This window comes from Ricinus communis, chromosome 9 (assembly GCF_019578655.1).
Source record: "Ricinus communis isolate WT05 ecotype wild-type chromosome 9, ASM1957865v1, whole genome shotgun sequence".
Classification (NCBI taxonomy): domain Eukaryota; kingdom Viridiplantae; phylum Streptophyta; class Magnoliopsida; order Malpighiales; family Euphorbiaceae; genus Ricinus; species Ricinus communis.
In genome coordinates, this window is record NC_063264.1 from 16,366,688 (window position 1) to 16,510,866 (window position 144,179).

Consider the following 144,179-nt stretch of genomic DNA (forward strand, 5'->3'; position numbering starts at 1 on the left):
TTGGTCCCTCAACTTTCTTAATTACTTACAATTTCATCCTGCAGAATTCCAATTTAACCCCCAAACTTTCCTTTAGCCTTTCAATTAAGCCCTTAACTAATTAATTTGGGCCAACACCGAATTATTGAAAATACACAAATACCCCTGACCGACATATTTATTTATAAAAATACCAAGCTCACAAATTTCCATTAAAACCCCATAAAAAAAATAACATTATACTTTCAATCCTTATACCAAAATAAATTTCCAATTTAGTCCTAACACACAATTAAATTAAATAATCAATTTCCAACTTAAAATTTAATACTACTAATCAATTATAATACCAATTTTCCCAAAATTCTTTTATAAACATCCTTTACAATTCTACCATAATTTTCCAATATATAATTTTACTTATATAAATATGCATTTGGGAAAATTTTGAATAACCAAAATATAATCATTTCTCAAATAATTTACTTGAATAATTTCTTAAAATTTCAAACTAATTGGGTATAGAAAATAACTCATTTATTTGATTAATATTAAATTTTTCATTAAATCATTTCAAATTAAACCCAATAATAATGAAGCTAAAATTAACTTAAATAAAAACTCATTATTAAATATATAAAAATTTCGGGTGTTACAGGTAGTAACGTGAGGAGCTTCATGGGCTTGCAAGCTTCTATAGGAGGTTTGTCAAGGACTTTAGTACCCTTGCCGCACCACTCAACGAGCTTGTAAAGAAGAACGTGAAGTTTCATTGGGGAGAACAACAAGAAAAAGCATTCAATATGCTAAAGGACAAACTTACTTCATCTCCTATTCTTTCACTTCCTGATTTTTCCAAAACTTTTGAAATTGATTGTGATGCTTCTGGTGTAGGTATTGGAGCTGTTTTAATGCAAGATAGGAAGCCAATAGCCTATTTTAGTGAAAATTTGAGTGGAGCTAGCTTGAAGTATCCAACTTATGACAAGGAATTGTATGCTCTTGTACGTGCACTTGATGTTTGCCAGCATTATTTGCTACCTAAAGAGTTTGTGATTCACACGGATCATGAAGCATTGAAGCACTTGAAAGGACATAACAAGTTGAATAAATGCCATGCTAAGTGGAGTGAAATCATCGAAGCGTTTTCCTATGTCATTAAGTACAAGCAAGGTAAAGAAAATGTAGTTGCCGATGCACTATCTAGAAGGTATGCTTTACTTGCTACTTTAGAAACAAAATTGCTTGGTTTTGAGTATATCAAAGATTTGTATGTTGATGACCATGATTTTGGTTCTATTTTTCATGCTTGTGAACATGGTGCTATTGATAAATTTTATAGACATGATGGATTTCTGTTCAAGGAAAAACATCTATGCATTCCTATGTGTTCTATGCGTGAATTGCTTATGAGAAAGTCACATGAAGGTGGCTTGATGGGACACTTTATAGGGATAAGATCAACCGTATATTAGGAGTCTTTTAGGGTTCGAGTTTTATTCCTTATCTCTTAGTCCTTTCTAGGGTTAAAATTATTTCAAAACCCTATAAATAGAGCTATGTATTTCGGCCAAAAGGGCATTAGATCAATATATCATTTTGAATGAAGTTTATTTTTCTTGAGTTGTTAACTCTTGAATTTCTTGAGATTAAATTAACTTGTTTAGTTTAGTTTCACATCTACATGTTTGATCAATCAATTAACTTTTTATTAGTTTCTTGAGTTGTTTGAACATTCTTCATACATTTATAACTAAAGGGCTTAGTAGTTCTATTGCTAAGTTTGTTAGTTCCATAATCAATTGCAAACTTTCAAGTTAGATCTTGGGGCGACAATTTGAACTTATTGGTAAGGGTGCTTCCTCTCAAATAGGGAGAGCATTTATCAGTTTGAATTTCTCACCATTGCTCATCTTGGTGTTTGAACGTGCCCGGTTCAAGTTCATATCAATGTCCTATGTGCGCCGAATTGCTTGAAATCTGTCTAAGAATACTTGTAAGAGAGAAACAAGATAAAGAGGAATAATAATTAGGTTTTGAATGATTAAATTTGACTTAAATGGAATATATTTGGTGTTAATCCCTTTCAAATTCGTATGCTCTAATTATATCTCTTAAAACAGCCTCAAAATCAGTCCAAATCCCCTTTAGATTAGGAAATCCAAGTCCTAATCTGATTTGCCAACTAATAACCCCTTAAAAATAGGAGTTCCCTTGATTTTAGCCTAGAAACACTCCACTTTACTTGCATAAATAAAAATCAGCAATCAAACACTCACAAACTCGGATTCAATAACAAGAACTTCAAGAAGACGAACAAGATATCAGAATTTGTTCAAGATTTCAGATTTCTCTTTTTCTTTTCTTTTCCTTTTTTTTTATAGAAACCGAAATCTGAAATTCAATGAATAAGAACAACAAACTAATGAAAGAACATGAAAATAAAGATAAGCAGTCTGATTTGAAGACCCCATATCTAATACCAAATGTTATGAACATATATGAATAGATTATACGAACTCCTTTTCAATTACGAATCCCTATAACACTAACATACAAACCCTATAGCAAATTGAATTCAAACCCTAGGATCAACTCTAAATCAGATTATGAATTATCAATTAGGAATTAGAACTTAAAGAAAATTAAGCCTTTAAACCCTAATTCTAGCACGCCACAAAGATGGATCAAATCCTTGATAAGTGTTAAATGCATTCAACAAGAATACAAGAATTCAAGCAAGGTTGAATAAACAAACATCAATCTAATTATCATCCCCCAATCAATTCGGCTAAGGTTTGTTTTTATAAACTAAAACAAATCCTAGAAGACAACTTAAACATGAAAAGACCAAAATATCCCTTCACTAAATAAAGTTCATTCTATTTTTAAGTTCATGGGCCATGGATTTCGGCCTTGCCTTGTTCTCTTTGGATTTGGACCTTAATAAGATCGTATAAGGTCCAATCTTGATGTTTTCCAATGATTGTGGATCTTGGACCTTCAAATGGACTTTCTTTGTTGGCACATGCTTGGAAGAAGCCATTTAAGGCTTGTTGTAGCTTATTGGCTCTAGACCTTGTTATTGGACCTTTTGGCAAGTCTAGCCCATCATTGACAATCCTAGACTTCCTTGTTTGTTGGTCCTCTTTATCAAGCCCATTATCTTTATGCTTTAAGCTTGATTTATCCATAACAGAATTAATGAGGTTAAGTTTATTTTACAAATGATGTTCTTCACTTCATGTTATCAGCTTATACAGGAATTGTTTTCATTAAATATGTGACTCAAAGAAAAGAAGAAGTTATGCTTTAATTGCAGCTGCTTGGCTATTTGGTTCAGAAAGAAGAAGGGTACTTTACTCGTCTAAGCTACTAACTAAGGTCTAGTCGCGAGAGAGTGCCTGACCGAGATCTAACTAATTTAACCGAGATAGAAGTCTAGCTAATTGTGTAAAATTTGTACGCGTCTCAACTTATAGGAAGTAATAATTATGTATTAAATTTGGTACATATTATGAATCGATCATGCAAAGTGGGCCCTTTCTTGTTACTTACTTTTAAAATAAAAAGAAAGGGCTCTTTTTCACCACCATAGGTTCTTATGTGAAAGAGGTGCTTCCTTCATCTTCGAACATGTGATTATCTTTTTTCCTTCACTAGAGTCACATACGCTGCTCTTTTATGCTGCTGGCGATGCGGGTCTACGCTTGGCAAATCCATCTGCCTAACAATCTCATAGATAGAAAGAAGTAGATCAATTTTGGTCTACACTTTACCAAAGGAAGAGGTTGGATTGCCTAAACTAACCAATACTACTCGCCATTCAAAAAAGTCCACTAAAGCTAAAGGTAAAGACTGTAATAAAAAAATCCTCGTGGATAATAAAAAGACCTTGACCGAAGATAGCCGAATTAGCGTCAACAAGACATAGAACAGTAAATTGAGCCCTAGAAATGATCTACTACTGCCGGCCAAGTTTATAAAGAGGAGCCCCCGTGACTTTCTTTACAATCCTCTAATAGATACATACCAACAAGGCTTCGTAAAGAGCTAGAGCATTAAATTAAGCTCACTCAGGATACCTCTCTAATCAATTAGCACAACATTGAGGAACAAGATTTCATCCAAAGGTCTTCTACTCCTATTGATTTTGCTTTAGACTTATAAACCACCCTAGTCTATGTTTTAGTCGAATATGAAACCCCATCGTCCTGGCTTCTATTAATACGAAAAGATGTCGATAGCTTCATTCATAAAAGCTCAATGGCTTTCTTTTGGTTTTTTTCAACAGCCGCCGCTTATGAAAAAGACAAAGAAAATTATTGTCTTCGTCAATGTGGGGAAGCAGAGGATCTTTAGGGAAATGAGCGGTTTGGTCTTCCGCAATAAGAGGGGCCAATCTCACCTGTCACGGAGTTCATTCCAAGGTGACGAGCCTTACTTTTGCCTGTTCTCAAAAGTTTACTCGGTAAGAGCTCCTCAAGATGTGCATGAACAACTTAAGGCACTAATTGGATGAAAAATGAGGGCTTCGATCCATTGTGATTTGGTTCCTTGGTGTGGAGAGATCTCTGCCATAAAACTAAAACAAAGAGCTTATAGGCCTTGTTTTGCAGATCAAAGAGTGACGTAATTGCCCATTCATCCAAAGTAGTATTTTAGTATAGAACAGAGGCATTCTGAGCCGACTACTATGACTACATGCACATCTAGTACAGTGGCTTGGAAGCAAGCTACCTTGACCATCTTCCAAAGTTCTAAATAATCTATTGATCAAAGGCTGTAGGGGCGGATTGCTCTATATTCAGCCACACCTTAGTGACCCTCGAAGCGAGCTAAAGTAAGGAAGGTTCTAGAACAAGTCATCAAAGTAATTCTGAAATGCTTAGAAAAAGAGCAAAGAACGGGTTGTGTGCCCTCTGAACATATTTATTCTTTAAGGAAAGCTACTCTCTAAGCCAAGCTTCCCTTTTCTCCCAAGTGCACTTTGGCACCAGACTAGCCGACCTACCTGTTTCTAAATTTATATCGTCTGCTATCTCATATATGATTACTAATTGAACCAAAACAAAATAATTTTTTCCTGGTAGGTATTTTAAATTTTTAGCAATATTAGCCCCTTGAAACTTATTATTTAAAATTTATAACCTAAATAGTTATTATAATCTAATTTAACTTATTGTTTTAATTAAGAATATGTGTAGAATTAGTCAAACCATAAGTCAATTAATAAAATATATAAATGTTAATAACAATTAAAATGTTTATAAAAAATAAGTATTTTTGTTAATAACAATGAAAGTTGAAAGTCGATTAAATATTTCTTTCTATAATCTTAATAATTACATAATTTATTAATTTGTTAGTAATATATTAAGAATAAATTGTGTATATATTTAAAAAAAAAAAGAATATAGGAGGCAAGTGTATAAAAATTTAATACAAAAAACTTTAAAAAATTATTCATATTCTTGTTAACAAAGCGTATATCACTAACTTACTTTTACAAAAGAATCTAATGTGGATAAAAATAAAAATACAAGGATTGAATATGTATAAATAAAAATACAAAAGGTAATTATCAAAAAATATAAAAATGCAGAGGCAAAACTTGTATTTTCCTTTATGTATGTACTATTTGGCCATGCATACTGAATTTCATATTTTATTGCTTTCACTATTGCAGGCCATCAAATTTGAAACTATGAATTGACATTAAAAACCAATCGTTTGCTTAAAGCTTTTTTAATGGTATTTTTATATGTCTTTTTATTAAATTATAAATAATTAATTCTCTATTTTAACTTAACTTGAAATATATGTGTATTTCAATACTACTTTTTTTATTTTCTAGTTAACTTTTTATTAATAAAATAAAAAAAAATAAATAGAGAGAATGTGACTCTTAAAAAAGTTAAAAACAGAAAAAAAAATAATTAATATATTTAAAAGTCACTTTCTCCCTTCTTAAATTTAAAGAGAGATAATTGAACTTTAAAGTTATTTTATAGAAGGAAAATAAAATAGAAAGTCTCTTCAAAAATTAAGATCTTATTATTGGCCAAAGGATCAAGTTGGCCCTTGAACTTGGAGCTAATAAATAATTCACCTGAATATAGTTTCTAGCCAATTTGAGGCAACTTGTTAAGATCTCAATACGCTCCGATCAAAGTATTTTATTTATAAAAAGAAGTTCAATTTAATCCTTGAACTACACCAAATATCAAACTCTGAAAACAGTTTTAAATTAAGTTAGAGTAAAATTATTTAATTTTACATAATTTAATCTTAATATTTAATTAAAATTAATAATTAACAGTCATGCTAATTGATAATTAATGATTATAAATTGTGATAATTTATTATATTTATAAAATTTGATTATCATTATATAAATTATCAAAATAGTAAGATTTTTTAGTAATTATAACAAAAATATGTCAAATAAGTCCTGAAATATTAATTAGAATAATTTAAGAATATTAAGTCATTCATGCATATCAGTTTGAACCAATAACATCCTTACTAGATTAAGATTTGAGTCGAGCTTAAAACTTTCAGTTTATTAAGTTATTATTTTTATTAAAAACAAAGATTAAACATTGCTAATACATAAAATTTTATTTTAATTCTATTTAACCTTAATCTTATTTTGATAATATTATTTAACTACATACTTCTAATGCAAAATATTATGTATCATTTTTGTTAAATATTAGAATTAAGTTATATTGAAATATAAAATAAATTTCACTCTAATTTAATAAATATTTATTTTTTTAAAATTTGATATTTAGTGTAAAGTTCAAGAACCTATATAAATTTTTTATGACCTAACTTTATTAGGTGAATCAGCTATTTTTAAAAAAGTCACTGAATAAAATTGATTAAAAGATTAAAATATGAGCTTATTAATTGATTAAAAAATTAAAATATGAGCTTATTACTTATTGGCTCCAAAATTAAAATCTATGATATTCTAACAATTGTTTTCCTCTTTCCAAGAATGAAGGGAATTTTATCTGCATTGTCTTTTTTGAACAAATATTTCTAAAATTTAAATATTAATATTATACTTAGAATAAGGATTAATTATTTTAACATTCTTAAATTATATCAAATTATATTAGTAAATTTTTATATTTTTAATAATTATTTTAACATTTTTCTATATTAAATAAAAAATAGAAGTTAAATGTGAATAGAAAGTCTAATATACCTTTAATAGATTAAATACTTTAACACATTTGAGTTTCGTTAAATTATATTACTAGATCCCTCTGTTTTCATAACTAACATTAACACTCCTCTAATTTTATTACGTTAAATTATTATATCATTTTGTTAAAAGGAAATATTAAATAAAACTAAAGTACTATTTATCTTCACTAATATTACTATATTAATATCGCCAGTGATAACTCTAAGCTTTGTATATATAGTATTAAAATTTATTTATATTTTAAAAGAATATTATTAGGTTGTAATTTTTTTAGCTTAATAATAGTTAACTTAATTAATTATAAAATATTATCTTATAAATTTCTTATATAATTTTATATAAGGTTTTCTTTAGTTAAAGTAACTTAGTACAAATCCTTTTTTTTTTAATTCTTTTAGTAGCTTATAACTTTAACTTTTGAATATTGAAGGATCTAAATTTTAAATATAGAAGTGTTAGTCTAATAAAATTTAAATATTTTTATTTAAATTATTAAATCCATTAACTTAGATTAATTTTTTAATATTTATGAGAAGGATGTTAGAATTAATTATTGGAATAGAAAATTTATTAGTATAATTTGATAAAATTCAAGAACGTTAAGGACTTTTTACTTATAAAGTTAAAGTTGGTGTTTTAAATAAAAATAATATTTGACTAATTGAAAAATTTAACAGAATGATATAAATAGTTAATTTTATTAAATAAAAATAATATTAAGATTAATTATTAAAAATTAAAAGACTCATTCATGCAATATGATAAAATTCATTAAAATTAAAATATTTAACCTTAAAATACTAGATTGTGATATTATAATGACGTCGCTAGCCATGGTGAATATACTGACCTGATGATTACAAAAAGGCGCCTGTAGCTCAGTGAATAGAGCATCTATTTCCTAAGTAGAAAGTCGTAGCACATTTTATTAATTTTCTTTTTTCCCCCATTTTTAGTATTATTTCAATTAAGCTCTCATTTTCTCTTTTTAAAGTTTCATTTGTTTCAGTTTAATACAACAAATTTTGGATCTTTTTGAACAAATTATTAACCTAAGCTCGTATATATATACATGCTAATTATTTGTAAATAAAATAAGATAAAGATGATAAGGTAATCAATAGCGTAACTAGGAAGTTTAGTCAATTTGACCTAGATTATAAATATATTCTTATAATGACAATTGTTAAATTACCCTAGGCTAAAATTGTATATCTCGAAATTATAGTAAGTTGACGGATTTAAAAATAAATAATTTTTTTCTCTAAATTACCCTAGACTATAGCTCACTCTAATCCACCATCCTTGATGGTAGAAAGATATTAACTATTGTTTAACATATTAATTCTTTTAATATATTTTATTTGTACTCTCAACTTCTAAAGAAAATATTTAAATTTCTCATATTAAATTCAAGGCTACTATGATCCGTCGAGTTTCAACCCATGCGAATTCTGAATTCTTGTAGACCAGTTCTCATTAATTATGCTCTTACCTTTCTTTGAATAAAATGAATCTATTTTAATATGTAGAAGCCATTAGGCTACAAGTCTAATGTTGAAGTGTTAATTCAATATAACACAAAAAGCAAATAAATGTTGTATCACATCCTATATTGATCAAGAGTTAAAAGAACTTAAGTCTTATGAAATTAAATACTACTTCTTTTGAGAATTTTTTTATAATAAATACAAAATTGCAAAAAGATAAAAATAAAAGCATATTATCATATTGGTCTATCATCTATGGGAAATAACAATATTAGATTCTATATAGATCAAAACAGAATTGAAATTCTGAAAGCTAAAATTTCTCATATTATAACTTGCTGAATATATTTACATTATGTTATAATAATCATATTTTACACTTTGTGAAAGAGAACGTACACATGAAACTAGAGGACTAGAGAAGTATATGCATGGTGATTGCCAGTTTATATATAAACATACGTACATAAATAAATACATACATATATATGCTCTATGATGAGTGATAACATTCTGGAGGGAAGCCATGAGGAAATCGCTTAGTGTCAGTGTAGTAATTGTAAATCATGTAATTTTTCTGCACCCATTTGAACCTTCTTAGGCTAGTTGCATCCAATTGTTGTCTTAGCCAAGCATAATTTGGAGTACAAAAATACTTGCCAAAAGATCAAGTGCAAGCCTCAGCTTTGAAGTTCCTGTGGGAGGCAATGAATGGAGCTTGACTCCAATCAGTCTTTATAAGACCACACCTTGTTGCCCACTCATCTGCATTCCATAGTCTTGAGTATATCCTCATTGCTTGCCTCTTTCGGAAGGGGACACAAATTGACTCCATTTTCTTGAATTCTCTTATGGGCGTACCATTTATTGACAATCTAGATGATATATTCTTATTTAATTTAAGATATTTCAATGTATCTGGAAACAAAAATTAAAATTCTTTCTTTTCAAAATTGAAGAATCTCAACCTGCAATTATATAAGCAACTTTGCAATTCCCAATAACTTAAATACTTGGCTCATCCATTAATACTAGATACTGTATTTAAGAAAAACTTATATGGATTACTCGGAAATGGTACTTACACAATTTAGTGTGGATTCCAAAGAATAGAATAAGTGTGAAAATCTGCAGTAGGGTTGAACCATAGGTGAAACTGTTGTTCCCTGTCATCCTTGCCATTGCTATACGCATTTGTATGAACGGTGTAAGGATCACCACTCAAGTTCCCCAAGAATTCGAAGTCTATCTCATCCCATGTGTATCCTGGTGACTTCATCTTAAATACACACTTATATGAATTAGAGAAATTTAATATTATTATTGTTATTATTAATGAGAGAAATACCCTCAAATTTGAGAAATTAAATTTTTATACTTTGGAGGTCAGTCGGAGCTGCTACCCCACTGACCCCAAAATTATATTTTAATACTCTAATTTTTCATAGAAAATATTTTAGTTTTTATTTGTAATTTTTACTGATTTTTATAATTATTTTTAGTTTTCGAAACTTTTTAATCTCTATTTATTTATTTTATTTTTACTTTTTAATATCTATTAATTTATCTTATTTTATTTGTATTGACAAATATTTTTAATTCTTATTAATTTTCATATCTTTCCTTATAATTAAATTTTTTAAAGTTGCTGCTAACTGCTATAATGATCTATCAAGTATTTATATAATAAATATTGAATTGGTAGTATGTTCATGTAAGAATTTATTTAATTATTTAATAAAGTTTTTAAAACATAATAATTAAAATTATTCACACTTTATCAGTTTTGGTATATAATTTTGTTCTGCTGCATATTTATCGATAAATTTAACTTAACGGTATATGTATACGTATATTTAATTTCAAATAAAATTTGACATCAAATTCCTCCTCACATACTTATAAGAAAGAAATTCCACTGCAAATACCTTCAGTATAGTATTGGAGCATATTGACAAGGAATGACAAAGTGACTTGATATTTATAAATAAATACTGGTACTGTTACTAAAAACTAATATAAGTAACCAATCACACATATATAAGTAAATATATTTTGGAGGTCGAGACATCAGACTGATATGAAGATGTCTTATTCTTCCATGTCCTATTTACTTATCTGCTATGTGAGGAAGCTTGAACTGTTTCTAAGAAGATTTTCTCCTCTTCCTCCTAGGATAGTGGTACCGGATTACCGTCTTCATTGTGAGACGCCTTCACTAGGCGCTCCTTAAAGCTTTCCTACATATCATTCAACGTAATATAATATATAAAATAAATAAATTAAATAAATTGGAGCTACTAAATTAATTAATTAAATTAAATTAAATTAAATAAATGATAAAACATATTATAAATTAAGTAAATTAATATGTTTATTATTATGCATTTTCCCCAATCTGCCTAGCGCGGTCATCCATATAGTACCTCGATCCATATCGACTCTAGTCATGTGGGTTTATTAAATAGTCGGACCTTGCCTGGGGTGCACCTTCAGCCCTCTTTCTACTCTTTTTATCTATATCTGGACATAAATTATTTTCATAAATGAGATTAAAAGACTAAATTGACACATTCCAAAATATCCTTAGAAACCCTCTTAAAACCGGTCAAATGTAATCTACTAACAATAACTAATTATTGATCCTTGCAAGTTCAAAATAAAAAGGTTAATTTTCTAATAAAAGAAAAATAAACAGTAAAGAAATTAGACAAGATTGGCATTTCATGCTTGGCTGTGATTTATGACTAATGATTTTGAAATTATACTATTGACCACAATCTTGCCAAAGTGTTTTTCATTTTATTAAAGCTCTCAATTGGGACCAATTTCTTAAATTGGAAGCTTTTGATTCGACAATGGCTAATAAGACCCCTCATGCCATTTTTTGCAGAAAATGGAAAGAAAACATAAAAGACAAAAAAGCAAATACAAGACTTTCCTTTACACATGATAGAAAATGGAGTTAAAAGATAAAAAAGAAGTCCAAAGATACAAATCCTGAAGTTTCTCCAAATATAATAGTCAGAGTCCAGTAGTCTAGATCAATTCTTATAAAAAAAAAAGCCTTACATGCAAAAATATAAAACAAAGCAAAACATAATAGTTACTGAAATTTAAACCCAAAATCACATTTCCATATTATCAGAGCAAAACAACCACAAAATTGTCAACACAAAAAGTAATAAAAACGTTTTAACCGAAAAAAGGGAGACGTTAACCGGAGAACAGCGGTGGAGGGTGGCGGAGCTTCTATGAAATTGGCTGAAATGGCACACTTCGATTTGAAATTTGGGACTTAGGGATTTAGGGTGGTGCAGCTGCCATAAAAAATTGAAAAAAAATAGGCAATGGTCTACAAAATAAATAAAACGACCATATCTCCTGCAGTTTATTTACAAAAACAACAACCATATAAAGTGGTCGCTAAAATGGTTGCCAGATTAGATTAAAACGATTTCAACTCTTGCGTCTCACTTAAAATAATATTAACATAATTATAAAATATATGTGTAAATATTTCGTATAAATAATTATAAAATTAAAATAATAGAAATAAAAAATTAATAAACATAATAAATATAATTGATAAATAAAAATTTATTAACAAAATAAATACAATATAATAAATATTATAATTAATATAAATAATATGATCATAATTTAATTTAATTATTTTTATTAAATTATATCATTTACTATATTAATATTATTAAATTATTATTTTTTATTATTTTCAATTTAATTAATCTATATAGTGCTAAAGACTTAGCAATCACACATTGTGATCTCTAACTTAAAGACCACAATAGTATGGTCTCTAAAGTGGTCATTATTTTTTCCGCTATTTGATTGACACCCAAATTAGAGACCACAAACCATGGTCTCTAATTTAGAAACACACGTAATCTTTAAAATGGTCGCTATCTTTTTGTTATTGCGTGGCGCCTATATTAGAGACTATATTCCATTTTCTTTAGTATCTGTGGTCTCTCAAGTGGTCGCTATTATTTCCGCCATTTTTTGCGGGAAGTTAGAGACCATTCAAAGACCACATCCGGTGGTGGCTAAATAGCAACCACTTTAGTGTGGTAGCTAAAAGTGGTATCTAAATTGTTGTTCTTTTATAGTGTTATATGACTGCTCAAAAATCTTCGTGATAACTGGTCAAAAAATAGTTAGCTATAAATAATGATTATCTCGTTGACTTGAGTTTTTGAGTTCCTATAAAAGTATTAGCAGAGTATAAAACAGTGTTGTTTGGCTACTCAATCCAATAATTAAGTCAGTAAAAAAACTTAAAGGGTTGTCTGGATTGAGCGATTTCAAACAAGAAATTTTGTAAAATTTATAAATTGAATTTAAATCCATTGTTTTAGCAAATAAAAAGTGGTATAAATTTCTTTCAAAAAAAAGTGGTCTAAATCTATACACTTATAGAATCATTTATTCTATAAAATCTCTTATATTAGATAATTTTAATTTTCCAATTAGGAGGTGAAAAATCCTAAAATTCACTATTTTGAAAGAATGATGGATTGTTATAATAATTTTTTATTTTAATATTATCTTCAATAAATTTATATTAAAATATAATTTTAAACAAAATATATTGTTTTTACATTTAATTCAAATGATAAAAAATTTAAAAATGTATAGATTTTAGTATCCCTAAACCCAAACGATACCTAAACGTATAAATTTATTTTTCAAAGATGTAATATCATTGATGAAAACATAGAATAGAGTTTAGTAGCCACATAAATTGGGTTGAAATATTGGAGTTAAAAAACTCATAAAAGAGGGCATCTTCCATAATAGTGTCAATTTCCACTAGAGCCTCTACAAGATTTGGAACTGCATTAACTACTGACTTTGCATCCCTTTCGAAATAAACCTTTTGATGACCTCTGAGGTTAGCTTGGTATACTGCTTCTCGTAGAGCAAAAGCTTCCAGCTGCGGTGGAGAGAAACTAAAGGGCAATCTTTTCATATAATTCCATAGAAGCTTCCCAGAATGATCCCTAGCAACACAGCCAATAAAGCCTCTTTTTTTGCCAAGAACACAACCGCATCAAAGTTAATTTTAACCAAGCCAGCGAGAGGGGGGACCCAAATTTCTTGCACTCTAGGGAGTGGGTTAGATAATTCATTGGGCAGCAGTGAATTCTGCCCGGACTTTTGAGGTACTATAGTTTGATTAAGAAGATTGCAAGGATTAGTCACAATAAGGTTAGGGTCCCAGTCTTCCCTATTGAAAAGTATAGCGTTTCTCGCCTTCCCTATTGGAAACCTAGATCGCTTGATAATACATTTATGATACCATCTCTAAAAGAGAGCCATCGGTCCCCAAACGAAGATCCACCAAGGAATTCAGACTTCAGCTTAAAGGGTAAGAGTCACCATACTGCCTTTGCCTTACCACAAAAAAAAAAAAAGAGGTAAGAGGGCTATCCTTCACAGCCGTAGGAGGCACATTGCACACTAGCTAGGATGCCCTTCTTTATAATTTTGTTCCAAATGGCAATCCATTAACCATTAATCCAAAGGAAGATTGAAATTTTACTTAGGAGCCCTGTATTCCATAAACATTTCCACACCCTACTGGCTTTGAGTCTTTCCATTTCCAACGCCTTGAAGGAGGCAACCCGAGAGAGGAGGCTGGATGCCACTGCATTTTTGAATTAACTTTGGACTTCCCATCCCGAATGCTAGGTGATAAAACTAATGTACAGTTAGAGAGTTATAAAAATAGAAAGGATAAGTACTAATAAACTCACGACTTGCCAGAAGATGGATCTTGCTGCGAGTCGTCGGTGAGGCATTGGGTAGACGGGCCAGGGACATGCTGCTGAATGCTTTGGGTCATCCCTTGAACCAATTGGCGCACGGTATTCTCCAGCATCTAAATTCACTCGTTTATGTCCTGCAACTGACTCGCCAACTAAATGATGGTGTCTTCAAGCTTTCGAAAGCGCTGCTTGTCAATCCCATTAGTGGCAGCTGTAGAGGTCGAGACATCAGACTGATAAGAAGATGTCTTATTCTTCCATGTCCTATATACGTATCTGCTATGTGAGGAAGCTTGAACTGTCTCTAAAAAAATTCTCTCCTCTTCCTCCTAGGATAGTGGCACCGGATTACCGTCTTCATCGTGAGACGCCTTCGCTAGGCGCTCCTTAAAGCTTTCCTACACATCATTCAACGTAATATAATATATAAAATAAATAAATTAAATAAATTGGAGCTACTAAATTAATTAATTAAATTAAATAAATGAAATAAAATAAATTAAGTAAATTAATATGTTTATTATTATGCATTTCCCCCAACTTGCCTAGTGCGGTCATCCATATAGCGCCTCGATCCATCATCGGCTCTAGTCATGTGGGTCTATTAAATAGTTGGACCTTGCCTGGGGTGCACCTTCAGCCCTCTTTCTACTCTTTTTGTCTATATCTGGACATAAATTATGTTCATAAATTGAGATTAAAAGACTAAATTGACACATTCCAAAATATCCTTAGAAAGCCTCTTAAAACCGGTCAGATCTAATCTACCAACAATAACTAATTATTGATCCTTGCAAGTTCAAAATAAAAAGGTCAATTTTCTAATAAAGGAAAAATAAACAGTAAAGAAATTAGACAAGATTGGCATTTCATGCTTGGCTGTGATTTATGACTAATGATTTTGAAATTATACTATTGACCATAATCTTGCCAATGTTTTTCATTTTATTAAAGCTCTTAATTGGGACCAATTTCTTAAATTGGGAGCTTCTGATTCGATAATGGCCAATAAGACCCCTCATGCCATTTTTTGCAGAAAAGGGAAAGAAAACATAAAAGACAAAAGCAAATACAAGATTTTCCTTTACACATGTTAGAAAATAGAGTTAAAAGATAAAAAAGAAGTCCAAACATACAAATCCTGAAGTTCCTCCAAACATAATAGTCAGAGTCCAGTAGTCTAGATCAATTCTTACAAAAAAAAAGCCTTACATGAAAAAATATAAAACAAAGCAAAACATAAAAGTTACTGAAATTTAAACCCAAAATCACATTTCTATATAATCAGAGCAAAACAACCACAAAATTTTTAACACAAAAAGTAATAAAAAACATTTTAACCGAAAAAAAAGAGACGTTAACCGGAGAACGGCGGTGGAGGGTGGCGGAGCTTCTATGAAACTGGCTGAAATGTCACACTTCGATTTGAAATTTGGGACTTAGGGATTTAGGGCGGTGCAGCTGCCATAAAAAATTGAAAAAAATAGGCAGTGGTCTACAAAATAAATAAAAAGGCTGTGCAGAGAATGGAGAACTGAGGGGCAGCAAAGACAGTATCAAAATGTCAAGAGCATTTGATTCAGGTAGTGAAAGATGTAATAAATGAAAGGAAGAAAAGGAGGACCTATCTGGTTGAAAGAAAAAATAAAGGTAAAATTGGAGTGAAGAAGAATAGAGAAGATGGAGATAAAGAAAACAGATAAAAATTAGGAGAGACAGATAGAGAAAAGACCTAGTTGTGCGATGTAGAATAATTATAGAATTCAACGTTTTATCCCCCTCATGTAGACAATTTGTATCTTATCTAAAGCAACATGGGCTTCTTTCTTTCTTGTAGTTGTTTTATTTTAATTTGGTATGCATGAGACCTTCATAGATAAGGAAACAGTTAAAGAAAAGGGAAACAACAGTGGCAGATAATTGGAAATTTTTTTATTTCAAAAAGAGATGGTTAGTATGGAATAGGAGTATAAAGACAACATAATTATACGTACTGGCAAAGCACAAAGGGAGACAGTTGAGGTCCTTCCATGAAGAGTGTGCTAAATAATAGTTTGTACATTCCAGCTGCTGTAGCATCTCCAAGCCGTTGAACTATTACATCTATGCACACCTGCAGCACCATAAAACCATGAAGTTTTGATACTCCAACTATTCCACCTAGCAGCAATACAACATAAGACACCTGATGAATCAGTGCACATATAAAGTACGTAGCATGATATATGTCTTGGCATTATTAGTTAGAAAATAGAAGCACTATTCATCCATGCATAAAGGAGTTTCAAGACCGTCTCTGTGATGGGTTACAATTCCACAAATATATAAAATAGAATGAGGATAAAAATGGTGGGCGGTAAAAAGTATAGATGACACTGTTGCTGATTCACTTAAACATGACATTCAGAACGGGAAAGGTTTGCAAACCTTTGCTTTATATTTCTCTTCCTATGAAACAACAGTAAACAAAAGTTCTCTTCCAGGCCTGGTCACTACATAAGTTACCACCTGTAAAGTAAAGATAAAAGGAACCGTGAGATCCCAGAGTGACCTTTAACTTTCTTGACCAACACAGTTTGCCTCTAATACTGGTAAAAATAAAAGGCCAATGAAGGAACCAAGAGAAATCAGCAATTATGACAAACCTTCCTTAATGTCTCACAGATGGCAACAGCTACCCATGTTGGCCAAATAGCAACAGCAATTAAATTTAGAAAGGCAACAACTGGAGTCGAGCATATAGTTGTAGTAACCCCAGCAATAGTAAGGATGCGCCCCTGTATGTGTTGTGATAAGTGGAATAAAGAGATGAACTATAATAATACGACTTAGCCCCTAGAAAACTAAGGAATAACGAAATTTATCCCATAGCTTTTCTTCTTCTTCTTCTTCTTCTTTTTTTTTAAGCTGTCAGAGCATGACAGTAACTTCTAGAATCTGGAATCAAGCTTCTGAAATATTATGTCTCTTAAAACATCGTGATAAGATTAACTTTGATTCCCATATATGCGTGCATAATTACTAGTACCAAGTGGGAATAATAATAAAAGGACATTATTTTCAAATTAAGTCAACAAAACCCATATGCTTATCATAGTGAACATTTTTTAGATCATTATTACACCTTATATAATAATTGCCTTCTGGTAAGCAGCCATTATTTTGAAGAAGAAAGTTTTCTTTCAGGTAGATATAACTAATGAAAACACATTGATTCCATTAACCACAACAAAAGCTATGAGGAAATTTGAGCTTTACTATGGCATCTATCACCGCCATGAACTCAAGGATAAGACTCCAAATTTAAGGCTAAAAGTTGGTGTTTGTACTTTTCTTTCCAAAAGCGAACAATTAGTTAAAGACTCAAGACTGCACCATTAACAAAAATGACATGTCTTCTATTGTAAAGAACTCATTACAAAATAGTATACCGTTAGAGTAAGTTGTCCAGCAAGGATTAAAAACAGCAATGAAGCTATTTATCTGGGCAAACAATCTTCTTCTGAAAACAGAACTTGTAACAGTCATGGCAATTACAGTCACTTTCTACACTTATAAAGATGAAGAGAGGGAAATCAACAGTTAGAGGACAAGCATGTAAATAAGATGCCACAACCAAAAGGGAGAAACCTGCCAAGGCCCCAAAGGCAACAAATCAAACTCGAATCAACTGAGTGTTGATTGCAACCAAAAGCAACGATTCCCAAATATGAATTTTAATTGTACTGGAGTCTGAGCATAGAAGTATGTTAATTGTAACACATCCGACATTATAGTTGGTATCACATTTTGTTGTGGGAAGCAACTATTTTCCATACCATTCCAATATGGTTAGTTTCTTACCCTTGCCTGCCAAGTGCCCTAAAATTTAGCGCATAAGAAACTAAGTAATAATATAACGTCTATAGTGAGCCCTTCTTAGCATTTTTCTCTCGTTTTATCTCCCTTTATTTTCCTGGTGAACAAATGAATGGTTTGTGAAGGAAAAACATAATCTCGGTAGTTCTCCATTCTTGTACAACTCATATTTCCTATCTATTCAGTCGAACAAAAAGTTTATTTTACCTGAAAATAGAAGAATGATGAGACGACTGCACTCAGCCAGAGGAATAAGGACACATACAATAAATAAGTTGAAGATAGTATAAGCCAAACTCCATCCAATATGCTTGAAAGCTGAGGCTTCATTCTAGATGTAGGTGACTTTGGAGAAAGTATTTTTAAAGATGCTTCTGTTTTGTCATCGGTCTTACTTTGCTCATCGGGATCAGCATTTCTGTACCCATAAGCAGACAGTCATTCACAAAAATTAGGGTCTACCAGCAAAAAAATGTAAAATTTCAGTTATGAAAATCAATTTACAACTCGTCTTCAAAGAAGTTTCCTTGAAGAATAACATTCGGCCAATTGTACCAATTAATCTTGCACAAAGTAATATGAGAAGCACATTTATCATACATATCAAATTGACTAGTGCAAGAGTTCATAGATGGTCAAGACTGTCCAAACGCATTCTCCAAGACCAAAATACAACTCTATGCTGGGAAACAAGAAAGACGGAGAGAAGAAAAATAAAAGGTATTAAATAGAACTACAGGAATTGAAATAAAATTCATGATCATTTCACCATATGTTGTTGAAAGGAAAGGCTTCAGATGCATCTAGGACTTGACCTACATGTGGACGGATAGACTATACAACTAATCACTAGACGCAAGCCATGGCTCATTCATGTGTGCATGCATTGACATGTCTTCTATTATATAAATATGATACAATACACAATCTCATCTGCAGCTATCAAGATGCTTTTAGCAACTAGTTGTAATTTGTTAATCTCAACAGTAGGTACTTATTCCAGAGCAAATCACATAAATGGATCAGTGCCTATGGCAACTCCCAACTATACAAATATTCAACTTATAGCAACTAACACATAGTACATGAAGCAAAGAAATATAAAAAGATAGATGACCTTATAGGAGATAATTCTTCAGGAAGTTCGGACATATCTTTCTTAATTCCTTTCGATGCCTGTGCTGCAAGTTCCATCAACAAAGCCACAAATAAAAAGTAGAACTGCAAAGAACCAGCCCATGGTTTAAAGCAACATAAGATAAATAAAAATGTGGAAGCTTTACATTATATGATTGAAAAATGATCCAAAAAGCTGTCCAAGTGTAGCAAGTCCAAGTGTAGCAAGCCATTCCTGTGGCAAACAATGATCCAAAAAGCTGTCCAAGTGTAGCACCAGCACCTATGAACCCAAACAATCTTGAAACTGACTGAATGTGAAAACCAATGTTAAATGCAGATTAAGACAACCACAATTCTTTTTAAGATGCCATGTCAGTTAATACTGACCTCACTATCCATCACATCAATTACTCTAGCCCAAGTTGAAGATATAGTAATAAGATTAAGCAGAGCAACCTAGAAAACAAAATAGCAAAGAAATTTACTATGACCTAAACTTGAAGATATTTGGCAATTAGCTAGCAAAAGCCAAAAGCAAGAAACTAATCAGTAGCCATACCTAGAAAAATAAACCAATTCTCACAGAAATGTAAAACCATCCATGGTTACCCCAATCGCCAGAACCCATAGGAGAATCAGTTTGACTAACATCAACATTTAGATCCTCCTTTAGTTCGGTGGATATGGAAATTGTACCCTACACATTAAATTTAAACTCATAAATTAAATTAATCAAATTTCAGAGAATAATGAAGAAAAGTAGGAAAAAGGTATTAGAAAACCACAATGTCTCATCTTAGAAGTCATGCTATAGCACCTTGGTTCTAAATGTTGAAATTCCACCAGCTGAAGAATGCCATAAAACAAAGAATAGAATAAGTGATACACTAAAAAACCTGTGAATTAAAAGTAAACCCTGAAATTTCAAAAAGCACCTGTTACAAAGACTATATGTATAAGGACATTAATATTTTTTTTAAATAATAATTATAAATAGAAAAAAAAAGGAAATGAAAAAACCATTTCCACTAACATGTAAAAAAAATCATTAGAAAACACGAGAATTGACTAAATGGAATTGCATTACTAAGATGTTACAGATGCGAGCCTACATCACCCACCATTTAGTGTTTGAGGTGCTAGGGCTTGTGCTTCATGCACCTTGCACCCCAGGTGCGCCTTTAACAACTTCGGGAATCACTTAAGCTGCAGTACTGCGTAAAAACATAATTTAATTAAATCCGTAAATGCCGGAACTGATATCCTACTTTGAGAAGCAGCACGGTTTGCGAGGCGAGGAGAAGCAAGATGGTTTTCTATGATGTAATCTAATAATGCACCAGTAGCACTTTGCCCACCCTCTATAGGGTCATCGCTACATAAATCAAAAGAATAGAAGGCCTTTAGATTAAGTTCAGCAATATATTATTGTGGACAGATAAAAGCCGACTTTTGATAAGAGTATGATAATATGTATGCATGTGTGCTCATTTGGGTGTTAAAAGTCATTTAATTATAACAAAGTGATAGCCTGCCACAGAATTGCACTTGCTATTTTTCAGTAAGCAAGATGATATTAAAAATTACAGATGTTACCTGACCAAAATGGTCCCCAAACCCCAAGAATGAACAGCTTGCTCTGTAATACAGCCATATGACAAGTAGAAGTACCACAGACTAAAGTCATACGATAATATATTGCTTCCTTTTCATACTGTAAAACTATTTATTTTGTGGAAGCCCAAATTCTGCTGTTTTGGAAGTCAAATTGAGTATTAGATTTTCATGGTCAATCTGGCCTGACAGATTGACCTATCTACATTGTTTCATTTAATCCTCCTTGTTCACAAGACCAATTGGAAATGAAGCTAGACTTTATGTCCTTGTGATTAGTAGAAAAGAGCCTTATAAATCTGTCATAGATGATAGTTTGTTGATTATGTGTAAATAGTAGTTTAATTCTTCCACATTATAGTCCTCAAAATATTGTTCAATAGTTCGAACAACGAAATGTCTGGAAGATAAGGATAAGTAATATAGGATCAAACATAGTTATTAAAGGCGCATACTTAGGTGCATGTTTGAGAGACGTGACATGCAAAATTAGGAAAGAGAGATAGAGAAGAGACCTAGTTGTGTGATGTAGAATAATTATAGCAGCAACGTCTTATCCCCCTCATGTAGATAATTTGTATCTTATCTAAAGCAACATGGGCTTCTTTATTTCTTGTAGTTGTTTTATTTTAATTTGCTATGCATGGGACCTTCATAGATAAGGAAACAGTTAAAGAAAAGGGAAAAAACAGTTTTAAACTAAAATGTTATAGACGCGAGCCTACATCACCCACCTTTTAGCGTTTGAATTGCTAGGGCTTGTGCTTCGTGCACCTTGCACCCAGGTGTGCCTTTAACAACTTCGGGAATCACTTAAGCTGCAGTACTGCGTAAAAATATAATTTAATTAAAACCATATATGCCGAAACTGATATCCTACTTTGAGAAGCAGCACGGTTTGCGAGGCGAGGAGAAGCAAGATGGTTTTCTATGATGTAATCTAATAATGCACCAGTAGCACTTTGCCCACCCTCCATAGGGTCATCGCTGCATAAATCAAAAGAATAGAAGGCCTTTAGATTAAGTTCAGCAATATATTATTGTGGACAGAGAAAAGCTGACTTTTGATAAGAGTGTGATAATATGTCTGCATGTGTGCTCGTTTGGGTGTTAAAAGTGATTTAATTATAACAAGTTCATTGGTATTCCAAAGTGATAGCCTGCCACAGAATTGCACATGTTGTTTTTTAGTAAGCAAGATGATATTAAAAATTACAGATGTTACCTGACCAAAATGGTCCCCAAACCCCAAGAATGAACAGCTTGCTCTGTAATACAACCATATGACAAGTAGAAGTACCACAGAATAAAGTCATACGATAATATATTGCTTCCTTATCATACTCTATGAAGACACAATTTATAAGAAAGGAAATATCTTTTCTTTGTCACAGGACTTAATACATAATAAAGGTAAGGGATCTGTGTCTCATTTCAAATGAAATAATACCTTTAACATCAAAATCTGCATCAGGAAGAGGAACACTCTCCATGGTCCCCACATCACCAGCATGAGCATCAATTAGTGAAGTCCCGACAGGAGTTCTAGCTTCAAGACCTAGTTCTTAAACATAGAGGCAAATACTTGAAATAAACAATACAGGAATGTCCCATAGGCTTATGGTTGATAATAATAGATCCACTCTGCAAAGCCTAGATAAAGGTTATGTGCCAAAATTTTAGCATCTAATCAAATGCGACTTGGTCCGTGGACCCCAACGAAGCACCATCTCAAATCAATATGAATTCTTCAGTACAAAATTCCTTGCCTTCGCAGCTGCAAGAGTCAAACCAGAACCCAGAGGATGACAAGGGAAAGCTACACTTCATCCCGTTTGATGTCAGGTTACAGAAAGAAGAGTAAAATATCAGTAAATGCAGAACTAAAATGATATGTTAAAAACCAACAACATTATGCTTTGCTTCTTTTTTTTATAGATGCAGAACTATGTTTCAAATTGTATAACAAATAAACTTTATCAATGTGCATCATAAAAGAAGAAAGTGTTATAATCGGATAAATCATGGAGGGGAGGGTGTACTCTATTGCTGTGTTCATTCAACATAAGAATCTATAAGTGACAACTTGGAAATTAGTCTTAACATAAGAATTTCTAAAATACACTTTCCTTTATGTTGATGGCAAGTTTTAAATAAAGTATTATGAAATTGATATAAAAGACAGTGCAATAATAAAAGATCTAATCAGATTATATCAGACTGAATCAGGCGCCACTTTCAACTTAAACTAAGGGCTTAAATCCCATACTCAGATATTCATTGAATTAAGGGATAATTGCAATTTTCCAAACTAGAAAGCAATCCAAAGAAACAAGGAAGATTCCTAATTCTAGTTTAGAAAATTCTCTCCGGATAGTCCCTAGAAAAATGGCCATGAGTCAAGATCAGGCCGTTGGACCAAAGTGCCCTTTTATACACATAATAGACGGGGAAACAACATACCTAAAAATTAACCCTTCATGTGTCATAGAATCCGGTGTATGAATTTTAAAATTTGACTGTCAAGAAAAGACTTAGAATAGAATTCAGGACTTAGCAAACAAATATTAAAATCAACCCTTAACTACCAAACCAAAGCTCCCACCAGCGATGTATCAACAAATATATCACCTACTAATCACATGGCATCAAAAAAATAGATATTCTCAAGCAATTAATCATCTAAAACTACTATTTACACACAATCAACAAACTATCATCTATGACAGATTTATGAGGCTCTTCTCTACTAATCATAAGGACATTAAGTCTAGCTTCATTTCCAATTGGTCTTGTGAACAAGGAGGATTAAATAAAACAATGTAGATAGGTTAATCTGTCAAGTCAGATTGACCATGAAAATCTAATACTCAATTTAACTTCCAAAATAGCAGAATTAGGACTTCCACAAAATAAATAGTTTTAGAGGACGGATCAAAGTTTCTATAGGTTCAGATTTTGCCTCATTTGGAGTTGTGGAACTTTAGATAATGCTCAAACAAGTGGACTGTCACACAGGGGACAGAAATCCAAAATTCCAATCAAGTTCACACTAAAAAAGGACCAACCTAAGATTCACATAATTTGGCATAGCACCAATCTAACATCTCATGCTCGCAATACAACAATTAAGCCATAAACACAAATCAAACACGGTCAATAATCATCATTTAAAGTAACCCAAAGCCCTTACTCACTTCATGCAACTAAATAAAATTAAAAAATAGTTACTGAATTATGTAGAGATGAGGTTGAAGTACTAACCTTAAAAATAAAAATGGAGATAGTGAACAAAATAAGAAAATAAGGAAGTTATAATTAGCCCAAGAATCATCCTCAAACAATGTAATTCTTAGAGTTGATAGCTTCAAACTCATCATTAGTTCTCTAATTTAAACTCTAAACAGCCTTCAATATCGCTTGTGCCAACCCAATCCTTGTGTATTTTGAGCTTAATAAACAAACATGGACCAAATTTAACAAGCATCAATTTCCAATCCAATCATAATATCACATATGCCAAAATTACCAAACCCAACTCAAGCCTGTCAATAAGAAGTTAGTATCTTAAGTAAGCTTAAAGAATAGCCAGGAGAGCTATGGAGTTGGATTTAATCAAAAAAGCCTTTACCATAGACATACAAAGAGATAACCAAAGGAAGAGTATGGTGAATAGTTAAAATTGTGGAGAATATGTAGCAAGAAAAGAAAATTAGGACATAAATGGTTCCATTATTTGAAAACTAGGTTTACAATCATACACCTCGAAATATTTTAAACTGAGCTAACATACAAGTCTTAAACCATTTCCAAATGAGAAACTCGACTCAAAATCATATCAACATGTTGTCAGAATAACATGAAGCATCCACTCAACTGTGATACACAATAATTATTATTTAAAACCTTATTGAGCAATCACATACATTTCACGGAAAGTAATCATATCATTATGCACTTGCAAGCACCACGGCTGAATCTTTACAGTTTATTGTGACGTCTCAAGTGCAATCTGACTCTTGTTCGAATGTCAAACATATAGAGAACTTTTGTCCATTGTGAATCTTGTTCGAACCATTCAAATACTTTGATAATTCTTAGCAAAATCTATTTTAGTATACTTTTTCATTTTCTCTTTGTTTTAAACTCGCATCATTGTGTTTGAGACCGATAACCAACATGCTACTTGATGTATTTGACATGTGAATTGATGATGCATGAGTGAACACATGCGACTCGATACATATGCAGACTACTGAAAGACCATTAGACACAAGGCTCAAGTTCAAAACTTAGAGAAAATGACAATGCCATTTTAAAAACAGTTTCAATCATCTTTTCAATGCTCACAATATATTCAAAGAATTATAGATACATACTTTATTTATAGGTTCATTTCAAACTCTAATGGACCATAATTCTCTAAATATCGGAATTATCAAGAATCTGATCCTCTTGTACGCGGAGACGTCCCCACTTTCGCTATCCAATTAGCCTCTTTGGATAGTGGCAACATTTTTTTTGACGATTAATTAGCATCAGAATGATACAAGCACAAACAATCACATCAAAATCAATAAACAGGAAGCAAGAATTGTTTAGAATAACAAAGCACTTCTAGATGAAAAGCAAGCAATTCATTATTATCACAAGCAGTTGAGGAAAATGAAATCATAGCACTTATCATTTTAAATATATAATCTCTCCCTCTATATATACAAAGACACACATTTATTCAAACACAATGGCCAATAAAAATTTGTTAAAGAATAAATAAACAATAAAAATGCAACCTAAAACCTCGTTTTCCTTTTCCAATATTTAATTTAAATAAGCGCAGCGCTTCATCTAGAAAAGAAGCTGAACTCTAAAATATATAAAATTAAAATTAAAATAAAGTCAAACAAATTGAATTGACAGAATTTTTGATATCACCTTAGGCATTGAATAAACAATTAGCATAAAGATACACAAGTTTCAAGCATTGGCAGGAAGGAAAATGCAGATCTTTATCTTCAACTGGGGCAGCTTGAGCCGCAGCCATTGCAGAACATAAGAGCAAGGCTTCATCTAGAAAAGAAGCTGAAATCTGAAAAATTAAAATAAAAAAATCAATAAATTTAGTTGCAATTGAATTGACAGAGTAATAATAAAAGATAATTTTGGGTATCACCTTAGACATGAGTTGTATGATTAAATTGCATCTCTCCTTCATGTCGACATTGCCGCATGGTTTTATTTGCTAAATGAAGAAAGAGAAAACTCAGATATTAATTTTAAATTTAGGAACTTTAGGACCGAGAAAAAATTGTACCGTGAAAAGGATTACAGATGCGAGGAAGCGTTAGAGTCGTCATTATCAAATGAAGAAACGACGTTGTTGAACTGCATTAACATCAACAGTTCTCCAGGCTCTTATCATGGCGCTTCTAAACTACAATTTCTTCTTAATATTTATTTTTTCACGAAATTGAATCAACCAAAAGAAGAGTGCCTAATGTGTAACAAATGAAAAAGGCATTCTCTTGTATCTTTTTCAAGAATAACAAATGAAAAGCTCTAACAATTGGAAAAATAAACAAAAAGACAAAAATATATAATTTTATCTTGCCAATAGAAAGCTGAAATTAAAGAAATTGATTGCACATTAAACCCATTGAAGAATAAGCACTAAGAACTACGAAACGAAATGCTAGATTTAGAAAGCCTAGCGTTACTCTTTTCTTCTCTTCGTTCTATGACTACTACAGCAATGTCAAATGCTTGAGGATAAACCCATTTCCCCAGTAAGAACTATATTTTCATTTAAATCTACAGAAGAATCAGAAATCAAATAGCATCACAGAAACAGGGAACGGAAGAGAGGCATTTTGATTAATACTGAAATTGAGGATTTCAGCCCTAGGAGAATCGCAGGATTCTAATGCAGTGGGTTTCACAGTTGGGTGAAAAGAAAAGGGAAAAGAAGGTTTTGGATGCTCTTCTGAAAATGGACGCTTAATATTACTCTCGTTCAACGGTAAAATCTTTTCTAATCAAGAATAATTAGGAAAGTCTTTTTTTCCTAATTAGGTTGCAATGTATTTGTATTTATACTTTTATAAGTAATTTCGAAATTGTAAAAAGATTTCTATATTAGTCAATGAAAAATCATCCCCACCTAAAGTGAGATTGCAAATAAAAATAAATAAAAAATACTTTATATTTATTTGGTAGGCATTTGTTCTAAAAATGGATCACATTCAACTGCAATTTGACATAAAAATATCATTTTATGCGTAACAAAATTATCTATTTTTCTTATTTTTTCCAATAAAAAAATAACTTTCTAGTTTGTCTTTAGATTATCTTTTTATATTAAATTATAATAAAATATTCATATTAATTTTATATTATTTTTTTAAAAGTATTTTAGTTATTTCTACTTTTATATTGTCTTTTCGACATGATTCATAATATGAAATAATATTTATAATCGATTTTTAAAATAAAATTATTATATTTTCTTTATTTTAATAAAAATTATTTAAAAACTTATTTTTATATTTTTATAATAGCTATACTTAAAAATGTTTAGAAATTATTAAAACAACTAATAAATAACAACTTTGAAAAAGGTAATAGAAAAATTAAAAAGGAAAGTTTAATAATTAACATAAAACTAAATTTGAGAAATATTTTATCTGGTGTTTGATTGATTTTATATGACTTGATGACTTGTTTTTTATTATGAGTAAGATAGTATTTTAAATCTAAATATTTTTATTTTTATCTGGTCTTAACAAAATAGAGTATGTAATAACCTCACTAATGGCAACTATGGCAAAAGTTGCAACAGAGTATTGTTCAAAGGGGCTTCTGGTAATCAGTCTTCTTTATTCACTCCTTTGGTGTAAATTTTAGAACTCTATAATCACTAATCGTCCATAATTGACAGTAAAAAATTCTTAGGAGTAGTATATGTATCAGTCATCTTACCGTATGTTTTCTATTACATTTAATAATCTTTTACACTATTTATGTTTTTCATAACTTTTAGAAATTTTATTAGATATTTATCGAATATTGACTATATGCATGAGTTTATAATTAATTATTTTATTTGAAAATGTTTTATTTTAATTAATTTTTCTTTTTAGTAGTTGAGCTACATTTTTTTTACTTGAAATTTTAATTTTAATCATCTTTTTTCAATTTATATATGACTTATCTTTTTGCTCAAAGTTACAATTGCCTTTTATCGACCCAAACAATAATCTTTTTTTATTTAATTTGAAAAACTCTATAAATTGAGTCAATAATAAAGTTTATTGTGGAAATTGACTTATTGTAGCATGAATTTTGATGTATATGACAAATAGGGCTCTTGCTACAATGATAGCAAGAAGAATGGTGTTAGGTCTAATGTGAATAATATGTAGATAAAGTAATTTTAGATTTGACTAGAGAGCAAAAAAGAAAAGAAAAATTAACAATGATTTGTTGATGTAAGAGCTTCACCACAAATAGTGTAGTCGCTATTTTTAAACTCATCCAAATGATATAATTTGGTGCAAATTTTTCAGAGTTGCATGTAATTTATCTTCATAAGAACGTGCACTCGTCTTAAAAAGATTTAAAATTGATTATTTTAATTATATTAATATTTTCATAGCATTTGTTTGAAATTTGAATTAATGCTCACTTAGATTTGATTTTATATAATATTTAAATTTCTTCGTTAGATTTTCTTGTCGGCCAATTGTGACAGCCTACCCTAAAAAAACGGTTCGATTAGGCCGGGAAGTACAACTTCAATTCACAACAACTCGAATTTAAAACTTTTCACAAACTCTTAATTTTAAAGGGAATAGATTAAATTAACTTTTTATTATTTAGCTAATCCTATTTACTATTCTTTTAATTTTAATTTAAAATAACTTAATTTGAATTTCTTTTACAAATAAATAAATAACTATTTAAAATATTTCTTAAATTCCTTAAAAATACTAATTTAATATTAAAAAAAATATTTGTTTTTTATGAAATTCTTTTAAAAGAATAAGTAATGCTGCACTTAATAAAAAGGAGAAAAGAATAATTAAATTAATATCCACGTCATTAAAAATATAAACGACAACAATCCACCGATAAGTAATTATATTATTAAAGCCTCCCTAATCAATAATCCACACAACCGTGATACAGTAATTATTATTTAAAGCCTCCCTAATCGATCACTAATAGGAATTCCAGCAAAGGTGACAGAGAGCAACAGTTTCATCTTTGTTTAGAAATTATTAAAATGACTAATAAATAAGAACTTTAAAAAGGGTAATAGAAAATTAAAGAGGAAAGTTTAATACAATTAAAATAAAAATAAAATTTGAGAAATATTAATTTGTTCATATGCCTATTATTCCCTAAAGAAAGCAGAGTTCTCGAAGAGTTTCATATTAGAAATGGATCCAATCAAACTAGGAGCTTCTTCCTGTCATTCTAGAACACAATAGGACTTTTTTTATCCAAATCAACCAAAACCCTAACCTTCTTCATGTTAAAAGTGAACTCGAAAGTGTAATAGTCTCCATCTTGATAAAAACCAACAAATAATTTTCCAGTAGTTCTCGTATTTTTTAGGTTGATTTTTCTTAAGGGAAGGTTATGGAGAAACCTAGAAAAGGCTCTTTAAGAAATACAGTTGATCGATAAGCGTGTCAACCAGTCGTTCCATAAAAAATCAAGAGAAAATTGAAAATAAACCAAGGACCAATACTTATTTCTTTTAATCTCTGAAAGAGTCAAACAGGATAATGGAAGTATTTTAATTTCTTTTCTAAACTAAAAATTCCTTCTTTAACTTCTAGATTTTTTTTAGATGACTCTTCATCATCAACCCAGATACATTACAAAAGAAAAAAAGTCTACCAACTAGAATCTTCTCTGAGTGAAATATCTGCAAATTAGGAGGTTGAAAGGCTCTTCTCTGAGCATTAAAGGTTCTTCATTCTCTGAATAATTGCACCACAACCACCCACCCAAAAGCTTCAGAACTACAATTTTAAAGGGGAAAAAAGAACTAAAAAGGCACACTTGAAAAAAGAACCTAAAAGAATACTCTCCACTGAAAAAAAAGAGACGAGAGACAAAGAGAGTAAATATATTTCATGCTCCAGGAGTTTAGTGAAAAGACCTGCCATTTAATCTTGTGCTTATTATTTTCCTTTTTCCCCCTCTTTTTTAACAATATTTAATTAATCATATAAACTTTTGCACCTTCTTAATAAAATAGTTTAGTGCTAATATTTCTGGTATTTTAGTTCTAGTATTTTATTAGGACTAGTTTTTTTGTTAAAATAGTAAAATTTGAAATATGCACATGGCTAGTGTTTTTACCATTATAGGGAAATATATATTATTTTCATGTAATTTCAACAGTTAACTAATAAAAGAAGGGGTAAATTGCACGCATAGTCCTTCAACTTTAGGGCTAGTATCATTGAAGTTTCTAAATCTTAATTTGTATCATTAAACCTCGTGGACTTTAATTGGAGTATCATTATCATCCAACACCATTAAGACTGATAAATGGAAAGTTGACGGTACAACACCTAAGCTTTTTTCCAACTCATTCAACTAGACACATCAACTCATTAATGAATCTTAAGCTTATGTGTGAGTCAAGTTGCACATTATTGTTACCATTTCTCCTATTTCTTCTCTTCAACTCCTCTCTCATCTATTGCATTCATTCTAGATTACTAATGTTATTTAAAAATATTATGTAATAAGAGTAAATTAGTTTAATCATTACCATGTAATCATATCAGCTTTTTAAATGACGTAAGTCATTTTTGCCTCTATTTACGAACAACACAAACTACATGATATCTTGACAACTAACGTCATTTAAAAGATTGATGTAATAAGAGTAAATTAGTTTTAATCACTGTCATGTAATCACGTCACCTTCTTAAACGATGTAAGTCATTTTTGCCTCCGTACTTTAGAATGATGCCATCTTAGAAGCCTGCCAGAATTTCTGCCCTCATCGGATCGTTTCTCTAGGCCAGACTATCACATGTCCACCAGTTTCCTCCTAGTTCGTCCTCGAACTACACATTTACTAGAGGAATCCTACTCTGATACGATTTTTAATGATCCAAAACCAGATCATAATTAGATATTGTCCGATTTGTCCCCCATTGGCCTCACAGTTTTATCACCTTGACGGATTCGAGATCTTAGAGGAGGTCACTCATCTTGAAATTTCTCCGAATCAAGTAGGTTTAACTTTGGAGTTCCTATAACCCCACGGCCAAATAACGAAAAGCTTCTCATGTTATTAGTTCCAACTCTTTACATATATGTTATTAACCATTTTCAGCCTTGTTTCAATGTGCAATACGATTCATTCATGTACCCTGTACCTTAGAGTGTTGCCATCCTAGAAGCCTGTCATAAACTGCTCCTTGTCCAAGCATCCTATTCTTACCATGACGTCCACTTTTGCTCTCATCGGATCACTTTTCTAGGCCAAGCTGTCACATATCTTTTTCACTAAAAAATTACTATATGTATTTATATTTTCCTCTAATTGATATAGCCACTATTTTTGTGTGTGTTATTAAAACCAATTAAAAAAGCCACACAAGAGCAGCAAAAGTACGAAAAATAGCTCCCACAAATAAAAAGAACTAGTCTAAATTAGAGAAAAAGATAGTTGTCCATGCATCTAAACAAAAAGATCTAATAATAATCAATCTTAAACGGTGACAATAACATAAAGAGTGTTTAATGCTAAAAAATAAGCAGAGGTAATCGTAACATGAATAGAAATATTATTGGTGATTATTATAAAATAGCTATAAAAAAGATATTTACGTTCTTGAAATTGTATCGATTAGTCAATTTAACACTTTAACTTTCGATTTAATATAACAGATGCATGAATTTTTTTTTTTTTTGTAATATCTAAACACCTTTAGCTTTCAATTTAACCTAATATATACATGAACTTTATTTTGGTAATATTTAATTGTCTTTTGTGCAATACACGTAGACGTATTGAATGATGATACAATGTCAAAAAGTATTAAAATATCACAAAAAGAGCAAGTTCGAGTGTCTATTAGCTTAAATTGAAAGTTAGAGTATTTTTTACTGATTAAATGACCAAAGTTCAAATTATAAATATTTTGACATTAATTGGAATCAATACAAATCAAATAGATAAAGAAATAGAATTGGGGCATTATGGATGGCCAAAATAAAATAAGAATTATATGCATAATACATTAAACAGTAAAAATTAATTTTTATTAAAATAAATTAGAAGAATACAATTACTTTTTCTAGCCTTACTAGACCTCCACCATCATCCATTGTTACCACTACCACTTACCACCACCATCGTGGATGTAACAAAGAACCTTAGTTTAAGGCCATGCATATTCATTGATCTCAATAGAGAGCCCCATGAAACACTAATCTAACTAATGAGAACAGTTGATCACCTATGTATCTGATATAAATTAGTTTCAGGCCATTTATGTAATAGGACTAGTACTCATATTTAATATTCTTGTTTTTTGAACTTGGATTTACAATTCTTTATTGCTTTTTTTTTTTACTTCTACTATAATTGCAGCAAAAGATTATCAAGAGCTCATCCTCCCAAACCTACTAGATTGAATTTAAACGATGAAACACAAAGTAGAACAAGAAAATTTCTTTGTTGTTTTGGGTCATATGTGACCCTTTATAACCACTTATTACAAGCTCTTTTAGCATTGATGTATAAAGAAGTATAATTGCTTTTGAAGAGGTGGTCTTTCCTTTCTTGCTTCTCTTTTCCACCAGAGAAAAACAAAGATTTTGGTTTCTCTAAAGCTCTTTTTTATGTATAAGTCAAACATGAATCTTTGTAAAGAACTGTTTTCAGGATATATATATATATATATATATATATATATATATATATATATATACACGTGTTTTTGTGTGTGTGTCTATATGAGCACATTGCATTTGGCTGCAACTTTTTCTAGTGTAAATAACCTTTCCTATGACTGGAAAAATAAAAATATAGTGGCCAACTAAGTTATATTTGTCATTCAGTGAGGAGGTCTTAAAACAAGACTCAATTTTTGAACACTTAGAAACTGTATGATTGGTTGAAATCTAATATACTTTTTCATCATAACAATGAATTGTTGCAATCTTAATAGAATTATACTAATTTGACGAAGTAAACACATGCTTCTGGCACTGGTTCCATATAAAGAAAATTACAAATATTATATCAAATAATACAAGCAATTTCATTTATAAGATTTATTCTTCTTAAATTTAAATGGGACAGGGAAAGAAAGAAGAAGAAGAACAGGGAAAAGGAGAATTAATGGTGATAATAATTTTGTTAATCGAATAGACTCATTATTAGCCACATCAACTTTAAGTAACTGTGATAATTATTTTATTACGTCGAAGAGCTTAAATTACAGGTTTTTGATAATTTAAGAGTTTATTTACATTTAAAAATAGTTAACTGTGATAATTAATTTAACTTTGGATTATTTTTTATTTTTAAATTTAGTTGTATATATTATTTTCATTACATGTATTAATTAGTAAAAAAGTAATAAATAATTGAATGAGTTACCTATGATTTTTCTAACAAATCAATAAATAAAAAAAGATCCACTTCTACTTATGATTTTTTCTATAAAAGAATTCAAGGAAATTAGAAAAATTTAAAAATATTAATTATTTTAAAAAAGTTTAATACTTGATAATAAATTTAAGAATTGAATTTAACTTTCCATTATAAAGACTAAATTAAGCTCTTTGACTGATAAGAAACAAATGACAAATAGAATTAATAATTAACTGAGAGCAACTATTATGGAGGCATTATTGTACTTCTTAAAAAGCAAAATTGGACTTATAAATTTGTCCAGATTTTAATAAGATAATAGTAATTAACTCATATTTATATACAAATGTATTAATATTTAGATATATTCTTTTGATAGGAGAATGTTGTTATTAATAATAATATAAAATTAACAAAATTGAGCAATGCAATATTATTAATTAGTAAAATATATATTTTAAAAATATAAGAGAAACTATAGTATTAAGGATAATGTAGATTATTTTACCAAATTTTAGAAAATATGATTATATTATAATGCTAAAAAGTTATTTTGAATTACAAATATGAAGAAAAAGAAGAACTTGAACTTAAGACCTTGCTGAAATCAGTATATGCAACTAATTCTTTTATTTTGTTTTTTTGATGTAAGAACTTAAATGAAATTACATGCCAACTATTACATGTAAGAATTGCTATCATATATTTTCTTTTCAATACATTGTAATGGTAATTCCAAAAATAATGCAGTCTAAGTTTCAATAAATAAATGATGAAACTCATTAGCTTATCTATTGATAAGATAATACAATTTTTTTAAACGATGTTAAATCCTAAAATTTATTTAGGAATCGCAGTTGGACCGAGATTTCAAGGTACCTAACTCGATTGGACTGTTATGTAACATGTTCGAGTAATTTATACGTGTCGGTTTGAATATGAACGCTCAAATACTTGCTCCGAACACGATTATTAAAACAGATACAGGTATATAGTATTCAAATTCGGTATCTGATACTCGGTTAAATGGTATACATATATATCGTATATGAAATAAAATAATTAAAAATAAAATTATAAAATTTTGTTTAAAATTACGTATAATTTTATACTTTTTATTAATATATCTTAGAATTTAATTATTGTAAACGAGTACTTATTTAATTTTTTGAATATTTATGTAAACAGATATTTAACGGGCAAGATATCCGATATCTATTTAAATATCCAAAAATTTATTTTATAGCTATATATATTAAATGAGTTTTTAAGGAGTTCGGATAGTATATATGTATGTATTTTTATTCAAATTTAAATAAATTTAAATATCAAAAATAATTTTTTAAATGAATTTAAAATAGATTTAGATATATATATTTTAAATCGAATTTGGATTTAAATTTTTTTAAATAGATAAAATATTTGTGGTCACTTTTAATCTTGTTGGGTTAAAAAAAAACTATTGAATTAACTTGCAAAGAAAAAAGAAAAAGAAAACGTTGTAGAGGGCATATGTGCAAAATTTCTGAATAGAAATTAATTAACCCGACATAATAAAGATCCTCATTTTCAAAACTTTGACAAAAGATCCACTCCACTGGCATCGGCGATTAAACACAGGCAACCGCATTAGAAGAATATGCCAATCGCTATTAAAAAGTAATTCAAATTAGAAGAAAAAAAAGAAGAAGAAACTAGTCGTTGGGGCTCACAAATTCAAATGGTATATATATTGGGTCATAACACAAGTTGTCCATTTTTCTTCATAACAAATCTCTTCTTCTTCCTCCTCAATTCTCTCTATTTCTCTCTCTAAACGCTCCTCCCTCTTTCTCTCTCTCAATGCTCCTCTCTCTCTCTCTTTCTCTGATTCTGTTTGAAAAGCTTGCTGTGCATAGATCTGCATTGTACTTATCTTGAGAATTCCGTGAGTATTGTTTTTATTTGCTGAATTTATTTCCTTAAAATCGAAGCTTTAAATGGTTACAAATTGAAGGAAATGTTGTGTTTCATGATCTTTTCCTTTATGTAAATTGGATACGATTATTTTAGAAATGGCAGGTTATACTTACCAAATGATTTGTCTCTCTGTTACTAACTTTCCTTTTGCTTTTCCTTTACAAACTTTTGGTGCTGTTTTGTTATATTAGATGCTATTTTCTTTCTTTTTCTTCTTAGATTTTCTTGCGATTGAATTAATTTCTTTATTTGAGACGAGTGTATCAATTGCTTAATCTGGATCTGTTGCTACTGCTTATCAAAATTGTAAATTATTATGATAATTAGACAACAAAGGAGGCTTTTTATTGGTGGAAAATTTAAATCACTTGATTTGTAGTTTCCTTTTGTAACTTCACTAACCCATCTTTGAGTACTGGCCTGGTTGCAGACCCCGCAGAGAGACTTTACGGTTAAGAATTTTTTATTAGAGATTTATAATGAAAATGTCAGGGACCTGCTGAACTCAGAATCAGGTCGAAATCTCAAGCTTTTAGATGACTTTCTTCCTTTTTTTTTTTTTTCTGAATCAGTAGATTTTCTAATAGGTGTTCTCTTGACTATATTTTGTGGTTCTCATATGCAGAAAGGTGCTGTGGTCGAGAAGTTGGTTGAAGAAACAACAACCGATGATCAGCATTTGAGGCATCTTATAAGTATGTGTGACTAGTGAAGAACTGTATTTTTGCGTTGGCCTTTCTGAAATCACCCATGATTTTCAGAATTTTGTAGACCTTGCTGGAAGTGAAAGAGCTTCACAGACACATGCAGATGGGGCGAGGCTCAGAGAAGGCGATCATATCAATCTTAGTTTGATAACTCTCACAACTATGATAAGAAAGCTCAGGTCAGACTTGAATATTATCATACTTTTTGATTATCAAGTTCTATATCATTCTTGCTTTTTTCTCCAACTTTTACATGTAGAATATATCCTTCGTCATACCGATACTTGCATGTTGTAATGGATTCTAAGATAACACCTAAGTACTACTGTCAGAGCCATCTAAGCAAGTTCAATAAGTACTTGTCTGATTCCTGTTGACTACATACTGAATTTCTTTTTTCCTTGTAGTGTTGCGAAAAGAAGCGGTCATATACCCTACGGGGACTCCAGCTTCCCGGCAAGTTTTGGAAAATGAGATTGAAACAGAGCACCAGAAAATGAAGACTTTATTTCATATCCGGTGAGACCCAGCCAGAGTCTGTGAAAGAGACTTCTACAATATGTGGAGACGTTTCATCAAAGGAAGGAACTCCAGGCTATCGTCATTCTATTTCTGTTAATACGAACAAAATGCAGAAGGTGGCTTAGAATGCAGCAGAGGAGAATGTGAGAAGCATAAGAGCTTATGTGACAGAATTGAAGGAACATGTTGCGAAACTGCAGTACCAAAAGCAGCTACTTGTTTGCTAGGTATAGTATTTGCAGTTCCTTCGGTTCTCTACTACTATATTGGCCTGTTATTTTCATTTGAATTTACGTAGTAACTTAGTATCAGGAAATTCATTTTCATATTCTTCATTTGTCTTCTCTATAGGTCATTGAGCTGGAAGCAAATGAAGCGGCATTTGGCAGAAATAGGCAATTCAAGCCCTGCTCCTCATGTTGGAGATGAGCTTACAATTTCTATCGTCAAGGTTTTTCTCTTTTTTTTAGCCTACGAACTTACACGAACTGACATTACTTGCGACTGTTAATATCCATTGAATGCTTAAACTAATTTTCTTTTATTTCTTGCTTAAACTAGCTCGAGCAATGAGACGTGAAAGAGAGTTTCTGGCAAAGAGTTTGACTTCACGTTTAAATGAAAGTGCTGAGATAGTGGTAAGGATTGTAGGATTATGTGAGAATTCCATTTGACCTAAATTTTGCACTACCAACAGATAACAGACCCTGGATTATGGGGTGGAACCCAATTTCAAACCTTCTACATTTCTGACAATTACATTTTTCATTTGTAAGTATTTCCTATTTCTGTACTTGTAAATGAATTTTAGAGGTTTTTTCTCCATGCATCATTTGTTTATATCTCTACTTTTGCTCAAATTATGGTGTGACCAATGCGCATGGATATGGCAATCTTAATATTTTAATAACAAAAGAATTGATTTATCTTGTTTCCATATGATCTATTATTTTCTCCGTTGATTGGTTGATCTTCCACTTGTGAATTGTAAAAATACCAAACAGTTTTAATCAATGTCTCCTTTTCTCCTTTCCTGTCAAGAATACCAACAATATTAGTAGACTTTACAAATTTCTACAAGTGTGACTCTGCAATAAAAACTAAGTTATACAATACTTTTATGTCTTTTTTAAGTCCTTTAATTGTCTGCATTCTTCCTTTATCACTTGTATCCATCATAATTAGATAAATTGGCTACTTTCGAGGCATTGTAGAAGAAAAACTGCTACTTCAGGACCCATACCCACCGGTAATAGTAATAGGCTGTTTCTTTTCCAACATTATGTCTATTTTAAACTTATCATCTTTACTTCTTTCTTTTTATATTTCTTAACGAGTTCAAATTACATTACTGGATTATAATTGTCTGTAGTCTGAATTGAAACAAACATATGACTAGTAATTAAGAGTCCATTAGAATCTAATAAAATTTATTAAAGAAAATATGGCTTATAACTGAAGATAATTAAAATTTCCATTACAATAGTCATAATATTATAACACTTTATTTTGTTGGTTTAGCTTCTTTTATCGGTGGAAGTATTAAATTTAGTAGTTTATTAATTTATTACTGATTGTGCTACAGTTCAAATGCAAGTTTATTTTCTGTTATCTCTTTTCCAGTAGTTCTAATATTATTTTATAGTTGTTCTTAATTCGCTTTTAATTTCTTTTATTTTATAATTTATTTATTTATTTGCATTTTTATTTGTTAATGTCCTTTACTAATCTAAATTTTTTCATAATGACATATTCTACTTATCCGGTTTAGAGATCCTAAGCGATCTTCTTTAGACTTTTATGATTAGTTTTTAGTTAATTAATTAGTTCTTCTTATTTGATTGTTTTGAGGCTTTAAGTCATGGTTGTAATTAATTTTCCTTAATCGTCCTGATCTCCTTAACCCTTTTCTAGATTTCTTTTTTCTCCTTCCCCCCTTCTATGTATGTTCTTTTTATTGTTTTTAGGTTTTCACCACACATGTCTATAAGAGAATATAAAACCAACTTAGAATTTATGAGTGATCACCCCACATGCATAACATAAGATGAATAAAGCTTACCAATGTAAGCTTCGTATGCCTCATAGTTCATTTTTAACATGCTAAACTAAAATGAGTTCGGCACCTAGATTTAGATAATAAAATTATATTCTGATTTGGTCACCTTGCATGTAAAAGTTTTGAGTGCAACTTACCAATTAGGTTAGAATTATTTGCTCACATCACAGTAAATTAGATAAAAAAATATTCATGCTTTAAAATAAGTAAAATTGACTAGATTAATGTAATTTGATTAAGCTAGAAAAAGATTCATTTACTTTAGTGGAATCTAAGTGAGCCTAGGCAGATAGGGATGCCTCTTCAAACCTTCTATGTGATATTGAAAAGGGGAATATTAGGCTCTTCACAAGGGATACAAAGCTGTGTATCCTTACTCTCTTATTTATGTCGATATTTTTGAGTGGCGACTCTACTTTTTCGATGATAACATGATAATTGTGGTCTTCTAGGTTCCCTAGAGCAAACGATTCATTTTGAAATGAGCCTAGTATGAAGAGCGGTTTCTCAACACAGTGACGTGGTTTAAAATCACTTGGGGCCTAAGTTTAAAAAATATTGGACTTATACATTCCTACTATATGGCGAAGGGGATGGAAATTTTTTGAACTAACTAAAAAATACTCGGTATTAATTGGTAATTCATCTAATTAACTACTTTAATACATTTCTAATCATAATCTAAAAATTCAATCCTACAATCCTATATAAGAAGATATACATTTCTTCTCCTACTAATTGAATTAATTAATGATTACTCTATTTCAAACTCACACAATGATTAATCTTGACCCCGGCCTCGAGTGATTTACAATCTCCTCACTGTGTCGAGAAACTGTTCTTCATACTAAGCCAATTTCAAAAAGAGTCGTTCGTTCTAGAGATCTAGAATACAATGATCATGTAACCATAGAAAAAGTTAGAGTCGCCACCCGAAATGTCAGTACAAATAGGAGAGCGAGGATGATGACTTAGTTCATATGCCTATTCTTCGCTAAAGAAAGCAGAGCTCTTGAAGCCTTTTCATATTAGAAATAGATCAAATCAACTAGGAACTTCTTCCTGTCATTCCAGAACCGAGTAGGCCTTTGTTGATCAAGATTAACTAAGACCTAACCTTCATGTTAAAAATGAACTCGAAGGTGTAATAGTCTCCAGCTTGATAAAACCAACAAATAATTTTTGAGTAGTTCTCGCATTTTTTAGGTTGATTTTGCTCAGGGGAAGGTTATGGAGAAACCTAAAAAAGGCGCTTTAAGAAATACAGTTGATCGATAAGCGTGTCAACCAACCATTCCACAAAATACCAAGAGAAAATTAAAAATAAACCAAGGACCAACAACTATTTCTTTTAATCTCTGAGAGAGTCAAACGAGATAATAGAAGTATTTTAATTTCTTTTCTAAACTAAAAACTCGTTCTCTAACTTCTAAATTTTTTCGAGATGACTTTTCATCATCAACCCAGATACGTTACAAAAGGAAAAGAGTCTACCAACTAGAATTTTCTTCGAGTGGAACATCTGCAAATTAGGAGGTTGAAGGGGCTTCCCTGAGCACTGAAGATTCTTCATTCTCTGAATAATGGCACCACAACCACCCACTCAAAAACTTCAGAACAACAATTCTAAACAGGAAAAAGGAACTAAAAAGGCACTCTTGAACAAAGAACCTAAAAGACAAACACTAAATATGCATTCCACTCAGAAACGAGAGACGAGAGAGAGAGTAAATGTATTTCATGCTCTCGGAGTTTAGTAAATGTATTTCAGCTTTTTAAATATTAAGATCCATTGAGCCAAGAAATTAATCTTAGGGTGATTTGGACCCGGCCAACAAATTCAAAGGGCAAATTGCTACTTAAATCGTATAAGAATCAAAGTCAGCTACCTCTTTTAATTAAATCCTTTAACTGGTTTGACTTACAGGAAGAAGAGACGAAAAGAGATTCTTCCTCCATCATACTAACTAATAGATTAGTTCTAATTATACAATAATTTCTAATCTTAAAAAATAATATGTTAATTATATTTTTAAAATTAATTTTACATTTAATTGATAAATTAAGAAATAAAAATTTTAATAAATATATATATTTTTGACACATAAATATTATACTAATATATAATTTTTATATTTATTCTATATTTAATATATAGACAACTGAAAACCGAATTAAATTTCTGTTAGGTTTGGCTTTTCGGTTCAAATAGGATAGTGCATACCCCTAGTAATTACCCTCTTTCTTATCTTTACAAATTTTATAAAGTGCTAATAGATCTGATTGCTTGGTTTTTGGATTTATGCTTGGTTCATCCTAATTCTTTTTTCTTGTTTTCATTGGTGAATGTAATTATCCATTTTTTCTTTATAGATCTTGATTAAATGCTAATGAATTTAATTGCTTGGTTTGATTTTTTATCTTTTAGAAATTAATGCCTTTAGTGATTGGTAATTTGAGTTTCTTTTATCACAAAAGAACTCCCAATTGGTTTTAATATGCTCGAAAAATTCTTTGAGTCCATTCCTTCTACTACTATTGAAGAGATTAACTTCCTTCTTTCTATTTTGTTAATAGTTTCCTTAATTATATATATATTCTTGCTGATAATGTAAAATAGTTGCAATAAGAAAAAAAGAGAAGTGTATGTGTTATTTAAGAGTTTAAAAACCGAGAAGGTAAGGATAATATAAAATGAAAGAATGGGAGGAGGAGACTAAGAGAAAAATTTGGTCATTTTTCTAGACATTAAGATCTGAACTCTATGTCATGCTCCCTATCTTTTTTCTTTTTTTGCTTTGTTGTTATCGTTTTAGTTACAGTTATTATAATGATAGTAAACACTCATTATCTACTTATAATATACTCGAAAAATACTATATACTTTTAACTGTATTTTCTATTATAATTCTAGTATTATTCTTATGTTTGCTTATATAGCTTAGCAAATTCTAATTATTGGTTAAAAATTAGAGCAAAAAGTTCATTTTTTTTTCTTTTCTATTCATGTGATATGATTATATTAGATCATGTTAATCATGCATAGGAAAAATAGAATTTTGGATTCTAAAGAAGCAAAACGTACATCTTATTAGATTTTTTTATTAAATCTTTTCTTAGTTTCTTTTTGCTTTTACTAGTTTTACATATGTACGGTTCTTTTTTATGGGGAAAAATCATCTTGTGTAACTTTTTTTTTTTAAATAAAACCTTATTAACATCGTAAGAGGCTTAAGATCATGTTGTTCTCTTATGCAAAATTCAAGGAAGATGAAGATTTTTGATAGTGAGTATAAATCATGTGGCAAGCTTAATGAAATGGATAAAACAAAAAAGATTTGGAGGAGAACTTGATGTGATCGTCATGTGGTTTTTTTATTGACACATTATATATGATGAACAAGTAGTTCTATGATATTATTAATAGGTATAATAATAGGACTATTCACTTTAATACTAAGTAAGTATTATTTTTTCATAGATATGTTTTCAGCTGTAAATTTTATTTATTTGGATTTGTTATGAATGAATTATTATTGCTTCAGTTTGAATGTATAAGTGTTAGTCTTTTTCTATCAAAGGAATTTTGTATACTCACATATACTTATAATATACTTTAATGATACCCTTTGTATACTCAAAATAAACTTAGTGTAAACTATATATACTCATAATATACTTAGAATGTTTATTACATCAAAATTTACATACCTCATGTTTTCTTTTCAATATCTATTGTGGTGAAGAAAAGTAGGAATTATGTCCATATAAATTCTTAAAGAAATATAAAAGATGGTTCTAAAATTTGAATGGAGAAAACTCAGTAACAATTAGAGTATCACATGCCTAAAGTAAACTCATTATATACTTACTATACATTTTTTACTGTATTCATACAAGTCAATAATAACAATAGTAAAAAAATCTGATTCTTTCAACACGTGCATTTTATCAAATATCTAAATTACAATATTTGATTCAACAAAAAACCAATTACATTTCCCTAATTTAATATTTTATTTGGTAATTTTGAAATAAATATAATAAGAAAAATTTAGTAAGAATCATAGTATAATATATCTGAAATACACTCTCTGCATACTTAGTATATACTGTTTTCTATATATCTTAAAGTTTTATTGGCAAAATTGATTACACATCTTAAGGGATAGCATATGACTCGTAAATAAAAGAAAAAATAGAAGTAATCTTTATTCTTAATTTTCTAATTCGTTTAACATTTTCCTAGAATAAAAATAATTCAGCAAAAGTTTAAGCTAATTAATTTATATTTTCTAACAAAGCTCATTCAATAAATAATAAATATTATTATTATTGTCTGTCTCATTTTTTGTAGGTTCATATACTAAAAACATGACAAATAATGAGAGTAAATAAAAAGAAAAGCTCTTCAATACCTTAAAAAAATGAAAGAAAGTTCACTAATAGCCAAAAAAGAAAATAGTAATTATCCCAAACTTTAACCCTATATTAAACCCCATGCTCATTTCTTGCATTTTCACACAGCAACCAAGAATGTGACAATGATATCTATAAGAGCAAATAAAAGGAAAGATCACCAAAAACTAAAAGAGAAAAAAGAAAAGAAAAGCTCACCAAAATATTGACACCGTAAAAGATAATAGTTATTATCCCAAACTTTAACCCACTGTTACTTGAAAGAAACATGTTAAATCACTCTTTCTTTCTTGTGCTCTAGCTATCTCTTTCTCTTCCTCAATATCTACTGTATGGAGCTTGATAGAAAGTTGAGGAAGAATTTCCTTACCTTTCAAGTCTTCTTTTAAAGATCTATAAAAATTCATCAGATCTTTAAAAACGTTGATTGAATAAAATTCAGCGAGTAAATAAAATGTTGGTCTTAATAGTTGAAGAAGATGATGTAGTTGGCCACAATGTGTAAAGAAGGTAATAATAGAAAAGAAACGAATAGTTTGGCGTGAATTAGAAAAATGCAAAAGAGAGATTACTGTAAAGAAGGTAATAATGAGTATGAAATGTAATAAGGTAGCATTAGAAGATGGAGGCAATTTGGAGAAAGCTAAGAGCACGCGTCTTTTTATGGATTAAGTGTATAAAAGTTAAATTATTATTTTTAGAGTAATTTTGAAAGATTTTGAAGATAGAAGTAAAGAATTTAATTAGGTTAGTTTTTTTTAGGTATTTGTATAAGATTTTTTTTTTTGAATAAGCTTCTTGATATCTTATCTTAATGGCCTTAAAAACTACTTTAGTATCGAAACGAGTCATATCTATAGTTGTCCAAGACACATGTACCCCGTACCTTAGAGTGTTGTCATTCTAGAAGCCTGTCATAAGCTGCTCCTTATCCAAGCATCCTATCCTCGCCCTGGCGTCCACTTTCGCCCTCATCGGATCGCTTCTCTAGGCTTATTCACAAAAAAAAATACTATATGCCTATAAATGAAAGTGCGTCAAATAACAAAGTACGTATTTATACTTTCCCCTAATTGTTATAGCCACTATTTTTGTGTGTTGTTAAAACCAATTAAAAAAAGTCACACAAGAGCAGCAAAAGTACGAAAAATAACTCCCACAAATAAAAAGAACTAGTCTAAATTAGAGAAAAAAATAGTTGTCTATGCATCTAAATAAAAGGATCTAATAATAATCAATCTTTAACACGGCAGGGCTGATGTGTAAAATACCATCAACCGTTTTCCAAGGATAATGGACCAACAAAGAAAAGTGACTACAATTCTATAAATCAAGTCATCAATCAGCTCAAAAATAGCATACTTAAGTGCATAAAGACACAGTGTCCTAACATCCCCTAAAAATACACAACACCTAGCGATAGCAATTTTAGATATGTCTAGAAACCATATGAGAGAGTAGGATTAAAGGTTTACCCACAACCACCCCACACTTGAAGAACACACTGTCCTCAGTGTAAAATATTATGGATACACCGCATGGGATGCTCAACTAAGAGAACAAAGGAAATACAATCCAAGTGCATGACATGTATGAAAAATAAGGTAAATAATTGTAGAAAAATAAAAATATCTAGGGGACTGCCCTGATCATCCATCGAGGCTGATGTAGTGGAAATTCAGTGCCTCCTCGGTAGAATCTGAAAACAATAAAATAAAGAAATAAAATAGAAAATGAAATAAAAATTAAATAGAATATGAAAACTAAAACTAATAAAATGTTTCAAAATAAAAGGTTAAAATATTAGAAATTAAAGATAAAAATTGGGGTGCCTCCTAAAAGCGCTTCTTTTTGATGTGATGAGTCTTCTTAGCTGGACTCATGGTGAAAAGAAAATGGTGGGGATCGATGACCATCCATCCTTCTTCTAAGCAAATGGCTTCAAGTATCTGCTTAGAGGGATAATCATCAATTTTCTCTTTCCGACTATCAAGCAAGCTGCCAGTATGATGGGCAAAACTCGCTCCTCATATAATTGCACGTAGTCATGATGCTCTAGGGACTCTTCCAATTTGAAAGCTGAAGTTTCACCAATTGGAAGGATCGACGGTTGGGCAATTTCTTCAAGAACGTCAATGGTTTTCTCCAGTCCTTGTCTTGGTTCACTTGCTAGAAGAAACTCGAGCTCCTCCAAAACTTCTTCATTGGATAACTCGTGCTCATCTTCCATCATCGAAGGGACTTGTGGAAAATCCACTAAAAATTCCTGTAACTGCAACTCAGCATCATCAACTGTACATTCCTGTTGATAGTCTTTCAGAGGAATCATGTTCGCCTCTTCCTTTTATGGTTCCATCTCCATGTTCAAGAAAACATCCTGCACAGAAGCATCATCGTCAAACATAGTAGATAAACTAGAAAAATTCTCACCTGAACGCAAAGTGATGGCGCTCAAATGTTCCTCGGATTCAGTAGCGTTTGATGGAGTTCCCCATTGTTCTGTCACTAGTAACTTAAAGATCAAGCCTACTTGATCCTCTATGTTCTCAATTGAGGCTTGTTGACTTTTATGTATCCTCTTTGTTTGTTGGAATCTATCATCAAGACTTGCAATGAACCTTATCATCAGCTCCTCTGACACTAACTCTTCATCTTGAGTTGATGGTGCAAGATTAGGCTGCTGATGTAGTTGCTGAAATCCTAGTGGTTCTTGGCTATCTAAGCTCCATCCAAAGGGTGAATGAGTGCTTCATTCTTGATTGTAGGTGCTTTCATACAAGTTATTTAGCCAGCTTCCGGTATAATTCACCTGTTCAAAGTTATAAGAACAGGTCCCGTATTAGGTGAAGGGAAGCTTTCAGTCTGTACTGGTTAGAATAAACAGATCAGTCTTAATTATGGCACCAAGAAGCATGGAGTGAAAAGAAGCCGAAGCAGGGGAAGATTGGTTCTGGACTCTACAGACTTGATTGACAGGCTTAGACCTTGCATATACTACTTCTCAGGCAAGTTAGAGGATCCCTTCCGTTGGATTGGGCTTGTCAGGGTACGGCCTCTGGCGGCTTAACAGCTTCCGGTATAATTCACATGTTCAAAGTTATAAGAACAATGAGCAACATCACTATACAATGGACAATCATTACTCAAATGTAGACCACAATGGATTTCACAAAAATCTTGAGATGAAAGGATGGGAGTGGAGAGTTGATCGGTAGCCCTGCAAAACAATTCCATTCGAGCTTCTAAAGATGCACGGGTATCCCAATTTTTAGCACTCTCTTGGTTCCTGATCCCATTTTTCAACGTGTCATTCAAAGAGTTTAACATTTAACCTCCTTATCATCCACTACCTGAATCATAAACTTAACTAAATATATATGTACAAAGAAAACAGAAATAAATAAAAAAAATGGCCAAATTAACAAATAATAAATTTTGCTCTAGTTTTCAAACATTCCCCGGCAACAGCGCCAAAAACTTGATAGGCTAATTGTGTTAGCTACAATCTAAGGCAATGAACCTATCGATGCAGTCTAGCACTCATGGCGAGTATCAAGGTCGTATTCCTCGGGAAAGTGAAAGCCCAGAGTTACTTCTTTATTCTTCATTATATTAACCTAAAATGAATGATGAATAATTTCTAAACTAACTAATAGCTATAAACTAAGTCCTAAGGGAGATGTAGGAATAAATGGATAAATGAAATAACCAAGACAAGAAAGCAAACCCAAAGGGAACCTAAACTAGTTGGAAGTCAAACAAAAGATAAAGGATTGATGAGTCTAATTATGCTACCCATGGACAAATTCTTAACTGATTCGGTTTCTCTCTCGAGATAACCGAATTCCTAAACCTAATAACCTAAAGTTGGATTCTCTTCCTAACGATTGATTCTTAAATTAGCATTAAGCTTTAATCTGCCTCTATTAAGCTTTGTTAATTCTTAATCCGGCTAGTTAATTATCCTTATCTCTAAGTGATTATTATCCAGTTCTTGCTATTCAAAATTTCAATTGCCAAATGGACTTCTCAATCACATAAAGCAATCTAAACACCACAATTAACAATGTCTCATGAATAATGCATTTTATTAATACTGGCAGCAAGAAGAATATAAAACTAACTCAAACAATCCAGCAATATAATATTAAGCCAACATAGTAAAGAAATCCCAATGGATTTAATCAATCTAGCTAAACATGTTCATGTTCAAAACAATCAAGGAAATCAATTACAATGGAAGAATAATGAAAATGAAACATGTACATCCTTTTCTCTCGAATTGGATGAATAACTCCAAATCTGGATTTGCACTACGATTAATCTCCTAAATTGCCTCTCGAATTGCTCTACTACTGTTTTGCATTTGGAACCTTGCGATTCTGGGATTCTTTCTCTCTACAACTCTCTCCCGAACTCAGCACTATGCAAAAACCAAACCAGCCGCTAGGGCTCTCTCTCACTCCTTGCTTAGCTAACCCTAAAAAAATAGTTTTCCTTATATAATTGTCTCAGCATGGCCGTGGTCAAGGCCGTGCTGGTCAGCACGGCCGGATTCCAGGCCGTGCTGAACATTCGGATCTCAATAATTTGGGCTTCCTCATGGCCGTGCCCCTGCCGGTGCTGAGCCACCACGGGCCATGCTGGAGGCCGTGGTGGCTACAGAAATTGTGCCCAAAGTGCCAATTTCAAGGATCAAAAGCTAATGATTAGTCACGGCCAGAGTCCAAGCCGTGGTGATTTGCACGGCCTTAACCTAGGCCACACTCAATGTATGCACTGCGAGCTCTTGTCCAATCTTGATGAATTCCCATCCGTTTTCGCATGTATTGATCTATAATTGCTATATTACTGATGATGGTCCTATAAATTCTCCTAAAATGAAAAAGAACACAAAACACGAGTGATCTTGGAATAAAAGCACAATAATTGCTAAGAAAATACGCGATAATATACAAGTAAATATGTGTACAACTATGCATATCAGCAACCTCCTCACTGTGTCAAGAAACTGTTCTTCATACTAGGGCAATTTCAAAAGGAGTTGGTTTACGATTTAGGGAGGTTTGTGAAGCGCCCCTAAAGTAGATAGATGTTTTCCTAGCCTAATAAGATTACTTTAATACGGTCCCTTTGCTCGTTTTAAGCACGACCTCTTTTTTTTATCTTATTTAGCATGTGTAGTGAGCAAAATGATACTAGCCTTTTGGATCTCATTCCTTTAAGCATTATAGAAGTCGGTGTTATAACCGGGAAGCTGATAAGTATGCATTTTGATGAAAGGTGGTTTCATTACTTTATTGCTTGACTAGCTACATAGGTCACCTCTGTTAGGCTAGAGTTATTTGCATTATTACTATAGGAATTCCTTATGCTCAGCCGCCTAAACCCTAAACATTGGGAGCATATTCCCTTTCACTTCAGCATTATACCCATATTGGCCTATAAAATCTCTCAGCACGTCTTTTCCAATCCTCTTTTTACTTTTTATTATCAGTGCCAACGAGCCAGCAGCTCCGATCAAATAGCTGAAGTACGATTATCTACTACTTGATAAGAATTTAAGAAAGCCTGGGATACTCATGACCATCAAAATTGTACAGGTCAAGGAGGTTCACCCTTTCCCTTGGAGGTATTCGGCATAGAAGGCTTCCTATCTTCCATCTTGTCCATTTATTTCATCATTTCCTCAAGTTGAGGATTTTTCACTAGAGGTGCAAGAGATGAGCTGGTAGGCTTTGGCCCGCACTTCATCATCATTATCAATAAACTCTGTCATAATGAGTGGTTGTTAATCAGGAGTGGAATTGTTAGAATTGGCAGGAGTAGTACCACTGATGGTTGCATTTCTTGTGGCTAAGAATAGTTTTAAAAGATCTAACTGTTGTTTCTATGTCCATCAAGCATTTCATCTATTCTTTCATCATAGTCATATAAGCTTACAATGTTTATAGGTCTTAATAGCAAATAATTAAGCAAAATATTAGAGTAAAAGAAATTAAACATTGAATTTAAAAACAGTACTAAAACTTTTGAAAATGCAATAACAATAATTATAAATGATTAATTAGTAAATAATTAGTTAAAAATAAAACTCGTGCTAGTAGAAACTGAGCTCATGCAAGTCAAGCCATAGAGGCCTAGGAAACTCTCAAAACGGCAGCCAAAATCATCAAAATGTTAAAAAGTGGGTTTGAAAGCTAAGCTTGCACACGAGTGGAGGGTGAGCTCTCGCAAGCTTAGGAAAAGATTCAAAACAATCAGTAACAGTAGACAAAAACAGCAAAATGGGGGCTTGAAAGGCTAAGCTCCACGCGAGCTCAGGAAATGTCGATGTAACGATATAAAATTGACTAGTCAAAAGTTGAACTCGCGCGAGTATGGGTTGAACCAGCGCGAGTTCAACTATGAAAAACCCGATTTTCACAACCAAATCATTAAAAAATCAAAATAGAAAAAAGAAAGAACATAAGTTTTAAAGATGAAAATAGTCACAAAATATCAAATAAATATTTAACTTTAGTACTTAAGTGGTGGCTTTAGAATCAAAATGAAATTAAAATACTTGATTAACGGCGGAATAGGTGTCTAAAAAAGCTTTTGTTTCTCTTGTGTTTAAAGAGGTAGGGGAAGAGAGGAAGTATATTGTGGCTAGGGTTTTAAGAGAGTGTGGGTATTATTTTAATTGTGAGGGTTTTCTAGGAAAAAAATATGAATATATGGGCAGGGTAAGGTTTAGGAAAATGAAGGGTTTAGATGGTTTTAGGATTTAGGAATAGAATGTCTAGATCATGAGTTGCTTGTCTAAAATAATTAGAAAAGAGAGTATCTAAACTTGAGCTAGCACTAGCTTAGGTGCGCAATGCAGGCTGAAGCAAGCTCACGCAAAATGCAATTTTTGCCCAGGGGTTAGTTCGGGGGTACTTTATCAAATATTCACACATTTTTCTTCTTCAAAAGTATTCACTAACTAAAATGTCTCATCATCGGGCTTATTAGAATTTTGATTTGAAAATTCAGTACTGACATCAAGGTCCACAAGCCGACAGTTATTAACCCAATCCCTAAAAGCATTACTCTAACTAGCATCAAAACCACTGCCAACTTTTCTGTCAAAACTATGAAGAATGTAATTAGAATCCCTAATATAAGCTAATTTAGCTAAACTATCCCACACTTCTCTTTTATTGCTACGACAAGGACTACTAAACACAAAGGTAATGAAAAAAGAACCTAGAATCCACATAAAAATAGTGAATATAGTTATTGGATAAAGAAAAACCTTGCATTTGTACCTCAGAAGTCCACTCTAAATGAAGACCAACTTTGTTGCCCTTAGCCTCATAGTAGGGAACCACTATGAAATTTAAGTTTGATCCTTTACCTTTCTAAACTAGTTAGTCTTATGTTTGATCCCCATAAGAAAAAACTATTAAATATCTCCATTCAGACCAAGCTCTTTTAGAGCTTAAACTGTCAAGAAGGCTCCAACCCTTGATAGTTCTGAGTAATGATACTCATGGCTCCCAAGTGGATTTAGGCGAGCCACTAGCGCCTTGACAATCAGTTCCAATGAAGCTACCACCCTAACCTTTACCACTTTCTTTAACCATTGTATCTCCGACCTAGCTTGAGTAGGATCATTAGTAAGTTCCTAAAGCTTTAAAGACTTCTTCTGATGAGCCATCTACTGGATCTTCTTTTTTTAATAGTCCTAATCGCTATAAATTCTTATCCTATGTTGACTTAGGTACATGAGGAAAAGACCTAATTAACTCTTTAGTCGAATCTCTTCTCTCATCCTCCTGAATTGGCCTATCAATAGCTTATATTTCATAACCAGTTAAAGACTCCACTATCATTAGGGCACACTATCCATAACTTTGATTTTAGGCTGAGCTTTTTGAATCCACTTAAACCTATGGGTCTTTTTGGGCCCTTAAATCCAATTTAGAATTGTCCAACTCAATTGGGTTGGGCTTTTTGCCACCAGTTGGATCCTGAGTTTCAAATTTAAGGTTAACAGCTTCCTAGTCCGAACTAGACGAAGAGAAGGATGGGCTTTTAATACCTTTTTCCCTTATCAAAACCCCCATCAAGAGTTGGCCTAGCTTGTATAGCTTTCCAAGGAGTAGGCAGAAGATTCTTAGGTTGGTCATTAATGAAGACGAGACATGTTGCATTTGAATACCTCTAATAGGGAGAGTTCATTAATCTTTATACCGCCATTCTCTTTCAGCAAGATTTAAATTAAAAATACTTGAGTTTGCTTTCAAGTTTGGACTCTCTAGACCACTTCTGTCACGACCCCACCCGTGGGCCCGTGACCGGCACTAGGGAATGGGTAGGCGTAAGGCCACCGAAACCCGTAGTAAGCCTGACACTCACTGATTTAAACAAATCTCATCTCAAATTAATATTATTAAAGCCATAATTTATCTTAATAGCTACATTCTACATAAATACTTCGGTTTGCCAGAAAAAAACTAGGCCAGACCTGAAACTCAGAAAATTTACAACTGATACATCTACTATTACTACTGCGGAGAATCTAAGATTTACCAATTTACATACCAAATCAAAAACATCACCCGATGATAAAGGAGTCGGGTTACTGAATAAGAGTCGCGAGAGGACTAACAGTCACGAATCTGAAAAATAGTAAAAATGAGACCGTCAGTCTCGAGAGTGAGTTAAAATCAAATAATCTGGGGACTATTGCATTCTTCTCAGAAAATATAGATTATTCAAATCAGTATATCAAACCATACTATAATCATACCCTACTATTTCCTTCACATAAAATATTAATCATTCGAATCAAAATATCAACCATGCACGTAAATACAATCCATATTATAATCATACCACAATAAATGAATAAATGAATAAATAAAAATATATTTTTACTTTTATGGGACGAGTGGCTCGGTAGAACCCTAAACCCCAAAATCTAGTAGCCATTCGGCTCTCTTAATCCAATAAGATCGGGCGCCCCCGAGAGCAATGCTCGACCGGGGACCTTACCCACCGTCACTTAGGTATCCAAATAAGAAATCTAGTAGCCATTCGGCTCTCTTAATCCAATAAGACTGGCGCCCCGAGAGTAATGCTCGACCAGGGACCTTACCTCCAGTCTGGTCACTTAAGTATCCAAATAAACCGGCGCCCCGAGAGCAATGCTCGACTAGGGACCTTACCTCCGGCAATCAACTGAACTCAGCCCAGAGAGCAATGCTCGATCAGGGCAAACAAATCCATAATAACCTTATGTCCATAATCATTACCGGTGCGCACGCGGTCCTGATGTAACCCATCAGGCGGCATGTTCTACGAAAGCCACATCCCCAAATCGAAATCATCACATATAATAAATATCATTGTCTAATGAAATCATTCAACATATACCGAAATAAAGATTAAAAATTTAGGATAAGGCAACGTGCAAATCGTGTCGAAAAATAATAATATCTGTATTATTATGACGTTACTAATAATAATATTTATATTATTTTCAATAATTAATAATCAAGTGAAATTATTTACGTTGCGATACTAATAACCATATTAAGCATAAACTTCCAAAATAGCATATTAAATTCAGACTTAGCAATAGTGCAACGATTAAGTGACTTTAACTCACAGAATTGGGCGACCTCCTAGCTCTGCTCCGGTGCCTCAGTTGGAGCGAGCCGAACAGACAGATCATCTAATCACGGAAAAAAATTTATCAATACGCTGAGACAATTACAATAGATCCTAGGTCTAGATTCCTAGGACTGACTGTCTAAGAATCTCGACTCGGGAGAATTCTACCGAAAATTCGGCAGAACCTCCCCTACAATACGAACATTACCCCCCGTAAAAACGGGTCCAGGACCTGCCAGAAGAACACTTCAAATATCCAACAATTTAAACAACGGGAGTCGGGTCCCCAAACTTCACTATTTCCCGACTCCGCCACACAACACAAAATACGAGGCAGGCAAACTGACAGACAATTATTTATGACTCACAAATATCATCAAGTACTCAATATAATCCAATAGACACAATTAAACCAAGAATTCCAAAATTAACGGGCCAAAGATAATTACCGAGACGCTCGATCGCCGGCCGGCCGGCCGGAGTCCGATCGACAATCCGAACACACCATCGAACTCACAACGACGCGCTGAAGACGATCCCTGCTTCTGATTTTCCGATCTGACACCCGATCATCCGGAGAGATTTGCGGACGATCTCGACCGTCGATTTGCAAACGAAGCCCGATCGCCACGAAACCAGTGCCATCGCGAAGCTTGAGCTGAGGAGAGTCGGGATACGTCCTCCGATCGTCCATCCTCCGCCGGAGCTTGCCGGAAAACCAAAAACACGGCCGCCACCACTGCTAGAACTCTCTCCTCCCGGCCACCAAAATCGATGCCGCCTCCAAAAGGAAGCTCTCCAAGGGAGGCCGATCGCCACCGAGATCGGCCGAACGACGCTCGGAAGCCGCCCACACGCCGCGTGATTCCGGCCGCCGACGCCGCCACCGCCTCCACCACCACCATCGTGCTCGCCGCTGCGCGCTCTCCTTCCGACATCAACACCGCCCTCGGCTGGCCTCCGGCCCACCATGGACGCCGACGCCTCTCTCTCTCCTCCCTTTCTTCTTCTTCCTTCTTTCTTTTCTCTCTCCCCGATTTCCATTCCTTTCAATATCGACATTAGGCCCCCAAACTTTTCCTTACTACAATTTGGTCCCTCAACTTTCTTAATTACTTACAATTTCATCCTGCAGAATTCCAATTTGACCCCCAAACTTCTTTTTAGCCTTTCAATTAAGCCCTTAACTAATTAATTTGGGCCAAATCCGAATTACTGAAAATATACAATTACAAAAATACCCCTGACCGACATATTTATTTACGAAAATACCAAACTCACAAATTTCCATTAAACCCTCACAAAAATAAAATTATACTTTTAATCCTTATTCCAAAATAAATTTCCAACTTAAAAATTTAATACTACTAATCAATTATAATACCAATTTTCCCAAAATTCTTTTATAAAAACATCCTTTATAATTTCTTCCAAAATTTTTCAATATATAATTTTACTTATATAAATATGCATTTGGAAAAATTTTGAATAACCAAAATATAATCATTTCTCAAATAATTTACTTGAATAATTTCTTAAAATTTCAAACTAATTGGGTATAGAAAATAACTCATTTATTTGATTAATATTAAATTTTTCATTAAATCATTTCAAATTAAACCCAATAATAATGAAGCTAAAATTAACTTAAATAAAAACTCATTATTAAATATATAAAAATTCCGAGTGTTACATTCATGCCTGCTTGTGAGTTACAATCGCCAATTAATAATCAAAACTTGTCTGCATTCGATCCTCGTGAGAATCTTTACTAGGCAAATTTGAATGACAATGGCTTCTAACAAAACCTGATATGTCAGTTTGGCACTATATTTAAACTTTCCACTAGCCAAAAGTCCTTTGGTGCCATTCTTCATCTGGAAAAAGAATAAAATTTGTTCATATGCCTATTCTTCCCTAAACAAAGCAGAGTTCTCGAAGAGTTTCATATTGGAAATGGATCCAATCAAACTAGTGATGTGGTTTAAAATCACTTGGGGCCTAAGTCTAAAAATTATTGCACTTACACATTCCTACTATATGGCGAAGGGGATGGACAATTTTTGAACTAACTAAAAAATACTCGGTATTAATTGGTAATTCATCTAATTAACTACTTTAATACATTTCTAATCATAATCTAAAAATTCAATCCTACAATTCTATAAGAAAATATACATTCCTTCTCCTACTAATTGAATTAATTAATGATTACTCTATTTCAAACTCATACGATGATTAATCTTGATCCAGGCTGTGAGTGATTTGCAATCTCCTCACTGTGTCGAGAAACTGTTCTTCATACTAGGCCAATTTCAAAAAGAGTCATTCTGCCTAGAGATCTAGAATACAATGATCATGTAACCATAGGAAAAATTAGAGTCGCCACCCGAAATGTCAGTACAAATAGGAGAGCGAGGATGATGACTTAGTTCATATGCCTATTCTTTGCTAAAGAAAGCAGAGTTCTTGAAGCCTTGTCATATTAGAAATGGATCCAATCAAACTAGGAGCTTCTTCCTGTCATTCAAGAACCGAGTAGGCCTTTGTTGATCAAGATTAACTAAGACCTAACCTTCATGTTAAAAATGAACTCGAAGGTGTAATAGTCTCCATCTTGATGAAACCAACAAATAATTTTCCAGTAGTTCTCGCATTTTTTAGGTTGATTTTGCTCAGGGGAAGGTTATGGAGAAACCTAGAAAAGGCGCTTTAAGAAATACAGTTGATCGATAAGCGTGTCAACTAGCCATTCCACAAAAAAACCAAGAGAAAATTGAAAATAAACCAAGGACCAACACCTATTTCTTTTAATCTCTGAGAGAGTCAAACAAGATAATAGAAGTATTTTAATTTCTTTTCTAAACTAAAAACTCGTTCTCTAACTTCTAAATTTTTTCGAGATGACTCTTTATCATCAACCCAGATATGTTACAAAAGGAAAAGGGTCTACTAACTAGAATCTTCTTCGAGTGGAACATCTGCAAATTAGGAAGTTGAAGGGACTTCTCTGAGCACTAAAGATTCTTCATTCTCTGAATAATTGCACCACAACCACCCACTCAAAAACTTCAGAACTACAATTCTAAACAGGAAAAGGAACTAAAAAGGCACTCTTGAACAAAGAACCTAAAAGACAAACACTAAATATGCATTCCACTCAGAAAAGAGAGACGAGAGAGAGAGTAAATGTATTTCATGCTCTCGGAGTTTAGTAAATGTATTTCAGCTTTTTAAATATTAAGATCCATTGAGCCAAGAAATTAATCTTAGGGTGATTTGGACCCGGCCAACAAATTCAAGGGGCAAATTGCTATTTAAACCGTATAAGAATCAAAGTCAACTACCTCTTTTAATTAAACCCTTTAATTGGTTTGACTTATAGGAAGAAGAGACAAAAAGAGATACTTCCTCCATCATACTAACTAATAGATTAATTCTAATTATACAGTAATTTCTAATCTTAAAAAATAATATGTTAATTATATTTTTTAAATTAATTTTACATTTAATTGATAAATTAAGAAATTAAAATTTTAATAAATAAATATATCTTTGACACATAAATATTATACTAATATATAATTTTTATATTTATTCTATATTTAATATGTAGACAACTGAAAACCGAATCAAATTTCTGTTAGGTTTGGCTTTTCGGTTCAAATAGGATAGTGCATACCCCTAGTAATTACCCTCTTTCTTATCTTTACAAATTTTATAAAGTGCTAATAGATCTGATTGCTTGGTTTGGGGATTTATGCTTGGTTCATCCTAATTCTTTTTTCTTGTCTTTGTTGGTGAATGTAATTATCCATTTTTTCTTTATAGATCTTGATTAAATGCTAATGAATTTAATTGCTTGGTTTGATTTTTTATCTTTTAGAAATTAATGCCTTTAGTGATTGGTGATTTGAGTTTCTTTTATCACAAAAGAACTCCTAATTGGTTTTAATATGCTCGAAAAATTCTTTGAGTCCATTCCTTCTACTACTATTGAAGAGATTAACTTACTTCTTTCTATTTTGTTAATAGTTTCCTTAATTATATATATATTCTTGCTGATAATGTAAAATAGTTGCAATAAGAAAAAAAGAGAAGTGTGTGTTATTTAAGAGCTTAAAAACCGAGAAAGTAAGGATAATAGAAAATGAAAGAATGAGAGGAGGAAACTAAGAGAAAAATATGGTCATTTTTCTAGACATTAAGACCTAAACTCTATGTCATGCTCCCTTTCTTTTCTCTTTTTTTGCTTTGTTGTTACTATTTTAGTTTTAGTTATTATAATGATAGTAAACACTCATTATCTACTTATAATATACTCAAAAAATACTATATACTTTTAACTACATTTTCTATTGTAATTCTAGTATTATTCTTATGTGTGCTTATATTGCAGCAAAAATATTATCAAGAGCTCATCCTCCCAAACCTACTAAATTGAATTTAAATGATTAAACACAAAGTACAACAAGAAAATTTCTTTATTGTTTTGGGTCATCTGTGACCCTTTATGACCACTTATTACAAGCTCTCTTAGCATGGATGTATAAAGAAATATAATTGCTTTTGGGAGGTGGTCATTCCTTCATTGCTTCTCTCTTTTCCACCACAAAAGAATCAAGATTTTGGTTTCTCTAAAGCTCTCTTTTAGGTACAAGTCAAACATGAATCTTTGTAAAGAACTGCTTTCGGGAATTAAATATCATATATATATATATATATATATATATATATGTGTGTATGTGTGTATACACACAAGACATTGCATTTGGCTGCAACTTTTTCTAGTATAAATAACCTTTCCTCTAACTAGAAAAAGAACAAATATAGTGGCCAACTAAGTTATATTTGATATTCAATGAGGAGGTCTTAAAACAAGATTTAGTTTTTGAACACTTAGAAACTGTATGATTGGTTGAAATCTAATATCATTTTTCATCATAACAATGAATTGTTGCAATCTGAATAGAACTATAAACGAAGTAAATACATGCTTCTAGGACTGGTTCCATATAAAGAATGTAGCAAAATTGTAAATTGTATATCAAATAATACAAGCAATTTCATTTCTGAGATTTATTCTTCTTAGATTTAAATGGGACAGGGAAAAAAAAAGAAGAAGAATAGGGAAAAGAGAATTAATGGTGATAATTATTTTGTTAATATAATAGCCACATCAGCTTTAAATAACTGTGATAATTATTTTATTACGTCGAAGAGCTTAAATTATAGGTTTTGACAATTTAAGAGTTTATTTACGTTTAAAAAAGAGTTTAAGGGCTAATCCGCTATCGCATTAAATATTAGGGCCAAAAGTATACCTTTTCCCTTTAGTTTTAATGAGAAGAATTAGTTTTTTTCTTTTGTTATCTTTTATCTTAAATAGTTGAAAACCCCAGTTTATTTCTATTATTTTCATACACAACTAATTCCAACACTTACTACCATTACCATAGACATCTTAGTTTTTTAATCACCAAAATTGGTGATTAAATTTCAGTTTGATGTATCCCCTATGATATGTTGAAAAAATTAAATTGATATCAAATTCGTTAATTTGGATGCATAAATTAATTGCATTATGTATATTAATTTAACTTTGAATTTAGTTGTATATATTATTGTCATTATGTGTATTAATTACTAAAAAGTAATAAATAATTGAATGAGCTACCTATGATTTTTCTAACAAATCAATAAATAAAGAAAGATCTATTTATGATTTTTTTCTATAAGAGAATTCAAGGAAATTAGAAAAATTTACAAATATTAATTATTCTAAAAAAGTTTAATACTTGATAATAAGTTTAAGAACTGAATTTAACTTTCCACTATATTAAATTAAACTTATAATAAGGACCAAATTAAGCTCTTTGACTAATAAGAAAAAATGACAAAAAGAGTTAATAATTAACGAGAGCAAATATTATGGAGGCATTATTGTACTTCTTAAAAAGCAAAATTGGACTTGTAAATTTGTCTAGATTCTAGTAAGATAATAGTAATTAACTCATAATTATATACAAATGTATTAATATTTAGATATATTCTTTTGATAAAAGAATGTTGTTATTAATAATTAATATAAAATTAACAAAACTGAACAATGCAGTTATATTAATTAGTAAAATATATATTTTAATAATATAAGAGAAACTAGAGTATTAAGGATAATGTAAATTATTTTGCCAAAATTTAGAAAATATGTAAAGTATTAAGGATAATGTAAATTATTTTACCAAAATTTAGAAAATCCTAAACATTTTTAATTGATGTTTTCCTTTTCTCCTTTCCTACCAAGGATACCAACAATGTTAATAAACTTTACAAATTTCTACCAGTATGACTCAGCATTAAAAACTGAGTTATTAAATACTTGTAACACTTTTGTGTCTTATCGTAAGTCCTTTAACTGTCTGCATTCTTCCTTTATCATTTGTATTATCCATCATAATTAAAAAAATTTGCTACTTTCTGGATATTGTAGAAGAAAATCTGCTACTTCAGGATCCATACCTACCGGTAATATGCTGTTTTTTTCCCAGCATTATCTATGTTCATTTTAACATGCTAAGATAAAATGAAATCAGCACCTAGATTTAGGTAATAAAATTGTACTCTAATTTGGCCACCTTGCATGTATAAGTATTCAGTGCAACTTATAGGGCTATTTGGGGGTATCAATTAGGTTAGAATTATTTGCTCACGTCACATAGTAAATTAGATAAAAAAAATTCATGCTTTAAAATAAGTAAAATTGACTAATTAATATAATTTGATTAAGCTAGAAAAAGATTCGTTTACTTTGGTAGAATCTAGGTAAGCCTAGGCAGATAGGGATGCCTCCTCAAACCTTCGTTATGATCTTAAAGAGGGGAATATTAGGCTCTTCGAACAACTCATTTTGAAAAGAGCCTAGTATGAAGAGCAGTTTCTCAACACAGTGACGAGGTTTAAAATCACTTGGGGCCTAATTTTAAAAACTTTTGCACTTACACATTCCTACTATATGGCGAAGAGGATGGGAAACTTTTGAACTAACTAAAGAATACCTTGTATTAATTGGTAATTCATATAATTAACTAATTTGATACATTCCTACTTCTACTAATTGAATTAATTAATGATTACTCTGATTCAAACTCACATGATGATTAATCTTGACCCCGGCCCCGAGTGATTTGCAACCTCCTCACTGTGTCAAGAAGCTGTTCTTCATACCAGGCCAATTTCAAAAGGAGTTGATTTACGATTTAGGGAGGTTTGTGAAGCGCCCCTAGAGTAGATAGACATTTTCCTTGCCTAACAAGATTACTTTAATACGGTCCCTTTGCTCGTTTTAAGCACGACCTCTTTTTTTTATCTTATTTAGCATGTGTAGTGAGCAAAATGATACTAGCCTTTTGGATCTCATTCCTTCAAGCATTATAGAAGTCGGTGTTATAACCGGAAAGCTAATAAGTATGCATTTTAATGAAAGGTGGTTTCAGTACTTCCTTGCTTGACTAGCTACATAGGTCACCTATGTTAGGCTAGAGTTATTTGCATTATTACTATAGGAATTCCTCTTATGCTCAGCCGCCTAAACCCTAAACATTGGGAGCATATTCCCTTTTCACTTCAGTGTTGTTCCCATATTGGCTTATAAAATCTCTCAGCACGTCTTTTCCAATCCTCTTTTTACTTTTCATTATTAGTGCCAACGAGCTAGCAGCTTTGATCAAATAGCTGAAGTACGACTATCTGCTACTTGATAAGAATTTAAGAAAGCCTGGGATACCTAGGACCATCAAAATTGTACAGGTCAGGGAGATTCACCCTTTCCCTTGGAGGTATTCGGCATAGATGGCTTCCCATCTTCCATCTTGTCCATTTATTTCATCATTTCCTCAAGCTGAGGATTTTTCACTAAAGGTGCAGGAGATGAGCTGGTAGGCTTTGGCCCGCACTTCATCGTCATTATCAACAAACTCTGTCATAATGAGTGGTTGTTAATCAGTAGTGGAATTGTTGGAATTGGCAGTAGTCGTACCACTGATGGTTGCATTTCTTGTGGCTAAGAATAGTTTCAAAAGATTTAACTGTTGTTTATGTGTCCATCAAATGTTTCATCTATTCTTTCATCACAGTCATATCAGCTTACAATGTTTATAGGTCTCAGTAGCAAATAATTAAGCAAAATATTAGAATAAAAGAAATTAAACATTGAATTTAAAAACAGTACTAAAACTTTTGAAAATGCAATAACAATAATTATAAATGATTAATTAGTAAATAATTAGTTAAAAAATAGAACTCACGCTAGTAGAAATTGAGCTCATGCAAGTCAAGCCATAGAGGCTTGGGAAACTCTCAAAATGGCGGCCAAAATCATCAAAACATTAAAAAGTGGGTTTGAAAGCTAAGCTTGCACACGCGTGGAGGGTGAGCTCTCGCAAGCTTAGGAAAAGATTCAAAACAATCAGTAACAGAAGACAAAAATAGCGAAATGGGGGCTTGAAAGGCTAAGCTCACGTGTGTACAGGAAATGTCGATGTAACGATATAAAATTGACTAGTCAAAAGTTGAACTCGCGCGAGTATGGGTTGAACCAGCGTGAGTTCAACTATGAAAACCCCAATTTTCACAACCAAATCATTAAAAAATCAAAATAGAAAAAAGAAAGAACATAAGTTTAAAGATGAAAATAGTCACAGAATATCATATAAATATTTAACTTTAGTACTTAAGTGGTGGCTTTAGTATCAAAATGAAATTAAAATACTTGATTAACGGAGGAATAGGTGTCTAAAAAAGCTTTTATTTCTCTTGTGTTTAGGGAGGTAGGGGAAGAGAGGAAGTATATTGTGCCTAGGGTTTTAAGAGAGTGTGGGTATTAGTTTAATTGTGAGGGTTTTCTAGGAAATAAAGATGAATATATGGGCAGGGTAAGGTTTAGGAAAATGAAGGGTTTAGATGGTTTTAGGATTTAGGAATAGACTGTCCATATCATGAGTTGCTTGTCTAAAATAATTAGAAAAGAGAGTATCTGAACTTGAGCTAGCGCTAGCTTAGGCCGCAATGGAGGCTGAAGCAAGCTCATGTAAAATGCAAATTTTCGCGCCCAGGGGCTAGTTCGGGGGTATTTTCTCAAATATTCACACATTTTTCTTCTTCAAAAGTATTCACCAACTAAAATGTCTCATCATCGGGCTTATTAGAATTTTGATTCGAAAATTCAGTATTGACACCAAGGTCCACAAGCTGACAGTTATTAACCCAATTCCCTAAAAGCATTACTCTAACTAGCATCAAAACCACTGCCACCTTTTCTGTCAAAACTGTGAAGAATATAATTAGAATCCCTAATATAAGCTAATTTAGCTAAACTATCTCACACTTCTCTTTTATTGCTACGATAAGGACTACCAAACACAAAGGTAATCAGAAAAGAATCTAGAATCCACATAAAAATAGTGAATATAGTTATTGGATAAAGAAAAAACTTGCATTTGTACCTCAAAAGTCCACTCTAAAGGAAAACCAACTTTGCTGCCCTTAACCTCATAGTAGGGAACCACTATGAAATTTAAGTTTGATCCTTCACCTTTCTAAACTAGTTAGTCTTATGTTTGATCCCCATAAGAAAAAACTATTAAATGTCTCCATTCAGAACAAGCTCTTTTAGAGCTTAAACTGTCAAGAAGGTTCCAACCCTTGACAGTTCTAAGTAATGATGCTCATAGCTCCCAAGTGGCTTTAGGCGAGCCACTAGCGCCTTGACAATCAGTTCCAATGAAGCAACCATCCTAACCTTTACCACTTTCTTTAACCATTGTATCTTTCGACCTAGCTTGAGTACGATCATTAGTAAGTTCCTTAAGCTTTAAAGACTTCTTCTGACGAGCCATCTACTTGATCTTTTTTTTAATAGTCCTAATCGTTATAAATTCTTATCCCAGGCACATGAGGAAAAGACCCAATTAACTCTTTAGTCAAGTTTCTTCTCTCATCCTCCTGAATTGGCCTATCAATAGCTTATATTTCACAACTAGTTAAAGACTCCACTATCATTAGGGCACACTATCCATAACTTTGATTTTAGGCTGAGCTTTTTGAATCCACTGAAACCTATGGGTCTTTTTGGGCCCTTAAATCCAATTTAGAATTGTCCAACTCAATTGGGCAGGGCTTTTTGCCACCAGTTGGATCCTGAGTTTCAAATTTAAGGTTAACAGCTTCCTAGTCCGAACTAGACGAAGAGGAGGATGGGCTTTTAATACCTTGTTCCCTTATCAAGACCCCCATCAAGAGTTGGCACAGCTTGTATAGCTTTCCAAGGAGTAGGCAGAAGATTCTTAGGTTGGTCATTAATGAAGACGGGACATGTTGCATTTGAATACCTCTAATAGGGAGAGTTCATTAATATTTATGCCGCCATTCTCTTTCAACAAGATTTAAATTAAAAATACTCGAGTTTGCTTTCAAGTTTGGACCCTCTAGACCACTTCATGCCTGCTTGTGAATTACAATCGCCAGCTAATAATCAAAACTTGTCTGCATTCGATCCCCGTGAGAATCTTTACTAGGCAAATTTGAATGACAATGGCTTCTAACAAAACCTGATGTGTCAGTTTGGCACTATATTTAAACTTTCCACTAAGCAAAAGTCCTTTGGTGCCATTCTTCATCTGGAAAAAGAATAAAATTTGTTCATATGCCTATTCTTCCCTAAAGAAAGCAGAGTTCTCGGAGAGTTTCATATTGGAAATGGATCCAATCAAACTAGGAGCTTCTTCCTGTCATTCCATAACCCAATAGAACTTTCTTGATCCAAATCAACCAAAACCCTAACCTTCTTCATGTTAAAAATGAACTCGAAGGTGTAATAGTTTCCATCTTGATAAAAACCAACAAATAATTTTCCAGTAGTTCTCGCATTTTTCAGGTTGATTTTGCTTTGGGGAAGGTTATGGAGAAACCTAGAAAAGGCTCTTTAAGAAATACAATTGATCGATAAGCATGTCAATCGGTCATTCCATAAAAAACCAAGAGAAAATTGAAAATAAACCAAGGACCAACAACACCTATTTCTTTTAATCTCTAAAAGAGTCAAACAGGATAATGGAAGTATTTTAATTTCTTTCCTAAACTAAAAATTCATTCTCTAACTTCTAGATTTTTTTGAGATGACTCTTCATCATCAACCCAGATACGTTACAAAAGAAAAGGAGTCTACCAACTAGAATCTTCTCTAAATGAAACATTTGCAAATTAGGAGGTTGAAGGGTCTTCTCTAAGCACTGAAGATTCTTCATTCTCTGAATAATTGCACCACAACCACCCACCCAAAAGCTTCAGAGCTACAATTTTAAAGGGGAAAAAGGAACTAAAAAGGCACTCTTGAAAAAAGAACCTATAAGACAAATAATAAATATACGCTCCACTCAGAAAAAAGAGACGAGAGACAGAGAGAGTAAATATATTTCATGCTCCTGGAGTTTAGTGAAAAAGACCTGCCATCTTAATCTTGTGCTTATTATTTTCTTTTTTCCCCCTCTTTCTTAACAATATTTAATTAATCATATAAACTTTTGCACCTTATTATCAAAATAGTTTAGTGCTAATATTTTTGGTATTTTAGTTCTAGTATTTTATTAGGACTAGTTTTTTTTTTGTTAAAATAGTAAAATTTGAAATATGCACATGGCTAGTGTTTTTACCATTATAGGGAAATATATATTATTTCCATGTAATTTTAACAGTTAACTAATAAAAGAAGGGGTAAATTGCACGCACAGTCCTTCAACTTTAGGGCTAGTATCATTAAAGTTTCTAAATCTTAATTTGTATCATTAAACCTCTTGGACTTTAATTGGAGTATCATTATCATCCAACACTATTAAGACTGATAAATGGAAAGTTGACGGTACAACACCTAAGCTATTTTCCAACTCATTCAACTGGACACATCAACTCATTAATGAATCTTAAGCTTATGTGTGAGTCAAGTTGCACATTACCGTTACCATTTCTCCTATTTCTTCTCTTCAACTCCTCTCTCATCTATTGCATTCATTCTAGATTACTAACATCATTTAAGAAAATTATGCAATAAGAGTAAATTAGTTTAATCATTACCATGTAATTATGTCAGCTTTTTAAACGACGTAAGTCATCTTAGAGACTTCATCAGGGCTGATCCAATATGGGAAAAATATTGCATCCTTGGCAAATATTTCCTTTGATATCTCATCTACTACTTCCTGGTTTGCCAATGTAATTTCCCACTTTCTGCCTATGTGTTTTAATGATTTGGCTCATTTCACAGTCAAATTATGTTTTTCCTTATCTGCCTAATTTTCTTCCTATGTATCACTCGTTCAAATCCTGTAAAATGGTATATTAATTGTATTTCATTACTAATTTATATAATATAGGAAAGAAAAAGTTTTAAAATCTCATCAATTATACCATTTATTAAATATCTCAATTTATTATTAGTTGAATTACAAACGTACAAGTTCTTAATAAAATTTTAATTATCTGAATTAAAAATACTTATGAGCTAAAATAGTAATAATAGTTCGAATGGATAGAGAATTAATAGTAAATAAGTTAAGTATATTTAATCAAATTGTACATTAATTAGATTTACATGAAATTTAATTTTACTTTATTAATAACTAATTTTTTGATTGAGAAATATTAATTACTACTATTAAATGATAAAATGCAATATTATATGGATATGGTGATAGAAATGAACCAAGTATAAAATAAGAAGAAATTAAATTAATCATAGAACTCTAGTGATTAAGGAATTAATTAAAACATTTTGTACTCGTTTTTTTCTATTGACCCTTTTAGCGAACTTTACCGGGGTAAGCCGACCACGCGAGACCCAGGACTTAATTTTGCAAATTGTCACTCTTCCCATGCGATAAATAATTGCATGGACCCGCACTTATATTTGTTTTACATGTAAATAAATAAGCTCATTTTATAGTTAAAGAAAAGGAAATGTATTTATTTTATTTTTCTCTTTTGACATTGTGCTTTTCATTCAGAACACCAAATTGCACCGATCTTTATTATTATATAATTATAAAATTAATTTATAAATAAAATTTAATAAAATTTTAGATATTTAATATTTTTTATCATTTTTAAAAATAACAGGAAATTAAATATTTTTAGTTTTTCTAATTCAAATTAAGTTATTTTAAATTAAAATTAAAAGAATAGTAAATAAGATAAACTAAATAATAAAAAGTTAATTTTTTCTATTGATTTTAAAATTAAGAGTCGATGAGAAGTTTCAAATTTGAGTTGTTGCGAATTGAAGTTGTAGTTGTCGACTGTTTTTTGAAAAATTATCAGTTATTTTTCAATAACAATGTCAAACACTATTAATTTTAAAAAGTTTTAAGTGGCTCATTCATCAAGCTAAAATTAATATCCAGTTGAAATTGAGTTACCAAAAATAATTTGTGTTCTCTTTCATATTTATTATTAAATTTAAAGATTAAATTATTTTTTATTTATAAATTGTGTCTTTTGACTAGAATGGCTGACAAAAAAAATCTAATAAAGAGAATTAAATATTATATAAAATTATATTTAAGAGAGCATTTATTCAATTTTTAGAGAAATTGTATCAAAATATTAATATAATAAAAAATTAATTTCAAATCTCTTTTAAGACGAATGTCCGTTTTTAAGAAGATAAGTCACATGTAATTCTGAAAAGTTGTACCAAATTATATCCTCTCGATCAGCATTTAAAAACAATGACTACATGATTTATGGTGAAGCACTTACATTAACAAATCATTCTTAATTTTTCTTTCCCTTTTGCTCTCTAGTTAGATTTAAACTTACTCTATCTATCTATTATTCACATCAGACCTTAAATTAATTTCTCTTGTTATTATTGTGTCATATACACCAAAATCATGATACATAAATCAAATTTCACATAATTCTCCAAGTTAGAAAGGGAAGATTATTGTTTGGGTTGATAAAAGGCAATTGTAACTTTGAGTAAAAAGATAACTCATATATAAATTAAAAAAATGATTAAAAATTGAATATTAGGTAAAGAAAGTATAGCTCAACTAATTTTTTTTTAAAAAAATTAGATCATATTCAAATAAAATAACTAATTATAAACTCGAGCATATAAAAATAAGTTGTAGCTATTATTAAAATATAAAAATAAGTTTCTAAATAATTTTAATTAAAATAAAGAAAGGAATGATTACTCTATTTTATGGAATGGATTGAAAATATTACTTCATATTATAAATCACATTGAACATATAAAATAAAGAAATTAAAATATTTTAAAAAGATAATATAAAATTAATATGAATATTATATTACATAAAATAAATATATTTATCATTTTAATATCAAAAAAATAACTTAAGTAAATATGATGTTTTAAAGACAAACTAAAAAGTTATTTTCTTTATTAAAGAAAACATGAAAAATATTATAATTGGTTATGGTCAAAATTTTATGTGTCCAATGATATTTTTATTGTCCTGATTGATGGATTATTTTTTTATGTTAAACATAAATTTTCTAGTTAGAATGTGACAATAACAATATCTAATTTTTTTTTTAATTTTCATTTGTAATTTTATTAAAGCTGTATTAATTTTCTTTTTTAATTTTCTAATCTCTTAATAAATTTTTTTTAAACTTTTATTTTAAATTATAATTAAGAATTATATCTCCAACCTATTTAGATTTGGAAAAAGGTGCATTTTCTGCCTTAACGTTAGGTGTGAAGAGTGTATTAACCTTTAAACTACTTTTACGTGCAAATAAACCTTTAGTGTCCAAAAAATTGTAATCTAAAACACGGTTAAAGTGCGTCAAATCACAAAGTACGTATTTATACTTTCCCCTAATTTTTATAGCTACTATTTTTGTGTGTGTTGTTAAAACTAATTAAAAAAAGTTACACAAGAGCAGCAAAAGTACGAAAAATAACTCCCACAAATAAAAAGAACTAGTCTAAATTAGAGAAAAAACAGTTGTCTATGCATCTAAATAAAAGGATCTAATAATAATTAATCTTTAACAGTGATAATAACATAAAGAGTATTTTATGCTAAAAAATAAGTAGAGTTATATATATACTTCTTAATGAGATATAGTTTTAATGGCCTTAAAAACTACATGAGTATCCAAATGGGCTATACCTATAACTGTTCGGGTTATGCATTACACCCTATATGTTTGGGGTACTGCTAATCAGCCTGCTCCAAAAACTCGGTCCAGGTAATCGTAACATGAATAGGAATATCATTGATGATTATCATAAAATAGCTATAAAAAGATATTTATGGCCCTGAACTTGTATCGATTAGTCAATTTAACATTTTAATTTTCGATTTAATCTAACATACACATGAATTTTACTTTTTTTTTGTAATATCTGAACACCTTTATTTTTTTGGTAATAGACATGAATATATATATACATGAATTTATTTTGGTAATATTTGTCTTTAATGCAGTATACTTGGAGGTATTGAATAAAGATACATGTCAAAAAGTGTTAAAGTATCAAAAAAAGAGTAAGTTCGAGTGTCTATTAGCTTTTAAATTGAAAGTTAAAGTGTTTTTAACTGATTAAAAGACCAAAGTTCAAGGTATAAATATGCATTTGGCCAAAATAAAATAAAAATAATATGCATAATACATTAAATAGTAAAAAGATAATTTTTATTAAAATAAATTAAAAAATACAATTACTTTCTCTAGCCTTACCGAACCTCCACCATCATTGGCCATTGTTATGACTACCACTTACCACCACCATCGCAGATCTAATAAAGAAACTTAGTTTAAGGCCATTCATATTCATTGATCTCAATAGAGAGCCCCATGAAACACTAATCTAACTAATGAGAATAGTTGATCACCTATGTATATGATATAAATTAGTTTAAGGCCATTTACGTAATAGGACTAGTACTCATATTCAATATTCTTGTTTTCTAAACTTTGATTTGCAATTCTTTAGTGCTTTTTTCTTTCTCACTTTCTACTATAATTGCAGTAAAAAGACTATCAAGAGCTCATCCTCCCAAAACCTACTAGCTTGAATTTAAATGATGAAACATAAAAGTACAACAAGAAAATTTCTTTGTTGTTTTGGGTCATATGTGACCCTTTATGTCCATTTATTATAAGCTCTCTTAGCATGGATGTATAAAGAAGTATAACTGCTTTTTGAGAGGTGGTCATTTCTTCCTTGCTTCTCTCTTTTCCACCGTAGAAAAATCAAGATTTTGGTTTCTCTAGAGCTCTCTTTTATGTACAAGTCAAACATGAATCTTTATTAAGAACTGCTTTCAGGAATTAAATATTATATATATATGTGTGTGTGTGTGTGTGTGTGCGTGTGTGTGTGCGCGCGCGTATTGCATTTGGCTGCAACCTTTTATAGTATAAATAACCTTTCTTCTGATTGGAAAAAGAAAAATATAGTGGCCAACTAAGTTATACTTAATATTCAATGAGGAGGTCTTAAAACAAGATTCAATTTTTGAACACTTAGAAACTGTATGATTGGTTGAAATCTAATATCCTTTTTCATCATTGAATTGTTGCAATCTGAATAGAACTATACTAATTTGACGAAGTAAACACATGCTTCTGAGACTGGTTCCATACAAAGAATGTAGCAAAATTATAAATTGTATATCAAATAATACAAGCAATTTCATTTATGAGATTTATTCTTCTTAGATTTGAATGGGACGGGGAAAGAAAGAAGAAGAAGAACAGGCAAAAGGAGAATTAATGGTGATAATTATTTTGTTAATCTAATAGACTTACCATTAGCCACTTCATCTCTAAGTAATTGTGATAATTATTTTATTACGTCGAAGAGCTTAAATTACAGGTTTTTAATAATTTAAGAGTTTATTTACTTTTAAAAATAGTTTAAGGGCTAATCCGCTATCGCATTAAACATTAGGGCCAAAAGTATACCTTTTCCCTTTAGTTTTAATGAGAAGAATTAGTTTTTTCTTTGTTATCTTTTATCTTAAATAGTTTAAAGCCTCAGTTTATTTCTATTATTTTCATACACAACTAATTCTAGCACTTACTACCATTATCATAGACATCTTAGTTTTTTAATCACCAAAATTGGTAATTAAAATTCAGTTTGATATATCGTTTACGATATGTTGAAAAATTAAATTGATATCAAATTCATTAATTTGGATGCATAAATTATTTGAATTATGTATATTAATTTAACTTTGAATTAATTTTTATCTTTGAATTTAGTTGTATATATTATTTTCATTATGTGTTTTAATTACTAAAAAGTAATAAATAATTGAATGAGCTACCTATGATTTTTCTAACAAATCAATAAATAAAAAAAGATCTATTTATGATATAGAAAAGTTTAATACTTGATAATAAGTTTAAGAACTGAATTTTATATTGAATTAAAGTTATAATAAATATAAGGACCAAATTAAGCTCTTTGACTGATAAGAAGAAAATGACAAAAAGAATTAATAATTAACGAGAGCAACTATTATGGAGGCATTATTGTACTTCTTAAAAAGTAAAATTGGACTTGTAAATTTGTCTAGATTTTAGTAAGATAATAGTAATTAACTCATACTTATATACAAATATATTAATAATTAGATATATTCTTTTGATAGAAGAATGTTGTTATTAATAATTAATATAAAATTAATAAAATTAAGTAATGCAATTGTATTAATTAGTAAAATATATATTTTAAAAATATAAGAGAAACTAGAGTATTAAGGATAATGTAAATTATTTTACCAAATTTTAGAAAATATGATTATATTATAATGCTAAAAAGTTGTTTTGAATTACAAATATAAAAAAAAAACTTGAACTTAAGACCTTGCTGAAATTAGTATATACAACTAATTCTTTTATTTTATTTTCTGATGTAAGAACTTAAATGGAATTACATGCCAACTATTATATGTAACAATTGCTATCATATATTTTCTTTTCAATATATTGTAAAGGTAATTCCAAAACTAATACAATCTAAGTTTCAATAAATAAATGATGAAACTCGTTAGCTTATCTATTGATAAGATAATACAATTTTTCTTAAACGATGTTAAATCTTAAAATTTATTTAGGAATCGCAGTGGGACCGATATTTCTAGGTACCTGACTCGATTGGACTGTTATATAACATGTTCGAGTAATTTATACGTGTCGGTTTGAATATGAACGCTCAAATACTTGCTCCGAACACGATTATTAAAACAGATACATGTATATAATATTCAAATTCGGTATCTGATACTCGGTTAAATGATATACATATATATCGTATATGAAATAAAATAATTAAAAATAAAATTATAAGGTTTTGTTTAAAATTACGTATAATTTTTTTGTACTTTTTATTAATATATCTTAGAATTTAATTATTGCAAACGAGTACTTATTTAATTTTTTAAATATTTATGTAAACAGATATTTAACGGGTAGGATATCCGATATCTTTAAATATTTAAAAGTTTATTTTATAGCTATATATATTAAATGAGTTTTTAAGGAGTTCATATAGTATATATGTATGTATTTTTATTCGAATTTAGACAAATTTAAATATAAAAAATAATTTTTTATTAGATATATATATTTTTAATCAAATTTGGATTTAAATTTTCTTAAATAGATGAAATATTTATGGTGACTCTTAATCTTGTTGGGTTAAGAAAAAGAAAGACTATTGAATTAGCTTGCAAAGAAAAAAGAAAAAGAAAACGTTGTAGAGGGCATATGTGCAAAATTTCTGAACAGAAATTAGTTAACCTCACAGGATAAAGATCCGCATTTTCAAAACTTTGACAAAAGACCCACTCCACTGGCATCGGCATTAGAAGAATATGCCAATCGCTAATAAAAAGTAATTCAAATTAGAAGAAAAAAAGAAGAAGAAACTAGCCGTTGGGGCTCACAAATTCAAATGGTATATATATTGGGTCACAACAGAAATTGTCTATTTTTCTTCACAAAAGACAAACAAAGCTCTTCTTCTTCCTCCTCAATTCTCTCTATTTCTCTTTCTAAACGCTCCTCCCTCTTTCTCTCTCTCAATGCTCCTCTCTCTCTCTTTCTCTGATTCTGTTTGAAAAGCTTGTTGTGCATAGATCTGCATTGTACTTATCTTGAGAATTCCACGAGTATTGTTTTTATTTGTTGAATTTATTTCCTTAAAATCAAAGCTTTAAATGGTTACAAATTGAAGGAAATGCTATGTTTCATGATCTTTTCCTTTATGTAAATTGGATACGATTATTTTAGAAATGGCAGGTTATACTTACCAAATGATTTGTCTCTCTGTTACTAACTTTCCGTTTTCTTTTCCTTTGCAAACTTTTGGTGTTTTGCTATATTAGATGCTATTTTCTTTCTTTTTCTTCTTAGATTTTCTTGCAATTGAATTAATTTCTTTATTTGAGATGAGTGTATCGATTGCTTAATCTGGATCTGTTGCTACTACTTATCAAAATTGTAAATTATAATGATAATTAGACAACAAAGGAGGCTTTTTTATTGGTGGAAAATGTAAATCACTTGATTTTGTAGTTTCCTTTTGTAACTTCATTAACCGATCTTTGAGTCCTCGCCTGGGTGCAGACCCCGTAGAGAGACTTTACGATTAAGAATTTTTTATTAGAGATTTATAATGAAAATGTCAGGGACCTGCTGAACTCAGAGATTTAAGAATTTTAGATGACTTTCTTCCTTTCTTTCTTTTTTTCTGAAAGAGTAGATTTTCTAATAGGTGTTCTCTTGACTATATTTTGTGGTTCTCATATGCAGAAAGGTGTTGTGGTCGAGAAGTTGGTAGAAGAAACAACAACCAATGATCAGCATTTGAGGCATCTTATAAAGTATGCGTGACTAGTGAAGAACTGTATCTTTGCGTTGGCCTTTCTGAAATCACCCATGATTTTCAGAATTTTGTAGACCTTGCTGGAAGTGAAAGAGCTTCCCAGAAACATGCAGATGAGGCGAGGCTCAGAGAAGGCGATCATATCAATCTTAGTTTGATAACTCTCACAACTGTGATAAGAAAGCTCAGGTCGGACTTGAATATTAGCATAGTTTTTGATTGTCAAGTTTTATTTCATATCTTGCTTTTTTCTCCAACTTTTACATGTAGAATATATCCTTCGTCAATACCGATACTTGCATGTTGTAATGGATTCTAAGATAACACCTAAGCAAGTTCCATAAGTACTTGTCCGATTCCTGTTGACTACATACTAAATTTCTTTTTTCCTTGCAGTGTTGCGAAAAGAAGCGGTCATATACCCTACTGGGACTCTAGCTTCCGGGCAAGTTTTGGAAAATGAGATTGAAAATAGAGCACCAGAAAATGAAGACTTCATTTCATATTCGGTGAGACCCAGCCAGAGTCTGTGAAAGGAAGGAACTCCAGGCTATCGTCATTCTATTTCAGGTAATATGAAGAAAATGCAGAAGATGGTTTAGAATGACACATTAATTACAGCTGTTAATATCCATTGAATGCTTAAACTAATTTTCTTTTATGTCTTGCTTAAACTAGCTCGAGCAATGAGACGTGAAAGAGAGTTTCTGGCAAAGAGGTTGACTTCACGTTTTAAATGAAAGTGCTGAGATAGTGGTAAAGCTTGTAGGATTATGTGAGAATTCCATTTGAGCTAAATTTTGCACTACCAACAGATAACAAACCCTGGATTATGGGGTGGAACCCAATTTCAAACCTTCTACATTTCTGACAATTACATTTTTCATTTGTAAGTATTTCCTATTTCTGTACTTGTAAATGAATTTTAGAGGTTTTTTCTCCATGCATCATTTGTTTATATCTTTACTTTTGCTCAAAATTATGGTGTCACCAATGGGCATGGATATGGCAATCTTAATATTTTAATAACAAAAGAATTGATTTATCTTGTTTCCATATGATCTATTATTTCCTCTGTTTCCCACTTGTGAATTGTAAAATACCAAACAGTTTAATTGATGTTTCCTTTTCTCCTTTCCTATCAAGAATACCAACAATATTAGTAAACTTTACAAATTTCTACAAGTGTGACTCTGCAATAAAAACTAAGTTATACAATACTTTTGTGTCTTTTTTAAGTCCTTTAATTGTCTAAATTCTTCCTTTATCATTTGTATCCATCATAATTAGATAAATTGGCTACTTTCGGGGCATTGTAGAAGAAAAACTTCTACTTCAGGACCCATACTTACCGGTAATAGTAATAGGCTGTTTCTTTTCCAACATTATTATGTCTATTTTAAACTTATCATCTTTACTTCTTTCTTTTTATATTCCTTAATGAGTTCAAATTACATTACTGTATTATAATTGTGTGTAGTCTGAATTGAAACAAACATATGAGTAGTAGTAATTAAGAGTCCATTAGAATCTAATAAAATTTATTAAAGAAAATATGGCTTATAACTGAAGATAATTAAATTTTCCATTACAATAGTCATAATATTGTTTGAGGCATACATTTATGATATAGCAATCGAGTATAACATTTTATTTTGTTGGTTTAGCTTCTTTTGTCGGTGGAAGTATTAAATTTAATAGTTTATTAATTTATTACTGATTGTGCTACAGTTCAAATGCAAGTTTATTTTTTGTTATCTCTTTTCCAGTAGTTCTAATATTATTTTATAGTTGTTCTTAATTCGCTTTTAATTTCTTTTATTTTATAATTTATTTGTTTATTTGCATTTTTATTTGTTAATGTCCTTTACTAATCTAAATTTTTTCATAATGACAGATTCTACTTATCCGGTTTAGAGATCCTAAGCGATCTTCTTTAAACTTTTAGGATTAGTTTTTAGTTAATTAATTAGTTTTTCTTATTTGATTGTTTTGAGGCTTTTAAGCCATGGTTGTAATTAATTTCCCTTAATCGTCCTGATCTCCTTAACCCCTTTCTAGATTTCTTTTTTCTTCTCCCCTCTTCTATGTATGTTCTTTTTATTGTTTTTAAGTTTTCACCACACATGTCTATAAGGGAATAAAACCAACTTAGAATTTATGAGTGATTACCCCACGTGGCTAACATAAGATGAACAAAGCTTACCGATATAAACTTCGTATGCCTCATATCTATGTTCATTTTTAACATGCTAAGCTAAAATGAATTCGGCACCTAGATTTAGGTAATAAAATTATACTCTAATTTGGTCACCTTGCATATAAAAGTTTTGAGTGCAACTTATAGGATTAGTTGGGGGTACCAATTAGGTTAGAATTATTTGCTCACATCACAGTAAATTAGATAAAACAATATTTATGCTTTAATATAAGCAGAATGACTAGATTAATGTAATTTGATTAAGCTAGAAAAAAATTGATTTACTTTAGTGGAATCTAGGTGAGCTTAGGCAGATAGGGATGCCTCTTCAAACCTTCTATGTGATATTGAAGAGGGGAATATTAGGCTCTTCGCAAGGGATACAAAGCTGTGTATCCTTACTCTTTTATTTATCTCAATATTTTTGGGTGGCGACTCCATTTTTTCGATGATAACATGATAATTGTGGTCTTCTAGGTTCCCTAGAGCAAATGATTCATTTTGAAACGAGCCTAGTATGAAGACCGGTTTCTCAATACAGTAACATGGTTTAAAACCACTTGGGGCCTAAGTCTAAAAACTATTGCACTTATACATTCCTACTATATGGCGAAGGGGATAGAAAATTTTTTAACTAACTAAAAAATACTCGGTGTTAATTGGTAATTCATCTAATTAACTACTTTAATACATTTCTAATCTTAATCTAAAAATTCAATCCGACAATCCTATAAGAAAATATACATTTCTACTCCTACTAATTGAATTAATTAATGATTACTCTATTTCAAACTCAAACAATGATTAATCTTGACCCCAGCCCCGAGTGATTTGCAACCTCCTCACTGTGTCGAGAAATTCTTCTTCATACTAGGCCAATTTCAAAAAGAGTCATTTTGCCTAGAGACCTAGAATACAATGATCATGTAACCATAGAAAAAATTAGAGTCGCCACCAGAAATGTTAGTAGAAATAGGAGAGCGAGGATGATGTTCATATGCCTATTCTTCATTAAAGAAAGCAGAGTTCTGGAAGCCTTTTCATATTAGAAATGGATCCAATCAAACTAGGAGCTTCTTCCTGTCATTCCAGAACCCAATAGGCCTTTGTTGATCAAGATCAACTAAAATCCTAACCTTCATGTTAAAAATGAACTCGAAGTGTAATAATGACAGATTCTAACCTAAATTTTTTCATAATGATAGATTCTACTTATCCGGTTTAGAGATCTTAAGCGACCTTCTTTGGACTTTAAGGATTACTTTAGTTAATTAATTAGTTAATTTCTTATTTGATTTTTTCGAGGCTTTTAAGCCATGTTGTAATTACTTTTCCTTAATCGTCCCGATCTCCTTAATCCCTTTCTAGATTTCTCTTTTCTCCTCCCCCTTTCTATGTATGTTTTATTTTATTATTTTTAGATTTCCACCACACATGTCTATATAGGATTAAAACTAACTTAGAATTTATGAGTGATCACCCATATGCCTAACATAAGACGTATGAAGCTTACCAATGTAAGCTTTATACACCTCATATCTATGTTCATTTTTAACATGCTAAGCTAAAATGAATTCAGCATCTAGATTTAGGTAATAAGATTGTACTCTAGTTTGGTCACCTTGCGTGTAAAAGTTATGGTTTTCTTCTAGGTTCCCTACAGCGAACGAATCATATTGAAACGAGCCTAGTATGAAGAGCGGTTTCTCAACATAGTGACGTGGTTTAAAATCATTTGGGGCCTAAGTCTAAAAACTATTGCCCTTAGACATTCCTACTATATGGCGAAGGGAATGGAAAATTTTTGAACTAACTAAAAAATACCCAGTATTAGTTGGTAATTCATCTAATTAACTACTTTAATACATTTCTAATCTTAATCTAAAACTCAATCCTACAATTCTATAAGAAAATATACATTCCTACTCCTACTAATTGAATTAAATAATGATTACTCTATTTTAAACTCACACGATGATTTATCTTGACCCCAGCCCCGAGTGATATGCAACCTCCTCACTGTGTCAAGAAACTGTTCTTCATACTAGGCCAATTTCAAAAAGAGTCATTCGGTCTAGAGACCTAGAACACAATGATCATGTAACTATAGAAAATATTAGAGTCGCCACCCGAAATGTCAGTGCATATAGGAGAGCAAGGAAGATGACTTTGTTCATATGCTTATTCTTCGCTAAAGAAAGCAGAGTTCTTGAAGCCTTTCATATTGGAAATGGATCCAATAAAACTAGGAGCTTCTTCCTGTCACCAGAACCCAATAAGCCTTTGTTGATCAAGATTAACTAAGATCCTAACCTTCATGTTAAAAATGAACTCAAAGGTAAGTCTCCAAGTTGATAAAACCAACAAATAATTTTCCAGTAGTTCTCGCATTTTTTAGGTTGATTCTACTGAGGCGAAGGTTATGGAGAAACCTAGAAAAGGTGCTTTAAGAAATACAGTTGATCGATAAGCGTGTCAACCAGCCATTCCATAAAAAACCAAGAGAAAATTGAAAATAAACCAAGGACCAACACCTATTTCTTTTAATCTCTCAGAGAGTCAAACAAGATAGTGGAAGTATTTTAATTTCTTTTCTAAACTAAAAAAATCATTCTCTAACTTCTAGTTTTTTTCAAGATGACTCTTTATCATCAACCCAAATACATTACAAAAGGAAAAGAGTCTACCAACTAGAATCTTCTTCGAGTGAAACATCTGCAAATTAGGAGGTTGAAGGATCTTCTCTGAGCACTGAAGATTCTTCATTCTCTGAATAATTGCACCACAACCACCCACCCAAAAGCTTCAAAACTACAATTTTAAACGGGAAAAAGGAACTAAAAAGGCACTCTTGAATAAAGAACCTAAAAGATTTGCATTCCACTCAGAAAAGAGAGATGGGAGAGAGAGTAAATGTATTCCATGCTCTCGGAGTTTAATGAAAAAGACCTGCCATATGGAATCTTAATCTTGTGCTTATTATTTTCCTTTTTTCCCTCTTTTTTAACAATATTTAATTAATCATATAAATTTTTTCACCTTATTAATAAAATAGTTTATACTCGATATAGTTTAGTGCTAATTTTTTTAGTATTTTGGTTCTAGTATTTTATTAGGACTAGTTTTTTTTGTTAAAATAGTAAAAATTGAAATATGCAGATGACTAGTGTTTTTACCATTATAGGGAAATATATGTTAATTTCAACAGTTAACTAATAAAAGAAGGGATAAATTACACGGACAGTCCTTCAACTTTAAGGCTAATATGAGTAAAGTTTCTAAATCTTAATTTGTATCATTAAACCTCTTGGACTTTAATTAGAGTATCATTGCCATCCAACTCTGTTAAGACTGATAAACGGAAAATTGACGGTACAACACCTAAGCTTTTTTAAAAGAAAAATTAATTCAAACTTATTCAACTAGATACATCAACTCATTAATGGATCTTAAGCTTATATGAGTCAAATTGCACATTACCGTTACCATTTTTCTCATTTCTTCTCTTCCACTCCTCTCTCATCTATTACACTCATTCTAGATTACTAACGCATTTGAAAAATTGATGTAATAAGAGTAAATTAGTTTAATCATTGCCATGTAATCATGTCAGCTTTTTAAATGACGTAAGTCATTTTTGTCCCTATTTATGAACAATACAAAATACATGATATCTTGATGACTAACTCATTTAAAAAGATTGATGTAATAAGAGTAAATTACTTTTAATCACTGTCATGTAATCACGTTAGCTTTTTAAACGATGTAAGTGATTTTTCGTCAGTACCTTAGAGTGCTGCCATCCTAGAAGTGTGGCAGACTTTCTGCCATTATCGGATCGTTTCTCTAGGCCAGACTGTCACATGCCCACCAGTTTTCTCCTTGTTCTTATAACAACCTAGAACCAAATCACATGAGATATTGTCCGTTTGGCCCCCACTGGCCTCACGGTTTTGTCGCCTTGGTATATTCGAGAACCTAGTGGAGGTCACCCATCCTGAAATTTCTCTGAATCAAGTAGGTTTAACTTTGGAGTTCCTATAACTCTACAGCCAAACAACCAAAGGCGCCTTATGTGATTAATTCCAACTCTTTACATATATGTTATAAACCATTCTCTGTCCCGTTTCAATGTGCAATCCGATTCATTCATGTACCCGTACCTTAGAGTGTTGTCATCCTAGAAGCCTGTCATAAGCTGCTCCTTGTCCAAGTATCCTATCCTCGCCCTGGCGTCCACTTTCACCCTCATCATATCATTTCTCTAAGCCAAGCTATCACATATCTTTCCCCTAATTGTTTTAGCCACTATTTTTATGTGTTGTTAAAACCAATTAAAAAAAGCCACAAAAGAGCAGCAAAAGTATGAAAAATAACCCACAAATAAAAAGAACTAGTCTAAATTAGAGAAAAAACAGTTATGCATCTAAACAAAAGGATCTAATAATAATCAATCTTTAACGGCGATAATAACATAAAGAGTGTTTTATGCTAAAAAATAAGTAGAGTTTTTGTATATACTTCTTGATGATATATAATTTTAATGGCCTTAAAAACTACATGAATATCCAAATGGGCCATACCTATAGTTGTTCAGGTTATGCATTACACCCTATATGTTTGGGGTACTGCTAATCAGCCTGCTCCAAAAACTCGGTCCAGGTAATCGTAACATGAATAGGAATATCATTGGTGATTATCGTAAAATAGCTATAAAAAGATATTTATGTCCCTGAACTTGTATCGATTAGTCAATTTAACACTTTAACTTTCGATTTAATCTAACAGACACATGAATTTTACTCTTTTGATAATATCTAAACACCTTTAACTTTCAATTTAACCTAACATATATATATACATGAACTTTATTTTGGTAATATTTGCCTTTTATGCGGTATACATGGAGGTATTGAATGAAGATACATGTCAAAAAGTATTAAAGTATTACAAAAAGAGCAAGTTTGAGTGTCTATTAGCTTAAATTGAAAGTTAGTGTTTTTAACTGATTAAATGACCGAAGTTCAAGGTATAAATATGCATTTGGCAAAAATAAAATAAAAATAATATGCATAATACATTAAATAGTAAAAAAAATAATTTTTATTAAAATAAATTAAAAAAATACAATTACCTTTTCTAGCCTTACCGGACCTCCACCATTACTGGCTATTGTTAACACTACCACTTACCACCACAACCACTGGTCTAACAAAGAAACTTAGTTTAAGACCATTCATATTCATTGATCTCAATAGAGAGCCCTATGAAACACTAATCCAACTAGTGAGAACAGTTGATCACCTATGTATCTGATATAAATTAGTTTAAGGCCATTTATGTAATAGACTAGTACTCATATTCAATATTCTTGTTTTCTGAACTTGGATTTGTAATTCTTTAGTGCTTTTTTCTTTGTTACTTTCTACTATAATTGCAGCAAAAATATTATCAAGAGCTCATCCTCCTAAACCTACTAAATTGAATTTAAACGATTAAACACAAAGTACAACAAGAAAATTTCTTTGTTGTTTTGGGTCATGTGTGACCCTTTATGACCACTTAGCATGGATGTATAAAGAAATATAATTGCTTTTGGGAGGTGGTCATTCTTTCATTGCTTCTCTCTTTTCCACCACAAAAAAATAAAGATTTTGGTTTCTCTAGAGCTCTCTTTTATGTACAAGTCAAACATGAATCTTTGTAAAGAACTGCTTTCAGGAATTAAATATATATATATATATATATATACACACATATACATGTGTGTGTGTGTGTGTGCGTTGCATTTGGCTGCAACTTTTTCTAGTATAAATAACCTTTCCCCTAACTAGAAAAAGAAAAAATATAGTGGCCAACTAAGTTATATTTGATATTCAATGAGGAGGTCTTAAAACAAGATTTAGTCTTTGAACACTTAGAAATAGTATGATTGGTTGAAATCTAATATCCTTTTTCATCATAACAATGCATTGTTGCAATTTGAGTAGAACTATACTAATTTGACGAAGTAAACACATGCTTCTAGGACTGGTTCCATATAAAGAATGTAGCAAAATTATAAATTGTATATCAAATAATACAAGCAATTTCATTTCTGAGATTTATTCCTCTTAGATTTAAATGGGATAGAGAAAGAAAGAAGAAGAAGAATAGAGAAAAGGAGAATTAATGGTGATAATTATTTTGTTAATCTAATGGACTCACTATTAGCCACATCAGCTTTAAGTAATTGTGATAATTATTTTATTACGTCGAAGAGCTTAAATTACAGGTTTTTAACAATTTAAGAGTTTATTTACGTTTAAAAAATAGTTTAAGGACTAATCCGCTATCGCATTAAACATTAGGGCCAAAAGTATACCTTTTCCCTTTAGTTTTAATGAGAAGAAATTAGTTTTTTTCTTTTGTTATCTTTTATCTTAAATAGTTGAAAACCTCAGTTTATTTCTATTATTTTCATACATAACTAATTCCAACACCTACTACCATTACCACAAACATCTTAGTTTTTTAATCACCAAAATTGGTAATCAAATTTCAGTTTGATATATCCCCTATGATATGTTGAAAAAATTAAATTGATATCAAATTCGTTAATTTGGATGCATAAATTATTTGCATTATGTATATTAATTTAACTTTGAATTAATTTTTATCTTTGAATTTAGTTCTACATATTATTGTCATTATGTGTATTAATTACTAAAAAGTAATAAATAATTGAATGAGCTACCTATGATTTTTCTAACAAACCAATAAATAAAAAAAGATCTATTTATGATTTTTCTCCCATAAAAGAATTCAAGAAAATTAGAAAAATTTACAAATATTAATTATTTTAGAAAAATTTAATACTTGATAATAAGTTTAAGAACTGAATTTAACTTTCCACTATATTAAGTTAAACTTATAATAAGGACCAAATTAAGCTCTTTGACTAATAAGAAAAAAATGACAAAAAGAGTTAATAATTAACGAGAGCAAATATTATGGAGGCATTATTGTACTTCTTAAAAAACAAAATTGGACTTGTAAATTTTTCTAGATTTTAGTAAGATAATAGTAATTAACTCATATTTATATATAAATGTATTAAAATTAACAAAATTGAACAATGCATTTTATATTAATTAGTAAAATATATATTTTAATAATATAAGAGAAACTAGAGTATTAAGGATAATGTAAATTATTTTACCAAAATTTAGAAAATACTAAACATTTTTAATTGATGTTTTCCTTTTCTCCTTTCCTACCAAGGATACCAACAATGTTAGTAAACTTTACAAATTTCTACCAGTGTGACTCTGCAATAAAAACTTAGTTATTAAATACTTGTAACACTTTTGTGTCTTATCGTAAGTCCTTTAACTGTCTGCATTCTTCCTTTATCATTTGTATTATCCATCATTAATTAAATAAATTGGCTACTTTCTAGACATTGTAGAAGAAAAACTGCTAGTTCAGGATCCATACCCACCGGTAATAGGATGTTTCTTTCCCAGCATTATCTATGTTCATTTTAACATGCTAAGATAAAATGAATTCAGCACCTAGATTTAGGTAATAAAATTGTACTCTAATTTGGCCACCTTGCATGTAAAAGTTTTGAGTGCAACTTATAGGGCTAATTGGGGGTACCAATTAGGTTAGAATTATTTGCTCACATCACATAGTAAATTAGATAAAAAGAAATTCATGCTTTAAAATAAGTAAAATTGACTAGATTAATATAATTTGATTAAGCTAGAAAAAGATTTGTCTACTTTAGTGGAATCTAGGTGAGCCTAGGCAGATAGGGATGCCTCCTCAAACCTTATCTATGATATTGAAGAGGGGAATATTAGGCTCTTCGAACGACTCATTTTGAAACGAGCCTAGTATGAAGAGCGGTTTCTCAACACAATGACGAGATTTAAAATCACTTGGGACCTAAGTTTAAAAACTTTTGCACTTACACATTCCTACTATTTGGCGAAGGGGATGGGAAATTTTTGAACTAACTAAAGAATACCTTGTATTAATTGGTAATTCATATAATTAACTAATTTGATACATTCCTAATTCTACTAATTGAATTAATTAATGATTACTCTAATTCAAACTCACACGATGATTAATCTTGACCCCGGCCCCGAGTGATATGCAACCTCCTCACTGTGTCACTAAATTGTTCTTCATACTAGGCCAATTTCAAAAGGAGTTGGTTTACGATTTAGGGAGGTTCGTGAAGCGCCCCTAGAGTAGATAGATATTTTCCTAGCCTAATAAGATTACGTTAATACGGTCCCTCCGCTCGTTTTAGGCACGACCTCTTTTTTTAATCTTATTTAGCATGTGTAGTGAGCAAAATGATACTAGCCTTTTGGATCTCATTCCTTCAAGCATTATAGAAGTCGGTGTTATAACCGGAAAGCTGATAAGTATGCATTTTGATGAAAGGTGGTTTCAGTACTTCCTTGCTTGACTAGCTACATAGGTCACCTCGGTTAGGCTAGAGTTATTTGCATTATTACTATAGGAATTCCTCTTATGCTTAACCGCCTAAACCCTAAACATTGGGAGCATATTCCCTTTCACTTCATTTTTGTACCTATATTGGCCTATAAAATCTCTCAGCACGTCTTTTCCAATCCTCTTTTTACTTTTCATTATCAGTGCCAATGAGCCAACAGCTCCGATCAAATAGCTGAAGTACGACTATCTTCTACTTGGTAAGAATTTAAGAAAGCCCGGGATACCCAAGACCATCAAATTTGTACAGGTCAGGGAGATTCACCCTTTCCCTTGGAGGTATTCGGCATAGATGGCTTCCCATATCCCATCTTGTCCATTTATTTCATCATTTCCTCAAGCTGAGGATTTTTCACTAGAGGTGCAGGAGATGAGCTGGTAGGCTTTGGCGAAAAAAGAGAGAAAAGCCCGCACTTCATCGTCATTATCAACAAACTTTATCATAATGAGTGGTTGTTAATTAGCAGTAGAATTGTTGGAATTGGCAAGAGTAGTACAACTGATGGTTGCATTTCTTGTGCCTAAGAATAGTTTCAAAAGATTTAACTGTTGTTTCTGTGTCCATCAAGCGTTTCATCTATTCTTTCATCACAGTCATATCAGCTTACACTGTTTATAGGTCTCAGTAGCAAATAATTAAGCAAAATATTAGAATAAAAGAAATTAAACGTTGAATTTAAAAATAGTACTAAAACTTTTGAAAATGCAATGACAATAATTATAAATGATTAATTAGTAAATAATTAGTTAAAAAATATAACTCGCGCTAGTAGAAACTGAGCTCATGCGAGTCAAGCCATAGAGGCCTGGGAAACTCTCGAAACGGCGGCCAAAATCATCAAAACGTTAAAAAGTGGGTTTGAAAGCTAAGCTTGCACACGAGTGGAGGGTGAGCTCTCGCAAGCTTAGGAAAAGATTCAAAACAATCAGTAACAAAAGACAAAGATGGCAAAATGGAGGCTTGAAAGGCTAAGCTCACACGAGCTCAGGAAATGTCGATGTAACGATCTAAAATTGACTAGTCAAAAGTTGAACTCGTGCGAGTATGGGTTGAACCAGCACGAGTTCAACTATGAAAAACCCAATTTTCACAACCAAATCATTAAAAAATCCAAATCGAAAAAAGAAAGAACATAAGTTTAAAGATGAAAATAGTCACAAAATATCAAATAAAAATTTAACTTTAGTCCTTAAGTGGTGGCTTTAGTATCAAAATGAAATTAAAATACTTGATTAATGGAGGAATAGGTGTCTAAAAAAGCTTTTATTTCTCTTGTGTTTAGGGAGGTAGGGGAAGAGAGGAAGTATATTGTGGCTAGGGTTTTTAAGAGAGTGTGGGTATTAGTTTAATTGTGAGGGTTTTCTAGGAAAAAATGATGAATATATGGGTAGGGTAAGGTTTAGGAAAATGAAGGGTTTAGATGGTTTTAGGATTTAGGAATAGACTGTCCAGATCATGAGTTACTTGTCTAAAAGAATTAGGAAAGAGAGTATCTGAACTTGAACTAGCGCTGGCTTAGGTGCGCAATGGAGGTTGAAGCAAGCTCACGCAAAATGCAATTTTTCGCGCCCAAGGGCTATTTCAAGGGTATTTTCTCAAATATTCACACACTTTTCTTCTTCAAAAGTATTCACCAACTAAAATATCTTATCATCGGGCTTATAAGAATTTTGATCCGAAAATTCAATACTGACACCAAGGTCCACAAGCTGACAGTTCTTAACCCAATCCCTAAAGCATTAGTCTAACCAGCATCAAAACCACTGCCACCTTTTCTGTCAAAACTATGAAGAATGTAATTAAAATCCCTAAGATAAGAGCTAATTTAGCTAAACTATCCCACACTTCTCTTTTATTGCTACGATAAGGACTACCAAACACAAAGGTAATGAAAAAAGAACCTAGAATCCACATAAAAATAGTGAATATAGTTATTGGATAAAGAAAAAACTTGCATTTGTACCTCAAAAGTCCACTCTAAAGGAAGACCAACTTTGCTGCCCTTAGGCTCATAGTAGGGAACCACTATGAAATTTAAGTTTGATCCTTCACCTTTCTAAACTAGTTAGTCTTATGTTTGATCTCCATAAGAAAAAACTATTGAATGTCTCCATTTAGAACAAGCACTTTTAGAGCTTAAACTGTCAAGAAGGCTCCAACCCTTGACAGTTCTAAGTAATGATACTCATGGCTCCCAAGTGGCTTTAGGCGAGACACTAGCACCTTGACAATCAGTTCCAATGAAGCTACTACTCTAACCTTTACCACTTTCTTTAACCATTGTATCTGCCGACCGAGCTTGAGTAGGGTCATTAGTAAGTTCCTTAAGCTTTAAAGACTTCTTCTGACGAGCCTCTACTTGATATTTTTTTTTAATAATCCCAATCGTTATAAATTCTCATCCCATGTTGACTTAGGTACATGATGAAAAGACCCAGTTAACTCTTTAGTCGAATCTCTTCTCTCATCCTCTTGAATTGGCCTATCAATAACTTCTATTTCACAACCAGTTAAAGACTCCACTATCATTAGGGCACACTAGCCATAACTTTGATTTTAGGCTGAGCTTTTTGAATCCACTTAAACCTATGGGTCTTTATAGGCCCTTAAATCCAATTTAGAATTGTCCAACTCAATTGGGCTGGGCTTTTTGCCACCAGTTGGATCCTGAGTTTCAAATTTAAGGTTAACAGCTTCCTAGTCCGAACTAGACGAAGAGGAGGATGGGCTTTTAATACCTTTTTCCCTTATCAAGACCCCCATCAAGAGTTGGCCCAGGTTGTATAGCTTTCCAAGGAGTAGGCAGAAGATTTTTAGGTTGGTCATTAATGAAGACGGGACATGTTGCATTTGAATACCTCTAATAGGGAGAGTTCATTAATCTTTATGCCGCCATTCTCTTTCAGCAAGATTTAAATTAAAAATACTTGAGTTTGCTTTCGAGTTTGGACCCTCTAAACCACTTCATGCCTGCTTGTGAGTTGCAATTGCCAGTTAATAATCAAAACTTGTCTGCATTCGATCCCCGTGAGAATCTTTACTAGGCAAAGTTGAATGACAATGGCTTCTAACAAAACCTGATGTGTCAGTTTGGCACTATATTTAAACTTTCCACTAGCCAAAAGTCCTTCGGTGCCATTCTTCATCTTGAAAAAGAATAAAATTTGTTCATATGCCTATTCTTCCCTAAAAAAGCAGAGTTGTCGAAGAGTTTCATATTGGAAATGGATCCAATCAAACTAGGAGCTTCTTCCTGTCATTCCAGAACCCAATAGGACTTTTTTGATCCAGATCAACCAAAACCCTAACCTTCTTCATGTTAAAAATGAACTCGAAGGTGTAATAGTCTCCATCTTGATAAAAACCAACAAATAATTTTCCAGTAGTTCTCGCATTTTTCAGGTTGATTTTGCTTAGGGGAAGGTTATGGAGAAACCTAGAAAAGGCTCTTTAAGAAATACAATTGATCGATAAGCGTGTCAACCGGTCATTCCACAAAAAACCAAGAGAAAATTGAAAATAAACCAAGGACCAACACCTATTTCTTTTAATCTCTAAAAGAGTCAAACAGGATAATGGAAGTATTTTATTTTCTTTTCTAAACTAAAAATTCATTCTCTAAGTTCTAGATTTTTTTGAGATGACTCTTCATCATCAACCCAGATACGTAATCATTACCATGTAATCATGTCAGCTTTCTAAACGATGTAAGTCATTTTTGCCTCTATTTACGAACAATACAAACTACATGATATCTTGACGACTAACATCATTTAAAAGATTGATGTAATAAGAGTAAATTAGTTTTAATCACTGCCATGTAATCACGTCAGCTTTTTAAGCGATGTAAGTCATTTTTGCCTCCATACTTTAGAGTGTTGCCATCCTAGAAGCCTGCCAGAAATTCTGCCCTCATCGGATCATTTCTCTAGGCCAAGCTATCACATGCCCACCAGTTTCCTCCTAGTTCGTCCTCGAACCACACATCTACTAGAGGAGTCATGCTCTGATACAATTTGTAACGATCCAGAACTAGATCACAATGAGATATTGTCCGATTTGGCCCCCACTAGCCTCACGGTTTTATCGCCTTGGTAGATTCGAGATCCTAGAGGAGGTCACTCATCCTGAAATTTCTCCGAATCAAGCAGGTTTAACTTTGGAGTTCCTATAACCCCACAACCAAATAACGAAAAGGCTTCTCATGTGATTAGTTCCAACTCTTTACATATATGTTATTAACCATTCTCTGCCCTGTTTTGATGTGCAATTCGATTCATCCATGTACCCCGTACCTTAGAGTGTTGCCATCCTAGAAGCCTGTCATAAGCTGCTCCTTGTCCAAGCATCCTATCCTTGTCGTAGCGTCCACTTTTGCCCTCATCGGATCGCTTTTCTAGGCCAAGCTGTCACATATCTTCTTCACTAAAAAAATAATATATGTATTTATACTTTCCTCTAATTGATATAGCCACGATTTTTATGTGTGTTATTAAAACCAATTAAGAAAAGCCACACAAGAGCAGCAAAAGTACAAAAAATAACTCCCACAAATAAAAAGAACTAGTCTAAATTAGAGAAAAAGACAGTTGTCTATGCATCTAAACAAAAAGATCTAATAATAATCAATCTTTAATGTGATAATAACATAAAGAGTGTTTAATGCTAAAAAAAAAGCAGAGTTTTGAATATACTTCTTGATGATATATAATTTTAATGGCCTTAAAAACTACATGAGTATCCAAATGGGGCCAATACCTATAGCTGTTCAGGTTATGCATTACAACCTATATGTTTGGGGTACTACTAATCAGCCTGCTCCAAAAACTCGGTCTAGGTAATTATAACATGAATAGGAATATCATTGGTGATTATCATAAAATAGCTATAAGAAGATATTTATGTCCCTAAACTTGTATCGATTAGTCAATTTAACAATTTAACTTTTGATTTAATCTAACAGATGCATGAATTTTTCTTTTGTAATATCGAAACACCTTTAGCTTTCAATTTAACCTAACATATACATGAACTTTATTTTGGTAATATTTAAATGTCTTTTATGAAATACACGTGAACGTATTTAATGATGATACAATGTCAAAAAGTGTTAAAATATCACAAAAAGAGCAAGTTCGAGTGTCTATTAGCTTAAATTAAAAGTTAGAGTATTTTTTACTGATTAAATGACCAAAGTTCAAGGTATAAATATGCATTTGGCCAAAATAAATAAGAATAATATGCATAATACATTATTTAGGAATCACAGTTGGACCGATATTTCTAGGTACCTGACTTGATTTGACTGTTATGTAACATGTTCGAGTAATTTATACGTGTCGGTTTGAATATGAACACTCAAATACCTGCTCCAAACATGATTATTAAAACAGATACAGGTATATAGTATTCAAATTCGTTATTTGATACTCAGTTAAATCATATACATATATATCATATATGAAATAAAATTATAAGGTTTTGTTCAAAATTATGTATAATTTTGTACTTTTTATTAATATATCTTAGAATTCAATTATTGTAAACGAGTACTTATTTAATTTTTTGAATATTTATGTAAATAAATATTTAACGGGCAGGATATCCGATATCTATTTAAATATCCAAAAATTTATTTTATAGCTATATATATTAAGTAAGTTTTTAAGGAGTTCAGATAGTATATATATATATGTATTTTTATTCAAATTTAGACATTTAAATATAAAAAATAAGTATATTTTTAATCGAATTTGGATTTAAATTTTATTAAATAGATGAAATATCTGTGGTCACTATTAATCTTGTTGGGTTAAAAAAAAAGACTACTGAATTAACTATTTTTTATTTTATTAATTCGTTTTGAAATCTTATTCTTTTGTTAATTTATTTTTTATTTGTAGGCTTCTTGAGGTTTTTTTTATTTATATAAGTCTTTTTAGACAACTTTTTTATTTTTATTAAAATTAAAAATTTTGAATGTAAAATTTAATAATTGGCAGTTATTTACTAGTATTAATTTTGAATCAATAGTCAAGATTATATAATTATGACCTATCATATTTAATTTGAGAATTAGAGGATCTTAATTCAAATTGCTATTGAAGAGTAATTTTTTAATGAGAAAATTATGTGATTTATCTGTTTTTTTTTGTTTTATTTATTTTTATACTTTACGTTTTGAAATTTTATTTTTTTGTTAATCTATTTTTTATTTGTACACTTCTTTTCTTTTTTAACTTATATAAGTCTTTTAGACAATTTTATTTTTATACGCTTTTTCGAGTTTTCTTTACTTTTACACATTTTGTTTTCCATTTTCTAACTTTTGTATGCTTCATGGATTTTTTCTTACTTCTTTATACGCTTTTTATTATCTTTTATTTTATTTTGTACACATTTTAGGTTAATTTATACTATATACTATTAAGGATATAATATATTAATATAATATACTTCTATAATACTTTTTGTACACTCTTAACCCAAAGAAAAAAGAAAAAGAAAACGTTGTACAGGGCATATGTGCAAAATCTCTGAACAGAAATTAATTAACCTCACAGAACAAAGATCCGCATTTTCAAAACTTTGACAAAAGACCCACTCCACTGGCATCGGCGATTAAACGCAAGCAACCACATTAGAAGAATATGCCAATCGCTAATAGAAAGTGATTCAAATTAGAAGAAAAAAAGAAGAAGAAACTAGCCATTGGGGTCACAAATTCAAATGATATATATATTGGGTTACAACACAAGTTGTCCATTTTTCTTCATAGAAAGACAAACAAATCTCTTCTTCTTCCTCCTCAATTCTCTCTCTTTCTCTCTCTAAACGCTCCTCCCTCTTTCTCTTTCTCTCTTTCTCTGATTCTGCACATGGATCTGCATTGTACTTATCTTGAGAATTCGGTGAATATTGTTTTTATTTGTTGAATTTATTTCCTTAAGATCGAAGCTTAAAATGGTTACAAATTGAAGGAAACGCTGTGTTTCATGATCTTTTCCTTTATGTAAATTGGACACGATTATTTTAGAAATGGCAGGTTATACTTACCAAATGATTTGTCTCTCTGTTACTAACTTTCCTTTTTCTTTTCCTTTAGAAACTTTTGGTGTTGTTTTGCTATATTAGATGCTATTTTCTTTCTTTTTCTTCTTAGATTTTCTTGCGATTGAATTGATCTCTTTATTTGAGACGAGTGTATTGATTGCTTAATCTGGATCTATTGCTACTGCTTATCAAAATTGTAAATTATTATGATAATTTAGACAACAAAGGAGGCCTTTTATTGGTGGAAAATGTAAAATCACTTGATTTTGTAGTTTCCTTTTGTAACTTCATTAACCGATCTTTGAGTCGGCCCGTGCACCCGACAGAGACTTTAAGATTAAGAATTTTTAATTAGAGATTTATAATGAAAATGTCAAGGACCTGCTGAACTCAGAATCAGGTCGAAATCTCAAGCGTTTAGATGACCTAGAGGCATACGCATTTCTTTCTTTTTTTTTCTGAAAGAATAGATTTTCTAATAGGTGTTCTCTTGACTATATTTTGTGGTTCTCATATGCAGAAAGGTGCTGTGGTCGAGAAGTTGGTAGAAGAAATAACAACCAATGATCAGCATTTGAGGCATCTTATAAGTATGTGTGACTAGTGAAGAACTGTATCTTTGCGTTGGCCTTTCTAAAATCACCCATGATTTTCAGAATTTTGTAGACCATGCTGGAAGTGAAAGAGCTTCACAGACACATGCAGATGGGGCGAGGCTTAGAGAAGGCGATCATATCAATCTTAGTTTGATAACTCTCACAACTGTGATAAGAAAGCTCAGGTAAGACTTGAATATTAGCATACTTTTTTATTGTCAAGTTTTATCTCATATTTTGCTTTTTTCTCCAACTTTTACATGTAGAATATATCCTTCGTCATATCGATACTTGCATGTTGTAATGGATTCTAAGATAACACCTAAGTGCTACTGTCAGAGCCATCTAAGCAAGTTTAATAAGTACTTGTCCGATTCCTGTTGACTACATACTGAATTTCTTTTTTCCTTGCATTATTGCGAAAAGAAGCGGTCATATACCCTACGGGGACTCCAGCTTTCCGGCAAGTTTTGGAAAATGAGATTGAAAACAGAGCACCAGAAAATGAAGACTTCATTTCATACCCGATAAGACCCAGCCAGAGTTTGTGAAAGAGACTTCTACAATATGTGGAGACGTTTCATCAAAGGAAGGAACTCCAGGCTATCATCATTCTATTTCAGGTAATATGAAGAAAATGCAGAAGATGGTTTAGAATGCAGCAGAGGAGACTGTGAGAAGCATAAGAGCTTATGTGACATAATTGAAGGAACATGTTGCCAAACTGCAATACCAAAAGCAGCTACTTGTTTGCTAAGTATAGTATTTGCACTACCAACAGATAACAGACCCTGGATTATAGGGTGGAACCCAATTTCAAACCTTCTACATTTGTGACAATTGCATTTTTCATTTGTAAGTATTTCCTATTTCTGTACAAGTAAATGAATTTTAGAGGTTCTTTCTCCGTGCATCATTTGTTTATATCTTTACTTTTGCTCAAATTCTAGTGTGACCAATGCGCATGAAGGAAGAGGGTCTCGATATGGCAATCTTAATATTTTAATAACAAAAGAATTGATTTATCTTGTTTCCATGTGATCTATTATTTCCTCTGTTGATTGGTTGATCTTCCACTTGTAAAGTGTAAAATACCAAACATTTTTAATTGATGTTTTCCTGTTCTCCTTTCCTGCCAAGAATACCAATAATATTAGTAAACTATACAAATTTCTACGAGTGTGACTCTGCAATAAAAACTGAGTTAATAAATACTTGTAATACTTTTTTGTCTTATCTTAAGTCATCTAACCTTCTGCGTTCTTCCCTTATCATTTGTACTATCCATTATAATTAGATAAATTGGCTACTTTCTGGGCATTGTAAAAGAAAAACGCTACTTGTGATTCATACCACCAGGTCATATGTCATTTTTCCCAAAGATTTTCTCTATTTCAAACTTATCATCTTTACTTTTTCTTTTTATATTCCTTAATGAGTTCAAATTATATTAGTGTAATATAATTATCTGTAGTCTGAATTGAAACAAATATATGAGTAGTAATTAAGAGCCCCATTAGAACCTAATAAAATTTATTAAAGAAAATAAATGGATTTTAAGTGAAAATAATTAGAATTTCCATTACAACAGTCATAATATTATTTGAAGCATATATTTGTGATATAGTAATCGAGTGTAACACTTTATCTTTTTGGTTTAGCTTCTTTTGTCAGTAGAAGTATTAAATTTAATAATTTACTAATTTATTCTTGATTGTGCTACAGTCCAAATGCAAGTTTATTTTCTGTTATCTCTTTTCCAGTAGTTTGAATATTTTTTTATAGTTGTTCTTAATTCGCTTTTAATTTATTTTATTTTATAATTTATTTATTTATTTGCATTATTATTTGTTAATATGTCCTTTATTAACCTAAAGTTTTTCGTAATGACAGATTCTACTTATCCGGTTTAGAGATCCTAAGCAATCTTCCTTGGACTTTTAGGATTAGTTTAGTTAATTTCTTATTTGATTGTTTTGCGGCTTTTAAGCCATGGTTGTAAAATTAGTTTCCCTTAATCGTCCCGATCTCCTTAATCCCTTTATGGATTTCTTTTTTCTCCTCCCCCTTTCTATGTACGTTTTATTTTATTGTTTTAGATTTTCACCACACATGTCTATAAGGGACTAAAATCAACTTAGAATTTATGAGTGATCACCCACATGCCTAACATAAGATGAACAAAGCTTACCAATGTAAGCTTCGTACACTATCTATGTTCATTTTAACATGCTAAGATAAAATATGAATTCAGCACCAAGATGTAGGTAATAAAATTATACTCTAACCACCTTGCATGTAAAAGTTTTGAGGGCAACTTATAGGGCTAGTTGGGGGTACCAAATTAGGTTAGAATTATTTGCTCACATCACATAGTAAATTAGATAAAAAAAAATTCATGCTTTAAATAAAGTAGAATTGACTAGATTAATGTAATTTGATTAAGCTAGAAAAAGATTCGTTTACTTTAGTGGAATCTAGGTGAGCTTAGGCAGATAGGTGAGCTTATCCTTAATCTTTTATTTATGTCGATATTTTTGGTTGGCGACCCAACTTTTTCGATGGTAACATGATAATTGTGGTTTTCTAGGTTCCCTAGAGCGAACGATTCATTTTGAAATGAACCTAATAAGAAGAGTGGTTTCTCAACACAGTGATGTGGTTTAAAATCACTTGGGGCCCAAGTTTAAAAAGCTATTGCACTTACACATTCCTACTATATGGCGAAGGCATTGGGAAATTTTTGAACTAACTAAAGAATATCCAGTATTAATTGGTAATTCATCTAATTAACTACTTTAATACATTTCTAATCTTAATCTAAAAATTCAATCCTACAATCCTATAAGAAAATATATATTCCTACTCCTACTAATGAATTAATTAATGATTACTCTATTTCAAACTCATACGATGATTAATCTTGATCCAGGCTGTGAGTGATTTGCAATCTCCTCACTGTGTCGAGAAATTGTTCTTCATACTAGGCCAATTTCAAAAAGAGTCATTCTGCCTAGAGACCTAGAATACAATGATCATGTAACCATAGAAAAAATTAGAGTCGCCACCCGAAATGTCAGTACAAATAGGAGAGCGATGATGATGACTTTGTTCATATGCCTATTCTTCGCTAAAGAAAGCAGAGTTCTTGAAGCCTTTTCATATTAGAAATGGATCCAATCAAACTAGGAGCTTCTTCTTGTCATTCTAGAACCGAGTAGGCCTTTGTTGATCAAGATTAACTAAGACCTAACCTTCATGTTAAAAATGAACTCGAAGGTGTAATAGTCTCCATCTTGATAAAACCAATAAATAATTTTCCAGTAGTTCTCGCATTTTTTAGGTTGATTTTGCATAGGGGAAGGTTATAGAGAAACCTAGAAAAGGCGCCTTAAGAAATACAGTTGATCGATAAGCGCGTCAATCAACCATTCCATAAAAAAACAAAGAGAAAATTGAAAATAAACCAAGGACCAACACCTATTTCTTTTAATCTCTGAGAGAGTCAAACAAGATGATAGAAGTATTTTAATTTCTTTTCTAAACTAAAAACTCGTTCTCTAACTTCTAAATTTTTTCGAGATGACTCTTCATCATCAACCCAAATGCATTATAAAAGGAAAAGAGTCTACTAACTAGAATCTTCTTCGAGTGAAACATCTACAAATTAGGAGGTTGAAGGGTCTTCTCTGAGCACTAAAGATTCTTCATTCTCTGAATAATTGCACCACAACCACCCACTCAAAAATTTCAGAACTACAATTCTAAATAGGAAAAAGGAACTAAAAAGGCACTCTTGAACAAAGAACCTAAAAGACAAACAATAAATGTGCATTCCACTCAGAAAAGAGAGACGAGAGAGAGAGTAAATGTATTTCATGCTCTCGGAGTTTAGTGAAAAAGACCTGCCATATGGAATCTTAATCTTGTGCTTATTATTTTCCTTTTTTCTCTCCTTTTTAACAATATTTAATTAATCATATAAACTTTTTCACCTTATTAATAAAATGGTTTATATTCCATATAGTTTAGTACTAATGTTTTTGGTATTTTGGTTCTAATATTTTATTAGGACTAGTTTTCTTTGTTAAAATAGTAAAAATTAAAAAATGCACATGACTAGTGTTTTTACCATTATAGGGAAATATATGTTATTTCCATGTAATCTCAATAGTTAACTAATAAAAGAAGGGGTGAATTGCACGGACAGCCCTTCAACTTTAGGGCTAATATCATTAAAAGTTTCTAAATCTTAATTTGTATCATTAAACTTCTTGGACTTTAATTGGAGTATCATTGCCATCCAATTCTATTAAGACTGATAGACGAAAAGTTTTCCTTGTTGAAGCTCATCTAGAAAATGTTTATCGGATTGAAATATTAAAGACGGATCGAATAAATCATTCTTAATCAGATCCATGTACCCAAAATCTCCATCACATTCATGCAACCACCATTCTCTATCCCACCACCTTGATCAGACGGCTAAGAAATCTCTTCATGTTCCTTCTTTTTCTCAACACCTTCTTCTCTGTCTAATTTCAAAATAGCCCAAGAAGAAGAAGATGAAGCCGTAGCCTTTACTAAAGTATTAGTTGAAGAAAAAGACAAAGATAATAGCATACGAGGAAAATCCAAAGTGGAAGGAAGTCACTATAGAAAATTGAAGAATAATTCACATCAAGAAGATCTTCTTGCTTTATTTCTTGTCAGATCTCTCGATAAAAATGCAAACCCCAAAAGAAATGTTTTATTTTCTTTCACATATTATTTAAATTTACAAATCAAATTTTTTATTATTGAATTTATGATTTGCATTTTTATCAAAAATTTGAACCATTTCATCAAGTGATTATGATTAATTATATTTATGTGTGAAAAAAGATCACCAAAGCATAAAAGAAAAAAAATTAAAGAAACAAAAAGGTAGGAGAAATTATAAAATAAAAATGAAAATATTTCGTTTTTTATAGAAAGAAACATGAGAATTTTGAAATATATTTTTATATTTTAAATATAGCTCACTTGGCTACATATGCCTGTGAAATACACCTTAAATGTGGAGCAAATTGATCAGCTTTTTAAATATTAAGATCAATTGAGCCAAGAAATTAATCTTAGGGTGATTTGAACCCGGCCAACAAATTCAAGGGGCAAAAATTACTACTAAAACCGTATAAGAATTAAAGTCAGCTACCTCTTTTAATTAAATCCTTTAACTGGTTTGACTTACAGGAAGAAGAGACGGAAAGAGATACTTCCTCCATCATACTAACTAATAGATTAGTTCTAATTATTCAATAATTTCTAATCTTAAAAAATAATATATTAATTATATTTTTAAAATTAATTTTACATTTAATTGATAAATTAAGAAATGAAAATTTTAATAAATATATATATTTTTGATACATAAATATTATACAATATATAATTTTTATATTTATTCTATATTTAATATATAGACAACTGAAAACCGAATTAAATTTATGTTAGGTTTGACTTTTCGGTTCAAATAGGATAGTTCATACCCCTAGTAATTACCCTTTTTCTTATCTATACAGATTTTTATAAAGTGCTAATAAATCTGATTGCTTGGTTTTGGGATATATGCTTGGTTCATCCTAATTCTTTTTTTTTTTTGTCTTCGTTGGTGAATGTAATTATCCATTTTTTCTTTTTTGTTTTTATAGATCTTGATTAAATGCTAACGAATTTAATTGCTTGGTTTGATTTTTTATCTTTTAGAAATTAATGCCTTTAGTGATTGGTGATTTGAGTTCCTTTTATTACAAAAGGACTCCCAATTGGTTTTAATATGCTCGAAAAATTCTTTGAGTCCATTCCTTCTACTACTATTGAAGAGATTAACTTCCTTCTTTCTATTTTATTAATAGTTCCCTTAATTATATATATATTCTTGCTGATAATGTAAAATAGTTGCAATAAGAAAAAAAGAGAAGTGTATGTGTTATTTAAGAGTTTAAAAACCGAGAAGGTAAGGATAATATAAAACGAAAGAATGGGAGGAGGAGACTAAGAGAAAAATTTTGTCATTTTTCTAGACATTAAGACCTAAACTCTATGTCATGCTCCCTATCTTTTTTCTTTTTTGCTTTGTTGTTACTGTTTTAGTTTTAGTTATTATAATGATAGCAGACACTCATTATCTATTTATAATATACTCGAAAAATACTATATACTTTTAACCGCATTTTTTGTCTAATTTCAAAATAGCCCAAGAAGAAGAAGAAGAAGAAGCCGTAGCCTTTACTAAAGCATTAGTTGAAGAAAGAGACAAAGATAATGGCATGCGAGGAAAATCCAAAGTGGAAGGAAGTCACTATAGAAAATTGAAGAATAATTCACATGAAGAAGATCTTCTTGCTCTGTTTCTTGTCAGATCTCTGGATAAAAATGCAAACCCCAAAAGAAATATTTTATTTTCTTTCATGTATTATTTAAATTTACGAATCAAATTTTTTATTATTGAATTTATGGTTTGCATTTTTATCAAAAATTTGAACCATCTCATCAAGTGATTATGATTAATTATATTTATGTATGAAAAAATATCACCAAAGCATGAAAGAAAAAAATTAAAGAAACAAAAAGGTAGGAGAAATTATAAAAGAAAAATGAAAATATTTCATTTTTTACAGAGAGAAAAATGAGAATTTTGAAATATATTTTTATATTTTAAATATAGCTCACTTGGCTACATATGCCTGTGAAATACACCTTAAATGTGGAGCAAATTGATCAGCTTTTTAAATATTAAGATCAATTGAGCCAAGAAATTAATCTTAGGGTGATTTGGACCCGGCCAACAAATTCAAGGGGCAAAAATTGCTACTTAAACCGTATAAAAATCAAAGTTAGCTACCTCTTTTAATTAAATCCTTTAACTGGTTTGACTTATAGGAAGAAGAGACGAAAAGAGATACTTACTAACTAATAGATTAGTTCTAATTATACAATAATTTCTAATCCTAAAAAATAATATGTTAATTATATTTTTAAAATTAATTTTACATTTAATTGATAAATTAAGAAATAAAAATTTTAATAAATATATATATTTTTGACACATAAATATTATACTAATATATAATTTTTATATTTATTCTATATTTAATGTATAGACAACTGATAACCGAACTAAATTTCTATTAGGTTTGACTTTTGGGTTCAAATAGGATAGTGCATACCCCTATTAATTACCCTTTCTCTTATCTTTACAGATTTTTATAAAGTGCTAATAGATCTGATTGCTTGGTTTTAGGATATGCTTGGTTCATCCTAATTCTTTTTTCTTGTCTTCGTTGGTGAATGTAATTTTTTATTTTTTATTTTTTATTTTTATAGATCTTGATTAAATGCTAATAGATTTAATTGCTTGGTTTGATTTTTTATCTTTTAGAAATTAATGCCTTTAATGATTGGTGATTTGAGTTCCTTTTATCACAAAAGGACTCCCAATTGGTTTTAATATGCTCGAAAAATTCTTTGAGTTCGTTCCTTCTACTACTATTGAAGAGATTAACTTCCTTCTTTCTATTTTGTTAATAGTTTTCTTATATATATATATATATATATATATATTCTTGCTGATAATGTAAAATAGTTGCAATAAGAAAAAAAGAGAAATGTATGTGTTATTTAAGAGTTTAAAACCGAGAAGGTAAGGATAATATAAAAAATGAAAGAATGGGAGGAAGAGACTAAGAGAAAAAATTGGTATTTTTCTAGACATTAAGACCTAAACTCTATGTCATGCTCCCTATCTTTTTTCTTTTTTGCTTTGTTGTTACTGTTTTAGTTTTAGTTTTTATAATGATAGTAGACACTCATTATCTACTTATAATATACTGGAAAAATACTATATACTCTTAATTGCATTTTCTATTGTAATTCTAGTATTATTCTTATGTTAGCTTATAAACTATATAGCTCAGCCAATTCTAATTATTGGTTAAAAATTAGAGCAAAAAGTTCAGTTTTTTTTCTTCTCTATTCATGTGATATGATTATGTTAGATCATGTTAATAATGCACAGAAAAAATAAAATTTTGTATTCTAAAGAAGCAAAACATACATCTTATTAGATTTTTCTATTAAATCTTTTCTTAGTTTCTTTTTGCTTTTACTAGTTTTACATATGTATGTTTCTTTTTTTATAGTAATCGAGTGAAACACATTATCTTGTTGGTTTAGCTTCTTTTGTCAGTGGAAGTATTAAATTTAATAGTTTATTAATTTATTACTGATTGTGCTACAGTACAAATGCAAGTTTATTTTCTGTTATCTCTTTTCCAGTAGTTTTAATATTGTTTTATAGTTGTTCTTAATTCGCTTTTAATTTCTTTTATATTGTAATTTATTTATTTATTGTATTTTTATTTGTTAATGTCCTTTACCAACTTAAATTTTTTCATAATAACAGATTCTACTTATCTGGTTTAGAGATCCTAAGTGATCTTCTTTGGACTTTTAGGATTTAGTTTAGTTAATTTCTTATTTGATTGTTTTGAGGCTTTTAAGTAATGGTTGTAATTAATTTTCCTTAATCGTTCCGATCTCCTTAATCCCTTTATGGATTTCTTTTTTCTCCTCCCCCCTTCTATGTATGTTTTATTTTATTATTTTTAGGTTTTCACCACACATGTCTATAAGGAATTAAAATCAACTTAGAATTTATGAGTCACATGCCTAACATAAGATGAACAAAGCTTACCAATGTAAGCTTCGTACGCCTCATATCTATGTTCATTTTAACATGCTAAGATAAAATGAATTCGGCATCTAGATTTAGATAATAAAATTGTGCTCTAATTTGGTCACCTTGCATGTAAAAGTTTTGAGTGCAACTTATATGGCTAGTTGGGGGTACCAATTAGGTTAGAATTATTTGCTCACGTCACATAGTAAATTAGATAAAAAAATATTCATTCTTTAAAATAAGTAGAATTGACTAGATTAATGTAATTTGATTAAGCTAGAAAAAGATTCGTTTACTTTAGTGGAATCTAGGTGAGCCTAGGCAGATAAGGATGCCTCCTCAAACCTTCTTAGTGATATTGAAGAAGGGAATATTAGGTTCTTTCCAAGGGATACAAAGCTGTGTATCCTTACTCTCTTATTTATATCGATATTTTTGGATGGCGACTCCACTTTTTCGATGATAACATGATAATTGTGGTTTTCTAGGTTCCCTAGAGCGAACGATTCATTTTGAAACTAGCCTAGTAAGAAGAGCAGTTTCTCAATACAGTGACATGGTTTAAAATCACTTAGGGCCCAAGTCTAAAAAACTATTGCACTTACACATTCTTACTATATGGCGAAGGGAATGAGAAATTTTTGAACTAACTAAAAAATACCGAGTATTAATTGGTAATTCATCTAATTAACTACTTTAGTACATTTCTAACCTTAATCTAAAAATTAAATCCGACAATCCTATATGAAAATATACATTCCTACTCCTACTAATTGAATTAATTAATGATTACTTTATTTCAAACTCACACGATGATTAATCTTGACCCCGTCCCTGAATGCTTTGCAACCTCCTCACTTTGTCGAGAAACTATTCTTCATACTAGGCTAATTTCAAAAAGAGTTGTTTGGTCTAGAGACCTTAAATACAATGATCATGTAACCATAGAAAAAATTAGAGTCACCACCTGAAATGTCAGTACAAATAGGAGAGCGAGGATGATGACTTTGTTCATATGCCTATTCTTCGCTAAAGAAAGCAGAGTTCTTGAACCCTTTTCATATTAGAATTAGATCCAATCAAACTAGGAGCTTCTTCCTGTCATTCCAGAACCGAGTAGGCCTTTGTTGATCAAGATTAACTAAGACCTAACCTTCATGTTATAAATGAACTCGAAGGTGTAATAGTCTCCATCTTGATAAAACCAACAAATAATTTCTGCCATGTAATCATGTCAGCTTTTTAAACGACGTAAGTCATCTTAGAGACTTCATCAGGGCTGATCCAATATGGGAAAAATCTTGCGTCCTTGGCAAATATTTCCACTGATATCTCATCTACCATTTCCTGGTTTGCCAACGTAATTTCCCACTTTTCTGCCTATGTGTTTTAATGATTTGGCTCATTTCACAGTCAAATTATGTTTTTCCTTATCTGCCTAATTTTCTTCCTATGTATCACTCATTCAAATCCTATAAAATAGTATATTAATTGTATTTCATTACTAATTTATCAATATATAATATAGGAAAGAAAAAGTTTTAAAATCTCGTCAATTATACCATTTATTAAATATCTCAATTTATTATTAGTTGAATTACAAACGTACAAGTTCTTAATAAAATTTTAATTATCTGAATTAAAAATACTTATGAGCTAAAATAATAATAATAGTTCGAATGGATAAACAATTAATAGTAAATAAGTTAAGTTATATTTAATCAAATTGTACATTAATTAGATTTACATGGAATTTAATTTTACTTTATTAATAACTAATTTTTTGATTGAGAAATATTATTTACTACTATTAAATGATAAAATAAAATATTATATGGATATGGTGATAGAAATGAACCAAGTATAAAATAAGAAGAAATTAAATTAATCATAGAACTCTAGTGATTAAGGAATTAATTAAAATATTTTGTACTCGTTTTTCTCTATTGACCCTTTTAGCGAACTTTACAGAGGTAAGCCGACCACGCGAGACCCAGGACTTAATTTTGCAAATTGTCACTCTTCCCACACGATAGATAATTGCATGGACCCGCACTTATATTTGTTTTACATATAAATAAATAAGCTCATTTTATAGTTAAAGAAAAGGAAATGTATTTATCTTATTTTTCTCTTTTGACATTGTGCTTTTCATTCAGAACACCAAATTGCACCGATCTTTATTATAATATAATTATAAAATTAATTTATAAATAAAATTTAATAAAATTTTAGATATTTAATATTTTTATCATATTTAAAAATAACAGGAAATTAAATATTTTTAGTTTTTCTAATTCAAATTAAGTTATTTTAAATTAAAATTAAAAGAATAGTAAATAAGATAAACTAAATAACAAAAAGTTAATTTTGTCTATTCATTTTAAAATTAAGAGTCGATGATAAGTTTCAAATTTGAGTTGTTGCGAATTGAAGTTGTAGTTGTCGACTGTTTTTTGAAAAATTATCAGTTATTTTTCAATAACAATGTCAAATACTATCAATTTTAAAAAGTTTTAAGTGGCTCATTCATGAAGCTAAAATTAATATCTAGTTGAAATTGAGTTACCAAAAATAATTTGTGTTCTCTTTCATATTTATTATTAAATTTAAAGATTAAATTATTTTTTATTTATAAATTGTGTCTTTTGACTAGATTGGCTGACAAAAAAAATCTAATGAAGAGAATTAAATATTATATAAAATTAAATTTAAGAGAGCATTTATTCAATTTTTAGAAAAATACTATCAAAATATTAATATAATAAAAAAATTAATTTCAAATCTCTTTTAAGACGAACGTACATTTTTAAGAAGATAAGTCACATGTAATTCTAAAAAGTTGTACCAAATTATATCATTTCGATTAGCATTTAAAAACAATGACTACATGATTTATGGTGAAGCACTTACATTAATAAATCATTCTTAATTTTTCTTTCCCTTTTGCTCTCTAGTTAGATTTAAATTTACTCTATCTATCTATTATTCACATCAGACCTTAAATTAATTTCTCTTGTTATTATTGTGTCATATACACCAAAATCATGATACATAAATCAAATTTCACAGAATTTTCCAAATTAAAAGGGAAGATTATTGTTTGGATTGATAAAAGACAATTGTAACTTTGAGTAAAAAGATAACTCGTATATAAATTTAAAAAAATGATTAAAAATTGAATATCAGGTAAAGAAAGTATAGCTCAGCTAATAATATTTTTTTTAAAAAGAATAGATCATATTCGAATAAAATAACTAATTATAAACTCGAGCATATAAAAATAAGTTGTAGCTATTATTAAAATATAAAAATAAGTTTCTAAATAATTTTAATTAAAATAAAAAAAGGAATAATTACTCTATTTTATGGAATGAATTGAAAATATTACTTCATATTATAAATCATATTGAACATGTAAAATAAAGAAATTAAAATATTTTAAAAGATAATATAAAATTAATATGAATATTATAGTACATAAAATAAATATACTTATCATTTTAATATCAAAAAAATAACTTAAGTAAATAAGATGTTTTAAAGACAAACTAAAAAGTTATTTTCTTTATTAAAGAAAACATGAAAAATATTATAATTAATTATGTTGAAAATTTTATGTGTCCAATGATATTTTTATTGTCCTGATTGATGGATAAAATATATTTTTTTTATGTTAAACATATATTTTCTAGTTAGAATATGACAATAACATTATCTAAATTTTTTTAATTTTCATTTGCAATTTTATTAAAGCTGTATTAATTTTCTTTTTTAATTTTCTAATCTCTTAATATGATTTTTTTTTAAACTTTTATTTTAAATTAAAATTAAGAATTATATCTGCAACCTATTTAGATTTGGAAGCATTTTCTGCCTTAACGTTAGGTGTGAAGAGTATATTAACCTTTAAACTATTTTTAGGTGCAAATAAACCTTTAAAGTATCCAAAAAATTGTAATTTAAAATACCGTTAAAATTTGTTGATGTGGCAGTTATCTTTATCATAATAAAAAAATGGACTTATCAGAACTGATATGTCAATTAAAAATTGGCTAACAATATCTATTAATACACTATAAAATAAAATAAATAATTTAAATTAAAAATAAAAAAGCTAAATATATATTTACATTCCTAAACTTATATCGATTAGTTAATTTAACACTTTAACTTTCGATTTAACCTAACAGATACTTTAACGTTTGATGTGAAATTCGATTCATTCATGTACCCCGTACCTTAGAGTGTTGTCATCCTAGAAACCTGCCATAAGCTACTCCTTATCTAAGCATCCTATCCTCGCCCTGGCATCCACTTTCACCTTCATTGGATCGCTTCTCTAAGCCAAGCTATCACATATCTTATTCACAAAAAAATACTATATGCCTATAAATGAAAGTGCGTCAAATCACAAAGTACATATTTATACTTTCCCCTAATTGTTATAGCCACTATTTTTGTGTGTGTTATTAAAACCAATTAAAAAAAGTCACATAAGAACAGCAAAAGTACGAAAAATAACTCCCACAAATAAAAAGAACTAGTCTAAATTAGAGAAAAAATAGTTGTCTATGCATCTAAATAAAAGGATCTAATAACAATCAATCTTTAACAGTGATAATAACATAAAGAGTGTTTTATGCTAAAAAATAAGTAGAGTTGTATATATACTTCTTAATGATATATAATTTTAATGGCCTTAAAAACTACATGAGTATCCAAATGGGCCATACCTATAGCTGTTCAGGTTATGCATTACACCCTATATGTTTGGGGTACTGCTAATCAGCCTGCTCTAAAAACTCGGTCCAGGTAATCGTAACATGAATAGGAATATCATTGGTGATTATCATAAAATAGCTATAGAAAGATATTTACGTCCCTGAACTTGTATCGATTAGTCAATTTAACACTTTAACTTTCGATTTAATCTAACATACACATGAATTTTACTTTTTTTTTGGTAATATCTGAACACCTTTATTTTTTTGGTAATACACATGAATATATATATACATGAATTTATTTTGGTAATATTTGTCTATAATGCAGTATACGTGGAGGTATTGAATAAAGATACATGTCAAAAAGTGTTAAAGTGTCACAAAAAGAGCAAGTTCGAGTGTCTATTGGCTTTTAAATTGAAAGTTTTTTTAACTGATTAAATGACCAAAGTTCAAGGTATAAATATGCATTTGGCCAAAATAAAATAAAAAAACATGCATAATACATTAAATAGTAAAAAAAATAATTTTTATTAAAATAAATTAAAAAAATACAATTACTTTTTCTAGCCTTACCGAACCTCCACTATCATTGGCCATTGTTACCACTACCACTTACCACCACCATCGCGGATCTAATAAAGAAACTTAGTTTAAGACCATTCATATTCATTGATCTCAATAGAGAGCCCCATGAAACACTAATCTAACTAATGAGAACAGTTGATCACCTATGTATCTGATATAAATTAGTTTAAGGCCATTTATGTAATAGGACTAGTACTCATATTCAATATTCTTGTTTTCTGAACTTTGATTTGCAATTCTTTAGTGCTTTTTCTTTGTTACTTTCTACTATAATTGCAATAAAAAGATTATCAAGAGCTCATCCTCCCAAAACCTACTAGCTTGAATTTAAACGATGAAACACAAAGTACAACAAGAAAATTTCTTTGTTGTTTTGGGTCATATGTGACCCTTTATGACCACTTATTATAAGCTCTCTTAGCATGGATGTATAAAGAAGTATAACTGCTTTTTGAGAGGTGGTCATTTCTTCCTTGCTTCTCTCTTTTCCACCATAGAAAAATCAAGATTTTGGTTTCTTTATAGCTCTTTTTTATGTACAAGTCAAACATGAATCTTTATTAAGAACTGCTTTCAGGAATTAAATATTATAAATAAATAAATAAAAATATATATATATATATGTGTGTGTGTGTGCGCGCGCGCGCATTGCATTTGACTGCAACCTATAGTATAAATAACCTTTCCTCTGATTGGAAAAAGAAAAATATAGTGGCCAACTAAGTTATACTTGATATTCAATGAGAAGGTCTTAAAACAAGATTCAATTTTTGAACACTTAGAAATTGTATGATTGGTTGAAATCTAATATCCTTTTTCATCATTGAATTGTTGCAGTCTGAATAGAACTATACTAATTTGACGAAGTAAACACATGCTTCTGAGACTGGTTCCATATAAAGAATGTAGCAAAATTATAAATTGTATATCAAATAATACAAGCAATTTCATTTCTGAGATTTATTCTTCTTAGATTTAAATGGGACGGGGAAAGAAAGAAGAAGAAGAACAGGGAAAAGGAGAATTAATGGTGATAATTATTTTGTTAATCTAATAGACTCACTATTAGCCACATCATCTTTAAGTAATTGTGATAATTATTTTATTACGTCGAAAAGCTTAAATTACAGGTTCTTAATAATTTAAGAGTTTATTTACTTTTAAAAATAGTTGAAGGACTAATCCGCTATCGCATTAAACATTAGGGCCAAAAGTATACCTTTTCCCTTTAGTTTTAATGAGAAGAATTAGTTTTTTCTTTGTTATCTTTTATCTTAAATAGTTGAAAGCCTCAGTTTATTTCTATTAGTTTTTTAATCACCAAAATTGGTAATTAAAATTCAGTTTGATGTATCGTTTATGATATGTTGAAAAATTAAATTGATATCAAATTCATTAATTTGGATGCATAAATTATTTGAATTATGTATATTAATTTAATTTTCAATTAATTTTTATCTTGAATTTAGTTGTATATATTATTTTCATTATGTGTATTAATTACTAAAAAGTAATAAATAATTGAATCAGCTACCTATGATTTTTCTAACAAATCAATAAATAAAAAAAGATCTATTTATGATTTTTTCTATAAAAGAATTCAAGGAAATTAGAAAATTTACAAAAATTAATTATTTTAGAAAAGTTTAATACTTGATAATAAGTTTAAGAACTGAATTTTATATTAAATTAAAGTTATAATAAATATAAGGACCAAATTAAGCTCTTTGACTGATAAGAAAAAAATGACAAAAAGAGTTAATAATTAACGAGAGCAACTATTATGGAGGCATTGTTGTACTTCTTAAAAAGCAAAATTGAACTTGTAAATTTGTCTAGATTTTAGTAAGATAAAAGTAATTAACTCATATTTATATACAAATGTATTAATATTTAGATATATTCTTTTGATAGAAGAATGTTGTTATTAATAATTAATATAAAATTAATAAAATTGAGCAATACAATTGTATTAATTAGTAAAATATATATTTTAAAAATATAAGAGAAATTAGAGTATTAAGGATAATGTAAATTATTTTACCAAATTTTAGAAAATATGATTATATTATAATGCTAAAGAGTTATTTTGAATTACAAATATATAAAAAAAAGAACTTGAACTTAAGATCTTGCTGAAATTAGTATATGCAACTAATTCTTTTATTTTATTTTCTGATGTAAGAACTTAAATGGAATTACATGCCAACAATTATATGTAACAATTGCTACCATATATTTTCTTTTCAATACATTGTAAAGGTAATTCCAAAACTAATACAATCTAAGTTTCAATAAATAAATGATGAAACTCGTTAGCTTATCTATTGATAAGATAATACAATTTTTCTTAAACGATGTTAAATCTTAAAATTTATTTAGGAATCGCAGTTGGACCGATATTTCTAGGTACCTGACTCGATTGGACCGTTATGTAATATGTTCGAGTAATTTATACTTGTCAGTTTGAATATGAACACTCAAATACTTGCTCTGAACACGATTATTAAAACAGATACAGGTATATAGTATTCAATTTCGGTATCTGATACTCGGTTAAATGATATACATATATATCGTGTATGAAATAAAATAATTAAAAATAAAATTATAAGGTTTTGTTTAAAATTACGTATAATATTTTTGTACTTTTTATTAATTAATCTTAGAATTTAATTATTGTAAACGAGTACTTATTTAATTTTTTGAATATTTATATAAACAGATATTTAACGGGCAGGATATCCGATATCTATTTAAATATCTAAAAATTTATTTTATAGCTATATATATATTAAATGAGTTTTTAAGGAGTTCATATAGTATATATGTATGTATTTTTATTCGAATTTAGACAAATTTAAATATCAAAAATAATTTTTTAAATGAATTTAAAACAGATTTAAATATATATATTTTTAATCGAATTTGGATTTAGATTTTCTTAAATAGATGAAATATCTGTGGTCACTCTTAATCTTGTTGGGTTAAAAAAAAACTATTGAATTAGCTTGCAAACAAAAAAGAAATAGAAAACATTGTAGAGGGCATATGTGCAAAATTTCTGAACAGAAATTAATTAACCTCACATAATAGAGATCCGCATTTTCAAAACTTTGACAAAAGACCCACTCCACTGGCATCGGCGATTAAACGCAAGCAACCGCATTAGAAGAATATCCCAATCGCTAATAAAAAGTAATTCAAATTAGAAGAAAAAAAGAAGAAGAAACTAGTCGTTGGGGCTCACAAATTCAAATGGTATATATATTGGGTCACAACACAAGTTGTCCATTTTTCTTCACAAAAGACAAACAAATCTCTTCTTCTTCCTCCTCAATTCTCTCTATTTCTCTCTCTAAACGTTCCTCCCTCTTTCTCTCTCTCAATGCTCCTCTCTCTCTCTCTCTCTTTCTCTGATTCTGTTTGAAAAGCTTGCTGTGCATAGATCTGCATGTACTTATCTTGAGAATTCCGTGAGTATTGTTTTTATTTGTTGAATTTATTTCCTTAAAATCGAAGCTTTAAATGGTTACAAATTGAAGGAAATGCTGTGTTTCATGATCTTTTCCTTTATGTAAATTGGATACGATTATTTTAGAAATGGCAGGTTATACTTACCAAATGATTTGTCTCTCTGTTACTAACTTTCCTTTTTCTTTTCCTTTACAAACTTTTGGTGTTGTTTTGTTATATTAGATGCTATTTTCTTTCTTTTTCTTCTTAGATTTTCTTACGATTGAATTAATTTCTTTATTTGAGACGAGTGTATCGATTGCTTAATCTGGATCTGTTGCTACTACTTATCAAAATTGAAAATTATTATGATAATTAGACAATAAAGGAGGTTTTTTTATTGGTGGAAAATGTAAATCACTTGATTTTGTAGTTTCCTTTTGTAACTTTAGTAACCGATCTTTGAGTACTGGCCTGGATGCAGACCCCGCAGAGAGACTTTACGATTAAGAATTTTTTATTAGATATTTATAATGAAAATGTTAGGGACCTGCTGAACTCAGAGATCTAAGAATTTTAGATGACTTTCTTCCTTTCTTTCTTTTTTTTTCTGAATGAGTAGATTTTCTAATAGGTGTTCTCTTGACTATATTTTGTGGTTCTCATATGCAGAAAGGTGCTGTGGTCGAGAAGTTGGTAGAAGAAACAACAACCAATGATTAGCATTTGAGGCATCTTATAAAGTATGTGTGACTAGTGAAGAACTGTATCTTTGCGTTGGCCTTTCTATAATCACCCATGATTTTTAGAATTTTATAGACCTTGCTGGAAGTGAAAGAGCTTCACAGACACATGCAGATGGGGCGAGGCTCAGAGAAGGCGATCATATCAATCTTAGTTTGATAACTCTCACAACTGTGATAAGAAAGCTCAGTTCGAACTTGAATATTAGCATAGTTTTTGATTGTCAAGTTTTATCTCATATCTTGCTTTTTTCTCCAACTTTTACGTGTAGAATATATCCTTCGTCATACTGATACTTGCATGTTATAATGGATTCTAAGATAACACCTAAGCAAGTTCCATAAGTACTTGTCCGATTCCTGTTGACTACATACTGAATTTCTTTTTTACTTGCAGTGTTGCGAAAAGAAGCGGTCATATACCTTACGGGGACTCCAGCTTCCCGGCAAGTTTTGGAAAATGAGATTGAAAACAGAGCACCAGAAAATGAAGACTTCATTTCATATCCGGTGAGACCCAGCCAGAGTCTGTGAAAGAGACTTCTATAATATGTGGAGACGTTTCATCAAAGGAAGGAACTCCAGGCTATCGTCATTCTATTTCAGGTAATATGAAGAAAATGCAGAAGATGGTTTAGAATGACACATTAATTGCAGCTGTTAATATCCATTGAATGCTTAAACTAATTTTCTTTTATGTCTTGCTTAAACTAGCTCGAGCAATGAGACGTGAAAGAGAGTTTCTCGCAAAGAGGTTGACTTCACGTTTAAATGAAAGTGCTGAGATAGTAGTAAAGCTTGTAGGATTATGTGAGAATTCCATTTGAGCTAAATTTTGCACTACCAATGATAATGGGACTGGATTACGGGTGGAACCCAATGTCAAACCTTCTACATTTCTGACAATTACATTTTTCATTTGTAAGTATTTCCTATTTCTGTACTTGTAAATGAATTTTAGAGGTTTTTTCTCCATGCATCATTTGTTTTATCTTTACTTTTGCTCAAAATTATGGTGTGACCAATGGGCATGGATATGGCAATCTTAATATTTTAATAACAAAAGAATTGATTTATCTTCTTTCCATATGATCTATTATTTCCTCTGTTTTCCACTTGTGAATTGTAAAATACCAAACAGTTTTAATTGATGTTTCCTTTTCTCCTTTCCTGTCAAGAATACCAACAATATTAGTAAACATTACAAATTTCTACAAGTGTGACTCTGCAATAAAAACTAAGTTATACAATAATTTTGTGTCTTTTTTAAGTCCTTTAATCGTCTGCATTCTTCCTTTATAATTTGTATCCATCATAATTAGATAAATTGGCTACTTTCGGGGCATTGTAGAAGAAAAACTACTACTTCAGGACCCATACCTACCGATAATGGTAATAGGTTGTTTCTTATCATCTTTACTTCTTTCTTTTTATATTTCTTAATGAGTTCAAATTACATTACTGCATTATAATTGTGTGTAGTCTGAATTGAAACAAACATATGAGTAGTAGTAATTAAGAGTCCATTAGAATCTAATAAAATTTATTAAAGAAAATATGGCTTATAACTGAAGATAATTAAAATTTCCATTACAATAGTCATAATATTGTTTGAGGCATACATTTGTGATATAGTAATCGAGTATAACACTCTATTTTGTTGGTTTAGCTTCTTTTATCGGTGGAAATATTAAATTTAATAGTTTATTAATTTATTACTGATTGTGCTACAGTTCAAATGCAAGTTTATTTTCTGTTATCTCTCTTCCAATAGTTCTAATATTATTTTATAGTTGTTCTTAATTCGCTTTTAATTTCTTTTATTTTATAATTTATATGTTTATTTGCATTTTTATTTGTTAATGTCCTTTACTAATCTAAATTTTTTCATAATGACAGATTATACTTATCCGGTTTAGAGATCCTAAGCGATCTTCTTTAGACTTTTAGGATTAGTTTTTAGTTAATTAATTAGTTTTTCTTATTTCATTGTTTTGAGGCTTTTAAGCCATGGTTGTAATTAATTTTCCTTAATCGTCCCGATCTCCTTAACCCCTTTTTGGATTTTTTTTTTCTCCTCCCCCCTTCTATGTATGTTCTTTTTATTATTTTTAGATATTCACCACACATGTCTATAAGGGAATAAAACCAACTTAGACTTTATAAGTGATCACCCCACCTGGCTAACATAAGATGAACAAAGCTTACCAATGTAAGCTTCGTATGCCTCATATCTATGTTCATTTTTAACATGCTAAGCTAAAATGAATTCAGCACCTAGATTTAGGTAATAAAATTATACTTTAATTTGGTCACCTTGCATGTAAAAGTTTTGAGTGCAACTTATAGGATTAGTTGGAGGTACTAATTAGGTTAGAATTATTTGCTCACATCATAGTAAATTAGATAAAAAAATATTTATGCTTTAAATTAAGTAGAATGACTAGATTAGTGTAATTTAATTAAGCTAGAAAACGATTCATTTACTTTAGTGGAATCTAGGTGAGCCTAAGCAGATAGGGATGCCTCTTCAAACCTTCTATGTGATATTGAAGAGGGGAATATTAGGCTCTTCGCAAGGGATGCAAAGCTGTGTATCCTTACTCTCTTATTTATCTCGATATTTTTAGGTGGCGACTCCACTTTTTCGATGATAACATGATAATTGTGGTCTTCTAGGTTCCCTAGAGCAAACGATTTATTTTGAAATGTGCCTAGTATGAAGAGCAGTTTCTCAACACAGTGACGTGGTTTAAAATCATTTGGGGCCTAAGTCTAAAAACTATTGCACTTACACACATTCCTACTATATGGCGAAGGGGATAGAAATTTTTTGAACTAACTAAAAAATACTCGGTATTAATTGGTAATTCATCTAGTTAACTAATACATTTCTAATCTTAATCTAAAAATTCAATCCTACAATCCTATAAGAAAATATACATTCCTACTCCTACTAATTGAATTAATTAATGATTACTCTATTTCAAACTCACACAACGATTAATCTTGATCCTAGCCCCGAGTGATTTGCAACCTCCTCACTGTGTCGAGAAATTCTTCTTCATACTAGGCCAATTTCAAAAAGAGTCATTCTGCCTAGAGACCTAGAATACAATGATCATATAGAAAAAATTAGAGTCGCCACCCGAAATGTTAGTACAAATAGGAGAGCGAGGATGATGTTCATATGCCTATTCTTCACTAAAGAAAGCAGAGTTCTGGAAGCCTTTTCATATTTGAAATGGATCCAATCAAACTAGGAGCTTCTTCCTGTCATTCCAGAACCCAGTAGGCCTTTGTTGATCAAGATCAACTAAAATCCTAACCTTCATGTTAAACATGAACTCGAAGGTGTAATAATGACAGATTCTAACCTAAATTTTTCATAATGACAGATTCTAATAGTTCTCGCATTTTTTAGGTTGATTTTTGCTGAGGCGAAGGTTATGAAGAAACCTAGAAAAGGTGCTTTAAGAAATACAGTTGATCGATAAGCGTGTCAACTAGCTATTCTATAAAAAACTAAGAGAAAACTGAAAATAAACCAAGGACCAACACCTATTTTATTTAATCTCTCAGAGAGTCAAACAAGATACTGGAAGTATTTTAATTTCTTTTCTAAACTAAAACATCATTCTCTAACTTCTAGATTTTTTCGAGATGACTCTTTGTCATTAACCCAGATACATTACAAAAGGAAAAGAGTCTACCAACTAGAATCTTCTTCGAGTGAAACATCTGCAAATTAGGAGGTTGAAGGGTCTTCTCTGAGCATTGAAGATTTTTCATTCTCTGAATAATTGCACCATAACCACCCACCCAAAAGCTTCAAAACTACAATTTTAAATGCGAAAAAGGAACTAAAAAGGCACTCTTGAACAAAGAACCTAAAAGGTTTCCATTCTACTGAGAAAAGAGAAATGAGAGAGAGAGAGTAAATGTATTTCATGCTCTCGGAGTTTAATGAAAAAGACCTGCCATATGGAATCTTAATCTTGTGCTTATTATTTTCCTTTTCCCTTCTTTTTTAACAATATTTAATTAATCATATAAACTTTTTCACCTTATTAATAAAATAGTTTATATTCGATATGGTTTAGTGCTAATTTTTTTGGTATTTTAGTTCTAGTATTTTATTAGGACTAGTTTTTTTTGTTAAAATAGTAAAAACTGAAATATACAGATGACTAGTGTTTTTACCATTATAGGGAAATATATATTAGTTTCATGTAATTTCAACAGTTAACTAATAAAAGAAGGGGTAAATTACACGAACAGTCCTTCAACTTTAGGGCTACTATCAGTAAAGTTTCTAAATCTTAATTTGTATCACTAAACCTCTTGGACTTTAATTAGAGTATCATTGCCATCCAACTCTGTTAAGACTGATAAATGGAAAATTGACGGTACAACACCTAAGCTTTTTTAAAAGAAAAATTAATTCCAACTTATTCAACTGGATACATCAACTCATTAATGGATCTTAAGCTTATGTGAGTCAAATTGCACATTACCGTTACCATTTTTCTCATTTCTTCTCTTCCACTCCTCTCTCATCTATTACACTCTTTCTAGATCACTAATGCATTTGAAAAATTGATGTAATAAGAGTAAATTAGTTTAATCATTACCATGTAATCATGTCAGCTTTTTAAATGACGTAAGTCATTTTTGTCCCTATTTACGAACAATACAAAATACATGATATCTTGATGACTAACATCATTTAAAAAGATTGATGTAATAAGAGTAAATTAGTTTTAATCACTGACATGTAATCATGTTAGCTTTTTAAACGATGTAAGTGATTTTTGCTTCTGTATCTTAGAGTGCTGTCATTCTAGAAGCGTGCCAGAATTTCTGCCCTCATCGGATCATTTTTCTAGGCCAGACTGTCACATGCCCACTAGTTTTCTCGTTGTTCTTATAACAACCTAGAACCAGATCACATTGAGATATTCTCCGTTTGGCCCCCACTGGCCTCACGGTTTTGTCGCGTTGGTATATTCGAGAACCTAGTGGAGGTCACCTATCTTGAAATTTCTCTGAATCAAGCAGGTTTAACTTTAGAGTTCCTATAACTCTACAGCCAAACAATCAAAGGCGCCTCTTTACATATATGTTATCAACCATTCTCTGTCCCGTTTCAATATGCAATCCGATTCATTCATGTACCCCGTACCTTAGAGTGTTGTTATCCTAGAAGCCTGTCATAAGCTGCTCCTTGTCCAAGTATTCTATCCTTGCCCTGGCATCCACTTTCGCCCTCATCGTATCGCTTCTCTAGGCCAAGCTGTTACATATCTTCTTCATAAAAAAATAATATATGCCTATAAATGAAAGTGTGTCAAATCATAGAGTACGTATTTATACTTTCCCCAAATTGTTTTAGCCACTATTTTTGTGTGTGTTGTTAAAACCAATTAAAAAAAGCCACACAAGAGCAGAAAAAGTACGGAAAATAACTCCCACAAATAAAAAGAACTAGTCTACATTAGAGAAAAGACAGTTATCTATGCATCTAAACAAAAGGATCTAATAATAATCATTCTTTAACGGCGATAATAACATAAAGAGTGTTTTATGCTAAAAAATAAGTAGAGTTTTTGTATATACTTCTTGATGATATATAATTTTAATGGCCTTAAAAACTACATGAGTATCCAAATGGGCCATACCTATAGCGGTTCAGGTTATGCATTACACCCTATATGTTTGGGGTACTGCTAATAAGCCTGCTCAAAAAACTCGGTCCAGGTAATCGTAATATGAATAGGAATATCATTGGTGATTATCATAAAATAGCTATAAAAAGATATTTATGTTCCTGAACTTGTATCGATTAGTCAATTTAACATTTTAACTTTTGATTTAATCTAACAGACAAATGTATTTTACTTTTTTTGGTAATATCTAAACACCTTTAACTTTCAATTTAACCTAACATATATATATACATAAACTTTATTTTGGTAATATTTTCCTTTTATGCGGTATACGTGGAGGTATTGAATGAAGATACATGTTAAAAAGTGTTAAAGTATCACAAAAAGAGCAAGTTCGAATGTCTATTAGCTTAAATTGAAAGTTAGTGTTTTTAACTGATTAAATGACTGAAGTTCAAGATATAAATATGCATTTGGCAAAAATAAAATAAAAGTAATATGCATAATACATTAAATAGTAAAAAAATACAATTACTTTTTCTAGCTTTACCGGACCTCCACCATCACTGGCCATTGTTAACACTACCACTTACCACCACAACCGCTGGTTTAACAAAGAAACTTAGTTTAAGTTCATATTCATTGATCTCAATAGAGAGCCCTATGAAACACTAATCCAACTAATGAGAACAGTTGATCATTCCTTCGTTGCTTCTCTCCTTTCCACCACAAAAAAAATAAAAATTTTGGTTTCTCTAGAGCTCTCTTTTATGTACAAGTCAAACATGAATCTTTGTAAAAAACTGCTTTCAGGAATTAAATACACACACACACACACACACACATATACATACATATATATGTATATGTGTGTGCATTGCATTTGGCTGCAACTTTTTCTAGTATAAATAACTTTTCCTCTAACTAGAAAAAGAAAAAATATAGTGGCCAACTAAGTTATATTTGATATTCAATGAGGAGGTCTTAAAATAAGATTTAGTTTTTGAACACTTACAAACTGTATGATTGCTTGAAATCTGATATCCTTTTTCATCATAAAAATGCATTGTTGCAATCTGAATAGAACTATACTAATTTGACGAAGTAAACACATGCTTCTAGGTCTGGTTCCATATAAAGAATGTAGCAAAATTATAAATTGTATATCAAATAATACAAGCAATTTCATTTCTGAGGTTTATTCTTCTTACATTTAAATGGGACAAGGAAAGAAAGAAGAAGAAGAAGAATAGAGAAAAGGAGAATTAATGGTGATAATTATTTTGTTAATCTAATATACTCACTATTAGCCACATCAGCTTCTAGTAGTTGTGATAATTATTTTATTACGTCGAAGAGCTTAAATTACAGGTTTTAACAATTTAAGAGTTTATTTATATTTAAAAAATAGTTTAAGGGCTAATCCGCTATCGCATTAAACATTAGGGCCAAAAGTATACCTTTTCCCTTTAGTTTTAATGAGAAGAATTAGTTTTTTTCTTTTGTTATCTTTTATCTTAAATAGTTGAAAACCTCAGTTTATTTATATTATTTTCATACACAACTAATTCCAACACTTACTACCATTACCACATACATCTTAGTTTTTTAATCACCAAAATTAGTAATTAATTTTCAGTTTGATATATCCCCTATGATATGTTGAAAAAATTAAATTGATATCAAATTCGTTAATTTGGATGCATAAATTATTTGCATTATGTATATTAATTTAACTTTGAATTAATTTTTATCTTTGAATTTAGTTCTATATATTATTTTCATTATGTGTATTAATTACTAAAAAGTAATAAATAATTGAATGAGCTACCTATGATTTTTCTAACAAATCAATAAATAAAAAAAGATCTATTTATGATTTTTTTCTATAAAAGAATTCAAGAAAATTAGAAAAATTTACAAATATAATTATTTTTAATACTTGATAATAAGTTTAAGAACTGAATTTAACTTTCCACTATATTAAATTAAACTTATAATAAGGACCAAATTAAGCTCTTTGACTGATAAGAAAAAAATGACAAAAAGAGTTAATAATTAACGAGAGCAAATATTTTGGAGGCATTATTGTACTTCTTAAAAAGCAAAATTGGACTTGTAGATTTTTCCAGATTTTAGTAAGATAATAGTAATTAACTCATATTTATATACAAATATATTAATATTTAGATATATTCTTTTGATAGAAGAATGTTGTTATTAATAATTAATATAAAATTAACAAAATTGAACAATGCAATTATATTAATTAGTAAAATATATATTTTAATAATATAAGAGAAACTAGAGTATTAAGGATAATGTAAATTATTTTACCAAAATTATTTTACCAATGTTAATAAACTTTACAAATTTCTACCAGTATGACTCTGCAATAAAAACTGAGTTATTAAATACTTGTAACACTTTTGTATCTTATCGTAAGTCCTTTAACTGTTTGCGTTCTTCCTTTATCATTTGTGTTATCCATCATTAATTAAATAAATTGGCTACTTTCTAGACATTGTAGAAGAAAAACTGCTACTTCAGGATCCATACCCACTAGTAATAGGCTGTTTCTTTCCCAGCTTTATCTATGTTCATTTTAACATGCTAAGATAAAATGAATTCAGCACCTAGATTTAGGTAATAAAATTGTACTCTAATTTGGCCACCTTGCATGTAAAAGTTTTGAGTGCAACTTATAGGGCTAATTGGGGGTACCAATTAGGTTAGAATTATTTGCTAACATCACATAGTAAATTAGATAAAAAAAAATTCATGCTTTAAAATAAGTAAAATTGACTAGATTAATATAATTTGATTAAGCTAGAAAAAGATTCGTCTACTTTTGTGCAATCTAGGTGAGCCTAGGCAGATAGGGATGCCTCCTCAAACCTTCTCTATGATATTGAAGAGGGGAATATTAGCCTCTTCGAACGATTCATTTTGAAACGAGCCTAGTATGAAGAGCGGTTTCTCAACACAGTGACGAGGTTTAAAATCACTTGGAGCCTAAGTTTAAAAACTTTTGCACTTACACATTCCTACTATATAGCGAAGGGGATGGGAGATTTTTGAACTAACTAAAGAATACCTTGTATTAATTGGTAATTCATATAATTAACTAATTTGATACATTCCTACTTCTACTAATTGAATTAATTAATGATTACTCTAATTCAAACTCACACGATGATTAATCTTGACCCCGGCCCCGAGTGATTTGCAACCTCCTCACTGTGTCAAGAAACTGTTCTTCATACTAGGCCTGTTTCAAAAGGAGTTGGTTTACTATTTAGGGAGGTTTGTGAAGCGCCCTAGAGTAGATATATATTTTCCTAGCCTAATAAGATTACTTTAATATAGTCCCTTTGCTCGTTTTAGGCACGACCTCTTTTTTCATCTTATTTAGCATGTGTAGTGAGCAAAATGATACTAGGCTTTTGGATCTCATTCCTTCAAGCATTATAGAAGTCGGTGTTATAACCGGGAAGCTGATAAGTATGCATTTTGATGAAAGGTGGTTTCAGTACTTGCTTGCTTGACTAGCTACATAGGTCACCTCTGTTAGGCTAGAGTAATTTGCATTATTACTATAGGAATTCCTCTTTTGCTCAGCCGCCTAAACCTTAAACATTGGCAGCATATTCCCTTTCACTTCAGTGTTGTACCCATATGGGCCTATAAAATCTCTCAGCGCGTCTTTTCCAATCCTCTTTTTACTTTTCATTATTAGTGCCAATGAGCCAGCAGCTCCGATCAAATAGCTGAAGTATGACTATCTGCTACTTGGTAAGAATTTAAGAAAGCCTGGGATACCTAGGACCATTAAATTTGTACAGGTCAGAGAGATTCACCCGTTCCCTTGGAGGTATTCGGCATAGATGGCTTCCCATCTTCCATCTTGTCCATTTATTTCATCATTTCCTCAAGCTGAGGATTTTTCACTAGAGGTGCAGGAGATGAGTTGGTAGGCTTTGGCAAAAAAAGTGGGAAAAGCCTGCACTTCATCCTCATTATCAACAAACTCTGTCATAATGGGTGGTTGTTAATCAGCAGTGGAATTATTGGAATTGGTAAGAGTAGTACCACTGATGGTTGCATTTCTTATGGCTAAGAATAGTTTCAAAAGATTTAATTGTTGTTTCTGTGTCCATCAAGCGTTTCATCTATTCTTTCATCATAGTCATATCAACATACAATGTTTATAGGTCTCAGTAGCAAATAATTAAGCAAAATATTAGAATAAAAGAAATTAAACGTTGAATTTAAAAACAGTACTAAAACTTTTGAAAATGCAATAACAATAATTATAAATGATTAAGTAGTAAATAATTAGTTAAAAAATATAACTCGCGCTAGTAGAAGCTGAGCCCATATGAGTCAAGCCACAGAGGCCTGGGAAACTCTTAAAACAATGGCCAAAATCATCAAAACGTTAAAAAGTGGGTTTGAAAGCTAAGCTTGCACACGAGTGGAGGGTGAGCTCTCGCAAGCTTAGGAAAAGATTCAAAACAATTAGTAATAAAAGACAAAGACGGCGAAATGGGGGCTTGAAAGGCTAAGCTCACGCGAGCTCAGGAAATGTCGATGTAACGATCTAAAATTGACTAGTCAAAAGTTGAACTCATGCGAGTATGGGTTGAACCAGCGCGAGTTCAACTATGAAAAACCCGATTTTCAAAACCAAATCATTAAAAAATCAAAATAGAAAAAAGAAAGAACATAAGTTTAAAGATGAAAATAGTCACAAAATATCAAATAAATATTTAACTTTAGTCCTTAAGTGGTGGCTTTAGTATTAAAATGAAATTAAAATACTTAATTAATGGAGGAAATAGGTGTCTAAAGAAGCTTTTGTTTCTCTTGTGTTTAGGGAGGTAGGGGAAGAGAGGAAGTATATTGTGGCTAGGGTTTTTAAGAGAGTATGGCTATCAGTTTAATTGTGAGGGTTTTCTAGGAAAAAAAGATGAATATATGGGTAAGGTAAGGTTTAGGAAAATGAAGGGTTTAGATGGTTTTAGGATTTAGGAATAGACTGTCCAGATCATGAGTTGCTTGTCTAAAAGAATTAGGAAAGAGAGTATCTGAACTTGAGCTAGCACTGGCTTAGGCGCGCAATGGAGGCTGAATCAAGCTCACGCAAAATGCAATCTTCCGCGCCCAGGGGCTATTTCAAGGGTACTTTCTCAAATATTCACTCATTTTTCTTCTTCAGAAGTATTCACCAACTAAAATGTCTCATCATCGGGCTTATAAGAATTTTGATCCAAAAATTCAATACTGACACCAAGGTTTACAAGCTGACAGTTCTTAACCCAATCCCTAAAAGCATTACTCTAACCAGCATCAAAACCACTGCCGCCTTTTCTGTTAAAACTATGAAGAATGTAATTAAAATCCATAATATAAGAGCTAATTTAGCTAAACTATCCCACACTTCTCTTTTATTGCTACGATAAGGACTACCAAACACAAAGGTAATGAAAAAAGAACCTAGAATCCACATAAAAATAGTGAATATAGTTATTGGATAAAGAAAAAACTTGCATTTGTACCTCAAAAGTCCACTCTAAAGGAAGACCAACTTTGTTGCCCTTAGCCTCATAGTAGGGAACCACTATGAAATTTAAGTTTGATCCTTCACCTTTCTAAACTAGTTAGTCTTATGTTTGATCTCCATAAGAAAATACTATTGAATGTCTCCATTTAGAACAAGCTCTTTTAGAGCTTAAACTGTCAAGAAGGCTCCAACCCTTGATAGTTCTAAGTAATGATACTCATGGCTCCCAAGTGGCTTTAAGCGAGCCACTAACGCCTTAACAATCAGTTCCAATGAAGCTACTACCCTAACCTTTACCACTTTCTTTAACCATTATATCTTCCGACCTAGCTTGAGTAAGATCATTAGTAAGTTCCTTAAGCTTTAAAGACTTCTTCTGACGAGCCATCTAGTTGATCTTTTTTTTTAATAATCCCAATCATTATAAATTCTTATCCCATATTGACTTAGATACATGATGAAAAGACCCAGTTAACGCTTTAGTCGAATCTCTTCTCTCATCCTCCTGAATTGGCCTATCAATAACTTCTATTTCGCAACCAGTTATAGACTCCACTATCATTAAGGCACACTAGCCATAACTTTGATTTTAGGCTGAGCTTTTTGAATCCACTTAAACCTATGGGTCTTTTTAGGCCCTTAAATCCAATTTAGAATTGTCCAACTCAATTGGGCTGGGCTTTTTGCCACCAGTTGGATCATGAGTTTCAAATTTAAGGTTAACAGCTTCCTAGTCCGAACTAGACTAAGAGGAGGATGGGCTTTTACTATCTTTTTCCCTTATCAAGACCCCCATCAAGAGTTGGCCCAACGTGTATAGCTTTCCAAGGAGTAGGTAGAAGATTCTTAGGTTGGTCATTAATGAAGACGGGACATGTTGCATTTGAATACCTTTAATAAGGAGAGTTCATTAATCTTTATGCTGCCATTCTCTTTCAGCAAGATTTAAATTAAAAATACTTGAGTTTGCTTTCAAGTTTGGACCCTCTAGACCACTTCATGCCTGCTTGTGAGTTACAATCGCCAGTTAATAATCAAAACTTGTTTGCATTCGATCCTCGTGAGAATCTTTACTAGGCAAATTTGAATGACAATGGCTTCTAACAAAACCTGATGTGTCAGTTTGGCACTATATTTAAACTTTCCACTAGCCAAAAGTCCTTTGGTGCCATTCTTCATCTGGAAAAAGAATAAAATTTGTTCATATGCCTATTCTTCCCTAGAGAAAGCAGAGTTCTCAAAGAGTTTCATATTGGAAATGGGTCCAATCAAACTAGGAGCTTCTTCCTGTCATTCCAGAACCTAATAGGACTTTTTTGATCCAGATCAACCAAAACCCTAACCTTCTTCATGTTAAAAATGAACTCGAAGGTGTAATAGTCTCAATCTTGATAAAAACCAACAAATAATTTTCCAGTAGTTCTCGCAATTTTTCAGGTTGATTTTGCTTAGGGGAAGGTTATGGAGAAACCTAGAAAAGGCTCTTTAAGAAATACAATTGATCGATAAGCGTGTCAACCAGTCATTCCATAAAAAACCAAGAGAAAATTGAAAATAAACCAAGGACCAACACCTATTTTTTTTAATCTCTGAAAGAGTCAAACAGGATAATGGAAGTATTTTAATTTTTTATCTAAACTAAAAATTCATTCTCTAACTTCTATATTTTTTTGAGATGACTCTTTATCATCAACCTAGATAAGTTACAAAAGAAAAGGAGTCTACCAACTAGAATCCTCTCCGAGTGAAACATCTACAAATTAGGAGGTTGAAGGGTCTTCTCTAAGCACTGAAGATTCTTCATTCTCTGAATAATTGCACCATAACCACCCACCCAAAAGCTTCAGAACTACAATTTTAAAGCGGAGAAAAGAACTAAAAAGGTACTCTTGAAAAAAGAACCTAAAAGACAAATAATAAATATACGCTCCACTCAGAAAAAAAGAGACGAGAGACAGAAAGAGTAAATATATTTCATGCTCCTGGATTTTAATGAAAAAGACTTGCCATCTTAATCCTGTGCTTATTATTTTCTTTTCCCCCTCTTTCTTAATAATATTTAATTAATCATATAAACTTTTGCACCTTATTAATAAAATAGTTTAGTGCTAATATTTTTGGTATTTTAGTTCTAGTATTTTATTAGGACTAGTTTATTTTGTTAAAATAGTAAAATTTGAAATATGCACATGGCTAGTATTTTTACCATTATAAGGAAATATATGTTATTTCCATGTGATTTTAACAGTTAACTAATAAAAGAAGGGGTAAATTGCACGCACAGTCCTTCAACTTTAGGGCTAGTATCATTAAAATTTCTAAATCTTAATTTGTATCATTAAACCTCTTGGACTTTAATTGGAGTATCATTATCATCCAAAACTATTAAGACTGATAAATGGAAAGTTGACGATACAACACCTAAGCTTTTTTCCAACTCATTCAACTGGACACATCAACTCATTAATGAATCTTAAGCTTATGTGAGAGTCAAGTTGCACATTACCGTTACCATTTCTCCTATTTCTTCTCTTCAACTCCTCTCTCATCTATTGCATTCATTCTAGATCACTAACGTCATTTAAAAATATTATGTAATAAGAATAAATTAGTTTAATCATTACCATGTAATCATGTCAACTTTTTAAACACTTAAGTTATTTTTGCCTGTATTTATGAACAACACAAACTACATGATATCTTGATGACTAACGTCATTTAAAAGATTGATGTAATAAGAGTAAATTAGTTTAATCACGTCAGCTTTTTAAATGATGTAAGTCATTTTTGCCTCCGTACTTTAGAGTGCTACCATCCTAGAAGCCTGCTAGAATTTCTGCCCTCATCGGATCTTTTCTCTAGGCCAGACTATCACATGCCCACCAGTTTCCTCCTGGTTCTTCCTTGAACCACACATCTACTAGAGGAGTCATGCTCTGATATGATTTATAAAGACCTAGAACCAGATCACAATGAGATATTGTCTGATTTTTGGCCCCTGTTGGCCTCACGGTTTTGTCGCCTTGGTGGATTCGAGATCCTAGAGGAGGTTACTCATCCTGAAATTTCTCAGAATCAAGCAGGTTTAACTTTGGAGTTCCTATAAGCCCACAACCAAATAACGAAAAGGCTTCTCATGTGATTAGTTTCAACTCTTTACATATATGTTATTAACCATTCTCTACCTTGTTTCAATGTGCAATTCAATTCATTCATGTACCCCGTACCTTAGAGTGTTGCCATCCTAGAAGCCTATCATAAGCTGCTCCTGTCCAAGCATCCTATCCTTGCCGTGGCGTCCACTTTCGCCCTCATCGGATCGCTTTTCTAGGCCAAGCTGTCACATATCTTCTTCACTAAAAAAATACTATATGTATTTATACTTTCCTCTAATTGATATAGCCACTATTTTTGTATGTGTTATTAAAACCAATTAAGAAAAGCCACACAAGAGCAGCAAAAGTACGAAAAATAACTCCCACAAATAAAAAGAACTAGTCTAAATTAGAGAAAATGACAATTGTCTATACATCTAAACAAAAAGATCTAATAATAATCAATCTTTAACGGTGATAATAACATAAAGAGTGTTTAATGCTAAAAAATAAGCAGAGTTTTGAATATACTTCTTGATGATATATAATTTCAATGGCCTTAACAACTACATGAGTATCTAAATGGGGTCAATACCTATAGCTATTCAGGTTATGCATTAGAACCTATATGTTTGGGGTACTACTAATCAGCCTGCTCCAAAAACTCGGTCTAGGTAATTGTAACATGAATAGGAATATCATTGGTGATTATCATAAAATAGCTATAAGAAGATATTTATGTCCATGAACTTGTATCGATTAGTCAATTTAACACTTTAACTTTCGATTTAATCTAACAGACGCATGAAATTTTTTTTGTAATATCGAAACACCTTTAGCTTTCAATTTAACCTAACATATAAATGAACTTTATTTTGGTAATATTTAAATATCTTTTATACAATACACGTGGACGTATTGAATGATGATATAATGTCAAAAAGTATTAAAATATCACAAAAAGAGCAAGTTCGAGTGTCTATCAGCTTAAATTGAAAGTTAGAGTATTTTTTACTGATTAAATGACCAAAGTTCAAGGTATAAATATGGATTTGGCCAAAATAAAACAAGAATAATATGCATAATATATTATTTAGGAATCGCAGTTGGACCGATATTTCTAGGTACTTGACTCGGTTTGACTGTTATGTAACATGTTCGAGTAATTTATACGTGTCGGTTTGAATATGAACACTAAAATACCTACTCCGAACACGATTATTAAAACATATACAAGTATATAGTATTCAAATTCAATATCTGATACTCGGTTAAATGATATACATATATATCATGTATGAAATAAAATAATTAAAAATAAAATTATAAGGTTTTGTTCAAAATTATGTATAATCTTGTACTTTTTATTAATATATCTTAGAATTTAATTATTGTAAACGAATACTTATTTAATTTTTTGAATATTTATTTAAATAGATATTTAACGGGCAGGATATCCGTTATCTATTTAAATATCCAAAAATTTATTTTATAGCTATATATATTAAATGAGTTTTTAAGGAGTTCAGATAGTATATATGTATGTATTTATATTCAAATTTAGACACATTTAAATATAAAAAATAAGTATATTTTTAATCAAATTTGGATTTAAATTTTGTTAAATAGATGTCTGTGGTCACTCTTAATCTTGTTGGGTTAAAAAAAAAGACTACTGAATTAGCTTGCAAATAAAAAAGAAAAAGAAAACATTGTACAGGGCATATGTGCAAAATCTCTGAATAGAAATTAATTAACCTCATAGAACAAAGATCCGCATTTTCAAAACTTTGACAAAAGACCCACTCCATTGGCATCGACGATTAAACGCAAACAACCGCATTAGAAGAATATGCCAATTGCTAATAAAAAGTAATTCAAATTAGAAGAAAAAAAGAAGAAAAAACTAGCCGTTGGGGTCACAAATTCAAATGGTATATATATTGGGTCACAACACAAGTTGTCCATTTTTTCTTCATAGAAAGACAAACAAATCTCTTCTTCTTCCTCCTCAATTCTCTCTATTTCTCTTTCTAAACGCTCCTCCCTCTTTCTCTCTCTCAATGCTCCTCTCTCTCTCTCTCTCTCTTTCTCTGATTCTGTTTGAAAAGCTTGCTGCGCATAGATTTGCATTGTACTTATCTTGAGAATTCGGTGAATATTTTTTTATTTTTTGAATTTATTTCCTTAAGATCGAAGCTTAAAATGGTTACAAATTGAAGGAAACGCTATGTTTCATGATCTTTTCCTTTATGTAAATTGGACACGATTATTTTAGAAATGGCAGGTTATACTTACCAAATGATTTGTGTCTCTGTTACTAACTTTCCTTTTTCTTTTCCTTTAGAAACTTTCTGTTTTGTTATATTAGATGCTATTTTCTTTCTTTTTCTTCTTAGATTTTCTTGCGATTGAATTGATTTCTTTATTTGAGACGAGTGTATCGATTGCTTAATCTGGATCTGTTGCTACTGCTTATCAAAATTGTAAATTATTATGATAATTTAGACAACAAAGGAGGCCTTTTATTGGTGGAAAATGTAAAATCACTTGATTTTGTAGTTTCCTTTTGTAACTTCATTAACCGATCTTTGAGTACTGGCCTGGGTGCAGACCCCGCAGAGAGACTTTACGATTAAGAATTTTTAATTAGAGATTTATAATGAAAATGTCAAGGACCTGCTGAACTCAGAATCAGGTCGAAATCTCAAGCTTTTAGATAACCTAGGCATACGCATTTCTTTCTTTTTTTCTAAAAAAGTAAATTTTCTAATAGGTGTTCTCTTCACTATATTTTGTGGTTCTCATATGCAGAAAGGTGTTGTGGTCGAGAAGTTGGTAGAAGAAACAACAACCAATGATCAGCATTTGAGGCTATGAAAAAGAACAGTGAAGAGGATTGAATTTTATATTAAGGATTATGAGTTATTTACAATGAGAAGAATGGTATATATACATGATTTGCTTGATTGTGATCTATTCTAACGGTTGCCTAACAACTCTTTCTGCAAGGGTATGGGTTGAAGTGACCTTTCCTGCTTTGCAGGAAAGGATGCTCCTTTTACCTTGAGGTTTGTGATGATAGGTCTGCACAAGCAACCTAGCTTGTGCAGCCTCTGAGACCTCAGCTTCTTTTGCTTCTTTTCTTCCTTCTTCAACACTCCCTCTCAAGGAGGGTTCGAATAAGTTTATTGAACCCATCTTGCTAAGGATCGAATGATGATTCTACCTATCCAGGGCCTTTGTGAATATGTCTGCCAGTTGGTCTTGAATTCTGATATAAGGAGTCTCAATCTTTCCCTTTTGAACCTTTTCTATGATGAAATGGCAATCAACTTCAATGTGTTTGGTTCGTTCGTGAAACACCGGATTCGATGTTGTGTGTCGAGCAGCTTGATTATCGCAATGCATTTGCATTAGTTCTTTACTTTCAATTTTCATATCTTTGAGGACTTGTTTGATCCAAATGAGTTCGCTTCCAGTGGATGCCATTGCACAATATTCAGCTTCGACGCTTGATCTGGCCACTACACTTTGTTTTTTACTTTTCCAAGTCACCAAGTTTCCTCCTACAAAGACACAGGAACCGGTAGTTGACTTCCTGTCAAAGCTTCTAGCCCAATCTGCATTAGAAAAACCAACTATGTTAGTAGTATTGTTCTTCTTCATCCAGATTCCTTGTCCGAGAGTTCCTTTGAGATATCTGAGCATCCGATCTATAGCTTCTAGGTGACTGGTGCGAAGAGCATCCATGAACTGGCTCACCATACTAACTACAAATGAAATGTCAGGTCTAGTGACAGTAAGATAAATCAGTTTCCCTACCAAGCGCTGATAATGCCCTATGTTGGTTAAGGGGTCTCCACCTTCTAGGTTAAGTTTAATTTTGGTTTCCATAGGGGTGATGGCAGGTTTAGCGCCTATTTTTCCAGTTTCTTTCAAAAGGTCGAGGGTATATTTCCTTTGAGATAGAAATAAGCCCTTGTTGGATTTTGCCATTTCTATGCCTAGGAAATATGACAGTTGGCCAAGATCTTTGATGTCGAATTCTCATTTTAGACTTTGTTTGACATTCTCTACTCTTTGATCATCATTCCCTGTTATTATAATATCATCAACATACACTAAAATAATAATAGTGTGATTAAGAGTATTTTTAATGAACATAGATGAATCAAATTTACATTTACTGAAATTAATACTTAATAAAAAACGGCTAAGTTTGGCATACCATGCTCTCGGGGACTATTTTAGGCCATAGATAGCCTTCTTTAGCTTACATACCTAGGAAGTGTCTGAGGTTGACTTATAACCAAGGGGTAGTCTCATGTAAACTTCCTATTCTAAATTACCTTGTAAGAAGGCGTTCTTGACATCCATTTGGAATCTATTCCAGTCCTGATTGATTGTTGTTGAGAGAAGAATTCTGACCGTATTCATTTTGGCTACTGGAGCAAATGTCTCTTGATAGTCAACTCTATAGGTTTGAGTGAAGCCTCGGGCTACAAGTCTGGCCTTGTATCTCTCAATGGTTCCATTACTATTATACTTGATCTTGTATATCCATTTGCATCCCACGGTTTTTTATTTTGTGGAAGAGGAACAATACTCCATGTATCATTTTTCTCTAAGGCAAGGAGTTCTTCTTCCATAGCCTTACACCATTTAGGGTCGGTGTTGGCTTTGTAGAAATTTATGGGTTCAGTGTGGTTTGAAATCTGACAAAGGTAGTTGCGATATTGGTTAGATAAGACATTATAGGAAATGAACTTCTGAATTGGATATGTTACCGTATGAGACACATAGTCTCTAAATTTTGCAGGAGGTCTGGATTGACGAGTGGATCTTCTCAAGGCAATTTCTTCTTCTTCTTAAGGTTGAGTTTCTCCCCCTGAAGGAAGTGGCCTTGAGACAGTGGGTGACTCCCCCTGAGGCTGATAATCCTGTTCAGAGCTGCTAAGAGAAGAATTAGAGTTAAGCGAAAATAAAGACTGACACGGTCCAGGAGGAAAAACAACACCGGTGGAGGGTGGGTAGTAGGGTTCAGTTTCAACAAAGGTGACATCACGAGAAACATAAGATTTGTGGTTTAAAGGATCATAGCATTTGTACCCTTTTTGGGTGGAGGAATAGCCTAGAAAGAGAGTCTTGACCGAGCTTTTATCTAGTTTGTGTGAGCGCTTGATATGTACATAGCAAACACATCCAAAAACTCGGAGATGACCTACTGCTATTTTTTGGCTTTTGAGAACTTTTAGAGGGCTGAGGTTTTTTAAGGTGACAGTGGGAAGTCGAGTTATGAGATATTCTGCGATTAATAGGGCATCAGACCAAAACATAGAAGGCACATGATCTTGAAAAAGGAGAGTGCGAGCGACATTGAGAAGATGTCGATTTTTACGTTCAGACACTCCATTTTGTTCGGGGGTATTAATATAGGTGGTTTGATGTACAATTCCATGGTGTTTAAAAAAGGTGAAAAAAGTTGATTTACGTACTCCGTACCATTATCGGAGCGAAGAATTTTAAAATTTGCATTATACTGATTTCTGATGAAATTGAAAAAATCTTGAAAGCGGGAAAAAACTTCATTTTTGCCTTTTAATAAAGAAAATCCAGGTGGAATTTGAACAAACATCAGAATGTATTAAATCAAATGCATTTTCAGGCACACTGGATGACAAGGAAAAAGGTAAATGCGTGTGTTTAGAAAGTTTACACACATCACAATTGCTAGAATTTAAATTTGAACAAAATAATTTATTTAAAACAATGTCAGAAGGATGCCTAAGTCTCCGATGCATAAGCATGTCTTGGGTAGGATTAGTTGACACAAAATATGTCTTGGGAGGGTTATGCAGATAACAAAGACCATTTTCTAGTTGACCTTCACCAATCGTCTTCCTGGAAATTCGATCCTGAAAAATGACTGAAGATGGTGAGAAAATAATGTTGTAATTTAAGTCACGAGTAATTTTGCCAACAGATAAAAGGTTAGATTTAAACTCAAGCAGAAATAAAATATCTGGAATATTAGATTGAAATAAATTTGTGGTGTCGTATCCCTGAATTTTGACTTTGTTACCGTTGGCAACTGTCACATGATGGGAATCTCTGATAGAATGAATTTTTTATAATTGAGTGGGATCCCAAATCATGTGATCAGTGGCTCCAGAGTCAATAATCCAAGCATTATGACAGTAATTTGATGAATTTAAAAGTGGTTGAACCGAACCTGACCCATCGGGTGGGTTTGAACCAAACCAGTTGGGCTGCTAGACTAGGGCCTGAAGTTGGGCCAAGATGTCGGCCATTTGGGCCTGAGATGGCTGGTGGGCCGTGTGAGTCGACTGGGCCTAGGCCGGATGATCTTGGTGGGTCGATTGGGCCTGATGGGCGGGCTGATTTTGGTGGGCTTGAGGAGCCCATAAAGACTACTGGGTTGGAGGGATCACTAGGCCGAAGGCTGAATGGGCCGAGTCCAAGTGATGACGGGTTGTCCAGTCGGGTCGGGTCGTTAGACCGGGTTCGGGTCGGGTTTGATTAAAAACACCCGCCCCGGCATACACACCCATTCCTAACCCTACTTCTTCTCTTTCTCCCCCATTTCCTCTTGTCTCGTAAAGACCTTCTCTCCTGCCACCCCATTTCCTTTCTCCTCTTCCCCCTCGCCTCACTGTTCCCGCCCCTTCCTACCCCCGAGATGACCTCAAATGCTGGTGTAGGTGCCAGCAGACATCGCGGGAGTGACCTGGCCTTTGGCAGTGGTCACAGCGCGCGATGGCGCTTGGCCCTCCTCGCTGTCGAGTGACATCTCGTCGAGCGTTATAGGCATGATTTTCCATGAGTTGCGGGGGAGAGGAGGCGTTCATGGTATTCCTCCATGTTTCTTCGCGCTGAACACTTGCTATCACTTCGTCTATTCGAGGAAGCTCGGACGCAAGGAGGATCTGTGATCTCAGGCTTTCATAGCTTGAGTCTAGTCCTCCAAGGTAAGTATAGACAAGATCTTGTTCGCTCCTTTTTTGAATTTCTATCGGGTCAATTGAAGGCGAAATATAGTTCTGCAACTCTTCCCACTGTGTGAGTATTTCTATTGCATATTGCGAGGAACTTTTTGTTCCCTTAGTGGTTTGAGCTAACTCTTGTTTGAGTCTGAATATATGTACAAAATTATGTTGGTGGCCGTACAGGCTTTGCATTTTTTCCTAAATCGATTTTGATGATTCTATCAGGATGCAGAAATAGGAAATTTGGGGCTCCATAGTATTTGTGAGCAAAGACATGACCAAGTGGTCAGATGTTTTCCATTTCTCTATTCTTTCAATTTCTTCTTCTGTTGGGGCTTCCGGCCTCTCTGGTTTTGGCCTTTGCTTTATCCTAGTGATAAATCCCAGCCTTTCTCTGCCACTGAGGGCAATATACACTGTTTTGGACCATTCGAAATAGTTGGAGTTTCCTTTAAGGATGATGTTGGTCAATTTTTCATTTTGAGAACTGGCTGAGATTAAAAAAAAATGGATAGACGATGATCACTGGTAGGAACCAGGCTCTGATACCATGTGAAAAAGAACAGTGAAGAGGATTGAATTTTATATTAAGGATTCTGAGTTCTTTACAATGAGAAGAATGGTATATATACATGATTTGCTTGATTGTGATCTATTCTAATGGTTGCCTAATGACTCTTTCTGCAAGGGTATAGGTGGAAGTGACCTTTCCTGCTTTACAGGAAAGGATGCTCCTTTTACCCTGAGGTCTGTGATGATAGGTCTGCATAAGCAATTGTGTAGCCTTTGAGACCTCAGCTTCTTTTCTTCCTTCTTCAACAAAGGCATTTTATAAGTATGTGTGACTAGTGAAGAACTGTATCTTTGCGTTGGACTTTCTGAAATCACCCATGATTTTTCAGAATTTTATAGACCTTGCTGGAAGTGAAAGAGCTTCACAGACACATGCAGATGGGGTGAGGCTCAGAGAAGGCGATCATATCAATCTTAGTTTGATAACTTTCACAACTGTGATAAGAAAGCTCAGGTCGGACTTGAATATTAGCAAACTTTTTTATTGTCAAGTTTTATCTCATATCTTGCTTTTTTCTCCAACTTTTACATGTACAATATATCCTTCGTCATACCGATACTTGCATGTTGTAATGGATTCTAAGATAACACCTAAGTACTCGCCGAGCCATCTAAGCAAGTTCAATAAGTACTTGTCCGATTCCACATTGACTACATCGAATTTCTTTTTTCCTTGCACTGTAGCGAAAAGAAGCGGCCATATACCTTATGGGGACTCCAGCTTCCCGGCAAGTTTTGGAAAATGAGATTGAAAACAGAGCACCAGAAAATGAAGAGTTCATTTCATATCCGGTGAGACCCAGCCAGAGTCTGTGAAAGAGACTTCTACAATATGTGGAGACGTTTTATCAAAGGAAGGAACTCCAAGCTATCGTCATTCTATTTCAGGTAATATGAAGAAAATGCAGAAGATGGTTTAGAATGCAGCAAAGGAGACTGTCAGTAGCATAAGAGCTTATGTGACATAATTGAAGGAACATGTTGCCAAACTGCAATACCAAAAGCATCTACTTGTTTGCTAGGTATAGTATTTGCACTAACAACAGATAACAGACCCTGGATTATAGGGTGGAACCCAATTTCAAACCTTCTACATTTGTGACAATTGCATTTTTCATTTGTAAGTATTTCCTATTTCTGTACAAGTAAATGAATTTTAGAGGTTTTTTCTCCGTGCATCATTTGTTTATATCTTTACTTTTGCTCAAATTATGGTGTGACCAATGCGCATGAAGGAAGAGGGTCTCGATATGACAATCTTAATATTTTAATAACAAAAGAATTGATTTATCTTGTTTCCATGTGATCTATTATTTCCTCTATTGATTGGTTGATCTTCCACTTGTGAAGTGTAAAATACCAAACATTTTTAATTGATGTTTTCCTTTTCTCCTTTCCTGCCAAGAATACCAATAATGTTAGTAATTACAAATTTCTACTAGTGTGACTCTGTAATAAAAACTAAGTTATTAAATACTTGTAATACTTTTATGTCTTATCTTAAGTCCTCTAACCTTCTGCATTCTTCCTTTATCATTTGTATTATCCATTATAATTAGATAAATTGGCTACTTTCTGGGTATTGTAGAAGAAAAACTGCTACTTCAGGATTCATACCCACCGGTAATATGTTGTTTCTTTCCTAGCATTTTCTCTGTTTCAAACTTATCATCTTTACTTTTTCTTTTTATATTCCTTTATGAGTTCAAATTATATTATTGTATTATAGTTATCTCTAGTATGAATTGAAACAAATATATGAGTAGTAATTAAGAGCCCCATTAGAACCTAATAAAATTTATTAAAGAAAGAAATGGATTTTAAGTGAAAATAATTAAAATTTCCATTACAATAGTCATAATATTGTTTGAGGCATATATTTGTGAAATAGTAATCGAGTGTAAAACTTTATCTTTTTGGTTTAGCTTCTTTTGTCAGTGGAAGTATTAAATTTAATAGTTTATTAATTTATTCTTAATTGTGCTACAGTCCAAATGCAAGTTTATTTTCTGTTATCTCTTCTCCAGTAGTTTGAATATTGTTTTATAGTTGTTCTTAATTCGCTTTTAATTTATTTTATTTTATAATTTATTTATTTATTTGTATTTTTATTTGTTAATATGTCCTTTACTAACCTAAATTTTTTCATAATGACAGATTCTACTTATCCGGTTTAGAGATCCTAAGCGATCTTCTTTGGACTTTTAGGATTTAGTTTAGTTAATTAATTAGTTAATTTCTTATTTGATTGTTTTGAGCCTTTTAAGCCATGGTTGTAATTAATTTTCCTTAATCGTTCCGATCTCCTTAAGTTAGAATTATTTGCTCACATCATATAGTAAATTAGATAAAAGAATTCATGCTTTAAAATAAGTAGAATTGACTAGATTAATGTAATTTGATTACGCTAGAAAAAGATTCGTTTACTTTAGTGGAATCTAGGTGAGCCTAGGCAGATAGGGATGCCTTCTCAAACTTTCTCTGTGATATTGAAGAGAGGAATATTAGTCTCTTCGCAAGGTTATGTATCCTTAATCTTTTATTTATGTCGATATTTTTGGTTGGCGACCCCCACTTTTTCGATGATAACATGATAATTGTGGTTTTCTAGGTTCGCTAAAGCGACTGATTCATTTTGAAACGAGCCTAGTAAGAAGAGTGGTTTTCAACACAATGATGTGGTTTAAAATCAATTGGGGCCCAAGTTTATAAAACTATTGCACTTACACATTCCTACTATATGGAGAAGGGATTGGGAAATTTTTGAACTAACTAAAAAATACCCAGTATTAATTGGTAATTCATCTAATTAATACTTTAATACATTTCTAATCTTAATCTAAAAATTCAATCCTACAATTCTATAAGAAAATATATATTCCTACTCCTACTAATGAATTAATTAATGATTACTCTATTTCAAACTCATACGATGATTAATCTTGATTCAGGCTCCGAGTGATTTGCAACCTCCTCACTGTGTCGAGAAACTGTTCTTCATACTAGGCCAATTTCAAAAAGAGTAGTTCGGTCTAGAGATCTAGAATACAATGATCATGTAACCATAAAAAAAATTAGAATCGACACTCAAAATCTCAGTACAAATAGGAGAGCGATGATGATGACTTTGTTCATATGCATATTCTTCGCTAAAGAAAGCAGACTTCTTGAAGCCTTTTCATATTAGAAATGGATCTAATCAAACTAGGAGCTTCTTCCTGTCATTCCAGAACCGAGTAGGCCTTTATTGATCAAGATTAACTAAGACCTAACCTTCATGTTAAAAATGAACTCGAAGGTGTAATAGTCTCCATCTTGATAAAACCAACAAATAATTTTCCAGTAGTTCTCGCATTTTTTAGGTTGATTCTGCATAGGGGAAGGTTATGGAGAAACCTAGAAAAGGCGCCTTAAGAAATACAGTTGATCGATATGCGTGTCAACCAGCCATTCCACAAAAAAACCAAGAGAAAATTGAAAATAAACCAAGGGCCAACACCTATTTCTTTTAATCTCTGAGAGAGTCAGACAAGATTATAGAAGTATTTTAATTTCTTTTCTAAACTAAAAACTCGTTCTCTAACTTCTAAATTTTTTTGAGATGACTCTTCATCATCAACCCAGATACGTTACAAAAGGAAAAGAGTCTACCAACTAGAATCTTCTTCGAGTGAAACATATGCAAATTAGGAGGTTGAAGGGTCTTCTCTCAGCACTGAAGATTCTTCATTCTCTGAATAATTGCACCACAACCACCCTCTCAAAAACTTCAGAACTACAATTCTAAATAGGAAAAAGGAACTAAAAAGGCACTCTTGAACAAAGAACCTAAAAGACAAACAATAAATATGCATTCCACTTAGAAAAGAGAGACGAGAGAGAGAGTAAATGTATTTCATGCTCTCGGAGTTTAGTGAAAAAGACCTACCATATGGAATCTTAATCTTGTGCTTATTATTTTCCTTTTTTCCTTATTTTTTAAAAATATTTAATTAATCATATAAACTTTTTCACCTTATTAATAAAATGGTTTATATTCGATATAGTTTAGTGCTAATTTTTTTGGTATTTTGGTTCTAATATTTTATTAGGACTAGTTTTTTTTTTTTGTTAAAATAGTAAAAATTGAAAAATGCACATGACTAGTGTTTTTACCATTATAGGGAAATATATGTTATTTCCATGTAATCTCAATAGTTAATAATAAAAGAAGGGGTGAATTGCACGGACAGTCCTTCAACTTTAGGGCTAGTATCATTAAAAGTTTCTAAATCTTAATTTCTATCAGTAAACCTCTTGGACTTTAATTGGAGTATCATTGCCATCCAACTCTATTAAGACTGATAAACGAAAAGTTTTCCTTGTTGAAGCTCATGTAGAAAATGTTTGTCGGATTGAAATATTAAAGACGGATCGAATAAATCATTCTCAATCAGATCCATGTACCCAAAATCTCCATCACATTCATGCAACCACCGTTCTCTATCCCACCACCTTGATCAGACAGCTAAGAGATCTCTTCATGTTCCTTCTTTTTCTCAACATCTTCTTCTCTGTCTAATTTCAAAATAGCCCAAGAAGAAGAAGATGAAGCTGTAGCCTTTACTAAAGTATTAGTTGAAGAAAAAGACAAAGATAATAGCATGCGAGGAAAATCCAAAGTGGAAGAAAGTCACTATAGAAAATTGAAGAATAATTCACATCAAGATCTTCTTGCTCTGTTTCTTGTCAGATCTCTCGATAAAAATGCAAACCCCAAAAGAAATGTTTTATTTTCTTTCATGTATTATTTAAATTTACGAATCAAATTTTTTATTATTGAATTTATGGTTTGCATTTTTATAAAAAATGTACCATCTCATCAAGTGATTATGATTAATTATATTTATGTATGAAAAAAGATCACCAAAGCATGAAACATAAAAATTAAAGAAACGAAAAGGTAGGAGAAATTATAAAAGAGAAATAAAAATATTTCATTTTTTACAGAGAGAAAAATGAGAATGTTGAAATATATTTTTATATTTTAAATATAGCTCACTTGGCTACATATGCCTGTGAAATACACCTTAAATATGGAGCAAATTGATCAGCTTTTTAAATATTAAGATCAATTGAGCCAAGAAATTAATTTTAGGGTGATTTGGACCCGACCAACAAATTCAAGGGGTAAAAATTGATCATGTAAATATGTGTAATATGATGCCTATCAAATCACCCCACACTTAAGCTTTTGCTTGTCCTCAAGCAATCAATAACTCAATACATGCACAAGTAATAATCACCCAGAATCCATGCTAAAGTTCACAAATCAAGCCTATTCAACATATAAAGAATGAAACTCAAGTAACTAACAAGTTGTACACCTTTAAGAAAGAACTATAATGATATCATCTCGAAACACAACTTACATAACAAATCAACATTAAAGACTAAGAACCATTGCCTCACAGGAATCTCCCAAATCACTCACAGTGTATACAGGTAAATAAGAAAATTCCCTCAATGTAGCTGCACAAAACCTGTTTATCATAAGCTTGCTCATAAATCTCATCTTCGCTACTGCGAATAATTGAATACCAAAATCAAAGGGTCTTTTCAAGGGTTGTAATGAGGCTGAGGTAAAGGTACGAATATTTGGATAGAAGTGTAAAGTATACTGAAAAATTATGCACTAACTCGAACTGAATGCTTCACAAACTAAGTGCTAAACAATAAAGGTATTCACTAAGCCTTATTTGAAGTAAAAGATGCTCACTAGAGTTAGATTCAGAAGAGCTAAAAGCTAAGAAGTAAGTAATAAATTTATTTATTTATTTTTTTCTTTCTTCTTTTTTTGATATATACTATGTATATATATTACAGCAGCTTATGCAGGGGCTGTTGTGGTTATTGACATAAATAATAAGAATGAATATCCAATTTTGGATTGAAAGGAGCATCAAAAAATGACTGAAAGGATTAAGTGAATTAAAAACAATGTTAAGCACTATGATTCCAAAAACATAACACATAATTAATCAGTATACATGGTGAAAGGAAAGACAGATGTAAAGAATGGTGTATGCATAGTGATTAGGTGTAAATTATGAAGAAACGGTTACGGCTCAAACTGGCTGACTAATGGGAACAGAGAGTAGGCTTTTGGCCAGATGTGGTGAGATCCTAAGTTGCTAATGAAATCAAGGCTGATCCATTACCACCAAGTAAGCCATGAATGGATCCATTGAAGTATGAGGGTCCAATCACACGAGCTAGAAGCAAGAGATTCAAGGCTGCCTTGTGTTCTTTCATGGTCCACGTGACAGATAAGATGCATTCAAAAAGCAAGGATAGCGAGTTGGACTTAGAAGATCAAGATTCAACTTTGATTAATTGTATTTCATTCATGGATTAAAGCCCAACGTATAGACATGAAGATCAACTCTGATTTATGTTGAATTCAAGCCCAAACGTAAAGCCCAAGTCCAAGGTTGAATATTCAAAATCAAAATCCAAGTCAAACTAGGAGTTTTCTTTTAACAAGTTCAAGTTAAAATAGGAGTTTTCTTTTCTTTTACTTCAAGTTTTATTTATTTAGGAATCTTGGCCACATATCCTAGTCATTCTAGGATTAGGATTATTATGTTTTAAACTCTATAAATAGAGCTATGTAATTCGAAATATATATATCTTTGATTGAATAAAAAACCTTATTTTTGCTTAAAGAGTTTCTTTAAGTGTTCTTGAGATTAAAACTGATTGTTTAGGTTTTGATTTCACTTCTACCTTAATTTAATTCTATTAACTTGTTAGTTTCTAGGATTAATTAAGTTCATCCCATTATAGCTATTGATCTTATTTCTTTATAAATAAGGGTGATAGTTAAGCAAATATTTTTTGGCAAACCTTATAAGTATCGATCTTGGCATATAATCTTCTCTTCCATAGAAGGTTTACATCATTTGGTATCAGAGCTAGCTTACAAGGTTTGGTTACGTATCCTATTTGTTATCTTCGTTGTTCTTCTACTCACATACTCTTTTGTTTGGTTAAAGTCTTCGAGACGTTCTAGATAAATTGGTTTGTGATATCTTTATCTTGTTATTTCGTTTCCTTTAATTTGCTTGATCAAAGTCTTCAAGACGTTTCAATCAAATTAAGCTTTATGTGTTTTGTTCTTGTTTGGTTATAAAAATAAAAAATTGTGTGTGGATCTGAATTATTGATCCGAAGTGAGGCTTAAAAAAAGAAAGAAAAGAAAGAGTATAGAAAGCAAGATTTGGAGCTGATTCAAAAAAAAGATTGACTTGGTCAAGGTCAAAACCCAAAGAAAATCAGGTTTGAAGATATCACATAACCTTCTCTTTTCAATTCCTTTTCTTATCCTACTTTTCCTTAATTGTTTCCTATTCGATTTCTTATATTCCTCTTTATCATTATGTTATTCTTTATTTCTTCTACTTCCATCCTTATTCTTAGTTCGTTATTTTATTCTCCTTTTCCTATAATTCATCTTCAGCTTAATTAATTTCTGTTCTAGCTTATTAATTGTGTTTTATTAAGTTGGCTGTGATTTTAACTTTTGCAATTTGAGTTAATTTTGAAGGGCACAAAGACAAACTCTTTCTTTGATTGAGTGCAAACACGTGAGGAGAAACTAATCTTCTTGAAACCATGTCTAATCAATCTTCTTCCAAAGATTCCGATCACGGAATTCCAGATATGAGAGCATTCATGGAGGCTATAAACTCCAAACTTGAATGACAATGGCTTGATAATGAAAATAGGTACGCTGAAATGATGGATGAACTAATAAAAATCAAATCTGAATCGAGAGGTAGGAGCTTTCGAGATGAGGAAAGTATGTCTAGGGCGAGGAGAGGAACGTAGAGCGATGAAGAAGAATGGGGAGATAGAACCGAAACTCACCATGGGAGAAATAAGGTAGATTCAAACTTGGGTAGTATTAAGCTTACAATTCCTTCCTTCCGAGGTAAGGGTGATCCCGAGTTGTATCTAGAGTGGGAAAAGAAGGTTGAGAGAGTATTTAAATGCCATAACTATAGTGAGGAGAAGAAAGTAAAATTGGCAGTAGTTGAATTCACCCATTATGCTGCAATTTGGTGGGATCAACTAGTGAGTAATAGGCATAGGAATGGTGAGGGGGAGATCCAAACATGGGCTGAAGCGAAACGAATAATTAGAAAATGCTTTGTTCCTTCTTATTACTATAGAGAGTTGTACAATAAGCTACAAAGTTTGGTACAAGGGGGAAAGAATATAGAGGAATATTATCAAGAGATGGAGATTGTGTTGATTAGGGCCAATATAGAAGAGGATAGGGAGGCTACTATGGCTCGATTTTTGCATGGTCTTAACAAAGATATTGCTAATCTTGTTGAATTGCAGCATTATTTAGAGATGGAGGACATGCTATACATGGAAATCAAGATAGAGCGGCAATTGAAGCAAAAGAGCAAGAACTCCTCTTTAACAAATTCTAATTGGAAATCCAATTGGAAAGGTACAAATTCTGCCCAAAATAAAGGAAAGGAAGTGTCTAAAGATAATAAAGCCGAAACAAAGAGGGATCAAAGTAATAAAAGTCGAACTCAAGAAGGCAAGCCCAAAAGGATCCAATGCTTCAAATGCCTAGGCTATGGACATATCTCTTCTCAATGTCCGAACAAACGCACTTTAGCATTAAAAGGAGGCGAATTGGTGTATGCTAGTGAAGAAGAAAGTGGAGTTGAAAGTGATGAAGATTCAATACCCGAATTGGAAGATTGCTATTCCGATGATGGAGCTAAGCAAGTGGGGCATTCAACAATCAAACACTACTGTTCTACAAGGAGCTCAAAAAAACAGAATCAGATTACACAAAATATTCTTTATGCATGAAAGTTTTGAATCAAGAAAAGGAAAACTTATTTGATTCAACCTTTACATTCCAAAATAGAAACATACCAACAAATGAAGCAAGTTCATTAGGATAAAAAATGGGAACAGAAAGAAAATTAATAATTGGAGAACAAACAAAGAGCATTTCATATGCACTTGAATATGCGATTTTAATAAATAAGAAAGCAGGAGAAGAAGATGAAGAAGTAGATGTGATAACAAACATAAGGCATTCAGAAATAAAAGAAGGTCAGACATACAAAGACAAACTCACTCTCCAAACAGTAATAAGCTTCCACGCTCTTAACAACCACTTCTAATATAAGGTGCAAAAGTTTTGCCACAGACAATATTTTTTACAATGCTTAGATGACAATTGCAATTGAAAACTAAGAGCTTCAAAAAATGCAAAAACAACAATGTTTGTGATTCGAAAGCTCAACAACATACATACATGTCTATTAGAAATAAGACATAGCGATCAAAGTCAAGCAACTACAACAATTATTAAAAATTGCATAAAAACAAAATATCTTAGCATCAAAATATTGTATATTTCTTTGAATATAACAAGAGACATGAAAGATGATTACAGTATATTTGTAAATTACTCAAATACTTAGAGATCAAAGGAAAAAATATTAGAAAAATAAGAGGAAACCAGAAGAATCATATGGGATATTGCCAAGCTATTTATACATGATACAAAAATCAAATCCCAGTTCAATTATGGAGCTATAAATAAAAGAAGATCTCACATTCCTATATGTATTCATGGCACTTCAAGCTTCATTTAAAGGATGGACTTGTTGTATACTAATAATAATAGTAGATGGAACTTTTCTTAAATCTGCATATAGAGGAATGCTTCTCTCAGCAAGCACACAAGACACAAATGGTAAAATATTTTCTCTAGTATTCTGCATAGTAAAAATAATATATCTTAGGAGTGGTTTTTAAAAAAATTGAGACATTTGGAGTGAGAAATGATATTTTTATTGTATTAGATAGACATGAAAGCATTAAAACAGCAACACAAAAAGTCTATCCGGAAGTCAGCCATGTGATATGTGGAGTCACCATTAGATCCTTGAATATGCAACAAGGGGCTGATGATGAAAGCCAAAGAGAGAACATCTTCCATACACGATGTTTGGTAAGAAAAACTCCTTGTGTTTTAATTATTGATAGTGGTAGTTGCACTAACGTTGCTAGCACAATGATGGTGGATCGATTAAAACTTCCAACAATCAAACATCCAAACCAATATACTCTTCAATAGTTGAATGATTCGGGAGGTATCAAGGTTACAAAGCAAGTTAGGGTGGCGTTTGGTGTACAAAAGTTCTAAGGTAAAGTATTGTGTGATGTGATCCCAATGCAAGCTTGTCATCTACTTTTGGGGAGGCCATGGTTGTTTGATAGAGATGTCATCTACAAGGGGTGTTCAAATTGCTATTGTCTTACACTTCACAACAAACTTTATACTCTTACATCTTTAAGTCCAAAGATTGTTAATGAAGACCAACGTACAATGAAACTTAAAGTTGCTGCCTATGAAAAAAAGAAAAAGAAAGAGAGAGAGAGTGCATGTGAAAAAGAAAAGGTGCACAAGCAAAAGGAGAGCTGTGTGGAAAACCATGAGTAGTATGAGAAAAGAGAGGAAAAAGGAGAGAAAGAGAGTTTGTGCAAAAAGAAAACATTGAGTTGTGAGGCACAAGAAAAAGGTGAGTTGAGTGCAAAAGAGAGAAAAATGAGCTTTGTGGCAAGAGAGAGAGATGTGAGAAAAGCTTTAATGTCACAAAAATAAATACTTGTGCTTGTTTATAAAGAAAGTTTTCTAACCACTAACGATCTTAATGTTTCTTTGCCTTCAAGTTTCAAGTCTCTTTTGCAGAAGTTTGAGGATGTGTTTCCCGACAAAATTCCAAGTGGGTTACCACCCATTCGTGGAATTGAGCACCAAATGGACTTTGTACCCAGTTCTACCATACCCAATAGGCCGACATATAGAGCAAATCCCGAGGAAACCAAAGAACTACAACGCCAAGTGGAAGAACTTCTTAATAAAGGTTATGTTAGGGAAAGTTTAAGTCCATGTGCTATTCCTGTTATACTTGTCCCTAAGACAGATGGTTCTTAGCGTATGTGTGTGGATTGTCGTGCAATTAACAAAATAACTATTAAATATCGTCATCCTATACCTAGGTTAGATGATATGCTTGATGAGGTGCATAGGGCTGTTGTGTTCACTAAGATTGATCTAAAAAGTGGTTATCATCAAATTAGAATGAAAGAGGGTGATGAATGGAAAACAACATTCAAAACTAAATTTGGTTTATATGAGTGGTTAGTCATGCCGTTTGGTTTAACTAATACACCTAGTACATTCATGAGATTAATAAATCATGTTTTACGTGCTTATATAGGCAGATTTGTGGTTGTCTATTTTGATGATATACTTATTTATAGCAAGTCTTATGATGAACATGTAAAGCACGTGCGTTTAGTTCTTGAAACTTTACGCAAAGAAGTTCTGTTTGCTAACATCAAGAAGTGCAATTTTTGCACAAACAAACTTGTTTGTCTTGGTTTTGTTGTTAGTGCAAAAGGAATTGAGGTTGATGAAGAAAAGGTGAAGGCAATCAAAGAGTGGCTGATTCCCACAAATGCAAGTGAAGTTCAAAGTTTTCATGGACTAGCAAGCTTCTATAGGCATTTTGTGAAAGATTTCAGTACCATTGCCGCACCATTAAATGAATTAGTGAAGAAAGATGTGAAGTTTAATTGGGGAGAAGCACAACAATCGGCGTTTGACTTGCTCAAACAAAAATTTACTTCTTCTCCTATTCTATCTCTTCCTAATTTTGATAAAACTTTTGAGATTGTCTATGGGTTTGTACCTTTGAGTCCATTAGATTTGATTGCTTTACCTTTAAAGGAACAAACTAACCTTGATCGCAAGAAAGAGGCCGAATATGTGCTTAAATTGCATGAATAGGTTCGAACTAATCTAGAGCGCAAGAATGAAGCAAATGCTAAACACGCCAACAAAGGAAGAAAAGAGGTGATCTTTGAACCCGTAGATTGGGTATGGATATACATTCACAAAGAAAGATTTCCAAACCAAAGAAAAAGCAAGTTGATGCCAAGGGGAGATGGACCTTTTCAAGTGTTGGAACACATCAACAATAATGCTTACAAGATTGACTTGCCCGGTGAGTGTGGAGTTAGTGCTACATTTAATGTTGCTAATTTATTTCTATATTCTTTTGATGAAGGTCTTGATTCGAGGATGAATCCTTTCGAGGAGGGAGGAGATGATAAAATCAAGGCTGATCCTTTACCACCAAGCAAGCCACGAATGGATCCATTGAAGTATGAGGGTCCAATCACACGAGCTAGAAGCAAGAGATTCAAGGTTGCCTTGTGTTCTTTCATGGTCCACGTGATAGATAAGATGCATTCAAGAAGTAAGGATAGCGAGTTGGACTTAGAAGATCAAGATTCAACTTTGATTAATTGTATTTCATTCATGGATTAAAGCCCAACGTATAGACATGAAGATCAACTCTGATTTATGTTGAATTCAAGCCCAAACGTAAAGCCCAAGTCCAAGATTGAATATTCAAAATCAAAATCCAAGTCAAACTAGGAGTTTTCTTTTAACAAGTCCAAGTTAAAATAGGAGTTTTCTTTTCTTTTACTTCAAGTTTTATTTATTTAGGAATCTTGGCCACATATCCTAGTCATTCTAGGATTAGGATTATTATGTTTTAAACTCTATAAATAGAGCTATGTAATTCGAAATATATATAA

General features: G+C 31.4%; 1 protein-coding gene, 2 long non-coding RNA genes and 2 pseudogenes across 19 annotated transcripts; 3 read left to right on the forward strand and 2 right to left on the reverse strand.

The window, feature by feature from the left end:
* Positions 1-9,186: 9,186 nt before the first annotated feature.
* On the reverse strand, positions 9,187-10,061 carry LOC107262332 (annotated as a pseudogene).
* A 3,334-nt stretch (positions 10,062-13,395) lies between these two features.
* On the reverse strand, positions 13,396-27,162 carry LOC8278023 (annotated as a pseudogene).
* A 7,983-nt stretch (positions 27,163-35,145) lies between these two features.
* LOC107262553 lies at positions 35,146-111,672 on the forward strand. Of its 7 annotated transcripts, XR_007217352.1 has the most exons (8): positions 35,146-35,641; positions 36,104-36,188; positions 36,299-36,559; positions 36,788-37,129; positions 37,254-37,353; positions 73,640-73,850; positions 110,887-110,956; positions 111,464-111,672. It is a non-coding gene; the product is annotated as an uncharacterized LOC107262553 (long non-coding RNA). The 7 variants fall into 7 exon arrangements; XR_007217353.1 differs by lacking the exon at positions 110,887-110,956 and having other exon boundaries at positions 35,149-35,641; XR_007217351.1 differs by lacking the exons at positions 110,887-110,956; positions 111,464-111,672 and adding an exon at positions 74,252-75,034 and having other exon boundaries at positions 35,149-35,641.
* Positions 90,040-92,362, forward strand: LOC107261892 (kinesin-like protein NACK1). Of its 11 annotated transcripts, none has more exons than XM_048379287.1 (4): positions 90,040-90,590; positions 91,253-91,322; positions 91,399-91,513; positions 91,595-91,748. In XM_048379287.1, exons 1-4 carry the CDS (start codon positions 90,558-90,560, stop codon positions 91,710-91,712), a joined length of 336 nt encoding a protein of 111 aa, XP_048235244.1. In that variant the 5' UTR covers positions 90,040-90,557; the 3' UTR covers positions 91,713-91,748. The 11 variants fall into 11 exon arrangements, 3 of the variants coding, with proteins under 3 accessions (XP_048235244.1, XP_015579654.1, XP_015579652.1); XM_015724168.3 differs by lacking the exon at positions 91,595-91,748 and adding an exon at positions 91,758-92,362 and having other exon boundaries at positions 90,074-90,590; XR_007217343.1 differs by lacking the exon at positions 91,595-91,748 and adding an exon at positions 91,755-92,362 and having other exon boundaries at positions 90,078-90,570; positions 91,389-91,513.
* Positions 108,519-110,417, forward strand: LOC107261890. The gene is made up of 3 exons (XR_001535802.3): positions 108,519-108,841; positions 109,494-110,170; positions 110,279-110,417. It is a non-coding gene; the product is annotated as an uncharacterized LOC107261890 (long non-coding RNA).
* Positions 111,673-144,179: the final 32,507 nt, after the last annotated feature.

Excerpts from the sequence above, each read along its gene's own strand:
- LOC107261892 (XM_048379287.1), top strand. The coding sequence starts at position 90,558 with ATGGATCTGCATTGTACTTATCTTGAGAATTCG. Across the intron at positions 90,591-91,252 it reads GTACTTATCTTGAGAATTCG|AAAGGTGCTGTGGTCGAGAA; the intron begins GTGAATATTGTT and ends TCTCATATGCAG. Across the intron at positions 91,323-91,398 it reads GCATTTGAGGCATCTTATAA|ACCATGCTGGAAGTGAAAGA; the intron begins GTATGTGTGACT and ends AGAATTTTGTAG.